The sequence below is a fragment of the Neolamprologus brichardi genome, chromosome 7, assembly GCF_056152115.1.
Source record: "Neolamprologus brichardi isolate AB-2024 chromosome 7, ASM5615211v1, whole genome shotgun sequence".
NCBI lineage: Eukaryota > Metazoa > Chordata > Actinopteri > Cichliformes > Cichlidae > Neolamprologus > Neolamprologus brichardi.
In genome coordinates this window covers 8106501-8230611 of record NC_142110.1, presented here as the reverse complement: position 1 = coordinate 8230611, position 124111 = coordinate 8106501, and the positions used below count along the sequence as shown (strand labels likewise).

General features: G+C 41.5%; 4 protein-coding genes, 1 long non-coding RNA gene and 2 pseudogenes across 7 annotated transcripts; 4 read left to right on the top strand and 3 right to left on the bottom strand.

Annotated features, from left to right (window-relative positions):
- Positions 1-30600: 30600 nt before the first annotated feature.
- LOC148101917 (sperm-associated antigen 4 protein-like) lies at positions 30601-33553 on the top strand. Its single transcript, XM_087844342.1, has 9 exons — positions 30601-30688; positions 31362-31452; positions 31557-31744; positions 31849-31907; positions 32040-32151; positions 32241-32365; positions 32479-32652; positions 32752-32841; positions 33030-33553. The coding sequence occupies exons 1-9, from the start codon at positions 30601-30603 to the stop codon at positions 33138-33140; spliced, it is 1038 nt and encodes a 345-aa protein (XP_087700468.1). The 3' UTR covers positions 33141-33553.
- Positions 33554-49192: 15639 nt separating this feature from the next.
- On the bottom strand, positions 49193-51951 carry LOC148101916 (uncharacterized; annotated as a pseudogene).
- Positions 51952-62514: 10563 nt separating this feature from the next.
- LOC148101915 (uncharacterized) lies at positions 62515-67785 on the top strand (annotated as a pseudogene).
- Positions 67786-67882: 97 nt separating this feature from the next.
- LOC148101914 (uncharacterized) lies at positions 67883-72389 on the top strand. Its single transcript, XM_087842990.1, has 2 exons — positions 67883-68396; positions 68853-72389. The coding sequence occupies exons 1-2, from the start codon at positions 67895-67897 to the stop codon at positions 69365-69367; spliced, it is 1017 nt and encodes a 338-aa protein (XP_087699116.1). The 5' UTR covers positions 67883-67894; the 3' UTR covers positions 69368-72389.
- Positions 72390-74195: 1806 nt separating this feature from the next.
- Positions 74196-101963, bottom strand: LOC148101913 (liprin-beta-1-like). Of its 3 annotated transcripts, XM_087842994.1 has the most exons (12): positions 101885-101956; positions 101406-101506; positions 101046-101137; positions 99550-99727; positions 97880-97961; positions 82668-82873; positions 81780-81869; positions 80745-80858; positions 80336-80467; positions 79479-79571; positions 74395-74456; positions 74196-74280 (listed from the first exon to the last, which is right to left on the bottom strand). In XM_087842994.1, exons 5-11 carry the CDS (start codon positions 97941-97943, stop codon positions 74436-74438), a joined length of 720 nt encoding a protein of 239 aa, XP_087699120.1. In that variant the 5' UTR covers positions 97944-97961; positions 99550-99727; positions 101046-101137; positions 101406-101506; positions 101885-101956; the 3' UTR covers positions 74196-74280; positions 74395-74435. The 3 variants fall into 3 exon arrangements, with proteins under 3 accessions (XP_087699120.1, XP_087699117.1, XP_087699118.1); XM_087842991.1 differs by lacking the exons at positions 74196-74280; positions 74395-74456 and having other exon boundaries at positions 79333-79571; positions 101885-101963; XM_087842992.1 differs by lacking the exons at positions 74196-74280; positions 74395-74456 and having other exon boundaries at positions 79333-79571; positions 101406-101547; positions 101885-101925.
- A 760-nt stretch (positions 101964-102723) lies between these two features.
- LOC148101912 (uncharacterized) lies at positions 102724-104030 on the top strand. The gene is made up of 3 exons (XR_015719223.1): positions 102724-102984; positions 103153-103216; positions 103614-104030. It is a non-coding gene; the product is annotated as an uncharacterized LOC148101912 (long non-coding RNA).
- Positions 104031-116779: 12749 nt separating this feature from the next.
- Positions 116780-118303, bottom strand: LOC148101911 (uncharacterized). The gene is made up of 3 exons (XM_087844593.1): positions 118052-118303; positions 117761-117932; positions 116780-117657 (listed from the first exon to the last, which is right to left on the bottom strand). Exons 1-3 carry the CDS (start codon positions 118301-118303, stop codon positions 116780-116782), a joined length of 1302 nt encoding a protein of 433 aa, XP_087700719.1.
- Positions 118304-124111: the final 5808 nt, after the last annotated feature.

Sequence of the window (124111 nt, the reverse complement as noted above, 5' to 3'; positions counted from 1 at the left end):
AAAGACAAGTATCTTTGACAGTGCATATATAGGTGTATCATATATAAGAGAGAAATGTTGTTCCTTCAGTATGTTGGCATTACTAAATTTGGCTCATTGCTTACATACGCGTGTAAAAAGAAATTATATGAGCTGTGATAACTGTTTCTGATAAAATGAAGAGTAGACTGATATATTGAATATTCCTTTATTGGGTGAGAAAATCAGACCATGTCATAACTGCTTTAAGTCATACAGAATAGATATCAGAGCCTTAAACAGGCTGACTTCTGCTAAATGGGTCAAACTGGGCAGAAAGTATCCAAACACATAACATCATTATAGAATATGATGTAACACTATAGATCAACTTACCTCAGAATATATAAAGCATATAAACAATTACAGCAATATGATGCAACAAACACAGCAGTACTACTAATCCAAAATACTCAAAGCTTCATAGAACTGAAACAAACATTTATTTTTAGGTCCATTCAGCTGCTGATACATACTTTAGGTTTCTGAATATTAAACTTGTTTCTTCCTTTCATAGTGTGTCACTTGAAGGCCCTGAGTACTTTCTCCCACACTGCAAACACTGGAATGATAAAATTATTTGAACATTACCTAATAAGACTGATTCAGGACAGACAATTAGTTATGTTAAACTTTCCTAGCAGTCCTTCACAAACAGGGAACAGTCTGTCTATTCTCTCCATCTGTCAGCTGCTGCTGGCTCTTCCTCCTCCTCTTCCTCACACACTGCTGAGTCCTGGTGGATCATCAGGGGTGCAAAGCCTCACAGATGATGTGCAGCAGTGAGTCCCTCAGTCTGTCCTCACTCTGGACACTTGCAGTTGTCACACATGGAAATCAAATGCGTGATAAGCTGCAGGATTCAAACACAAGTGTAACATAAATACATGTTCATACTTTTATTACACAATCAGAGAGAAAGAAAAAGAGAGAGAGTGCAGGACAGACAGACAGGTGACAGTCTCAGGTGTATACACTGCTACAAAACAGCACAAAAGAAGGAGGACTGTGTTATTACGAAACAAGAAGAGTTCCCAGATGGTACAGTGGACACATGTGTGACTCCTGTGATTAAAGCATCTTTCTTTCAGCTTAACGAGTGAACCGTCAGCTCGTTCAAACACACGTTAAACTCCATTTGGCTCGACACCACCGAACAGAGGCAGCAATATAACATAGCTAACATTAACAGTGCAGTGAATCCTGCTTGATATTCAGGACTGCAAACCGAGCAGCATCACTGACTTTCAGCCTGTTGTGTTTGTGGATATATGACTGACTTTAATTATCCATAAAATCATCACATTCTCTGTAAGATTAAAGTCAAGTATTGAACGGCGTATATTTTGGAGTAAAGGCTTTAAAACCAAGTTAGTACAAACATCGCTAATGTCACATAACTTTCCCGACATGTGGCCAACAGTAATGTTTTAATGTTCTTCATTATAAAAAACATTTGCGCATAAATAAGTGACATAATATTCAGTACTTACTTCTGAAAGTTTACTCTTCGGCGGCTCCGCTTCAGCCGTTTTTTTCGGCAAAATTATCCACACCACAGCCGCGCTATGAAATCTGGGATATGTTGGGCCACGAAGGCTACAGCGACCCATCCTTAAAATTCAGGGAAATTAAGGACGCATTTGAGGGCCGCATTTTGAGCAGCCTTCGAATTGGGCAAGCCTTCGTCATGTCGCTGTGATGTAATCGGCCTTAAAATGTGGCCTTTAAGGCTGCAGACCCCAAATCCGGTCATTGGTACATCCTGGCTTGTGTAGTTACTAGGTAACAAAAGCTCAACACTGCCCCTAGCGTCCTGGAGCACTTCCGTTGTGTTTTGGAATTTGCATGTGCTTTGGGGTTTGCATGTGTTTTGGAGTTTGCATGTGTTTTGGAGTTTGCATGTGTTTTGGAGTTTGCATGTGTTTTGGAGTTTGCATGTGTTTTGGAGTTTGCATGTGTTTTGGAGTTTGCATGTGTTTTGGAGTTTGCAAGTGTTTTGGAGTTTGTATGTGCTTTGTCTCTAGGGGCCACCGTACTTAACAGCCTTTTGGAAATGATTTTCATACTTTCATGTAACAGTAAAAAAGAAATAATCCCCCTTTTGTTGTAGATGCGTAGTATTAGATGGTGGGCTCCTGAAGCCATCAAATTGAAGAGGTGGAGGTGGAAGGACATCTGGTTGATGTACTACAACCCTCCAAGCTGGCTGTGGATGCTGGGAGGAGACAGCACTGTCTTATGAAGCCAAGTCAACCAGTGATACATGCAAACTTGTATCCTGGTGATAATTGGAGAGATGTCTGCCAATAAGTCTTTTGTGCAATATGAGGACATCTGAATAAGCAGCTCCCCCTAAAGCCTCCTGTGAGGTATACACCTTTAAAGAATATACTCTCATATTTCAGAGTTTAAGAACAATTTCAACCAAACAATAATCAAACACATAGAGAGGAAGAAACAGAGAAACACAGGAAACCCTAACCACCATGTTTGGAGGATCAGACTTTTTTGTTTTTGCTTTTTTCTTCAGTAATCAGACATATCATACTGCAATGTGTGCATACATGTACACAGAATAGCTTGAATGAAATGAAACCATAACAGTAGTATTTAACTAAAACTTCTAAAGTACCTTGTATTAAATATAATTGAACCTTTGTTTTTCATGTACTTTAAAATGAAAATAATGTTTAATGTCAGTTTTAGCACACATTCGAACATGAACATGGCCGCTGTCGTCTTCTTCCTCTCTCATTCTCTCTCTGTCTTCTCCCCTGACGATTTCCTCCTCTTTTTCCTTATTTCAGCACCTCCCGACAGTACCACAGTCCCACTCTTGGATGAAACAACAATGAAGTAGAACAAAGGAAGCTTTTATCACAAAAAAGTACATTTGGGATGTGTCCACTAATAAAAGGCACTTTTTTCTTGTTTAAAAACAAAAGTGAGAAATAAACTAATAATGTAGGTAAAACAGAAATATTTCCTGGATTTTTGCTTCTATGGTAGTGAGGTGCAGCAGGGTGTGTACTGATGAGGGCAGCCTGGCTCCTTCATTTAAATTTGGTCAGACTTTGAGGTCATATTGTGAGTTGCTAACCTCTGGATTAGCTCGCATGTCATCATCACACAGAAGATCTCAGAAACTGTAATGTCAATGTCAATGTTTTCATCCTGAATTGATTGAATAAAAATGGCAGTTTTATAAAAGTTACGCCTCCCTATTTTTGCCGTTTCCTGTCTTGGCTGCTTCATTCATGTTGGAAATATCATATCCACCAGCAAGCTGACTCTGAGGGAGACCATCAGCCTCAGCAGTGAAGGGCAGAAAGGTGCACGTGGAATACACATTATGGTATTCTACCAATTATGTAAGTGTTAAGAAAAAAATTATATCTCTATGTTTTGATAATAGTTTTTCAACATCTAATATTTGAGATAATTCTGATCTTTTTGTCATTAATCTCTTGGATGAGCCCCCAACTGTGCATGGCCCCCTGGGCAAGTGTCCAGCATGCCCTTTGGGTGATCCAGCCCAGCCTGGATAGCAAAATGACTCTGGACCGGTGTTGTACCAAAAAGTGATTGTCTGTTCATATTTATTCTACTGTAAATGACTTGTTGGTATAGAATATATGAAACATATGTCAAATGTTTCCTCGTGAATGATATCATCCCTTCTATCCCTTTGAAGACGTGAGGCTCCATAAATGCTAAAGAGGTAAGTGTTATTTCTCAGTTGCAATTAATAGAAAATAAACTGTAGAAAAATAAACAAAAGAAAGAAGAAGAGAAATAACAATTTAACATAAACCCGTGACACACTCCAGGGTAGGGCTGGGCCATATCATACCATTCACGATAATACGGGTGTAATGTTGGGCAATGATAAGAAAATGAAATATCGCAATAGAATATGGGTAAAACGCGCATGCCCAGTGCCTTTGTTTACATACGCACATGGCGGCGACGCAGAATGAGAGGAGCGAAAGTAGATCGTTGAATGAAGAAGAATGAAACGGATGAACCAGAATTGGTTTGTAAAAATGCTGCAACTTCAGTGGTGTGGAACTGGCTTACCTTTCGTCCATCAGATACACAACAAAGCACTATTTTGATAGCGCATGCTAGGGCTGTCGTTATTACCGTGTTTTTTGGAAAATACGGCACACTTAAGATCAATCCTTTGATAATATTTTTTTTAGTCGCATTTGCGACCAAATTGGTCGCACCCTAGAGCCCTGCAAGAGGATAGCAGAAATGGCAACAAATATAACAATAAAGATATTTTAGTTGGCGTAGAAGGACTAATGTGTTTTACCAAAATAAAGAAGAGATTGCAGGCTCTTTAACAGATCCGTGAACGGAGTCCGGATCGGAGTCCACTTGCACAGCGAGTCTGGAACTTGATTTGGATCCGGTCGTTTCCCAGATCATCCGACCCGGATCCGCTGTTGATTATAAGCTAGAATGATGCCCGCTAATGTTTGGCTCGTGTCCTAACGGCTATTACGGCAGCCAAGGAGAGCCCTTAATCTCCTACAAGGAGACTTTACACAGGTTAGTGTTGGTCTACATGTTCTTTGCTGTCATCCACTGACATAGATGCATGTTTTGTAATCATAATCCATTTGTTCTTCCATGTACATTTTTTCTTACATGATTTTGTTTTTTCTGTGCAGAATTTTCAAAAGGCGACGGCCCCGTCCAGTCCCTGACAATAATGACCAAGACACAGTTGAATACAACACTGACGACCGTGACACTGTGGACTACAACACTGATGATTTTGTTGACTACAGTAGTAACAGCAGCAGAGGTCTCTTTAGAGCCATCAAGGCATTGGGACTTTTGGTCCTCCTGCTGGCCTTGTGGTAGTACTACGTGCTTTTCTTCTGGATTAAGCTTCTCTTCTTATTCTCTGTTTCTCTTCATCCACCAGGATTGATTTTCAGTATTGGAGGGCTGAAAATGGACTTTTCCACCCTGTTCATGAGTGAGGTATGAAAATCATATGAAGCTCATAATATATTCCCTGAAAATTACTCAGATAATGCCGGTTTATTATATATTATTATTAAATAGACTTTTCAATCCAGAGTACTTCAAGATTAGCACCCGCTGCTATCTGTATATCCTCCCTCATAGTAATCACAGTATTCCTAAATTTACCATCCTTTCAAGAGTTAAAAAACTTTTGTCCGACTAACCCATCTTGGTTTTTTTTGTGTCTCAGGATCACAAAGTAGATGTCATCCACTCCGTCACACTGCATGTGTTGAACAACTGGGGCAATTATAATCTGTTGTTGTTGTTGTTGTGAAATAACTGAAATAAAAATTTCAATTCAATTCGAATTCAATCACGAGTATTCTTGTCTGTACAGCTTACGAGTTCATTCTTTATGTATAAAAGAAAAGAGAGGAAAAATGTGAAAGTGAATCAGACTCCAAAACATATTTAAATAATTGTATTAGATCCAAAACATCCGGAAGCATAAACACAAATAACCACACACACAGAGACGGGGGAAAGCAGAGAAAACAACAAAACACTACTACACATGGAAAATAAACATATTTATAAGGACCTCCCGAGGAGGACGACCCATGAGGATCGCCAGCCCGAGGTACAAAAAGACATAAGTCCTGGGTCCCCAGATCCAGGCCATGATATAAAGTGGTCAGTGTTACTGTTCTCCCAGGCAGTATTATAAAGGGTAGTATCCAGGCATCCATGAAAAAGAAGATTTATAAGGTTGAGGTGAGTTAGAAGTAAGCTAGCCAGCTGACATGATATATTTTGTACCGGCTAATGTATTTAATAAAACACACATACAACACTGCTAAAACAGTGGAAGTAAACAAAATTGAAAATCTCCATAACAGAGTTTTTTGGAGAGTTAGTTATATTAGCCTAGTTGAGATTATCTATCTGCCGGGTGACTAGCTACAGTGTTGCCAGTACACACAGCAGCACTGCAAGTGTTTGTTAGAATGTTTAGGGTAAGCATTAACTTTCTTTCAATGTACGTGCATGTTGAGGGTCAGTCAGTGAGGTTCAGCTCCTGTGAGTGCCCGATTGGCAAAGATAAGTGCCATCATATGGCTGCATTATTGATTTGGGTGGAGAAGAATGTGTATCGCACTGATGTGGAATGTGTATAGAAGAGCGTGAAATTATCCAAAGCAGAAGAAATTACTGCTTTTCGCTACTCAGGTTAAACAAACCCCAAACCCCAGCAGCAGTCTATTGTATTGAGTGTCCACTAAAATTAAAATAAAAGCGTTCTAACATCTCACTTGCTTGTTTTTATTAAGGCATACATGTACACTATTTTTATTAATAGATATTTCGCTACTGAGGTTAAACATGATATATAAGTCACTTAGATAACTTCTAAATGTTAAGTTTGGTTTATTTCAGTGTTTTATTTGTTCCTGAGTAAATCGGTTTGGCTGTGATTAAAGTTAAGCTTCATAACATATTACTCACAGTTAAATTAAAAGGGGACGGCAGTAAAAACTCCAGACATGTGACATCATCAAGTACGCTGGTGTTCCAATTGTACAAATCGCAAGGCCTTGCTCGGGTTCTCGGCAAGTCCGTACTACCGTGCTTTCTCGGCAAGTCCGGTCTCACCGAGAACGCGAGTATGTACTCGCGTACTTAGAATTGAGAAAGGGCCATGCTGCTAGTGATGGGAGCCGAAAGATCTAAAGAGAGCCGGATCTTTTGGCTCCCAACTAATGATGTGTGGATTGATCCTGAAATATCAATTCCTCCGATACCAATCATTTATGTTCTAGAATCGATTCTCACATTAAAATATCGATATTTTAGTAATTTAGAGTAAATTTGTAGTTTGTGGTGGACCACTGGAGGGCTCCACTCACACCCAGTTCTCAGGAAGTGTTGTTGCTGTGTTTTGGAGGGAAAAGAGTTCAGTTGTGTGGTGATAAGTAATAAACGAGCAGTGTCAATCGAGAGCTCTCGTGTCGTCTGTGTTTACCTCCACATTGGTGACCCCTGACTTGAACATGTTGCAGTCCGATGGTGGCACCGACTCCGCTCTGGATGCATCAGCAGCCGCCAGCCCTCTGCCTCCGGCTGCAGCTACGTTTGCTGTGGCGCTCGAGCTGCCGGACTTTTGGCTTCACGATCCCCCGTCGTGGTTCGTGCACGTGGAGGCTCAGTTCGCCCTTCGTGGCATCTCGGCTTACGACACGAAATATCACCATGTAGTGGCTTCTCTCGACCCGCTAGCCACCCGTCGTGCGTTGACTCTCCTCCTATGCCCTCTCCGACGCAGAGCGAGCCGAGAAGCTCCTCTCCCTCTCAGGCCTGGGTGGCGGTACGGCTCTCGAACTGATGGAGCACATGCTATCCTTTCTCGGACCGGACGACGGGGGATTCCTCTTCGCCCACATATTCCTCCGACAGCTGCCGGCGGCCGTGAGAGCCGGCCTCGCCAACTCTCCGCTTCTGGGCACGAAGGATTATCGCTCCCTGGCTGAGGACGCGGATCGTATTCTCCTGGCTACCCGCACTTTCCACGATCACGACCTAGTTCCAGCTTCGCCGGCGGCGCCTTCCACTTCCCCACTGACCTGCTCCGACGTCTCCGATCCTTCGCTGACGGCAAAGATCGCGGCACAGCGACACCACGGACGGGACCTCTGTTTCTACCATCAGCGTTTTGGCGCCAGAGCGCGCCGCTGCCTGCCGCCTTGTGCTTTTCCGACCCTGGGACGTGTTTACCTCCACAAGTTTATCATTAACAGGAACACAGTGGAAAGAAACTATAACATTCGGATTGTCTACATTCAAAGGAACTACTTCCTCTTCCGCCTTTCATAGTCATGTTCGAAATACGGCTGTATAAATGTCTCGCAGCCCCTTGGCGTGCGCACTAGGGCTGGGTATCTCACTGATTTCTAGAAATTCGATTCACGATTCGATTTAATTCGATTCAATTCGATTCGATTCGAATCTGGGAAATTTTGACAGTCAGAAATATTATAATTCAGATACATTTACATATTTTTGTATCTATAAAAAGGAAGCTGACACATTATCAAAGGTGTAAGCATCACAGCAGATGCCTTTGTGTCAAAGTAGCTGAAGATGAAACACAGAAAAACATGAAGGCGATTTTCCTGGCCTGGGATTTTATAAAAATATTCTGCAGTACATCAAAAACGAAAGAAAACCATTAATCAACACATGAACATTACCTCTGAAGTTACAGCGGTTTTATTAGAGACACGGCTAAGCGTTTTGCATTTTGTATAATTTTAAAAATTTTAAATTTGTTCAGTATTGAACGGCAGAAATTAGGTTTTCTTTTCAGAAGTATATAAAATGAAAAAAAAAAAAAACGTCGGCTGACAGCGCTGTAAACAACGGTAGACTTGTGCGTAACAAGCAAGCGAATAATGCAGAAAACAGTAAGGAGAGAGGGGGGAGAGGGAGAGAGCGAGAGAGAGAGCTGTGCATCGTGGTCGAAGCAAAATAGTAAAAGTAAGAGTGACAAACATCAAACATGACGATGTTTATGTGACGCGTAGTTTGGATCTTCTTTTGCTGCTGGTTCGGTCAATATTGTTTGGAGAGACATCAAACTAAGAGCTTTAGAATCAGCTCATAAAGGGCGTAAACACAAAGCGCGACCCGCCGACAGATCAGAATCAGCAAGCTGTCGGCTTTCAGCCCCGACTGTGAGAAAGGTGACATCTAACTGATTCTGATCTGCGGGTCCGCGCTGTGTGTTTACGTCTTTGTGCAGAATCCGTGTTCCTGCTCTCATTTACTGTCTTAGCTGTTTGGTGGTTGTTGAAATTTTGTGAGATTTCACAAGAGATTCTGGCATTTCGGGCAAAATAAATGTATATTAAAAAATCGATTCAGGATTTTAATGAATCGATTTTACGTTATCCAAGCCAGAATTTTAATCGATAAATTGATTATAAAAACCCACCCCTAGTGCGCACCCACAACAATGGCTGAGTGTAATTGGAGTCATGTGTGGATGTATTTTACCGCCACAAACAGCTGAGACGTGGTTTGCGATATATGTGGCATATATGTATGCTCCAAGAGTGAGGTGTTGTGGCCATACTAGGGAGACATTCAAAAGGGCTGTTGGGGGTGTGTGTGATAAATACATTTTTCAGGGTTTATTTATCGGATAAAATACGTTAAATGTCACCGTTATTATTGGCTGGCCTAGAAACAGCGGGGGTGTCCAAATTCAGAGGCTGCTTCCACCTGAGGACCCGGCCTTCGCGGTCTAAAGAAAGCTGGGTAGTACGTCACGAGCTCCCTCGGTGGAGTGAAACTCTGCCGTCTGCTCCTTGCTATCTAAAATATAACCAGGCACTGACTTAAACTCTCGACAGTCTCACACTTCTGTTTAATCAGTTTTCTGTTTGACGTTTATTCAGCTGTGTGAAAACCCCAGAGGAACCCACCTGAGGGATTAATAAAGTTAAATTCAATTTAATCTAATCTAATAACTTTAATCTCAGCCAAACCGATTTACTCACGAACAAATAAAACACTGAAAAAGCTGAACAATAACATTTTTAAGTTATCAAAGTGACTTATATATCATGTTTAACCCGAGTAGCGAAAGACCGCGGGGTTTGAAAACGATGTGTTGATCGGCTCAGATATTTGAAGTTTACACAGCTACATTCTCACCTGAAAATATGTTAAAAGTTTTTTTGCAACCTAGCAAGAGAAATAAGAGTAATATTAAAACTAAGTAGCTGCAGTAGTAGTAGCCATTGTTGGAAACTGGAATTAGCTGGGCCGCGCTATAAATTCTGCGATATGGTTTTTCAATTTTGTTGTCCGGGTGAAAAATCGGAAAAAATTCGGGAGAATGGTGGCTACCGGGAGATTTTCGGGAGGTGCACTGAAATTCGGTAATCATATCACATAATATGACGAGCATATGTTGAGGCGACCTGAAGAGGAGGACAGGGACAGGTGCTGCTAGAGCGAGACAGACATCTCTCACGGAGTCCTTTAGTGCTGCAGGCAGGCAAGGTGTTAAAATAACGCACCACTTTTTTTTATTTCTATATGATGAACTCTGCATTATTAGAAGCATTTCGTCACTCATTCAAGTGACTTCTTCAGTCTCAGCTGACTGCAGGTTTCCCCAATTTTATAAACAATACATTTGCACAGTGACTGAAACTAGCACCACTGAAGGAACAATGGGCTGGGAGGTCAGTTCCTTGATCAATAATATGCAAATTGTCATGACCATTGATCATCAACCACTGATCAAAGACCACTGAGACCTGCAGTCAGCTGAGACTGAAGAAGTCACTTGGATGAGTGACGAAAGGTTTTTCCCACTGAAAACGCTACGTCCAGATGAACAGAGTCAATCTTTTGGAACACCTATAACTCTAAACATTTTGGTAAATGACATTGCTATTTCATGTTGGTACAAACATATGGCTTCGTCATACCTCAGTCTTTGTATATCAGGTCGTCTGCAGCTGTAGACCATAAGCTGAGCGGTTCAGTTTGACGTGGGAGACCTTTATGTGATCTCCTACATGAAAATCATGAATTGATGCCTCCCTGCACAAGGAGACTGTCATGGTGTCGTGCCCATCCTGATATCACAAACATGACAGAATGAAAGATTTATTCATTAATACAAACAGTCACTAACTACCAAAAGCCTGCAAGCTAATACAATCTGCTCATCTAACACCAATCTCAAATATGCTAAATTTCACCATTTTCAATATTACACTTTAGTTGCACCATTACCTGCTTCAGCTGCAGCTTTCTTATAGGCACTTGTTGTTTGCCTGCAACAACTTTCCTCACTGCTGAACACTGAAAATTCAATTAAAATCTAATGTCAGTTATAGTGATTGCATAAACCTGTGTGTGTAGATCTAGGCGTTTCTTTTTTGACTTACTACATCTATTATTTTATTATTGTTGTTAATGATAAATCTACAACCATTTACAAAATAACAGCGGTTGATCTTGTTCTCACAATTTAGTGTTTGTTTGACAACAACAACAAAAATTATTATTTTTACTTTTAAAGACATAAAAAAGTAATGGTTTCTTTGAAAACCTAAAGAAATATCAATTTTGATGGAACCAAAAATATTTACCTCCACAACCTCCCCTTCCACTGTCATAAGCCCTCCAAACGTTACACTCATTTTCAGTGGTGTTGCAGGGACAGGTGGATGAAGAAGCTCCTCTGCTTTTTTCATGAGGGCCTCTGTTACTGTAAGGGCAGGTGCCTTAAAAAACTGGGTCCTTGCTGTAATATTGGTCAGATAATGGGGAGCTTGGCTCCTCAGCTCATGCCCCCTCATCATGTAAGACATGCCTTCTTTGAAGAATTCTCGTCTAAAGTAAAACAGAGTAATTTTCATCACTGTCTCTCCATCAGTGATGGCTGCCATCTTATTCTTTTGGTTAGCAGTGGTTTAACCACTCCATCTTGGATATCCCAGCTGATCACCCTGAGCTGGTCGCCAAATTTTAACACCCAGATGTGTATGGGTGGGGGCCGGACGTATGGCGTCTCAGGCCGGTTAGTGGTTAACTTCATTAAGGCCATTCTGAAACTGCGTTCTGATATAACGCAATAACACCTGTTGCTTTCATGCTGTTTATGATTTCTGGGTATTTAGATTGAACGGTGGGAACGAGAAGAGGTGGCGTTCATATCAATTGGGTGCTGCGTCCTGCTTCGATTGCCAGAATCCAAAGCCTCGAGAATCTGCTCTGCACATCTGGGCTGTCGGTAAAAACAAAAACAAAGATGTGAACATACACAGAATGCCACACAGCGGAAAACTTACAGTGCACTGCTATCAAAATACATTTTGCACAGTAGCAATCATGATACAAGAATTAAGTGAAACATAGTCTAATACTGCAAGATAATCTGTGATGCATCATATCTGCCCCTGATGAAATAAAACATACACCTAAACATGCTTAAAGCAGGAATTTTAAGCATTTTATTCAGACATTTACATTTCCACACATTTCTGTGCAATATCATTATTTCTCAGTCTTAATAATGAGGCAATTCATTTAATTAGCTTCGTGATTTGCTTTCCCCTGCCTTTATCCCCTGTGAGTTCCTTCTTCTGCAACATAAGTGAGTTAAATTCCTCATTCATTGGATAAGCACTATCATGAAGTAGTGATTCTGGTTAGTCACATTGGTAGAGGAATCTATGTAAAGCACCAGACTGCTCAAATAAACATACAGTTGTGGTCAAAAGTTTACATACACTTGTAAAGAACATAATATCATGGCTCTCTTCAGTGTACAAATGTAAAAACTCCAAAACACGTAAAAACTCAGAAGCACATAAAAACTCCAAAACACGCATTTTTGACACATTGCTGAGCAATGAGAACTGAGAAAATCAGTTCGCGGTCAGTAAGCACAACCACAACTCATACATAAGGCGCACTGTCGATTTTTGAGAAAACAAAAGGATTTTAGTGTAAGGTAAGGTATAGTCCGAAAAATACGGTATATGAGTTTTGTAAGGTAGTTTGTTTCGGGGCAGGAGGCTGGGAGACTTCGCCGTCTGGGATACAGCACAGTTTCACACACTCTTCATTTTGCACTTTATGGCGCTATTGTAAATGGTGAAAATACTAGTAGTGCCAGCTGCACGGCGTCACGGAGGTAACCGCTAACCGCAGCGCTTTGACACCGTGCAGCCCCACGCACGGGCCGATCCGCGGTAATTCGTTAACAGAGATTTTCCGCATTAATACAGTTATGGCGTTAACGTCATTTTAACGAGACTAACGCTGCAGCACTAAAATAGTAATCTCCAAATGTTTTCTACGGTGGCCCTGAGAGGCCAAACGGACTGCAACTTCAGAAAACACTTGCAAAAAGAAAAACACTTGCAAAAAGAAAAATGCTGCAAAAAGAAAAACGCTGCAAAAGCACACAAAGCACAACGGAAATGTTTCTGGGGAGACAATAACCGGACGGACCAGTTACACGAACCAAAACATGCTAACAAGGCCCTTTCTCAATTCTCAAGTATGCGAGCACATACTCGCGTTCTCGGCTAGTACGTACTTGCCGAGAACGCACGGGAGTACGGACTCGCGATTTGTACAATTGGAACACCAGCGTACTTGATGATGTCACAGGTCCGGAGTTTTTACTGCCGTCCCCTCTTAATTTAACTGTGAGTAATATGTTATGAAGCTTAACTTTAATCACAGCCAAACCGGTTTACTCAGGAACAAATAAAACACTGAAATAAACCAAACATTAACATTTAGAAGTGATCTAAGTGACTTATATATCATGTTTAACCTCAGTAGTGAAATCTCTATTAATAAAAATAGTGTACATATACATACATGTACATACATTAATAAAAACAAGCAAGTGAGATGTTAGAACGCTTTTATTTTTATTTTAGTGGACACTCAATACAATAGACAGCTACTGGGGTTTGGGGTTTGTTTAACCTGAGTAGCGAAAAGACCGCGGGGGGGTTGAAAACGATGTGCCGGGAGTCCGCTGTTCTCGCCGCCTGTAATAATCCTCGACCTCGCTGTCTGCTATGGAGCTGGCGGGTCACAGACGTCTCCGAAAACGTCGGAGCGTGTTTGGAAATATATGATATCTTGATAAATCGAGCAGATATTTGAAGTTTACACAGTTACATTCTCGCTTGAAAAGAACTTAAAAGTTTATTTTGTGACCCATGAAAGAGTAATATTTAAAAGTTTTTAGCCCCGCTCGTCCACCATTGCCGCGTTTGAGTTTTGGACGAAATGCATTCTGGGATATTTAGCTGTACCAAGTCCACACAAGTCACCACCGATGCATGCTCGATAAAATGGGCGGAGCGAGAACACATCCTGGACTTTTTCGCGTTCTCGGCTTGATGCGTACTTCAAATTGGAACAGTACTTGGTTTCCGACTGATGACGTATCACGAGTACACGAGAACGCAAGTACGCACAAGTATGCATATTGAGAAAGGCCCCAAGTGTGTCACTACCCGATCCGTACCGAAAACCCGATCGGTACCCCGCATGCGCGAAAGGTGTCTACTTCCGGTCGAAGCGTTTTACGATAGTTACAGGTCAGAGCATCTGTTAAGATGTTAAGAATAATAAGTATCTCTTAAAATGTTTCCGATAATGAAACCTTTAATATAATGTAGACAAAAACAAAAAAAATGAGAAGATAATGACAGATCGGAACTCCCGATTCTTACTGCGCATGTGCAAAGTCGGACCGTACAAATCGGGTCTACCCGATCCGTACCGCGCATGTGCAGGGGTTTTCTTCTTCTTCTATTCGTTTAATGGCAGTGTACTCCCCAGTGTACGAGGATACCGCCACCTGCTGACTGAGCGAATGAACCCTATTGTAAACTGAATTAGCATCATTACAAACTTGTGTTAAATTTGATTTAGTGATAATCGAGTGTGTTTAAGCTTGTCTGTGTGGAGAGGATTGTTGGAATAGTGATGATGATGTCCGCTATCACTGTCAGTTGCCAGTAAACACTTCATCTGGCTGCTGAATCTTCATGTGACATATTATAAAGTCTGTATTATTAACTCTGTCATTAGGCACCATTCTTCTTATTTTACGGCGCTGTTGTTCAATCGGGGAACGCTCTCTGTTGAGGAGAAAAGAAAAAAATGTTTAAATGTCCCGGTAGTCGAAAAGGAGGCAGAGCTGTTGAGAAATGCTAGGAGCTAACTGGGCGCTAACTGTGTCATTCAAATATATTGAATGTCGCAATGCTGGCAAAGAGAGGAAGTGACGTAAGATTTGCGCATGCGGGGTACCGATCGGGTTTACGGTACGGATCGGGTAGTGACAAAGAGCACTGGGACTGGGAGACACTTCAAAGAAGTGGAAGCGGAGCGGCCAAAGAGTAAACTTTCAGAAGTAAGTTCTGAATATGATGTCACTTATTTATGTGCAAATGTTTAATAATGAAGAACATTAAAACATTACTGTTGGCCACATGCCGGCAAAGTTATGTGACATTAGCGATGTTTGTACTTTCAGGGTTTACTTTGTTTTAAAGCCTTTACTTTATACGCCGTTAGATAGTCGACCTTAATCTTACAGAGAATCTGATGATTTTGTGGATAATTAAAGTCAGTCATATATCCACAAACACAACAGGCTGGAAGTCAGTGATGCTGCTCGGTTTGCAGTCCTGAATATCACGGCACAAGCAGGATTCACTACACTGTTAATGTTAGCTATGTTATATTGCTGCCTCTGTTCGGTGGTGTCGAGCCAAACGGACCATAACGTGTGTTTGAACGAGCTGACGGTTCACTCGTTAAGCTGAAAGAAAGATGCTTTAATCACAGGAGTCACACACGTGTCCACTGTACCATCTGGGAACTCTTCTTGTTTAGCACTCGTAATAACACAAACACTAAATCCTCCTTCTCTTGTGCTGTTTTGTAGCAGTGTATACACCTGAGACTGTCACCTGTCTGTCTGTCCTGCACTCTCTCTCTCTGTTTCTTTCTCTCTGATTGTGGAATAAAAGTATGAACATGTATTTATAAGTTACACTTGTGTTTGAATCCTGCAGCTTATCACACATTTGATTTCCATGTGTGACAACTGCAAGTGTCCAGAGTGAGGACAGACTGAGGGACCCACTGCTGCACATCATCTGTGAGGCTTTGCACCCCTGATGATCCACCAGGACAAACTCAGCAGTGTGTGAGGAAGAGGAGGAGGAAGAGCCAGCAGCAGCTGACAGATGTAGAGAATAGACAGACTGTTCCCTGTTTGTGAAGGACTGCTAGGAAAGTTTAGAATAACTAATTGTCTGTCCTGAATCAGTCTTATTAGGTAATGTTCAAATAATTTTATCATTCCAGTGTTTGCAGTGTGGGAGAAAGTACTCAGGGCCTTCAAGTTACACACTATGAAAGGCAGCAACAAGTTTAATATTCAGAAACCTAAAGTATGTATCAGCAGCTGAATGGACCTAAAAATAATTGTTTGTTTCAGTTCTATGAAGCTTTGAGTATTTTGGATCAGTAGCACTGCTGTGTTTGTTGCATCATATTGCTGTAATTGTTTATATGCTTTATATATTCTGAGGTAAGTTGATCTATAGTGTTACATTATATTCTATAATGATGCTATGTGTTTGTATACTTTCTGCCCAGTTTGACCCATTTAACAGAAGTCAGCCTGTTTAAGGCTCTGATATCTATTCTGTTATGACTTAAAGCAGTTATGACATGGTCTGATTTTCTCACCCAATAAAGGAATATTTAATATATCAGTCTACTCTTCATTCTATCAGAAACAGTTATCACAGCTCGTACATTTGCTTCTTCCACACATATATAAGCATTGAGCCAAATTTAGTAATGCCAACATATTAAAAGAACAATATTTGTCTCTTATATATAATACATCTATATATACACTGTCACAGATACTTGTCTTTAAGTGAAGATTTAAGGTGATAGGAAATATAAATAAATGCAACTTGAATCTTTACTGAAGCTCAGTGTTTGGCACAGAGTTCATGTTCACTGCTGTAATAACTAATAATGATTAATATAATATTGACCATATTATATTTACATTACCAAAGTGAGATGACTTTAGTCTCATGAACAACATTAGCTAATTGTTATTTACTAGCTAATCTTAAATGACTGTTCAGTACAGAAATGAAGCCCAACAATCATGTTTTACAGTCCTGTGGTCTCAGCCTCAGATACTTATCAAATCACACAAAGCTCATGTAGAAACAAATGTGCAAAATATGTTCTTCATTTCTGTCAAACAAAGCTGTATGAAACGTTTCCAGCTGTTAGTATCATGGTTGCTAGGCAACCTGGGCAGCGCGACGGAGGCTAGACCGTCCCATTTCACAAGCCTACAAGCCTCACACTTCCAGCCTCAGCGGTCTTTGAGTACGCGGCCCTTGAGGACTGTTAAGGCTGCGTACTTTAAGGCTGCTTCCCCTCTAACTAATCACTGTTTGATTTCCTTACTCATCTCATTAACCAAGGTGAAACATCAATCCCTTATTTGGAAATTTAACAACAACCTTCTGCATAATGACAACTTCTGCCTTGAAGTGAGAAATTTAATTGTGGAAATTGACAAATTAGATATGTCACATGTGAGCAAATGGGAATGGTTTAAATTCGAAGTTAAACAGATAGCAATTCAAATGAGCAAATCCATTGCTAAACAGAAAAGACAGGAGCAACAAAGCATTATTGAGAGAATTAACAGGCTATGCTGCAAACAGGATTTATCTCTGGACGAACAAATACAACTAAACACTTTTCAATCTCAACTAGACAAACTGTTCTTAGAGAAAGCCAATGGTGCCTATGTTCGTTCAAGAGCCCGATGGATTGAGGAGGGCGAGAAAAACTCTTCCTATTTTTTTAATTTAGAGAAACACAGACAAGCAAATAAGAGGATTCAATCACTGAATATCAAGGGGGTTTTGACTGAGGACCATGACAAAATAAACGTGGAAATACTTCATTTTTACAGTAACCTTTACAAGTCAAGGTAAAGGTGGAGAATGGCACTGTGTTTCTGGAAAGTCTTAGAGGCCTTAATGGGACATTGGATGTGGATGTAAAGGTTCGTATGGAGAGTAAACTTGCAATTGAAGAGCTGGAGAAGGCAATCGAACAAATGCCCAGGGGCAAATCACCAGGAATTGATGGGCTAACAGTGAAATTTTACTCCTTTTTCTGGCATGACATTAGATTAATGCTTTACAGTGCATACTTAGAATGTATTTCATCAACTAATCTTTCACCTACAATGAAACAAGGTCTAATCACTTTAATTCCAAAACCCAACAAAGACAAACTACTTCTGGATAATTGGAGACCCATAATCCTTCTGTGTAATGATTATAAATTACTGGCTCATGTCTATGCGAACTGCTTAAATGATTGTTTAACACATTTAGTGGATGAATGTCAGTTGGCGTTTATAAAAGGAAGACATATACACAATCACATTAGATTGATTTTTGATATGCTTGATTATCGCCAGTATATAAAGACAGAAAGCTTAGTGTTGTTTTTGGACTTTTATAAGGCTTAAGACACGGTTGAACATCCCTTCCTGCTTAAAGCCTTGCATTTCCTGAGTTTTGGGGTAACCTTTTGTAATGTGATCAAAATGTTTTACAGTAACATTTTTAGCTCTGTTTCGCTTAACACTGGAATGACACCTAGGTTTGAAGTGCAGCGAGGTATCCGTCAGGGATGCCCTATTTCCCCCAAATTGTTCATATTAACCACTCAACTGCTGGCACTTATCATCCAAAAAGACCCTGATTTACATGGTATTAACATTTTTGACAAGGAATTCAAAATAAGCCAATTTGCTGACGATACTGCACTGTTTTTAAGAGATAAATCCATGGTAGCTAAAGCGCTTAACACTATCTCATTATTCTCCCAGGCATCAGGACTGTGTCTGAATATTAACAAATGTGAATTGTTACCTATTCACACGTGTTCTGATTCTAATATAGCTTCTATAAGAGTTGAATTGGAAGTTAAATATTTAGGTATAGTGATTTCTAAAAATATGTCCCGAAGAGAAGACAACAACATCTGCAATCGTATCGTCGACATGAAGAAATCCCTTAGTCGTTGGTTGACCAGGGATATCACTATATTTGGCAGAGTCATCCTTTCCAAAGCTGAAGGTATTTCTAAATTAATTTACCCATGTCATTCTCTTTATATTTCTCCCCAAAATATTAGGAAAGCCAACTCAATTATTTTTCAATTCCTGTGGAAAAACAAAACCCACTATATTAAGAGATCACAGTTGGTTAAAGACTATGAGAAGGGTGGTGTCAGAGCCTTAGACTTTGAATCAATGATCGGAACTTTTAAAATCAACTGGCTCAGAGCTTGTTTATCTCAGTCTGATTCCATGTGGTTTCATATACCCAGATCTTTATTTAAGGAACTAGGAGGAATTTATTTTCTATTAAGATGTGACTTTGAAACTAGTAAAATACCGGTTACACTCTCTAATTTTCACAAACAGATTCTTCATTTTTGGAAAATGATGTTTACACACAACTTTTCTCCTCACATGTCGACCTTATGGAACAATAGAGTGATAACTGCTAACAAAAAGACATTATTTATCAGGAACTGGTTTGAGAGTGGTATCTTGTTTGTAACTGACTTGCTGGATTCGAGTGGTGCTTTATTGGATTATGTGTCTTTCTCGAAGAGACACGACTTTAATTGTCCATTAAAAGAATACAGAAAAGTTTGCTGTGCTATCCCTTTGGCCCTAAGGCAGCTGATACGCAACACAATGCTACATTCTGAGGTCAATCCAGCGCTGCCAAACTTAAAAATTGGTAACTGCAACCTAAATGATAGTAAATGTAACAATAAATTTATCAGTGTGAATTTCAAATCTATTCTTTTACAGGGGTTTAACTCAGGTAGATATTTGCAGGTCACTCATGGAAAAGGCATTCTCAAAATTCATCAAGTGGCCTGTCTCCCCAAAAGTAAAAGAAACTCATTTTAAGATAATTAATAATATATATCTTGTGTCTGAATTTCTAAAGAGGAGGTTTAAATTTGAGGTTAATCAGTGTGCATTTTGTGATTCAGCCTGTGAAACATTACACCATTTGTTTTTCTCATGTCCTGCATCAGCTGCCTTTTGGTTAGAACTAGACAGCTGGTTATCCCTCAAGATCAACGATATCCCCCAGTTTAATATTTCTGATATTATTTTCTATATGGCTAAACAACATCCATCTGTCTCTACTGTGATTAACATTGACATCCTGTTAAGTAAATACCATATACATTGTTGTAAATGGAGGAATAGAAAACCATCCTTTACATGGTTCATCAATGACTTCAAACATTATTTCATGTCACTTAAAAAACTGAAGTCAAGCAGATTTGCCACAATCTATGATGACATTTCCCATTTGCTTCTGTTTTGATCATTACCTCTATTGTGTGTCAACCTGTGCTCTCTTTTTTAATTCTTCCCCGTTAATACTGTGAATTTTTGTCTAGCCCCCTCCCCCCATATCCTTGCTGTTAGTTTTGTTGTATTGACTGTTCTTTTTTATTTATCCTCCACGAGAGTTCATTTGCACTATATTGTGTTATGTTGTTTGTGACTGTATTGTTCGATTGGTTAATTAAAAAAAAAAAAAAAAGTACTTTAAGGCTGCAGACCCTGAATTGGGAAACAGTCCCTGAATTGGGATACAGCCATACATACATGTTTTGGTGCGTGCAACTGGTCCATCCGGTTATTGTCTCCCCAGAAACATTTCCGTTGTCTCTTTTCCTATTTCCATTGTGCTTTGTGTGCTTTTGCAGCGTTTTTCTTTTTGCAGCATTTTTCTTTTTGCAAGTGTTTTCTGAAGTTGCAGTCCGTTTGGCCTCTTTTTACCGACCTCCTCTTTGATAGCTGCCGTGTCCATCTTGTCGTTCCCTGCAGGTGAAGCGATGGGGGAGGGGGAGCTGAGTTCAGTGAAAGAGAGGCGAGGCAGAGTAACGCAGTGTAGAGACGAAAGTGGACGAAAGAGCACCAAGAGCATCTGGCTGCAGCCACTGGGGAGCGCTATATGGCGACCTCCACACTAACCGGAAACACAACTTCAGTTAAATCGACTTTGACCCAAGAGCATCTGGCTGCAGCCACTGGGGAGCGCCATATTGCGGCCTCCACATTTACCGGAAACACGTGACCTCCACAGTAACCGGAAACACGTGACCTCCACACTAACCGGAAACACGTGACCTCCACAGTAGGCGGAAATACGTTCCTGCATGGATCTTTTTCTTTTTTTTTTTGTCTTGTTCCTGCGTGGATCATTAACCTTGCAAATCGATCGTAAAGGTTGGTACAGAGTCTTCCATGTATAAATTTGCCGTTAATAATTATATAATTCTAGGAATCATCTACTTTGCTTACACTGATTACGTTGGCACTTTGTTAGCGTTACAACAACAGTCAGACCCCCGAGGTATCTAAACTTTAGTAAGGAATGTGTGTACTTTTGACACCTCTGGTTAGCATTTAATGGTCAGTTTCAGACGTATTTGATTTTTGCTTGTTATTGAACAAATTCACTTCACTGCTTTTCACTATCTGACATCAATGCACATTGTTCCATTTACTGCATATTGCGCTTTATTCATGTCTCTCATTCCACCTGCATCAACATTGTAAAGTTTGTCACAAAGAGATTTATACATTTATAAATACTAATATTCTCTATTCCATTCTGTTCTGCTTTTTTATTGCCCAGATTTTAGTTAGCCTTTGTTAAATTGTCTTTTATATGTCAATATATACGTATGTCACAAATAAAAGTGTCTTGTAAATTATGTTTTTGTAAAGAATTTTCTCCCCAAATCTCTTACATGCTAACTGTAACGTGTTATTTCTGCTAAAACCTGAACTTAAATGTGTATGTGGTCTTTATCTGTTTTGCTCTCTGTTTTAGATGCACATATCACATTTGAATTCTGCCACCAAGCCAGAATTGCAGGAATCCCCAGTGGCTGCAGCCAGACCCTTCTCACTTTGACAGCGAAAACGAAATTGTATTTTTGTTACTATTGATGCTGCTGATAAATAAATTTGATTCTAATTGGGGTTTTTTAAACAATCTGGGTTTATTAAAAAAAAAAAATCACCATCCCTCCAGCTTTTTCGTGGCCAAAAGTGTCCGTGTGTTATGTTTTTGTTTCTTTGCTACTTTTTCTGCATAAAGTTTTTTCGCAAATATAAAATTGTCATTATTAACTCACCATTTCATATATCAGCAAATTTAAACAGCAAATTGTTTTGTGCGTTCTGATTGCTGTAGACCATTGTCAATCAACCTAGTGGCGTACGGCTAGATTGGAGCGGTCCGCAACACCCGGACCCGTTTGAGGCTCGGGTGTGAAGTGTATGGTTTTCAGGGTTTTTAATCGTGAAGTCGGGTTCCCTGGGTCTTTTCCGGTGTCGTAGCCGTGTGTCTTATTTTGAAAGAACTATTTACGCGTTACCATAGCGACCGGAGAGCATCAAGAAGCAGAGAGGAGGATGTTACTCTCAATGTTGTTGGTGCATTTCAGGAGGACCCTGCTAATAAAGTTACACAATCACACAGTGAATTCGCGTTTATGGTTATATTTACAAAATACCAGTTAACAGTTGGTTTAAATAATAATAATGGATTGCATTTATATAGCGCTATTCAAGACCCTCAAAGCACTTTACAATTCCACTATTCATTCACTCTCACATTCACACACTGCACCATCGGCCCCTCTGGCCATCACCAGTACGTGGTAGGTGGGATGTCTTGCCCAAAGACACAACGACCGAGACTGTCGGAGCCGGGGCTCGAACCGGCAACCTTTGGATCGATTTGGATCGGTCGCTTCCCAGGTCATCCGACCCGGATCCGCATTGGATCCGCTGTTGATTATAAGCTAGAATGATGCCCGCTAATGTTTGGCTCGAGTGTCCTAAAATCACACTTTCCCTCTGAGAAACAGTTTCATTACACTTTAATACCGTATTTAAATGACCGTGGTCTTCCCCCATTCTCATATACGTCACAATTTTCTCACAGCAAAATCAAACAAATTAGTGACAGTGAACATGGAAAAGTTTTCTTCATTCACTGCAACACACCTGTTGCGACTTTCATCCGTAAATAAAGCCGCGGCCGGCTGAGTTGGTTGTGTCCCTGTGACGCGCCTCCAATAATCCATAATGAGTCGTACTTGTACTTTGCGCATTTATTTTAAGAACGAAACATAAACAAATGTTTGCGCTTTCAATCAATTAACAAATAGCGCATGGATTAACTGGTGTGCCAAAAGATGACGGTCAACAGAAAAGTTTGCCCACAAACCACTCACCCAACAACCCCTGCTGTGAACACCGAGATCAGGTAAATAGACTGTGACCACACCCACATGCCATCACCGGAGACACAGGTAAGGCTATACACCTGTGCCACCATAACAAAAAGGCAAAACATAAACATGACTTTGGCTCTTACAATACCGGCCCCTAATTATTATCTTTTAAATAATAATTACATAACAATCAAGTCTTACATCATTTGCTTGTTCATAAAACATTTCAATCGCCCTTTAGTGCAACATGCATCAGTACTACTGCTTGTGGTTCACCATTTGTGAAGTTAATAACCCATAAATAAAAGGAGTAGGTCACTTAAAGATTATCCAGTCAGTCCAATATGTTAAATATTCTCTGTTTCCTGCAAAAGACAGACTTTATTTATAGGTCTGTTTAGGAATCCAGTCTTTGTCTTGATCCGAAGATGACGAACAAATCCCCTTTTGTCCTGGATTGTCTCTTCTATTTTTCCAGTTATCCAGGAATTCCGTGGTGCGGAATCATCAACAATGATCACAATGTCCCCTGGCATGAAGTTTCGTTTTGGGTTGCACCATTTCTGTCTTTGTTGCAGTTGTGGAAGATATTCTTTAATCCACCTTTTCCAGAATAAATCTGACATATATTGGACTTGTTTCCATCTGCGACGAGCATATATGTCATCTTTTTGAAAACATCCTGGTGGTAATGATGGTGCAGTCTTAAGAAGCAGCAGGTGGTTTGGAGTAAGTGCTTCAAGGTCGTTTGGATCTGTAGAAGCCTTTGTAATAGGACGACCATTCAAAATAGCTTCAGCTTCACATAAAACAGTCCTGAGGCTCTCTTCATCAAGACTTTGTACATTTAAGGTGGAATTAAGAATTTTTCTCACAGATCTTATAAGTCTTTCCCATACACCTCCATGATGTGAGCCAGCTGGGGGATGGAAAGTCCATTTAATGCCATTTTGAAGAAGGGTATTGTGTAGACGATGTTGATTCCAATCTGCTATCATTTCCTTCAGCTCACGATGGGCTCCCACAAAGTTGGTGCCGTTGTCAGATCGCAGTTCTTTTACTTGACCACGTCTGGCAATAAAGCGACGAAGGGCATTGATAAAAGAGTCTGTGTCCAGTGATGATGCCATTTCAATATGAATAGCTCTTGACGCTAAACATGTGAATATCACACCATAGCATTTTACAGTAGTCCTTAAACGTTTCACTAGAAATGGTCCGAAATAGTCCACTCCAACGTACGTGAATGGTGGTTCATCAGGAGTTACTCTGTGCAGGGGCAGGTCTGCCATTTGCTGTTGTCCTGGTGGGGCATTTACGCGCCGACACACAACGCATTTAGCCACAATTTTTCTTATAGGTACCGTGACACCTGGAATCCAGTATTTTTGACGCAGTTTGGATAACATGTGGTTACGGCCTCCATGACCCACCGCTTCATGGACATGTTGAAGGATTAGGTTAGAAATGTGGAAGTCTTTGGCCAGAATAACAGGATGTTTTCTCTCTTCTGGCATTGCAGTTCTACTGAGTCGTCCACCAACTCTCAACACACCTTCTTCCAGGATGGGAGTAAGTTTATAAATGTGACTGGTTCTCTTAACATTCGATCCTTTTGTTAAACAGGAGATTTCATCAGCAAACCGCTTCCTTTGACAAAAGGAGATTAAAGCCATTTCAGCACTAATCAGCTCCTCAACTTTGAGACTGCTGGTGTCCAGACAGTGTTTCTTCATTTGAAGTTCAAGGTTTTGTCCAGGATCATGTTTAATCTGTAGTTTTCTTCTACTGTAATGCAGAAGCAGTTTTTTAACTCTCAGAATCCATGCTACTGCACGCTTCAGCCGAGTCCAGGATGAAAAATACTGAATGAAGTGAGAAACCGGATCTATTTCTTGTGATGTCTGAACAGCGTTCACTGTTGTTTTAATTTCTGCATCGTTTGATGAGATTTGTTTCACTTCATCAGGATTCTGAGGCCACTCCTCTTGTGGTAGTAGAAGAAATGGAGGTCCAGAAAGCCAAGTTTGTTTATTTTTCAAAAAGGATTGTACCGTTAAACCTCGAGAAGCCAAATCTGCTGGATTGTTATCCGTGTCCACATATCTCCATTGTTGAGCATTTGAAACTTTGACAATCTCAGAAACTCTGTTGGCGACGAAAGTGCGGAACCTTGTTGTTTTATTGTTGATATATTTTAGTACAGAGGTGCTATCAGTCCAAAATACTGAGTCCTTCAGTTCCATCTGCAGCTCTTTCTTCCACATTACATCCATTCTGCTTGCTAAGGTGGCAGCAGTTAACTCCATTCGAGGGATTGTAACTGGTTTTAAAGGAGCAACACGTGCCTTTCCCATAATGAATGTACAGTGTGCCTGGTCTCGTTCATTCTTTAGTAACAAATAAGTCACTGTTCCATAGCTGTCCTCAGATGCATCTGCGAAATGATGTAACTGAGCAATTTTTACAGTTCCAAAACTGTTGGTTTTAAAACAACGATCAACCTTGAACTCCTCCAGCTTGTAGAGCTCTTGCATCCAAATAGTCCATTCCTGTATAACTGCATCAGGTAATGCATCATCCCATCCAATCTTTTTTCGACACAGATTTTGCAGAATCTTTTTAGCAGTTAAGATTACTGGTGCCAACATTCCTAAGGGGTCATAAACAGAGCTGACTACAGAAAGGATGCCACGTTTTGTCAAAGGTCGATCTCTTAGAGTGATTCTGAACTTGAAAACGTCAGATTCAACACACCATTGAACGCCCAAAACTCTTTCCACTGGAAGCTCATCACTGATCAAGTCTAGATCCTTTATTTTGTTTGCTCTGTTACTTTCAGGTATTACAGCCAACACATTACGACTGTTACTTATCCATTTGTTCAGTGGAAAGCCTCCTTTCAAGCATATGGCACAGAGTTCATGATAGAGATCTATCGCATCCTCTTCTGTGGCTGCTGAGACAAGACAGTCGTCGACGTAAAAGTTATTCAACATTGTATCCACGGCTTGAAGGCTAAACTGTTGTTTATGATCTTCAGCACATTTCCTTAGTGCAAAGTTTGCACAACTGGGAGATGATGTTGCTCCAAACACATGTACTGTCATCCTGTATTCAACCATGGCTTGAGTGTAATCTCCGTTGGGCCACCAAAGGAATCTCAACATATCTCGATCCTCCTCTGGTATTTTAACCTGATGAAACATGGCTTTAATGTCTGCTGCAATGACAACAGGTTCTTTACGAAATCTTGTCAGAACTCCAAGTAACGTGCTGGTCAAGTCTGGACCTTGTAAGAGCTTGCTATTTAGCGACACTCCATGATACTTGGCTCCACAGTCAAACACCACTCTAAGGGTTTTCTTTTGCGGATGCAGAACACCATGGTGCGGCAAATACCATTTCCTGCCATCCGTCCGTTCTAAGTTGTCTTCTGGTACCTTTTCTGCATAACCTTCAGAGATCATATCTGCCATAAAACTGCTATAGTCCTGCAGAAAAGAAGAGTTCTTCATAAGTCTTTTCTTCAGATTCTGAAGGCGTTGTTCAGCAACACTTTTATTATCTGGCATGCAGACCTTTAAGTCTTTCAATGGGAGTCCAATATAATAATGACCATTATGTAGGTTAGCAGTATTGGAAACTTTATCCAAAAACTGTTGGTCTTCCTTAGAAGGTTCTTTCTCATCTCTGGCACACTCTGGAAAATCAGTTTTAAACTGCTGATTCCACAGCTCATCAAGTTTCACTACTGAAACTCTATTGACACTTATCTGTGGCTGATTGTGAGCTTCAGTTTGAGTCTCACCCAAAGGACCGTTTACTATCCAGCCAAGGACAGTTTTAACAGCATACGGTCCATCTCCAACACTTCTAATGACATCCAGTGGTTCCAGAGCCTTTGGCACATTCGAGCCAATTAGCAAATCAATTTCAGAGTCAATTTCTGGCAGATGTACAGACTTCAAATATGGCCACTGGATTATATCGTTCTGGTGAGGAATGTTTCCTTTATGGGCAGGCATAGTGAACTGAGTATAAAGAATGGGAAGATCACAAAACTCATTTCCGTCTAGTCCAGCGACTTCTAAATCTGCAACAATATCCGTTTCAACAACTTTATTTTGTCCCATAGTTCTCAGCAGAATGTTGGATCTTCTTCCATGAATTTTCAGCTTATTCATTAGCTTTACTGTACAAAATGATGCAGTGCTGCCTGGGTCAAGAAATGCATAGGTGTACAATGTTACATTTCCTTTCTTGGCCTTAACTTTCACAGGCACGATTGAAAGTTTGAATTCATCTTTACCGGCCCCAGTAAGAGCACTGGTCTGAATAGAGACTATGGCACAATCCTGAGTTTGTTCCTTTGATTCTTGTTCTTTACTCATTGTCTTTTGATAGATGTGTAACATTTGAGGATGCTTTAAACCACACGTCTTGCACCTGAGGCGCTTTTTGCAGTCTCTACTAATGTGTCCTTTACAAAGACATCCGAAACAGACTCCATTCTCTTTTAGAAAAGTGATTTTGTCTTTTTGCGTTTTTCTTTCCAGCTCTTGACAGTTTTCTAAGGTATGTTCACCTTTGCAAAACAAGCAACTCCTCATTTGTGTGGCTCTTTCTTTTTCCTTAACTTTGTCATTTTCTTTATCAGATGCCATCACAGAGGTAGCAAAAGAACTTTCTTTGAATCTTGTGTGAGTTTGAGACTTAAGTTTTCTTGTGTCTCTGTTTGTCATGCAGATATCCTTGATGTCCCCAAACACTGGGTCAGATGCAATCTTCACTTGTTTCTCTAAAAAATCCACAAGATCCTTAAATGTAGCTTGTCGATTACACTTCTCATGGAAATCACAGACTGCAGTTCTCCACTTATCTCTCTGCCTGTAGGGAAGTTTCTTTGTTATAGTTAACATGTTGGCAGGCATGTCAAGCTCCTGCATATAACTGAGATCTTCCATAGCATTGCAACAGCCTCTTAGGAATATTGTGTAAGCTTGAAGAGCTTTCGTGTCCTCTGCTTTTATTGAAGACCAAGCAAGTGCTTTGCTCATGTAAGCCGTGGCAAGTTTATGTTCATTACCAAAATGCTGCCGTAATAAAGACTTTGCCTTTCTGAATCCTGCTTCTGAAGTCATGTGTAGACAACTCCTTACAAGTTCTCTTGGTTGACCCTTTGTGTGTTGTTCCAAATAATAAAGACAATCTCCAGGGTTTTTATTTCTGCTTTCAATGTTGTGTTCAAATGATTTAACAAAAGTCTGGTACTGAAGTGGATCTCCATCAAAAACTGGGATCTCCTTTTTAGGTAATGAAGAAAGACTATGTTGTTGTATTAATAAAGCAGTGAGTTCGTTTTGCTTACTCATGACAGATAAGATGTTACAGTCTTCTTCATGACTAGAGATTTGAGAAGGTACATGTTTATTTTCACGTGAATTTCTAATGTTTGACTGATATGTCAATGAATCTTCAGAAAGAGTCTGAGGTTGTATTGGAACTCTGCCTGTGGTTAAGCGAGATTGTGAGTCTGCAACATTATGCTCCCTAAAGATATGCACATGTTGCCTTTCATGTACAGGATTATCAGGACGAGTATTCAACACTTGAGTTACCTTTTGTCCCTTTTCAAAATATGACTCCATACCATCTGATATTTTTGATAGTTTACTTTTAATACTGGAACCTTTTGAGCCTCCCAGTACTTTCATTTTTGCAACCGTGGCAGCTATATTTGTTTCCAGCTCCAGTTGCTCGCGCTGTCTCTTTAACTGTGCTTCATGTTCCTCCAAGGCATGTTTATCCTTAAGCAGTTTTTGCCTTACCATCAGCGCAGCTGCTTCAGCTTCAGCCATTATTCGTGCTGATGTTGTACTTGAGGCTCTGGAGTTTGAGCTTGAAGAACTGATTTTACTCTTTTTGCTTCCTACGTTTGAAACACTGTCACCTGGCTGTATTTCATCTTGTATGTCAGAATTGGTTTTAACCTGCTTTGGAGATGTTAAGATGTTATGTTTATCATTTGTGGAAGAAACCGTCTCCTTTGATAACACAGTCTCAGCAGAAACGGGCACATCCAAAGTAACAGCAGTAGGCACTTTCTCAGCTTCCTTGTCTTTTTCCATAAAAGGTCTTCCAGCTTCAAGAAGCCATCGTTTCACATCTTCAACAAAATCATCATTACATTTTGTTATGCGTCCAAACCAGTCAATATGAGCGTCTTGTTCATCTTTAGGAATCAATAAAATGAATGCATCATGAGCTACTTTGGCATTTTTATACAAATCATTCAGTTTTTCCAAGTTAAGCTGCACAGCTTTTGCATTGTCATCATGTTTCATCAATTCTTTAATATCACGAGTTAACCCTTTAATCTTGTTAACATGAGCTTTTCGCTCTTTCTGCAAAGTTTCCATTTTAAAAGCAAGTGCTTTAGCCGTCAGTTTTGCAGATCTTTTTTCTTCCAGTTCATGTTCGGCTTCTTTTATTTCACTCATCGTCACTTATTCACATGCATCAAAACAACATTATATCCACAGCTTCAAAGATAGATCACAGCCAATACTTTTCGTCTGTGTAAATTATTGCGCAGCAGCGTCACAGGCTGTCAAAACCAGAGCAGCGTCCTCCAGCTTGCCAAATCAAGCACACGCACGCACACAACGCAGATCAAACCAATGTCCCCAATGGACAAGCGGTGACACTTACAAACTGTGTTCAAAACATCCAATAATACACAGAGTGAATCCGCGTGTCCTACCGCTTCTGAAGTGTCTTTTGTGCTGCGTTCCACCATGCCAGTGTGAAGGTGCCGTTTCCAATTACTCCTTTGAGAACTGCGTCCACTCATCTAAAGGCTCCGTGACTCCAAAACGTATATCCAAAAATCCTCTTCATTGTTCTGATGCGTGCGATAAAAGACAATTTTCTGTTGACTAAATGTTGCGACTTTCATCCGTAAATAAAGCCGCGGCCGGCTGAGTTGGTTGTGTCCCTGTGACGCGCCTCCAATAATCCATAATGAGTCGTACTTGTACTTTGCGCATTTATTTTAAGAACGAAACATAAACAAATGTTTGCGCTTTCAATCAATTAACAAATAGCGCATGGATTAACTGGTGTGCCAAAAGATGACGGTCAACAGAAAAGTTTGCCCACAAACCACTCACCCAACAACCCCTGCTGTGAACACCGAGATCAGGTAAATAGACTGTGACCACACCCACATGCCATCACCGGAGACACAGGTAAGGCTATACACCTGTGCCACCATAACAAAAAGGCAAAACATAAACATGACTTTGGCTCTTACAACACCTTTGCACATGTGCTCGTGAGCGCATGTGTTGTGCTTTATGAATTTGGACAATATGATGCGGTGCTTATAAAGGGACTGAGAAGGAAAAGTTATTTAATTGAGAGCAAATTTCATTAAAAAAAACCCCAGAACTACTCACACCTTTGCGCGTGCGCACACGAAGTGCTGCTCTTATGGAACGCGCGTGCGTCATATTCGATTTGTGCATGTATCTGTTTGTAACGTAACTGAAAAAGCTGCGGTTTGAAATTTTTCTTCTGCACCTAAATTTTCTGGTTCAGATGAGTTCAGTGAGAAGCGCTAAACGTCCATATTTACGGAAAAGCACATTTAGTGATTCAGTTTCTTCAACTTTCGTTTTAAGTGAAGGTAAGTGCAATCTTTAGACTAAAAATCGACATGTTTTATCTTCACATCTTACATTTAATATATGTGTTTCAAATCTGAACATTTTAAAAATGGTATCCAGTTGATTATGTCAGAAAAACACTTTTTAGTGCATTCTACTGTAAAGGTGATTTTACTGCTTACCTGTTAGACGCAGCTTGTCTGATAAATATTAATTTCCTTTTGTATATTAACTATACAAACAAAGAGTTTTTAATTCTTAAAGACCTTTTGACAGGATTTTGGGCCAAATTCATTTATTTGCTTTGAGTCTTTACCGCTGTGGTGATTTCCTCTTTTTCTGAATTGTAAAAACTACATTGTGAACAAAAAAACTGACATTTGAAAGAGATTTTTTGCAAGAAAAGCAAGAAAATGTTGTGATCTGTTGCTATGATATAAATCATAACAATATGATGCTATGTTTTTGAAGACACTGGGAAAATAAAGTTCTTTATTAAGAGCGGATTTCATAAATGAGTGTGATTCAAATATTATTCTGTTCATTAAAAACAAAACAAGCTGGCACCGTGAAGTTTATATATAAGAGAACAGAGTTGCTTCTGATGGAAACATGCTCAAATCATAGTTATGAAGTCTGATAAGCTTTGTGTTAGAGACTCACTTAACCCCATGTTTCCCTTTCATTTTACAGCAATGTTGAGAAGAAGCCAAAGACTTCAGTCTAACGGCTATTACGGCAGCCAAGGAGAGCCGTTAATCTCCTACAAGGAGACTTTATACAGGTTAGTATTGGTCTACATGTTCTTTGTTGTCATCCACTGACATAGATGCATGTTTTGTAATCATAATCCATTTGTTCTTACATGATTTTGTTTTTTCTGTGCAGAATTTTCAAAAGGCGACGGCCCCGTCCCCGTCCAGTCCCTGACAATATTGACAGAGACACAGTGGACTGTGACACTGTGGACTACAATAACAATGATTTTGTTGACTACAGCAGTGGCAGCAGCAGAGGTCATTTTAGAGCCATCAAGGCATTGGGACTTTTGGTCCTCATGCTGGCCTTGTGTTTTGGTAAATGATCTCCTTCCACAAACAATTACAGTCTTTCTAGTACTATGTGCTTTTCTTCTGGATTAAGCTTCTCGTCTTATTCTGTGTTTCTCTTCATCCACCAGGATTGATTTTCAGTATTGGAGGGCAGAAAATGGACTTTTCCACCCCGTTCATGAGTGAGGTATGAAAAACATATGAGGCTCATAATATATTCCCTGAAGATTAATCAGATAATAACAGTTTATTATTATATATATATTATAACATGAATGGTTCTTCTCAATTGCAGTACTTAATGAATGGACATAAACAGGTGGAAAGGAAGGTACAAGAGCTGCAAAGGGAGTTAATGGACTTAGGAAAAAGAATTGACTTCCTTCTTCCAGTTGGGGACAGGATGCCCAACTTTGCTCTGGAGGAACTGGGTAAGACATGAAATCGGATCAGAATTCACGTAAGAATTTCTTTGTTGTTGTTTTGCGATTCCTTTCTCACTCTGTGTTTTTGTCTACAGGAGCAACGATTGTTAAAGAACAGTCTTCAGCATCCTACCTTACAGAACAGACTGGATTGAAGCTGTGGGGGCTTACATTGATACCCGCAAAACAACCCTGTGTAAGCCCAAGAGTCGTTATTCAGGTATAATCTACTTTCACAAAAAAACAAGATACTATCTCACACATCTGCATGATTTAATAGTCAAACACTAGTGGTCCAAACTGAACTCTGTTTTTGTTTCTTTTTCTCTGTAGGGTCGAGCACCCATGGTCCCAGGAGTGTGTTGGAGTTTTGCGGGCTCCCAGGGACATTTAACAATTAAGCTGCCACACAGCATCGCCATCAGTCATGTGACACTGGGTCACATTTCTAAGATGGTGTCACCATCTGGAAAGGTCTCCAGTGCTCCCAGGATGTTTTCAGTGTTTGTAAGTCACAGATTTCCACTGCACCACTGTTTAACTGTTGCATTTTACATATGTGTATATAGAGAACAACTTTATCTGTATTTATTTCTGTCTTTTCAGGGAAAGAGAGCATTAGACGACAGTGGTGTCCACCTGGGAACATTCGTCTATGATCAAAATGGAGATCCACTCCAAACATTCAGGATTCCTGTGAGTACACTGTGCCATTAGACACATGCACATAGACTTTTCTATCCAGAGTATTTAGAGGTTAGCTCCCCTTGCTATCTGTATATCCACCCTCATAATAATCACAGTATTCCTAAATTTACCATCCTTTCAAGAGTCAAGAAAACTATTATGCAACTAACCCATCTTGTTTTTGTTTTGTCTCTCAGGACGACAAAGTAGACGTCATCCGCTCCATTACGCTGCAGGTGTTGAACAACTGGGGCAATCGTGAGTATTCTTGTTTGTACAAGTTCCGAGTTCATGGAAAGCTGGCATAACTAGCTTCCCATGAACTCCATCTATAAAAGAAAAGAGAGGAAAAATGTGAAAGTGAATCAGACTGCAACACATATTTAAATAATTGTATTTGAAAAAAATTGTCAATTTAACCCATGTTTTTTTCTCCAGCGAACGTCCATCCCACCAGGTAAGACATGTCTGATTAAGATGTTTGCAGTCTGATTCACCTCACCCCCAACCAGCCGTGGCAGAGGGCTTGCCCCTCCCTGAGCCTGGCTCTGCCAGAGGTTTCTTCCTGTTAAAAGGGAGTTTTTCCTCTCCACTGTTGCCAAGTGCTTGCTCAAAGGGGATCATCTGATTGTTGGGGTTTTTCTTCTCTTATATTGTAGGGTTTTTACTCTACATATACAGTGCTTAACAAATTTATTACATCACCTGTCATAGATATAAGAACACCCCAAATTTCTTAAACCTGTAATTCTTACATTAGGTGATGTTCGACTAACTTTGTTAAGCACTGTGTTATTGTGAATTGGCCCTCAATTGGAACTCATTTGGACTGAATTAAATTTCTTGTAAAACATAAAAATTCTCTAAATTGTCTCCACTGGAAATTTAGAGATATTTTTTAAAACAACAAGAATAAAATTTTAAGAAAATATTTTTCATGTCTTTTGGTATTCTTAATTGTCAGAGTATATTAAACAAGCGTGATAACACTATGGCCAGAGGATTTACATTTTGAAAATGAACATTTAAACTCCCAAAAGTAAAGAAAGTAAAGTCCATGTTGCATGTGCTGTGATATGAGAAGCCTTCACTGTGATGCAGGCTTTGAGGTTTAGTGAGGTAACTTCAGGTTTAACCATGTGTTTGTAGTTGGGACACCAGATAGACCAGGGGTCGGCAACCTGCGGCTCTTTAGTCCTTTTAGTGCGGCTCCGTGTGGCTTGGGAAAATAATTTTTTTTTAAGTAATTAGCTGAAGTGTATTTTATTTATGTTAGTTCTTTTTTAACTTGTAGTTCTAAATTGGAAGATTATTGTGATATTGAAATACAAACATAAAATTATATTCTATTATTTTTTGATCGCTCAAAATAAGCGTCACACTCGCACAAGCCGGTGTACCCGCCGAAACGCCGTGCATTTATCGAGACTTTCGACCCCAGGTAGGCCAATTATGGATCTTCGGATCCACATTATGTCAGCAGCTGTTCTCCACCGTGAACTATGTTAAAAACAAACACCGCTCGCGCCTCACAGATGACAGCTTACAGTCCTGTGTAAAGATGAAAGGGACTTCGTACAGCCCCGAGTTGCAGACGCTGTGCGCAGAGGTTGAGGAGCAGAAGTCCCATTGTAAACATACCACGGCAGACTCGACGATGTTTCCATGAAAATGCTTTTCAGCATCTCTTTATTGACTACTTTTCACACAAAGTTGCTGTACAGCCGGCTGTAGCTTTTCAGCTCACAGCCCGACATACACCAACAACAACACAACAGCACAGATAGCACAGACGTTAAGGCGGTGAGGCGTGATTGCGGGTGCCGCTCAGGTGCGTCCGCCTCCCCTGCAGCGGCGCTGCAGACCATGCCCCACCACACACATTAACCAGGTAAAATACATATTTAGGTACAATTTTACAAATATCTGTTTTTCAATTTTTAGCAGCATAGTGCTGTTTTTCCAATTATTTTTTTAAAAGTCAGGTCAAGGCTCCAAAAGCCCAAAGGCGATATAAGGGTGGCGACTCACAACAGTTTTTGTTTGCTACATGGATCATTTTAGTTCAGCTGGGTGTCTTTCCTTTTGTTATATTTCTTTAAGAGTTCAAAATGTGTTAATTACATAAATAAAATAAAAAAATTATTTAAATAAAATTTTTATTTTATTTAAATAAAATTACAATTTTAATTATGTCATGATAGAGAAATATAGAGAAAATGTAATTTTCTCTATAGCAGTTCATGGATTTCATAAGCAACACACCTTAGTTGTTCACACAAAGCATAAAGGTAAAAAAACAATATATAGACTGTTATCTTCATTTTAGATGTCAAAAAGTATTTGTGGCTCCCAGTGTTTTCTTTTGCGTGGAAATCGCATCCAAAGGGCTCTTTGGGTGTTAAAGCTTGCTGACCCCTGAGATAGACCATTAAGCATATTGCATCTTGTTTTTTAACTTCATCAATTAGCAGATTTTACTGGAAATTTTTATTTAATAACCCCAAATTTGGACTTATTGATAACAGAAACAAGCTTCTACACTCATTTTATTTAGTTCTGTTAATTTCAAAACAAAGCTTCTTTTCCTTTTTCTTCACTAATGGTGTCACCTCCTGTAAGTTGTCATGACTTTTGAGTCATGATATGTATAAATTCTAAATGAGTGAAAGTCAGGGACTGGGCCAGATCGGACGGTCTGAGGCAGCTTTGTTCTGGTCTCCACCTCTGTGTGGAGTTGCTTCCTTGAGCTCATCCACTCACATCTGCAGGTAGTGTGAAATCAAGAGGCTGTGCATTTAGGAGCTGTGGTGCTAGATCTCCACCAGTTTGTATTTCTGCCATGGTAGTAAATGGGCTCTGTCTCTTGTCCTCGTTTCTCTGCGTTTACTCTTTAGTAACTTTTGTATATCATCTTCTCTGTAGAACTCAGTGATTCCTGAGATTAGGGACAAAACAGGTTTTAATTTTCTAAAATATATTTTTTGATTTTTCAAAAACATATTTACATATAATTGTAACACAAAGTTTTGGCTGTCTCACCATGGTTTGGTACAATCTCCCAGGTGTAACATTTTTTAATAATTTATGTTTTTGCTGGAGAAGTGCAAGGTTTTTGTCAACACCGTCAGACACAAAGAAATGCAAAAATATATATTTTAAATTAAGTTGTTTCAGCTATTTTGAATACTAGCAGCTTCTCTATTTTATTGTTTATGCACATATGTTTTCAAAGTAATTATACCACATTTAAAAGTAAGATTGTTTTGGCTTTTTATTATTAGAGTTACAGTCATACATATTTTCAGAAGCTTGTATTTAATCTGTATAAGAAACAGTCATATTAAGCAGCATGCAAATTACACATTTATTGAGAAAATTACATATTTTTATTGGAAGATCATGAGGGAGAAACTATATGGTTCTCCAAAAGAGAAAAATAAACAAAAACTCCATATTATGGAGTTGACAAGGTGCTGACGGTGGTGACACAAATCTGACAGTGGTGACACACTAGTAGAAAACAAGATATTATTTCTTTCAAAATGACCATTAAACATTAGCAACCTTTGTAATATCACAAGACACATCATAACAATTCTGTTTTTGCACATGTCAAGTTCTACATCTACACAGCAAGTAGCTGCCTACTACTCCTTGATTCCTAAAGTTCTCTGTGGTTGTGTGTTTAGACCCTGCTGGACTTTCTCTCCTTTTGACTCTCTGTGCTTGTTTCCAAAACCTTCCCTTCTGACTTTTTTCTCTTCCTTTCAGATCACTGGTGTTCTTTATTTTTCCCTCTTTCACTCTATTTCTCCATCTTTCGCTTTCCTTTATGAGAAACTCTTTCTTCAACTCAGGCTGGCTGTTAATTTTTTCTCTCTTTCTTTTTTGATCATCCCTGTTCCTTCTCTTTTGTTCCTCTACTGACAGGTTCCCCTTTGCTATTCTAGTCTGAAATGTACCATTTTGTAATTACAATAATTTTTCTGAACCTTGTGCTTTTTCACAGATTAAGGGTGAATATTCACAACACAATTATGCATTAAGCAATAGAAATGCTATCCAGCCATTAAGTTTGATGTTATTAGCCATTTCCAGGTCCAAACCCCGCTGCAGATCCCAAAGTCAAAGGAACTCTGCGGTATCACTGAGAGTTACAAATTGTCTAAATTCTTTCATCTTTAATAAAATGATCAGTGTGTGGCTCCACCAGGTGTAACATCCAGGCATCCATGAAAACAGAATATATGAAATTTAACAGAGTTAGAAGTTAGATTGCTTGTTTCCACCTGAACATGATATACCAGCTTTGCTACCACTTCCAACATAAATGGAGACAAAACTAAACAGCAGTGACTATTGTCAGGTTACTGAAGTTGGGCTAGCTGGTATATAGTGATGTGCTACGTGATTGCTAGCGACACAGCTGTGTTAGCATAATATAAACACAGTGAAGCTGGAGGATGAATGCTAACCTTTTTCCACTTGATAAAAGTTAACGTGAGGGTTCCTGATGGTTAGGCTGACAGTGATCACTAGCTGCTTTTAGGGGCTTGTTCAGATGTAATAGAACAAGATAAAAAGCATTAAAACATTTTAACAGCACAACAGGCTTAATAAACACAGAGTAGTTTGGGCCTGGAAGCGGGATTCATACATCATCACTTAAAGAACAGCTCTCGGGGCACAGCTAGCTCAGTAGATGCCACATGATCGAAAGGTTGGGCGTTCAGATCCAACGAACAGAGGCTATCCTGGATTGGTAGCTGCCCACTGCATCACTGAGTGAATGGGTTAAATGCAGAGGACTAATCATTTTCCTACAGGATTAATAATGTATACATAAACAATGAGATTCAAGATAAGGCAAATTTGATAATATTTGACACATCTGTGAAGCAGAAATATCAGTAAAATACACAAGAGGTAATATGACTGAAATATTAGTAAAAAATAACTTAATATAAATGGTGAATAGAACACTTTTGTGACATTTGTCAACACTATTAGAAAAAGGGTCAACACCGTCAGACAAAAATCCTGATGGTGTTGACAAAATACCCTACTTTCTCTCATAACACATGTTTTTCTGATAGAAGCCATCTTGTTTTTCATCATTTGCTTATGGCCTCTACAATCTACCTAAATGAGGCTGTTTTTACAAAAAAAAATAAAAAAATTAAATCTTGGATTACATCGACTTTGGTGTTGACGCACTATGGTTGTGACACAGAGTTTTATCAGAAAGGTGTGCAATAAATGAAATAAAAACAAACAAATAATCACAGCAGTGACCTCATGGCATGTGTATCAAACAGGAAGTGGTAAAGGGGTCCTCAGAGTGTAAGCTACCCACAATAATTCCTGATTTTTTTGTACTTTTGAAAAAATCTGACGGTGTTGACAAAAACTCTGGACACGATTTTAATCACTTAAAAATATTTAAAAATAAATTTTCAATTGCATATTTTGATATTATATAAGGTATTGACTTAAATACTTAGTGACGAGAGCCATGATGTTTAATTTTACATTACTTTTAATTTTTTTTTCTGTATTTTGATATTATCACACCTGCTTCTAGACAATGGATTTTTAAGGTACTGGTAATGTATTGTACCATTTAAAATAAATATATATTTATAAAAAAGGCAAAATCATAGTTTTGTTGTATAAACATTGCCTTGGTTTGTCTTTTAGGCAGTTGGGGTAACACTTGTATGCATATTTTTAACCACAAAATTGGGTTTTATCTGCCGGACATGTTTTGTCCCTTATCTCAAGAATCACTGGAACTACACATCTGCTACTATATAACTCATCTGGAAATCTTACCTCTCCCGTCTCGAGGAATTTCCAGTTATCAGCAGGTTTTTGCCATTCTGCTTGCAGCTACGCCAGGGGTGTCCAACTCCAGGCCTCGAGGGCCGGTGTACTGCAGGTTTTAGATCTCAACCTGGGTCAAGACACCTGAACGAAATGATTAGTTCATTACCAGGCCTCTGGAGAACTTCAAGACATGTTGAGGAGGTCATTTAGCCATTTAAATCAGCTGTGCTGGATCAGGGACACATCTCAAACCTGCAGGACACCGGCCCTCAAGGCCTGGAGTTGGACACTCATGAGCTACGCCATGCCTCTCCAAAAAGCCCCCAAATCACTGAAGACTCAGCTCCTCCCCCTCTACGACCCTGCCACACGCTTGGTTTGAAACCTGGCCAGCCCACTGATAACCACCCTCGCCATCATCACCCAGTGCATGCCAAGTAAGGCAAAGCAGAACAGTTATCCAAGCAGCCATTCTCCATCTTCTCACCTACGAGTACTATCTTATATGATACCTGATATAGCTCATAGTTTCTGCCCACCCAGCTCCCCCTCTTCCCAGCAGCACTTTGAAAACAAATACTGAAAACACGAATCCCACCATCTGGCTCCGTTTTTGGGGCTCAGTAACAGTCGAATCATGGCACTGAAAATTCTTTTTTAATGGTATCCGTCATGTTCTCTAGGAAGTGGTTGGAGAGCTCAACCTCACAGCTGTGTAAACTTTCATGTGCTCTTCTACTAAAAACACTTAAAGTGCTTTACACAACTTGCCTCATTCACCCAGAAGATCCATTAGAGCTGATTGAGGAGCATCAGGGTGCAGAAGTAAGCTTGAGAGAAGGTGAGAAGGAGAAAAAACACAACCAACATGAGCACAAGGACAAACTAGGGTCACACACAACTTTATACAAGTAAAGACACACATACATGTACATGCAAAGAATATTATGTAAAGCCGCTCGACAATAGTGGAAAGAATACCAATAAAGTGTATCAATATGAGTCAAAGTATGCGTCTGCAGTTCAGCATCAACAAATGAAGTTAACAGGAGTTTATGTGACTAGTTCACATGACATAGAAATCAGCTTTTAAACAGAGTGCAGTTATGGGTTTCTTCAAATATTAACTAGGTGACAATAAATGTCACCCACAGATCCACCAATTAAACTGTAAACAAGACATGATCGGTGTTAATTGTTCTCTGTTTCAAAAGAAAATAAAGTCCTTGTTATAACATGTCAGTGACACAGATGTTTTTGAAGCTGTTGTTAAAGTTGTTTACACCAACGTTTAAATCTAATACAACAGGAAGGAAGAACAAAAATGGTCACAACTATTACTAACAGTGTGACTCACAGTAGTAATTGCTTCATTCAATCTGCCACATCAGAGCACTCTACCTGAAAAAAGGACAGCAGGTGTGTTTTTGTAACTTTTTTTTAAAGAAAAAAACTTAAATGAAATTAAACATGAATTGTTTTTGAAGTTTTCAAAAAAAAAAAAATCCATGTTATGCAAAAACATGCAGGCAGAAAATGCATTACTTCAAAAATCAATGAGGAGAGAAACAGAGGCCCAGACTTCTGAATCAAAACAACAACACATGCAGATGTTTGACATCAACGCCAACTACAGAAGTGACTTAACAGCAGTGAATCTTTGCACTCTGATGTAGTAAATAACCGGATGCTTGGATGTGATCACTAATCTTACCACACATTTACAGATGATTAAATACACAACTTCCTAACCACAGAAATCTGTGTGAGGTGGCATACATGAGATAGTGGCTTCAGTCTTTCCTACTTGCTGTTTTTGTTACAGTAAAGCAGACACAGGGATGATGCCTATGTTGTTTTGTCATAGATGATGTGAAGGTAATCATTTTCATCAAGGCCTCATTCTTAGAACAGATTACAAATGGTAAAGATGAATTACACTGGACTCACTGTTTCTTATACAAAGTAATTTTGGTTATTAATTACATTATTGATTAACAACTGACTGAAAATCAGTATCAGATAATTAAAGGTATTTACAGGTTTATCTGACTTTTATACATCACAACACAGCTTCAGCCAAAGTGCCCACTAGAGGGCACACTTGTTCAAAAGTTTACAAATATTCTAAATCACAAAACGAATGAGTCATAATTCTGGTTTGTTTTTGTCAGATGTCAAACAAATCCAGATGCAGCCTGAGAAGGGAACATGAAAGAGCCTGTGCATCAATCATCCAGGGATGAGGGAAATCTCAGATGGTTGATTCTGTTCATCGTTACATTTATCACTGAGGCATAACTTTCAGCATACTGGTTACTTAACAGCCTTTTGGAAATGATTTTCATACTTTCATGTAACAGTAAAAAAGAAATAATCCCCCTTTTGTTGTAGATGCGTAGTATTAGATGGTGGGCTCCTGAAGCCATCAAATTGCAGAGGTGGAGGTGGAAGGACGTCTGGTTGATGTACTACAACCCTCCAAGCTGGCTGTGGATGCTGGGAGGAGACAGCACTGTCTTATGAAGCCAAGTCAACCAGTGATACATGCAAACTTGTATCCTGGTGATAATTGGAGAGATGTCTGCCAATAAGTCTTTTGTGCAATATGAGGACATCTGAATAAGCAGCTCCCCCTACAGCCTCCTGTGAGGTATACACCTTTAAAGAATATACTCTCATATTTCAGAGTTTAAGAACAATTTCAACCAAACAATAATCAAACACATAGAGAGGAAGAAACAGAGAAACACAGGAAACCCTAACCACCATGTTTGGAGGATCAGACTTTTTTGTTTTTGCTTTTTTCTTCAGTAATCAGACATATCATACTGCAATGTGTGCATACATGTACACAGAATAGCTTGAATGAAATGAAACCATAACAGTAGTATTTAACTAAAACTTCTAAAGTACCTTGTATTAAATATAATTGAACCTTTGTTTTTCATGTACTTTAAAATGAAAATAATGTTTAATGTCAGTTTTAGCACACATTCGAACATGAACATGGCCGCTGTCGTCTTCTTCCTCTCTCATTCTCTCTCTGTCTTCTCCCCTGACGATTTCCTCCTCTTTTTCCTTATTTCAGCACCTCCCGACAGTACCACAGTCCCACTCTTGGATGAAACAACAATGAAGTAGAACAAAGGAAGCTTTTATCACAAAAAAGTACATTTGGGATGTGTCCACTAATAAAAGGCACTTTTTTCTTGTTTAAAAACAAAAGTGAGAAATAAACTAATAATGTAGGTAAAACAGAAATATTTCCTGGATTTTTGCTTCTATGGTAGTGAGGTGCAGCAGGGTGTGTACTGATGAGGGCAGCCTGGCTCCTTCATTGAAATTTGGTCAGACTTTGAGGTCATATTGTGAGTTGCTAACCTCTGGATTAGCTCGCATGTCATCATCACACAGAAGATCTCAGAAACTGTATGTCAATGTCAATGTTTTCATCCTGAATTGATTGAATAAAAATGGCAGTTTTATAAAAGTTACGCCTCCCTATTTTTGCCGTTTCCTGTCTTGCCTGCTTCATTCATGTTGGAAATATCATATCCACCAGCAAGCTGACTCTGAGGGAGACCATCAGCCTCAGCAGTGAAGGGCAGAAAGGTGCACGTGGAATACACATTATGGTATTCTACCAATTATGTAAGTGTTAAGAAAAAAATTATATCTCTATGTTTTGATAATAGTTTTTCAACATCTAATATTTGAGATAATTCTGATCTTTTTGTCATTAATCTCTTGGATGAGCCCCCAACTGTGCATGGCCCCCTGGGCAAGTGTCCAGCATGCCCTTTGGGTGATCCAGCCCAGCCTGGATAGCAAAATGACTCTGGACCGGTGTTGTACCAAAAAGTGATTGTCTGTTCATATTTATTCTACTGTAAATGACTTGTTGGTATAGAATATATGAAACATATGTCAAATGTTTCCTCGTGAATGATATCATCCCTTCTATCCCTTTGAAGACGTGAGGCTCCATAAATGCTAAAGAGGTAAGTGTTATTTCTCAGTTGCAATTAATAGAAAATAAACTGTAGAAAAATAAACAAAAGAAAGAAGAAGAGAAATAACAATTTAACATAAACCCGTGACACACTCCAGGGTAGGGCTGGGCCATATCATACCATTCACGATAATACAGGTGTAATGTTGGGCAATGATAAGAAAATGAAATATCGCGATAGAATGTGGGTAAAACGCGCATGCCCAGTGCCTTTGTTTACATACGCACATGGCGGCGACGCAGAATGAGAGGAGCGAAAGTAGATCGTTGAATGAAGAAGAATGTACGGTGGCCCCTAGAGACAAAGCACGTACAAACTCCAAAACACTTGCAAACTCCAAAACACATGCAAACTCCAAAACACATGCAAACTCCAAAACACTTGCAAACTCCAAAGCACATGCAAATTCCAAAACACAACGGAAGTGCTCCAGGACACTAGGGGCAGTGTTGAGCTCGATTTGCAAAATAAACGGCAAGTTTGTCTGTATGGGACGGTCTAGTCTCTGTCGTGCTTCCCAGGTTGCCTAGCAACCATGATACTAACCGCTGGAAACGTGTCATACAACTTTGTTTGACAGAAATGAAGGAAAACATATTTTGTTCATTTGTTTGTTTGTTTCTACAAGAGCTTTGTGTGATTCGATAAGTATCTGAGGTTGAGACCACAGGACAGTAAAACATGATTTTTGGGCTTAATTTCTGTACTGAACAGTCATTTAAGATTAGTTAGTAAATAACAATTAGCTAATGTTGTTCATGAGACTAAAGTCATATCACTTTGGTAATGTAAATATAATATGGCCAATATTATAGTTATTATATTAATCATTATTAGCTATTACAGCAGTGAACATGAACTCTGTGTCAAAGAGAGAAATGTTGTTCCTTCAGTATGTTGGCATTACTAAATTTGGCTCATTGCTTACATACGCGTGTAAAAAGAAATTATATGAGCTGTGATAACTGTTTCTGATAAAATGAAGAGTAGACTGATATATTGAATATTCCTTTATTGGGTGAGAAAATCAGACCATGTCATAACTGCTTTAAGTCATACAGAATAGATATCAGAGCCTTAAACAGGCTGACTTCTGCTAAATGGGTCAAACTGGGCAGAAAGTATACAAACACATAACATCATTATAGAATATGATGTAACACTATAGATCAACTTACCTCAGAATATATAAAGCATATAAACAATTACAGCAATATGATGCAACAAACACAGCAGTACTACTAATCCAAAATACTCAAAGCTTCATAGAACTGAAACAAACATTTATTTTTAGGTCCATTCAGCTGCTGATACATACTTTAGGTTTCTGAATATTAAACTTGTTTCTTCCTTTCATAGTGTGTCACTTGAAGGCCCTGAGTACTTTCTCCCACACTGCAAACACTGGAATGATAAAATTATTTGAACATTACCTAATAAGACTGATTCAGGACAGACAATTAGTTATGTTAAACTTTCCTAGCAGTCCTTCACAAACAGGGAACAGTCTGTCTATTCTCTCCATCTGTCAGCTGCTGCTGGCTCTTCCTCCTCCTCTTCCTCACACACTGCTGAGTCCTGGTGGATCATCAGGGGTGCAAAGCCTCACAGATGATGTGCAGCAGTGAGTCCCTCAGTCTGTCCTCACTCTGGACACTTGCAGTTGTCACACATGGAAATCAAATGCGTGATAAGCTGCAGGATTCAAACACAAGTGTAACATAAATACATGTTCATACTTTTATTACACAATCAGAGAGAAAGAAAAAGAGAGAGAGTGCAGGACAGACAGACAGGTGACAGTCTCAGGTGTATACACTGCTACAAAACAGCACAAAAGAAGGAGGACTGTGTTATTACGAAACAAGAAGAGTTCCCAGATGGTACAGTGGACACATGTGTGACTCCTGTGATTAAAGCATCTTTCTTTCAGCTTAACGAGTGAACCGTCAGCTCGTTCAAACACACGTTAAACTCCATTTGGCTTGACACCACCGAACAGAGGCAGCAATATAACATAGCTAACATTAACAGTGCAGTGAATCCTGCTTGTGCTGTGATATTCAGTACTGCAAACGGAGCAGCATCACTGACTTTCAGCCTGTTGTGTTTGTGGATATATGACTGACTTTAATTATCCATAAAATCATCACATTCTCTGTAAGATTAAAGTCAAGTATTGAACGGCGTATATTTTGGAGTAAAGGCTTTAAAACCAAGTTAGTACAAACATCGCTAATGTCACATAACTTTCCCGACATGTGGCCAACAGTAATGTTTTAATGTTCTTCATTATAAAAAACATTTGCGCATAAATAAGTGACATAATATTCAGTACTTACTTCTGAAAGTTTACTCTTCAGCGGCTCCGCTTCAGCCGTTTTTTTCGGCAAAATTATCCACACCACAGCCGCGCTATGAAATCTGGGATATGTTGGGCCATGAAGGCTACAGCGACCCATCCTTAAAATTCAGGGAAATTAAGGACGCATTTGAGGGCCGCATTTCGAGCAGCCTTCGAATTGGGACAGCCTTCGTCGTGTCGCTGTGACGTAATCGGCCTTAAAATGCGGCCTTTAAGGCTGCAGACCCCAAATCCGGTCATTGGTACATCCTGGCTTGTGTAGTTACTAGGTAACAAAAGCTCAACACTGCCCCTAGCGTCCTGGAGCACTTCCGTTGTGTTTTGGAATTTGCATGTGCTTTGGGGTTTGCATGTGTTTTGGAGTTTGCAAGTGTTTTGGAGTTTGCAAGTGTTTTGGAGTTTGCATGTGTTTTGGAGTTTGCAAGTGTTTTGGAGTTTGTATGTGCTTTGTCTCTAGGGGCCACCGTATTTTAGTGAGCAGGACACACACACACACACACACACACACACACACACACACACACACACACACATTCTTGCACATGCATACAGGTGCTTACACATGCACACACATAGTGCCTGATCTTTTAGAGCTATAGTGGGGTTTTACAATGGGAGGGGCTTGTGTGTACTGTAAACTGTGTTATGGAAATAAAAGGCTGCTTATTGAAGAAGTTGGGTTGGAGAGAGGTGAGGAGCGTTGAGCTCCAAGAGCCTGGTTCCGACCAGCCTTCCCTTGCAAGCAAGTAAAACCCGGTTCCGTTTTGTTTCCTTGCTTTCGTGAAAGAGAATAAGTTTCTAAATTAGCGGGGCCTGTGGAAGCGCAGACCTAACAGAGTGTGCCATGTGTTGTGCTGTGTGTCATGTCACATGTGTATTCATACCTCCAGTGTAAGTTGAACCTCAGTATTTGTCCAGCTCCTCCATATTTCTGATGACTAAACACTTTGGCTTGTTCTGGTGTTCCATTGAGTTTAATGAATACTTCAGTTGGTGGTCCATGTCATTTGAATTTTTCCCTGTTTCATCAACTAAATGAATTACTGTTGAACATCATGTTTGATCACAGTGAATATAAACCGCTAAGCCCACCAGCTAAATCCTGCAACCACACAGACCATACTGATGGATTACCACAGATTAAAAATGGCTTGAGCAAGAAAGATCAGAACTCAGCCTGAACCTCTTGTGAATGAGACAAACTGTATTTGACCTCCAGTGGGACAGATCACCTTAGAATTGTAGACATATTCTTGCTATATGACAGATTCCCCGACTCATCTTCAGCCTGTTTCCAGCATTTCCTTTGTCCTTTTCTGCTAGCTGCTACTTTTGTGTGTGTTTCAGTTCTGTGTCTTGTGTACTGTTTGTTCGTATGTGTCTTTCTTGCTATTGTTACATCCAAATTTCCCCTTGTGGGACAATTCAAGGATTATTCTATTCTATGTCATTTGTTCTCAGCCTCTCCCAGTCAGAGCTTTTCTCCATGCCTGTCTTACTGCACATGATGTTATTAGCACAACCACTTTAAAGGTGATAATTTAGGACTTCATCAATAATACAGACAGCAATGTAGTTAAACATCTTACACTTCATTTTATTGGGAATGAACTTAACCTACATACACATTGTATTTATCACTGCTACTCATTACAATATTCATTTGTTAATATAAATAATTAAGTTTGCTCAAATGTAATTAATACTTTCATTTTTCTAAAAATACCTCAAAACACAATTGTATGGAAGTAATAAAACGCAAACAAATCAGTAAAATATGTATTTTACAAAATTGTGCTAGATAACATTCTGCAGTATTGCACAAACTCTTTCCAATGTCAAGTAAAATAAACTATTTTGACCACTTTTTTCCATTTGACTGCATAAAAATGAACATTTACAACACATCTGCTATATCCTGAACATTTAACACATCTACACAGGCATTTGAAGAAGGAGCTTGAACTGTCACATGAACTGTTAATTTAGACTTCATCATTATGCAATGCATACCCTGCTGCATCTAAGCCCAAACCAGTAACCAGGCAGAAGTACAGAACAGTATCCCTGGTAAATGAAGAGGAATCAAATGGGGCTTGTGTTTGTGTGTATTTGTGTTTTAATACATGTTTGTTAAGCATCATTTTTAAGACCCAAAGGGTTACTTTGGATATTTAGAAGTCCGCTTTACCTCCAAATGATCAAAATTTAGATATCTATACATTTCCAAGAGATCATAGTCATGTTTCCATAGTCAAGCGACTAGTCTAAATTATGCGTGATGACACTGCACTATTTCACAGAACCAGACTTCTAAAGGTCCAAACTAATCCTTTAACATTATATAGAAACATATATGCACATTTACAAAAAACAACAAAAAGGAAAACAAAACAAATCAAGAACTCCAAGGATGTCATCTGACTTCCTGAGGAAGGCCAGTGGGCCGGAAAAAAAACAAACCCTGTTTTAAAAAAATAAATAAAAATGTATCCCATCCAAAGAGCACCTCTGAGCAGAAGTAGTGAATCCAACAAGCGCTCCTTTACAAACCCTTTTTTCCAAGTTACACATACAGAACATTCTGTTCTTACATCCCGTCATTGTAAGCATGAGTTCAATTTAAGGGCAATATCCCATATCCCCAAAATAAACTAAAAACACACAATCCTTTTGCACATTTTAGATAACATGGAAGGCAAACTCATGTTGTAAATATTATTTTATTGGGTGAGGAAATTGTGCAATATAATTTACTTAAGCTGGTAAAAAGATTGAGCATTAACCCTTTAAGACCTACCATAGAACCAAGTCCGCCAGAGCTTGTATTATATTTTTACATGCTGTAGTGCCATTTTTGGGAGCATTTCAAGTTGCTATACATCAATACAACCATTATAGCCCAGATTTTAATAATATGTCTGCATTAAGTGCATAGTAATTACATAAATTGCAAAAAAGTGCAATAAACTACAAAAAAAATTGAAAATCATTTGTTTTTTTAACATATATTTCTAGTTAGAGAAATTTAAGAGGCTTATCCCTCAAAACTGTAAATACAAAAAAGTTGCACAAAATAGTTTCCCACCACAGGAAATTTATTTTGAGTGTCTTCATAGTTTTATTTTTGAAATACACCAATTTTATATACTGCAGGAAAAACAAAAATAAATCTTATAATGCAAATTTGCAAAAAAGCAGCATATGCATCAAAATAAACTATTTCCAGCAGAGCAATATGAGTCCTAAGCATCCCAGAAAGTCATAAAGTCAAACATAACTTTTAAAAACACAGTATAGGCTCATGAGGCCCTGATGGTAAAAAACTACATTTCCACGAAAATGACATCACTTCCGGTTTCGGGCAGGTCATGGCGGACTTCACGCTGACGTCTATTCTTACTAGGAAGTGTTACGAACAGCTGATCGGATCGGCAAAGCGTGTTTCTGGAATATTATGTTTTTGTTGCTGCAAGCGCTTTTTATGCAGTTTTTGCAAAGCTATATGTGGAAGGAAATGTTGACTGAGGACAAGCTGATGGCATAAGATGTAAGTACAACTCCTCTGGTTTCATATGAAAAAGATTTTTTTGCGCTAGCTCATGTGGTTGCAGTTCTACAGGGATTTAAAAATAGTTGCGCAAAGCAGAGCAAAAGGGTTAAACTGGCTGGTGTCTTTTGGGTAAGAGGGTCTAAGAGGGGAGAGATGATATAGAAACATGACGTCGTTGGCCTCTTTAATAAGGAACTGACCTGCCTAATGTAGAACAAAACACATGTAGATTTTAAGGATCACTGTAACTTCAATGGCTTCAAATAAACCTTTGTTTTACAGATTAATTTATGTCATGTCACATTTTTTCATACTGCTTAACTTAGTACAAGTTAAGCTTTGGGGTTGTGGAAGATATCCTTCACAAAACTAAAGTGTAAAATATATCAACACACACACACACACACACTGAGGGGGAGAGGGAGTCACCTTTATCAGTCAGCAAGTCTGGTGAACCATGTGAAGGAAAAGCTGGAATGCCTTTAAGGACTAAAAAGCACTGACATTACAGCCTCTGACAGAGAAATTCATAAATAAAACATCCTCACCTTCGTAAACACAGTTTCACAGCGAGCTGCTTTTGCAAACCTGGAACCTTTGAGAAAGGGAATACTTTTTCTTTCAACACTGCATCAAGCTTTTAAACAAATGTCCCAGGAAACATGAATTAATTCATGTTTCCTGGGACATGAATTAATCAAGATTTTCTAAACATTTCCTGAGATTTGGTTTCTCTTGGTTATGAACAATTTTGAAATTCTGCTTTTTGACTTTTTCTTCCACCCTAAATATCTGTTGTGTTAGACTTTCTGCCGTCTTTGCTTGATAGTCAAGATTTTGTAAACATTTTTTGAGATTTGTGTTCTCTGTCTTTAACTTGTTTCTCTCAGGAAACATGAATTAATTCATGTTTCCTGGGAATTAATTCAGACATGAATTCATTCACTGTCTGACAGAGAGATTTGAGAGGAATCACTGAGATTGTATGAGTCGGTGGCGAGAGAAATATCTGAGCCTATGGAACTTCAAGAGAAAATTTAAGATTTCCAGCTGGAGTTGAGCACCGTTAACCTCAAGAAGAATTATTATAAAAATAATTTCCATCGCTCAAGAGATGAGCTTAAACAGATCCATTCAGTTTGTCATGAGAACAATTTAAACATTAAGGAAAGCGCTTAAAAGGGAGACAGTTTAGGACAGTGGTTCTTAACCTGGGTTCGATCGAACCCTAGGCGTTCGGTGAGTCGGTCTCAGGGGTTCGGCAGAGCCTCCACCGTGACATGCACGGCTCATTTTGTGCACCAATATCCCATATCTATGTCTTGAATTTGAAAAAAATCATATTTTATTTTTCACTAAAGAGGGGTTCAATGCGCATATGAAACTGGTGGGGTTCGGTACCTCCAACAAGGTTAAGAACCACTGGTTTAGGATGAAAGCTGGCTTGTAGATGGTGTCAAAAGCTCTTTCCAATGAGTTTGGCTGTATTGTCGATCTAAGATGAGTCGCGCCCCTGAGCATCATCATAACCAATCACTAATCAGATGTTGAGTTGACGCTTTCAAGCTTTGAGTGCATTTGTTAAAAATATGCTCCTCATTATTACCTGTCAGGCTTCGCTAGTAGATGTGCATGAGAAGATGGATGAGAAAATTTGACGAAAAGATGGAAGAGTTTAAAAGAATGACTCAAAAGTCAGATGACATCAAAGATCTGATTGTGGCAGAGAACGAGAATTTGCGCGCAGAGGTTAAAACCATTCAGAGGATGCACCGTGACTTTCAGGAAAAGGCAGGATCTCTCCTTGAGCAGAACAGCAGCATTGCTGCTCAGTTGTCTAGGAATAATGGAATAGGACTCCGGTTCCATTTTGTGGGTTTTCTCTCTGAACTGGGGCCATGATTAAGTAGGCGTTTGACACCATGACGCCATAAACCACTAGTCGGAACCCCTTCAGGAGGCTGTTCTGAGACAGGAGAATCAAGCTCCTCAGGTTCAGGAGCAAGATTCTCCTGTGTCGGGACCACATCAGGAGATGGTTCTGAAATAGGAGAAACAAGCTCCTCAGGTTCAGGAGCAAGATTCTCCTGTGTGGGGACCACATCAGGAGATGGTTCTGAAATAGGAGAAACAAGCTCCTCAGGTTCAGGAGCAAGATTCTCCAGCTGCAGAGGTTCACCAGTGATCTTGTGAACAGCAGCTAATACTTATTCTTCCTCCTCCCTTCTCAGCTCATCCTTAAGATTTTCAGTGATCTCTCTTTTCATTTTTAGATGTTCATAAAGTTCATCTATGAGATCTTGTTTATGAACAATTTTGAAATTCTGCTTTTTGACTTTTTCTTCCAGCCAAAATATTTGTAGTGTCAGACTTCCTGTCGTCTTTGCTTGATACTCAAGATTTTGTAAACGTTTCTTGAGATTTGTGTTCTCTGTTTTCTTAATTTGTTTATCTCAACAGCAATGCTGCTGTTCTCTTTAAGGAGATATTCTTCTTTTTCTTGAAAGTCATGGTGCATCCTCTGAATTGTGCTTACCTGCTCCTGCATTTTAGCCTCCAGAGATTCCACCTGTGACTGATTTTTATCCAGTGCATGTCTCACCTGACGCTGAAGAGTACAAATTTTTCTTTTCAGCTCAACTGTGAGTTCTGTCTTGCGAACAATTTCCCTATATTGTTTTTCTATAATCTCTTCTTTTTTAAATTCTTTTATGGTGAGCTTCTCCCACTTGGTGCTCAAGTCTCTGTTCAACAGTCTCTAAAGTTTTCTCGAGTTTTGCATTCTCTTTCTTTTTTTCGTTTCTCTCACTTTCAATCTGAGACAACTCAGCAGCAATGCTGCTGTTACGCTCGAGGAGATATTCTTCTTTTTCCAGAAAGTCATAGTGCATCGTCTGAATGGTGTTAACCTGTTCCTGCATTTTAGCCTCCAGAGATTCCACCTGTGACTGTTTTTCATCCAGTGCCTGTCTCACCCTACACTGAAGAATACATATTTCTTTTTTCAGCTCAACTATCTGTTCTGTCTTGTGATCTATTTCTCTGTTCTGTTTTTCTATTATCTCTTCTTTTTTTGTTATTTTATGGTGAGCTTCTCCCACTTGGTGCTCAAGTCTCTCTCTCTCTTCCTTGAGATCTGCGTTCTCTTTCTTTTGTTCATTTCGCTCACTTTCAATTTGAGACAACTCAGCAGCAATGCTGCTGTTCTGCTCAAGCAGAGATGCTTCCTTTTCCTGAAATTCATGGCGCATCATCCGAAAGGTTCTAAGCTCTGCTTGCAAATTTTTATTCTCTGCAACAATTAGAGCTTCGATGTCATCTGACTGTTGAGTCACTTTTTCAAGCTCAACCATGCTTTCCCTAAAATGGAAATTCCTTTCATGCGCATCTGTACTATTCTGTTCACGCTCATTTTTAAAGCGATAGTAATTTTTTTTGTAATAATTCTTTTTGCGCTTTAGGGTGCTTAACTCCAACTGGAGTTCTTGTATTTTCATTTGAAGCTCCCTAGGCGCCGATATTTCTCTCTCCATCATCCCATACAGTCTTTGTGATTCCTCTCGAATCTCTCTGTCAGACTGTCAATTATTAAATGTTTCGTGTGACATATTTCTTTAAACGTTTAATGCAAAGTGTCGAGAAGAAAAAATGTTTGCTTAATTGTTTAAGTTTAAAAATAGTCCCTTTCTGAAAGGTTTCTGGTTTGCAAAACACAACTCGCTGTTTCTGAAAATGTTCCAAGTAAAACTGTGTTTGCGAAGGTGAAGAGGGGGTATTTAAGGACAAAGGACTTGGCAAATGCTTTCGCTTTCATCCGTCTTGCGCCGGTCCAAGAATTTCACCTCTAGCGGCACAATACGAATGCCCACGGCCGTCCCTCTTAAAATAGGTTTAGGTGTTGCCGCAGTAGGCCTTAAAATACCTGCAGCTTACTGGGGCTTTTCAAAGCTTAACAGGGACTTCACAGGTGGAATCTGCTGTGATAAACAAGTTAAAAACAGAGAACACAAATCTCAAGAATTGTTTACAAAATCTTGAGTATCAAGCAAAGACAACAGGAAGTCTGACACTACAAATATTTTGGCTGGAAGAAGAAGTCAAAAAGCAGAATTTCAAACTTGTTCATAAACAAGATCTCATAGATGAACTTTATGAACATCTAAAAATGAAAAGAGAGATCACTGAAAATCTTAAGGATGAGCTGAGAAGGGAGGAGGAAGAAAAAGTATTAGCTGCTGTTCACAAGATCACTGGTGAACCTCTGCAGCTGGAGAATCTTGCTCCTGAACCTGAGGAGCTCGTTTCTCCTGTTTCAGAACCATCTCCTGATGTGGTTCTGACTAGTGGTTAAAAGCCACATGGTGCAAAACGCCTACTTAATATATGTTTAGGTCTTGCCACACCAGGCCTTGTTATTTCTGCAGCTTAATGGGCCTTCTCAATGATTTTCAACTGAAGTGAATTTCCCAGTTGTTTTCTGTGGAACTGAGCTTATGATCTACTTGAGGCCTACTAAAATTTTGGACTTGAACCAGTTATCCTTTACAAAACAGTAATATTGTTTTCCAACCATGGCTCACCAACCATACCAGTTTGTGATAACTATACTGTGATCTCCTTTATGTTAAATTATGCCCCCCCCCCGGACTGAGTGTATCTCGTTTAGTTTCTGTTCTTTGATTTAGTAGTATTTTTTGTTCTGTTTCTTGCCTCCCATGTGTCAATGTTGTTTGCGTAGTCTGTCGTGTCTCTCATGCCGGTGCAGCATCAGGGAGTACGTCCACGTCGCTCCAGAGGCAGTCAAGCATGTCCATGTTGTCCATGTCACCACCACCACTGCCCACATCATCCACGTCGTCCACATCTCTGTCAGGGCGGGCAAGTGAGCACCTCCACATCGCCTCGACCTAACCACTCTTTGACTGCCTCCTGCCTAGCTGGATTATGGTCAGAGAATGACGAGGCCACCGCTTCATGATTTCAGCCTCATATGAACAATTTGGCCATGATGATGTAAATAATGTGTCTCCTGAAGGTTTTCATAGTTCTGTTTTCAGTCTAGAGAAAAGTCTAAATAAGTCTGGGGTGGCTGAGACAGCCAGCCCAGTTTGTTTTCTGCCGTTTCTGTTCTTGTGGAGTTCACTGCGTGCTCTAGGGACAACAAAAACAAGAGAACATTTTGAATTTACTTCATTAAACAGTGGTTGCACACAGACGTTTTTATTTGGCAGCAAATTAAACTTATGTTAAATTAACACAAGGTATTCATATTAAAGTAAACGGCTGTGAAATTGGACGGTCTAGCCTTCAGATTTGCGTCACCACTGTCTGCTCCTTGCTATCTAAAATATAGTAGGACACTGGTGTAAATTCTCGACCATGCCACACTTCTGTTTAATCAGTTTTCTGTTTGACGTTTATTCAGCTGTGTGAAAGCCGAGGAGGAACCCACCCGAGGGATTAATAAAGTTTTATTTATTTATTTATTTAATCTAATCTAATAAATAATAATACATAATTATTATTTTATTAAATTAATTTATTATTTATTAAATTATTAAAATAAATAATCTCAGCCAAACCGATTTACTCCGGAACAAATAAAACACTGGAAAAAAAACTTTTTTTCAGATGATCTAAGTGACGTATATATTACGTTTAACCAGTGTTGGTAAGTTACTTTAAATGAGTAACTTAGTTTTATTACTTCTATCAAAAGTAACTCTTCAAGTTACTCGTTACTTTCAACGTAACTAGTTACTAGGGAAAGTAACTTTGGTTGTACTCAGAATTCTCTTGTTAATGTGTTGCTTCCGTAACTGGATACCCAGCAAGATTGTCAGTCTTCTAGCGTTCTTACTTGCCACAAGTGCACTGTGCCACCTACAAATAAAAAGGAAAAAATAATGTGCATATTTCTACAAGAGAAATCCCACAACTGGACCACAGTCGACTGCTGCCGTGATTCTAGCCTACGTCACAACGTCATAGGGCTGGGCGATATATCGAGTTTTTTAAAAATATCGATATATTTTTATACGAGATATAAGATGTGACAATATCTTTTATATCGATATAGTCTATGTTACGTTATAATTATAGTTGTGGAGCCACAAGTTTGCCTGTCTTTGGTCCGCTTTTGTCTTTACGCAACGTTACTCGGCTTCGCCTCTCCTTCACTGAACACAACTCCCCTCCTTCCCCATCGCTGGTGAAGCGATGGGGGAGCAGCGACAAGATGGACACGGCAAATCAACGTTAACGAGTTACTGCGCATCGCCCCGTGTGTGGGGGTGGACGGCGTCAACGTGTTAACGAGCTAACCACGCTAACGAGCTAACCACGCAAACGAGCTAACCACGCTAACGCCATGCACGGCCTGAAATCCTTTAATTTTCTCAAAAATCGACAGTGCGCCTTATGTATGAATTCTGGTTGTGCTTGATGACCGCGAACCGATTTTATGTGGTACACGGCGCTCAGCAATCTGCCAAAAAATGTTTTAGTTCGACTTTGATAAGCTACGGAGCTGCACCGGCTTGATGGATTATCGGAGCATTACGGCTACCGAGGAGCCTAGCGGAGTGATACGTACTGTGCTTCAACGTAATATTACCGTACTGTGTGTGTATAAGGACCATAAATGGCACCTGTTAAGAGACACGGTTATGAAGAGGATTTCAAACTCCAGGCTGTCAGTCATGAACTTGGAAAGAGAGCAGCTGTGAAATCTGTCTTTGTTATTATGCTCAGTGTCTCTTAGTTTACATTTTGACTGCACAATTGTGAGCTCTTTGTTATGCACAAAAACAACATAGTTTTCTTTTATTTATGGAGCATTATTATTTAATAAATGCTCATCATTTATTTTTGAGTAGTTTTTTTCATGTACATCTATGCTGTATGTTAATGTGCCTGTGTGACATCTGGGACACAGCTTTGACTAAGAACTCTCTTTTTGTTCTTACCTTATGGCTTTAAAAAAAAAAAATCGAGATATATCGTATATCGCCATCCAGCTAAAAAATATCAAGATATGCATTTTGGGTCATATCGCCCAGCCCTACAACGTCATGTGCGCTTTTTACATTTTAAATGAGAATAAGAAAGAAAAGTATTTCTTTGTGCCCCCCTCTTCCTGTTAATGCCCTACCTGGCCCCCTGGCAAAACTTTGCTAGACCTGCCCCTGCACAGTTACCAGCTGTCAGCTACGTAAAAAAAGGATCCTGGTGTTATTTGTCTCTCAGAAACAGTTCATAACTTTCCTTCAACTCATTCATGTCACCTAAAAGGTAAACCTGTTTCTCCATCACCTGTTCAGCTCTGATGATTTAGTAAGGACGTCTCCTGGCTTCATCTTCATGTTTCCCTCTCACCACATATCCAAACCGATATAGTGACCAGCAGCTTTTACAGCTGTGGCTCCAGCAAACATCAGCTGATACTAGAAAGTAATATTAAATAAATTCTAACAACAGCTGATCAAGCTTAAACGTGCTGCTTTTGTTTAACGCGACCTCCGCTGCTTTCTTCTTTCTGGCGCAAAGTGGCCGATACACAAACAAGAGAGACGGCACTTGGACAAGCCGATCAGCTGATCATTGATCAGTTTCATGAGTGAAGTAGAAACAGAAGAGACGATTCCGTTTTTTAGGGGACGGTTGGCAACTCTAATAATTAACCTTATACATCATAGCACCCACCCAGCTGTACAGAAACTCCATCATGCTAGCTAGTACCCAGTACGAAAAAGTCAGCATAACGAAAAATAACATCCAACTAAACTTGGTTTATATCTGACCCAGATAGACTGCAGGTCATAACTTCTTACCTGAAGTTCAGTTCACCTGACACTCGGACAGGTGGCCGCCTGCTTCTCCTGCCTCCCCTTTCCCTCATCCACCTCCTCGCCTCCACCACTTGCTAATGTTACTGAATCTGTGGAAGCTCCGCGATAGCCACCGCAAGAAGTAACAAATAACAACCCTATTTAAATCCCAGTAACGATTAACGTGTTCCTGATTTTGGCATAATAACGTAGTTACAGTAACGCATTACTTAATAACGCGTTAGTCCCAACATTGCGTTTAACCTGAATAGCGAAAGACCGTTCTCGGCGGCTCTAGTGACCCTCGAGCACCCGGCTAGCTATCGAGCTGGTGGGTAACAGACGTCTTTGAAAACGTCGGATCACTTTTGCAAATACAGTGGCTTGCAAAAGTATTCGGCCCCCTTGAACTTTTCCACATTTTGTCACATTAAAGCCACAAACATGAATCAATTTTATTGGAATTCCACTTGAAAGACCAATACAAAGTGGTGCACACGTGAGAAGTGGAACAAAAATCATACATGATTCCAAACATTTTTTTTACAAATAAATAACTGCAAAGTGGGGTGTGCGTAATTATTCAGCCCCCTGAGTTAATACTTTGTAGAACCACCTTTTGCTGCAATTACAGCTGCCAGTCTTTTAGGGTATGTCTCTACCAGCTTTGCACATCTAGAGACTGAAATCTTTGCCCATTCTTCTGTGCAAAACAGCTCCAGCTCAGTCAGATCAGCTGGACAGCGTTTGTGAACAGCAGTTTTCAGATCTTGCCACAGATTCTTGATTGGATTTAGATCTGGACTTTGACTGGGCCATTCTAACACATGGATATGTTTTGTTTTAAACCATTACATTGTTGCACTGGCTTTATGTTTAGGGTCATTGTCCTGCTGGAAGGTGAACCTCTACCCCAGTCTCAAGTCTTTTGCAGACTCCAAGAGGTTTTCTTCCAAGATTGCCCTGTATTTGGCTCCATCCATCTTCCCATCAGCTCTGACCAGCTTCCCTGTCCCTTATGAAAGAAGCACCCCCAGAGCATGATGCTGCCACCACCATATTTGACAGTGGGGATGGTGTGTTCAGAGTGATGTATGAAAATTGTAGTTTTCCATGTTTTTGTTTTGTAAAACCAAATTACATTATTTACCAATTTTTTTTGCCAAACAAGCAATTCCATGTAATATTCTTAGTTTCCAATAGGGGCCTATGACGGCTTACCGCACTCCAATGGGCCAAAAGAATGACACAATTTTGATATAGGCTTGATCTTAAGGAAGTAATATTTTGCGTTTGTGAATGACATTGCCGCAAAAATATGTATTTGCGAAATAGCCTGAAATAAATTACGACGCATCAAATATCACAATGGCTGCAGTGAATTTCTGTTGATGCTGAGCCAAGACAGAAATGGACTGTTACCTCAGTGAGGAGATCGTAGATGCAGAAGAAGATCCACTGGCTTGGTGGAAAATGAATGAAGAACATTTCCCGTTAATGTCCCACATGGCACGGAAATATCTGTGTATTCCAGCCACAAGCACACCACCAGAATGGATCTTCACCACCGATGGTAATATTGTTAATCACCTGAGCACGCAGATGAAACCTGACAAGGTATACAATACATAGGAATATAGGATTAAACAAGTTAGGGCTGTGCGATATGACCAAAATCTCATATCCTGATATAAGACATCTATCGTCCCAATAACGATATAAATCACAAAAACTTTACATTTTCTGTGAATCTGTTTTGAAGTGTTACCAGCTGGGCGTCGTGTACCTGGAGTCTAATGTTTTAACCGATGCATGAAACTATACATTATTAGACATAAGTTGTAACAGCCGCCGTTTTCTATGTGCTGCGGGGAAAAGCCTGTTCTAACATTTGAGTCTAAGGTTTACTTTTTAGCACCTGACGACTCTTTTTTGCTTCTCATCCACAAACACTCTGCATACTCTTTCATCTGATTCAGTTTATTTTGAAAAGTCTCAACAGGATCTTGGGCTTTATTCTGAAAGGTTTATGTGGAAAAAAAAAACCAAGCGGTCACGCAAGGGTTTTACCGTTGTTGTTGCTAACAAAAACGCATAAAAACAACGCATAAAAACGGGCTCTTGTCCGTCCATAGTGTGGTTATATTAAATATTAGAGAAAGAGAGAACTTTAAGAAATTAATATAGCCACTACAGTGACCATCAAAACGGTGAAAAAAAAATATTGGCACAAACTGTTTATTTTATGATACCATAAAACAAACAATAGCGTATAATGAAATGATAGATGTCTTTATATTGTCATCTGATATATACGTTATATCGAACAGCCCTAAAACAAGTGTTACAAGATAATAATAAAATGCAAAGATTAGTGACAACGCTTGGAACCATAAGGCAACAGATTTAAAAAACTGTGGGAAATAAACCAAGCTCTGCCTGTGACTCACTCACTTTGCTTCTCTTCCTCCTTCCATCGCTTCGTCTCATCTATCACTCTCCACTTCCTGTTGATCTGAGAAAAAGGCACAATTTACTATTACATTAACCTATTATTTAATTATCCACACTTAACAACTCTTGCACCTAATCCATGAAAAAGTAATGATAAAAAATGTTACAGAACCAAAACATTGCAAATGTGTTTGCTATTATTATTTTTACACTTGAATACCTCTGCAGTTTGTCGGGTGAAAAGGGGTGTTTTATTTCATTTTTAGCAGAATCATCATCATTATATCAGAATCATTTAATAAGCATTGCATTAAACATTGATTGAAGCTATTGACATTACATTTAACCTTTGAATTACAGTGATTGTTATAACCTGGTGTTAATCTTTTATTTACAGGTGTCAGAATAATTATATGATCTCTCTTTGCAGGTGTAAACATGATCACCTTACACATATGGCAGTTTGTTGCTTATTATAGAGTTGTGCCCGAGTTAATAAAGGTCAAAAACTTCAGTCAGCGCTATGACTGGCTGATCCATGGTGTGAGATGACTTTGGGCCCAGGAGGTTGCACGCGCTTACATAACACTGATATTATGTGATTCTTTGTGATTTTTTATTCAGTTATATCTTTTTATTAAGTTTTTAAGTAATGGTAGTTCATTAAACCAACATGCATTTAATATTGTATCCCTGACTCAGCGAATTATATACACGTCAACTTGATAATTTGGAAAACCTTGCAGCTGTAATGTTGTGTCTCCGTAGGGGACAGTCCGCTCCAAGGAGAGGCACTGGAGCCAGTGTCTGTCCTCGAGACGAAGAGAATGTTTTTCTTGATGTGTCTAAAGTTGTCAATATTGACTGTATTGTACTATCTGTACGCATGAGGGGGCGTTCTAATACCCTGATTTTCATAAAACAATGAGTGTGTGGAGTTTGTATTGAGATCTGATGCTGTCTGATGTATGGTGTCCATCTCCCACGCGTGTGTTCATTAAATCATCGTTTGACTTGACCCGGCCGGACCAGTGTGGTTATTTTGGGTTTTCCTCCTGTATCCCTCCTCAATATTTGAATCCGTAACAGTTTTGGGGGCTCGTCCTGTGGTATTGAGGAGGAAGGTTTGGAGGTTTGGACGGTCCGAGGTGGTCGAACGGGCAGGCACGAGCCAGTGGTCTGACGTGAGTGGGCAGGCCAGCACATCTAAAGGTAAGGCACAACCTGTTGAATGTAAATCCGAACTGTGCCAAATTGGATTGTATAAATTAAAAGTCTACTCACTGAAATTACTGGTGAAGGCCTGTTTTGATTTTGATGAAAAAATCTCATGAGTGTTGAAACTTGATATAAGCTTAAAAGTAATAATACTGGGTTAGAGGCCCGAGGTAAAGGAAAATAATACTGAGTTAGAGGCTCAGGTAGTTTGATAGGGAATTGGTCATTTTGTGAGTTAGAGGCTCCATTGGTTTAAAGGATTGCATCTGTGTTGGCCATGTTGAGAGTTAGAGGCTCCATTGTCCATAACGTTGCATCTGCGTCAGTCATACTCTTGTTTTAGAGGGTTGACGGCGGTTTAAAAGTATTATAAATTTTGTTAGAACGGTGGTTAGAGTCCACTAAGAGGCGCATAGCCCGGAGGTTACGCTCCCTCCTGGCCGCGGACGCGCGACCTTGACCTGTCGGCGAACAGGGTTAGTTCAGTTGGCTTGACTGTGGGGTACAGGGCATCCTGGAACAAGCTAGGAGTTAGAGTCTCCTTATCTGCGCTTTTTTGGGCACTGTAAATTGACTTAGGGACTTTAGAGATGAGGCCAGATACAGTTAGAGGCTGATACTGGTTAATTGATTACAAAAAAGTTGGACTTTCTTCGGTTGGACCCGTTATCTTAAATTTGTCAAAATTGTGTAGGCGCTAAAACTTTCAGGCCTGAGAGTGAGTGTAAATATAAGACGTCTGTGTAAAATAAGATAGAGAGTTGAGTGTGAAACGAGGCTGTGTGTGACGATAGCGTGCTGCAGCGCTGCGTGCCTGATTGGATTGTGTGTGTGAACATGCAAATGACGTGGCTGCTGTGAGGTACACAGAGGACGTTCATTTTTGTTTAGAGTGTGATTGACTGTTATAATTATGCTTTGCAAGTATTGTTAAAGCCCTGTAAATAACATGCTGGTTTTGTGTATTATGATAATATAAATGAGTTTTGAATATTGCTGTGAATATATGATTAATGACTGTGGTTGGCATATTTCTCTTGTGTTGCATGGCTGAAAAGTGGAAAGTTTAAAATGCTTTTGATTCAAGCAAGATATATATGAAGTTATAAGACTGTGAGCGTCTTTTTCTTTCAGTGTGAGACTATAGACAAGTATGCTTGATTAACCCAGTTGCTTTCTTGTGATAATATAAGATATAATACATATAACTCTGAGTTATTGTGGTGTATGGGGAGGTGAGTGTTTACAATTTGGATCAAATTGTAGTGAACTAATCTGAGACAAAATTTAAGTGTACTTAGAAAACCACACATTTATTCTCCTAGAAGAATCTTAATCAATAATACATTAGATAAAATTGTTGAAAGGTTATGAGCTGTCTTGATACAGAGAAAGTGGAGTTTGTCACCCTAAAAAGGATGGAATGATGCTCTACCTCTGTGTTCAAGTCTAGACATAAGTTTAAGTATATATGAGCCACTAATAAGCGTGACATAATCCATAAGGAATAAATAAAGAAAAATATATTTGTTGAATAACTTTAACAGAAGTGAATCTATGAGCACGCAATAAAGTGGACTTGTGAAAAGTAAGAAATTCATTTACATTCACACACATATTTGAAAGAAGAAAAAAAACCCCACTCAATATTGATAAATTCCTGTTCATATAAAGTTATAAAAACCCTAATAATGTTGCGATCAGCGTCCTGTCACATTGAAGTTACAGGGGTAGAGGGGCTTCTGGAGGTGAATTGTAACTGTTCTGCACAGACAGAAGAGGGAGATGCCCCTTATGAGGTGTCAGTAAGTTCAGAAATAGATCTGGACGACTTAGATCTATATATTAGTCGGTGTTTACTTTTATTTAAAGGGGTGATTGAACTAGCCATACAGGCGGATGACCCCGAGTATGAAGTCACAGAGGCGGCTATGTTTGTTTTCTCCATGGTACAAGCGGTAATAACCGGTACTGAATTTGATATGCTTTCTTAAAATTTGTAGAGTTAGTGGTGGAGAAGTCCCGAAGTGAGAAATTATTTAAAAGGAGATAATTGGCTTTTTGAAATTGTGTGGCTGACATGAATTGTTTGTGACTGTGTGTTTGAAATGGTTAATGGTGTCTGGAGTAAATGAGACTAAGTGGAGTTTGATTGTTTAGTGTTGAAGTAAAATGGCGAACTATTGAGGAGTTTGGGTTTGACTGGTTCATCACTCTCCCACCGGTTAAAATAGAATGGTGTCTATTTATTATTATGTGATACGAGAGCGCCTTGACGCAGGTTTTGTGACGACTTGGTGTGGTGAGAAGGTGTTAAACTGTGTGGCTGTAGCGTGCATAAAGTACAGCACACAATGTATTTGGGTTTATTAAATTAAATGGGAGAGTGAAATATTGTGATTAAGTGTGAACATTAATAAAACCACGGTCAACTCTCTGACGCACTGGGTTAATTGTGTGTCACCGAGCAGGTCTGGAGGAGACTGTGACCGTTGGAGTGGTGAGATTAATTCTGAGAACTCTCAAGGAGACGTAGTGGGGTGACCCAGGAGGAGGAGTCGAGTAACGTCATTGAGAGGGAGGTAAGCCTGTGTTTCAGGAAAATGGCAAACAGCTCCAGCGCGACATCTAGTGGGTCTAGGGCATTTAGGCCTATGGAGGAACAACTGCAACAGCTAAAAAAGCCATTCGCTTGGCTTTCCCTGGATCATTAAAAACAGCGGAGAAAGAATGCAAAATGATGGATGTGGAGGTAAGAAAAATTATTGCCTCCCAACAGAGAGGGCTGGAGGAGAAGATAGCCCTAAACATTGTGTTTAAAACGGAAGGAGAGAGATGCGAGCAGAAACTGGAACAACTGGAAAAGGAAACAGAGGGACGTTCAGTTAACCGGAAAGCCAAAAAAGAAATCAAGAATTTAAAGGAGACCCATGCAAAGTGCTGTAAATGGCTGTTCCTGTGGAATGGAGCATCATCTTGGATGATGGAGGATGTCATGGAGGAAACAGGAGACATGGAAAATGTCATGGAGTCATTGAAACAGCTGAAGGAGGAAAATAAGAAGATAAAGAGCCAAATGAAGGATTTAATGTCAAACCCAGAAGATGCTAACAAACCTGACACACCAAAATTATATACTTGGGCCGCAGTATCACCTAGTGCCCCACCACAATCATACATCATGCCTGTGATGACTCTTGGTGGGGGACAAGTTCATGGTCCAGATGGACAAACTGGAGTGGTTGTTGGAGGAATAGCGGACGTTGAATATACCAGCCCACTTATAGTTCGTCCCAAAGAAAGGTCAGTGACAGTTAAATGTCAGCCCCAAAGTGGGGGAGGGAGAAAGGTAGCCTCAGCTGCAGATGAAGGCTTAACCTCGCCTCCCCGCCCACTAAGTAAAGAAAAAATGTCAGACTCAGAGGTAATAATGGAGGAACAGCCAAGTTACAGTGGACAGACTGAACAGACCCTTAAAATGGAGGATACAATGTCAACGGAGGATGGAAGTGAACGGTCAACCTTTCAGGAGTTGCCAACACCAGTACGAGAAGGGCAGACCCAAACCAGTAGGTCGGAGAAACCTGACACAACGGCTAAGGACAAAAATTGGAGAGGAGAAGTCTATGGCCGGATGCATGAACATCCAAATGCATTAAGGGAAGTAATAAAAACGCTAAAAGACGTCAAGAAAAAACTGACTGAAGCTAAGCCAGAGAAGGAGAGTGAAGATGGTGCGACTTCATCAGAAGAGGAGAGTGATGAGGAAAAAGACAGAGTAGTTGAGTCAGACTCAAACGTAGGCAGAAATTTGAGATCGGGACGTGGAGGAATAGGAGTAAGAAGGCCCATGTTTCAAAGTTCAAGTGGAAAACAACACGCGGTTCGCTATAAAAAAGTGTCCTTAGAGCCAGGAGCTGCTGCCCCTGGTTATAATCTCCCTTTAATAGCAGGTTCAAAAAATGAACCACTGTACCGCCCATATAAAATAAGAGATTTGGAAGCATTGGTTAAACAACTTCCACCTATAACTGAGGGAGGAGCGAGTTGGTTAAGAACATTGAGTAGATTGACCGAAGGCCAGGAACTTGCCATTGGCGATTTCCGTGCTATTGCTGGCCACTGTATGCTCGGTGGTGGGCTAGCTGATGTAGAGGCTATAGCCCATACAACTCGGTATGCAAATGATCTGCCATACCATGAAGTGCAATGTGCCTTATCTGACGCAGTCCGTGAGAAGTACCCAACCCCTAATACTGGAGCTATACCTAAAATAAATTGGGACCCCCAACATACACCTAGGGAGTTTTTAGCAAAAGCCAAAGAGCAGTGGTTGTCAGAAACAGGTATCCATCCAGGTAATGAAGGTGAGCATCGTGCGTGGTTCCGTTCTGCGGTGCTGGCAGGGCTGCCCAATCAAGTAAAAGCTGACTTAGAGAAAAATCCAGATTTTGCTGTAGCGGACTCTGTGCAGTGGGAAAGACATGTAACACACCGGTTGCAGGAGGAACAGGATACCGCGAACAGACAAAAAAAAGAGTTGGAGGAGGCACAGGCGTCCTTGGTTAAGTTACAGCTGACAGAGGCGAGAAATAAAGTTGGAGAGAAAAAGAAGGAGGAAAAGGAGAACGCAAAGAAAATAATGATAGCTGGGCCCCGGCCTGGTCCCGCGCCTGAATGGCCAGAGGGAGACCCGGGTCTGTGCTCTGATGACAGGTGGCCCGTCAATGCACCAAGGCAGCGTCAACCCATAGGGAATTGGGGAACCGGTGGTCCGCAAAGAGGGCGTGGTGGATCAGTGAGGGGAGTGCAAAGAGCTCGTGAAACAGGGAATCCCACTAACATGCCTTGGAATGCCTGTTGGAAATGTGGAGCAGAGGGACACTGGAGTAGAGATTGTCCAGAATCTTTTCAAAGCAATCCAAGGAGAGGCTATCGACCCCAGGCACGTGGAACACAAAGAGGGAGAAATGGGTACAGGGGAGCATATCAAGCCCCGAACCCAAGTGCAGCGCCAGTCGCTCAGTACCCAGTGGCTGACTGGGGCTGGGAACAGCAGCAGTACTGAAGGAGCCCGGAGAGACCAAACAGCATGGGGATGGCAGACCCTATGCTGTCAATGACCGTGGAAGGGACAGAATTGCCCTTTCTAGTGGACACTGGAGCAACATATTCCACATTGAGAGCAACACCAGACTGTGCCACACTTTCCTATCACACAGTTAATGTGGTGGGTTTTTCCGGGGTTCCAATGACTCTGCCGTTGACCGATCCAGCCGTGACAAAGCTGGGAAAGCAGACTGTGAAACATCAATATGTGGTGTCACCTCAAGTGCCAGTGAATCTCATGGGCAGGGACCTGCTCGTGAAGCTGGGAGCTACTATCATGTGCTCTGCAGATGGACTGTCTGTTACTCTGCCAGGAGGACAGCATTTCCCGTGCCTGGGAACAAACTCAAAGACTCAATATCTGCTTCAGAACTGTGAACAACCCAAAGCCGACATTTACTGGGGAAGGCTGCTGGAGGAAGGCATTCTAAGTCAATTCCAACTGTGGAGACCCTGGATAATGAGCTTGGCAGTTTACTCCCCACCACGAGATCCATACCACGTCACTCTTTTTTATGACAGGGAAAATGATGACACCTATCGTGAACTATTCCAGTCTGATCTTGAGGGTCAGAGCTGGAATGTGCAAACAAATAACATTTACATTGGGCCAGAAGGTGTAGCCGCGGCTGTAAAATTAACTGATGAACAACTGCCTTGGTATAATGTGGGAGAAAATTCGGCCCCTCACATTACATTGGCGGTCCACGAAGGTCATGGAGCATGTGATCTGGGACCAATGGTCAGGCGGGCGCTGGACGACGCAGGGTGGCAAAGCACCCAAATTCCAAATTTATGTTATGCACCAAATTCTAAAATCTATCGTATAACTTGCATGTCTAATGATGTAGTGACCCTTGAACATCAAGAAATTTCAGAAACATATGGAAGAGAGAGAGCAGATCATCCTGATGCAGTTGCTGAACTGTCAAAACTGCCTGACAGTTTGTGGTCCAAAGGGCCCACAGATGTTGGCCTGGCCACCTGTTCGCCTATCCTGTTCCACCTGAAATCAAACACACCAATCAACAGACCGCAGTATAAACATAAACCTGAAGCAGAAGAAGGAATTGCAGAAACAATTGAAGGGCTGTTAAATGCCGGAGTGTTAGAGCCATCTTACTCACATTGGAACACACCAATTCTACCGGTGGAGAAATCTGGAACAGGAAAGTATCGTATGGCACATGATTTGCGTGCCATTAATGCCATATTGCACACTAACACTGTACCTGTTCCAAACCCTTACACTGCACTATCAGATATTAAGTGTGACCAAAAGTGGTTCACTTGTATTGACCTAGCAAATGCATTCTTTTGTCTTCCACTGCATGAGTCACTCAGAGACATTTTCTCATTCACATACAGAGGCAAAAAATTCAGATACACACGTCTACCACAAGGTTTTGCACTTTCTCCTGGCATTTTCAATCAGGTGCTCAAAGAGGCCCTGTCAACATGTAATTTGCCAGATGGATGTACATTGATTCAATATGTCGATGATCTTCTCATTGCAGCCCCGTCAGCAGCGGATTGTGCGGCAGCCTCGCTCGTCGTGTTGAATAGATTGGTGGAGTGTGGCTTCAAAGTGAGTAAAGAAAAGTTGCAATTGGTTCGACCTGAGGTAACATTTTTGGGTCGGGTAATCGCACACAAATCAGTGGGTTTAATGAACACACACAGAGACCAAATTCTGACACACCCAAAACCGCGAACAGTGAGAGAAATGCTTTCTTTCCTTGGGTTGACAGGTTACAGCAGAAAGTTCATTCCTGACTATGTAGGTAAAACTGCCCCTTTAAGGGGCCTACTGAAGCAAGTTGGCGTTCGAAATCTTAAGGCTGAATTGCCTTGGACGCCTGACACTGAAATCGCGTTTATTGCATTAAAACAGGATCTGTCAAGAGCATCTGATTTGGTTACACCTAATTATGATGAGCCATTCTATTTGGATATTTCCGAAACAAACTCCGTCGTAAACGGGGTGTTGTTTCAGAAAAAAGGGGGGAGTAGGGATGTTCTCATGTATGTTAGTATAAAACTGCATCCAACAGAAGCAAGACATCCCACATGCACACAACATGCAGCAGGGGTTGCCAAAGTCATTCAGAAAACAGCACATGTAGTGAGAGGACATCCACTAAAAATACTCACTACACATAGTATAGTGGCGTACGTGAACTCACAAGCATTTAGTATGACGCCACGGGCACAACAGAAGTTGAGTAAAGTTTTGGAGGCTCCAAATTTGACATTCACACATGAAGGAATTAACATGGCAGATTTAATGGGAGCAGGGGAACCACATGACTGCGTCAAAAGAGCACAGGTTGAAGAAAAAATTAGAGAGGACCTGAAGGCGGAACCTATACCTGGAGCTGAGGATTGGTTCACAGATGGATGTTGCCACAGAGATGAAGAAGGACTAAAAACCGGCTATGCGGTGGTCTGTAGAGTAGGAAATGAGTATCAGGTCAAAGAAGCAGGAAGGATTGAGGGACAGCAGTCGGCTCAGAGAGCTGAAGTGATAGCCCTAGCTCGAGCTTTGAGGTTAGCTAAGGATATGAGAGTGAACATCTACACAGACTCAGCGTATGCATTCGGAGCAGCGCACGTGGAGCTGCCTCAATGGAAAAGAGCAGGATTCAGAACAGCAACCAACGCACCTATTTGCCACAAGAAGGAAATGGAGGAATTGGAGGAGGCCTTGGCCGATCCAAGAGAAGTGAGTATCATAAAATGCAAAGGACACTCACAAGGAACCAGCATGGTGGCAAAAGGAAACCAGAAAGCGGACGAAGCCGCAAAGGAGGCAGCAGGTTACAAAGGACGGAGACAAATGATACAGGTAATTGCAGAAGAGGAAGGGCCAATTAACCAAATGGAGGAGGTCAAACAGGCCCAGGAGGAGGCATCCCCAGAGGAAAAGGGGGTGTGGAAAAATAAGGGAGCCTGGCAGGATGGAGGCTTGTGGAGGGGGCCAGACGGGCGTCCCGTGCTAACAGACGAAATGGCGAAACAGAAGGTGAGCGAGGCCCACGGGCTTGGACACGTCGGAATAGCACAGATGGAGAGAAATCTGTGTCACTGGTGGCACCCTAACCTCAGAGAAATGATAAGGGAGAAGGCCAAAAGGTGTCTAATCTGTGGAGCACACAATCCCAAGCCAGTGATCAAACCAGAATTGGGTAAGTTCCGGATGCCTGAGAGGCCGGGAGAGGAGATTGTCATTGATTTCACTGATATGATTGATTCAGGCCCTGGTGGTCTTCGTTATTTGTTGGTGTGTGTAGATGTACTGACCGGCTGGCCAGAGGCATGGGCGACTAAAAAGGAAGATGCGAGGACCGTGATCAAATGTTTAATCAATCATTATATTCCTCGACATGGGTTCCCTAAAAAAATTCGATCAGATAATGGAACCCACTTTAAAAATCAAGATTTGGCAAAGGTGGAAAAAATGTTGGGAGTTCAGCACAAATTTGGAACAGTGTATCATCCTCAATCCCAAGGGAAAGTAGAAAGGATGAATTTAAATTTGAAAAATAAATTAGCTAAAATCTGCGCGCAAACAGGGCTCAATTGGGTCGCGGCCCTGCCGATTGCGTTGATGACCATAAGATGTTCTGTTAATCAGTCCACAGGTTTCACGCCATACGAGCTGCTGACTGGGAGACAGTTTCCGGCACCTTGGACGGTGGGCCCGGTCGAACAGGGCACGAGAGGGAACAGGTCTCACGCAGACTATTGGAACGAGTTAAAGGCGCTTGTGTCCAGCTTCACAAAGCAGGTGGCTTGTGAAAAACCCCCAGGAGAAGGAGAGGTCCCAGACGCGAGAGTAGTGTGGCTGAAGGTCATCAAACGCAAGTGGAAGGAACCTCGTTGGACTGGTCCATACGAGGTGTTGGCCCGGACGGCGAAAGCAGTTCAACTGAAAGGGAAAGGCGACAACTGGTACCATTGGTCGCAGTGTGCACCGGCACACGACAGCTGGGTGGAAAAAATTGCAACTCCACCCAACACAGGTGAAAAACAGAGGCAGAATAAACCCTCACACCTGTGCAACGGGCCGACCGGTAGTCTACCTGGGAGGCCGAAGAACGAAGACCAGCTTAGGAGGAAGTCACCGCGACAGCAAAAAGGAGCAGTATCAAATTGAAGATTTCACATAAAGGCTTTGATAAGAAGAGTTTTGAACTTGTATGTAAAAAAAAAAAAAAAAAAGACAAAAATAACAAAAAACAAGTCATACATGATACAATGCCATTACAACAATCAGAAACCTGTGATGAGAGAGAAGTTACAAAAATTAACAAAATGTTACTTCGTCTGATGTTAACTATGTTATTAATCACCGCTATATGTTTTTTGGTTTATTTGTTGCAGACCGGCCCACGCAGACTGTCTGAGCACGGAGGTCATTCCAGCCCAGCGCCACTCGATATACCACTGAGTGAACTCAAGTCGCGGGCGAGAATGAAGCGCGAAATCTCTGGTAAAACGGATGAGTGTCTCAGCACTTATGGTGGTTTAGAATTAGATTATGTTAATGGCTCCACAACCTCTTTTACATTTGATTTGTGTGATGTTTTTAACTGTAAGGGCGCGAGCGGCAATTGGAGAGGATACAATGTGTGGATCTGCTGGGATTACTCAGTGAGTACACACTGCGAAAGGGGAAATCGGCCTTATGACGGGTGGTGTAGGAATTGGAATCAGGTAAAGGGTTATACTGGGGAAAATTGGGAACCGTCAGAATTAGGACCAGGAAATGAGCTTAAACTTCAAAGGGATTACAGTCCATCTAAAAATCTGTTGACTTTGGCAGCGGGAAAAACCTGTATATTTAGTTGTGGGCGTGGAAACTGTAGGAGTTGATCCAAAAAGGTTAATTAAAGTTAATTTCTTAGGAAAACATAACATAGTACAGTCAGTTAGAAAAGAAACAGCAACACACGTGACTTTCAATTCAATCAACTCTGTTACTTCTTTTACAGGCCAAAAAGGAAGCGGGTCGTCGGAGGCGGTACCAGAGGAGCAGGAACCAAACGGTAGACGGGTCCTGTCAGTGGACTACAGCACATTAAAACCTCGAGATTTGATTGAACGCGCCACCGGGTTCAGTGACAGTAACATCTGGCTGGACTGGATGGCTCAAAATGCGAGAGAACAAAAATTGTCTAATTGTGTAGCTTGTGCTTCCGCTAGACCGCGTTTGTTCACAGAGCCGGCGCCACTGCATCCAGAGGATCAGTGGGGCTATAATTGCATGTTGCGAATGACGAGAGAAGTAGTGAATAGTGGGAATTGCACTGTTTTGTCCAGTTTATTTCCCCCTATCCACAAATACACCCAAGTAGGACCGTTTATGCCTAGAAAGGATAATTATACGTGTTTTAAGTTCTCCACCGATAAAGTAAAGTATAATTTGGGAGAAATTGATCCCAGTTGGTGTTCTGTTACACACATGGGGAGGACCACAAATAATGTAAGTGATGCGACCACACTGATTGGAACCTGGGCCAGGAGCGGGCTTATTGCGGCCACAAGACTCTTTTGGTTCGTGTTCCTCTGGGAAGCGTGGGGACGTGCGCGATGGTGAGACTAGGAGCGCCACTTATGCTAATTGGACATCAGGTAAAAGCGACCCCACAGCGCAACACACGCACATTGGCAGCCAGACGCAAGAGACACATTTCGCTAAAAAGACAAATTGATGGAACACATGTTTATGACCCTAGAATGAATTCACCAACCTGGATCGACTCCATTGGAGTGCCCAGGGGGGTTCCAAGTGAATATAAACTTGCTGACCAAATAGCAGCCGGTTTTGAAAATCTTCCAATAATCTCTGCTTTCTTTCCAGTGACCCCAAACAAGAACGTAGATAGGATTAATTATGTTCATTATAATGTGCTGAGACTCTCTAACCTGACCAGAGACGGGATGGAGGGGTTAGCGGAGCAGGTGGGTCCCACCTCATTAATGGGTGTGCAAAATAGGATGGCCCTTGATATGCTATTAGCAGAAAAAGGGGGCGTTTGTGCCATGTTTGGAGATCAGTGCTGCACCTTCATTCCAAACAACACCGCTCCGGACGGCTCAGTGACTCGGGCTCTTGAGGGCTTAAAGAGCCTGTCTGAAACGATGCATGATCACTCAGGAGTTGACAATCCGCTGGAGGGCTGGATGGACTCTGTGTTCGGACGGTGGAAAGGGCTTGTGCTTTCGGTCATGCTTACTTTGTCTATTTTGGTGGGTATTTTTGTTATTTGTGGGTGTTGTTTCATTCCTTGTGCCAGAGCATTGTTAGAGAAAGTAATCACAAGGGCAGTGGACCCTAGAGTTGTGACTCCGATGTCCATGATGCCATTGATGCACGTAGAACAGGCTGTGTAGATCAAGAATTGATATAACATTTGGTGTTGTGACCTCTGGATTCTCCTAGAGGTCAACAGAGGGAATTGTCGGGTGAAAAGGGGTGTTTTATTTCATTTTTAGCAGAATCATCATCATTATATCAGAATCATTTAATAAGCATTGCATTAAACATTGATTGAAGCTATTGACATTACATTTAACCTTTGAATTACAGTGATTGTTATAACCTGGTGTTAATCTTTTATTTACAGGTGTCAGAATAATTATATGAGCTCTCTTTGCAGGTGTAAACATGATCACCTTACACATATGGCAGTTTGTTGCTTATTATAGAGTTGTGCCCGAGTTAATAAAGGTCAAAAACTTCAGTCAGCGCTATGACTGGCTGATCCATGGTGTGAGATGACTTTGGGCCCAGGAGGTTGCACGCGCTTACATAACACTGATATTATGTGATTCTTTGTGATTTTTTATTCAGTTATATCTTTTTATTAAGTTTTTAAGTAATGGTAGTTCATTAAACCAACATGCATTTAATATTGTATCCCTGACTCAGCGAATTATATACACGTCAACTTGATAATTTGGAAAACCTTGCAGCTGTAATGTTGTGTCTCCGTAGGGGACAGTCCGCTCCAAGGAGAGGCACTGGAGCCAGTGTCTGTCCTCGAGACGAAGAGAATGTTTTTCTTGATGTGTCTAAAGTTGTCAATATTGACTGTATTGTACTATCTGTACGCATGAGGGGGCGTTCTAATACCCTGATTTTCATAAAACAATGAGTGTGTGGAGTTTGTATTGAGATCTAATGCTGTCTGATGTATGGTGTCCATCTCCCACGCGTGTGTTCATTAAATCATCGTTTGACTTGACCCGGCCGGACCAGTGTGGTTATTTTGGGTTTTCCTCCTGTATCCCTCCTCAATATTTGAATCCGTAACAAGTTCAACAACTGGTACATGTGTTATTGTTGCCTGTGGTCTGGTGATGGATCCACTGCCTTTAGCAGCCTCACATAGCTCCTTTTGCCACCGTTTCCTCCTCATGTCCCTACAGGACATGTCTGGACATTGTGATATCATGAGTAATAATTTTAAAACATCTATACACATCAAATATGCACACACTGTGCAGAGTACTATACATACTATTGCCACAAGTGTTCATCATGGTGGTGATACATAATACTTCCCTCATTATTTAGTCATAGTGCTATAATAATATATAACATATATAACAAGCACTCAGTGACACGTCAAACACGTGGTGCAACGCCACATGGACTGCCCCGGATAATTTAAACATATACGTGCATTAAACAGCATGCTTCACCGCTCTTACCACAATTTAGTGTAAATTTACACTTTATTTATAGCGTAAATTGCAGTGAGAGCTTCCAATACTCAGATTTTAATGTGAATTTATGTAATTCCTGGCAAGTTACAGCATTTTAATATAAATACAAGACACATGCAGGCAGAATGAGCACCATTTCACTGTGTTCGTCAGTGAAGAATATGAAAGAGATTCCACTAGGATTGGTGGTTTGCCATGTTTGGATTTGCTGTTTGTTTGGTTCTTTGGCGTCTAGTGTTCTCCGGTTATTTGTTTTTTTAATTTGTAAATTAAAAATATTGTTAAAAGAAAAACAGTCATGTATAACACATAAAATCTTTACCTTTCTGCATCTGCCGGTTCAGATTCTGACATTTTCTCTGGATCAGACGGGCTGGGTGAAGGCGAGGGCTCTTCACTTAGTCCACTGGGGCTTTCCATCTGAGTCAGAAAGACAAAAGAAGATTTAAATGCATTAAAACTGTGACTTAAAAACTCTACAGAGTCCCTGAGAACAGTCTAAATCTGCATACAGAGATCTGACAAAAGATGTTATTCAACTAATTGGTTGTCCAGCTCTTCAACACTCATTTCCAAAGGAGTGAAATTAATGTGAAGTTTTTGTGAGAGTGTTTTACTGAGCACTTTAGAGTTTAATGATATGTGAAGTCGCTCCAGGGGAGGAAAAAGAGTAAAAGCAAAATTAAAAATATCTCATGTTCTCTGCCATTTAAATAGTGATACCATGGGTGCCAGTTTAGCTTAGTGGGTGAACAGGCAACCGCATGCCACATGACTGAGACGCACCGACCAAGTTTGAGACCGACCCGTGGCCCTTTGCTGCATCTCCTCTCCCTCTCCACAAACCTCATCTGGGCTTTTCCCTCTCAGTTGTTCAGCATCCGTGCCTTCTTGTTTTTCGGACTCCACAGACGGAGGGCTAGCTCGGACTGTGGCCCATCCATCACCAGAACTCTCAACGTGCTCATTATCATTTGTCTTTGTTTCTGTAATGGACCAAAATATAAAATCAAATTATTTAACACATGATCCTGTTCACAAGATGTAGGAAGTAGCTCAAAAGTTTTCGCACACAAAACTATACAAACAACAAGGGGAAAAGGCAAGCAACCCAGGGATAGCTGAAGGGCCTGTGTGGCAGCTAAAGCTTAAAATGCATTATTTTAGCACATCATTAATGTCAGTTTTTAAATGCTGTGAATCAAATTTTATGTAAATTTGTCAAAATACTTAAATTTTTAGATTGTAACCTTTCTTTCCCTGCACGGACATCACCATGTCTTGTACTTTCTTGTACCGCAGCAGTGACTGTTTCAGTTCTTCAATTTTACGATCCTGCAAAGGAAAAGGTAATGAAAAAGAAAAATGAGGTCAGTTTATCCCCCCCCCCGGAGCAGCTTTGGGTAGCTGGGATGTGATACACGGTGAATCCTAGTTGGTCACATGTACCTTTTCTTCATTTGCTGCCATCAAAGACTCCACTGCCTTCTTCATCCTCTGGACTTCCACATCTAGAGAGGAGAGAAAAAGATTACTGAAAGAGTTCCTGGTGTGAAGTTTGAGGGTGTTAAAATGTGAGGATATGTAAAATTTAAACATACAGGATGCAACATTACAGGCTGTCAGTCCAGCAACATCACGGCCACACTGCTTTTTAGAAACCAAACGTACACACAGTGTTGGTGTGAGCGGGTGTTTTACATGTTAACCTTTGCTCAAACATTTCCACTTTTCAACACACTGACACACACTCTGATAGCGGTCCCTTTCAGTACTTGTGTATTTTGGCATACCTCAGCCTTTTCTACCAGTTTCCCTTCTTTCTTCACAGCCACCCTTTCACTGAGAACATTTCTGATACTTTAGAAAACAGATGGATGAACAGAACTTTTTTTGTCCTCCACTTGTTCAGTTTCCTAATTTTTTTACACTGCAAATTATGCTTATATCTCTCAAACTGTTATTGTTGGCAGTAGGGATGCACCGATACCGATACTGGTATCGGGTATCAGGGGCCGATACTGTAAAATGTGTGTGTACTCATACTCGTAAAAGTTAACCGATACCATGAACCGATACCAACTTATTTCATTAATCAGAGGGAGGCTTGTCATTTCTGTTGTAGTTTTTTAGATTGGCCACTAGGGGGCCAATTATTATTTTATTTATTATTTATTTTATAATTTTTTATATTTTATTATTTATTTAATAAGAATTATTTTGTTTGTTTGTTTACAATATGGACACTCTGCAATAATTTAAAAGTTTATTTTATTCGAAACCTAATTTGTATTTATTTTATTCCAAACAGAAGTGTTTATTTATTATTCTGAAAGCTCGAGACAGTGCCAATAGTTCAGTGATATTTTGTAAAATTACAAAGTGGAGACTCTGCAATAATTTAACAGAAGTGCTTATTTTTCACTTGAAATTTTTTTGTGGTCATTTTTATTAAGATTTTATTTTTTATCGGCAGGGAATATAATAAAACCTGTCTTCCAATTAATTGTATTTGTGTGTGTGTGTGTGTGGTAGAAGTATCGTTTTTTTGTACTCTGTATCGGCAAGTACTCAGATCCAAGTATCGGTTTGAAAAAATTGGTATCGTTGCATCCCTAGTTGGCAGTGAAACAAAAGGCCAAAACTTTGAGATAAATCTACTCAAGGATGACTACAAACAAAGAAAATCCTTCTTCTGGAGTGAACCTGATAGAAAAGCTGCAGAATGACCTCAAGAAACTCATTTATACTGAAACATTTTGAGAATCTGGCTGAGCAGAAGCAGTCCTAAGGATAAACTGTCTGTTAAACATTAAACTGGTCTGGTCTACAGCTACAAATGTTTATTCAAGGTTACTTCTACCCAAGAAAAGTTTGACTAGTTATTAAACTCGGGGGCCTCGCTTATTTTTCCTCACCTGCACTGTAAATGTTTAAAAGGTATGCTCAAGACATGAAGGTAGCTTGTGTTTTTGCTTTAGTCAATAGGATTCTTAAAATGGACACTTGTAATTTGTACTTCAATATAGAGAATCATGGAGAGTGCGTGTGCTGTGCATGAAAAATGAAACTGTTCTATACAGATGAATGTAGAGTATAGTATATATAACTGATGGGAAAGTGGACATTTATTAAGACAGCTGTACATGAAAGAAACTGAAAAGCACAACAGCAGGACAGGTTAGCAGGGTGCGCACACACGCACACACAGGTTGCTGGTGAAGAGAGGTAGGTGATTAACGTTGGAAGACATGAGTCAGAAGGTGGAGTAAGCAGTCTGAAGGGTCACAACAAACAGTTCATTCTTCATTCCTGCTAACAACACAAGGCAAACTGTTCTTGTTGCTGTTGTAGCCGGGCATTAAAAACTCAGTGACAAGATTCGTGCCATTAAAAAAAAAAAGTTGAGATGTGGCGCGCTGTGGTCGGGTACTAGCACTGCAACTGGTTATAATGGACAAGCAGAGTTCAGATGGCTCATGCTCGTTCATGCAAATACGGGTGGAGGTGAGTGCAATAATAAAATCACGGACATAAAACCCCCCCTTACGTTTTTCTTTCAGCCTCTTTCTAAGAGTTTCATCTGGATCAGAGACTAAACAGGACAAGAAATTATAAAGTTGGTGCCTAGTAAATGCAGACTTAAGGAAGTGGTGTTTCTGATTGCACTTGACTTAACCATGCATTATAGCAAAATGCAGTAATGCGTGGTCAAGTAAATTATTTGCAAAAATACATACATTTTTGAGCGTGAAAACAGAATCTAACCAGATTTAATCATTTTATGCCTCAAAAATTAAAAAGAAGAAGAAGAAGAAGAGGTGCCAAAGGGAGAGGTCAAAAAACCATAATCATACAGCAAGCACAACAGTCATCCTGGGAAAAGCCGACCTTCATCGCCTGGAGTTTGTGCTCTTTCCTCTGTTTCTCATACTGCATCTGGCCCATTTTGATTTTCAGGCTAGAAAGTTTGGCCATTAGTGACTAGCAGTAAAGAGACAAGCCACGGAAAGAAGAAGAAAACAGAAATGGGAAGGAGAGAAGATAAAAAGAGATCAAGAAATGTTGAATATCTAAATTTCCAGGAAAATGACCACTAAAGCAGATTAAAAGTAGGCACCGCAACAAACAACAAAACCCCCAAAGCTACACGCAGTTACTACATGCAGTTCAAGAAGCATACGATAGAAAACATCCAAAGCAATCATCTGGAAAATTCTAGTAAGCAGAGTCCCTCCTTCACCTTTTCTAACGTCAGCATATAAAAGGGTGGTGGCAGTCTGATAGTCAGCTGGCCTTCACCTAGTTTAGTTTAGCTTTTTGTGTTCTTGGTTAACTTCTCTTTTCAAACTGTAAAACAAACAATTTTCTTGTCTGTGTTGTAACAATTAAGGGTCCATTTGATATTTGAACTCGTTTCCTTTTGCAACCAAAACCTAAATTCACAGCATTCAAACAGCCATGAGAATCTCTGAATGAGAAGGAAAAAAAATCCTAAATAACACGAAAAAATCTTAGATGTTGTTAATGGGATTGGATTAAGAGGCAAAAGGGTGACAAACTCTTTGTGACCAGGAGAGAGGAAAAAAAACATGGTGGTTAGTAATCCCCCAGCCTCTGACTGACCACCTTCAAAGCAATTGCATCAGTTACCTGGCAGAAGGCAATTTGACTCAAAATAACTGAACTCCTTCTCAGACAATTTGGTAAAGGTTTGTCAATATGTCATCTAATTCATAACACCCCATTACACTGCAATCAATCAGAGTCACTGTTCCAGTGAGTGCAAATCATCTATGATGAGCCTTTTTGCAATAGAGGACTCAAGTCAGTGGCTGCATTGTGGTTATATCCCACATAAAAAGGAAGGCTGCTGAGCACCAGTGTCATTTTGAAGAAGTTGAATCACCATCCTGCAGCAGTGTGGCACCATTTGTGGAGGAACTTTGAAATTTCTGTTTCAAATTTATGATGTTCTGGCTGGACCCTGAATATAAATACATTTTTGATGCAAAATTCTGTGTACGTAGACAGCAACAGATTGGCCACATATGTCAACAGATTTGCAACTTTTGCAGATTAATCACAAACACATTGCAAGTACAAAAAAATTCCAAAAAGTTAGAACTCCTATGGACAGAAAGTCCATAGGAGGTGTAGAAGTGGCAGAAGCTTTTCGTTTCAGTGGTCTCAGAATCTCCTCTCTGCTTTTCAAAGATGATGTGATTAAGCTGGCTTTATCAGATGATGGCCTCCAGCTCACACTAGAGCAGTTTGGAGCAGAGTGTGAAGCAGTGGGAATGAGAATCAGCACTTCCAAATCTGAGGCCATTGTTCTCAGGCGGAAAAGGGTGGAATGCCCACTCTGGGTCAGGGATGAATTCCTGCCCCAAGTTGAGGAGTTTAAGTATCTCGGGGTCTTGTTCATGAGGGAGGAGAGAATTGAGTGGGAGATCGAAAGATAGATTGGTGCTCTGGGTGCAGTGACGCGGATGCTGTGCGGGTCCATTGTAGTGAAGAGAGAGCTGAGCGTGAATGTAAAGCTCTCAATTTACCGGTCGGTGTACGTCCCATCTATGGTCACGAACTTTGGGTAGTGACTGAAAGAACGAGATTGCAGATACAAGGGGCAGAAAAATTAGCTTTTACTGAGTGGCTGGCCTCTTCTTAGAGATAAGGTGAGGAGTTCAGCCATCCGGGAGACACTTAGATTAGAGCCGCTGCTCCTCCATGTTGAAAGGAGCCAGTTGAGGTGGCTTGGGCATCTGACTAGGATCTCTCCTGGGCGCCTCCTGGGTGAGACATCCGCCACCTTGAGGAGGTCCCAGGGCAGATGCAGGACATGCTGGAGACATATCTCTCAGCTGGCCTGGGAACACCTTGGTATTTCCCTGAAAAAGCTGGAGGAGTTAGCCAGGGAGAGGGAGGTCTGGGCTTCTCTGCTTAGGCTGCTGCTCCAATAGTGTAACAGAGCCCCGGATAAACGAAAGAAAACATAGATGGATGGATGAATAGATTGCATTCAGTTTCCCCCCTCCCCTTCAGATTTTACACAGCATCTGAACTTTTTAGGAATTAGGGTTGTAAATGCCAACTCAACCCCATTTCAATTTAAAACCGACACTGTATTATCACCATTTTGATCCATCAAAGCCGCTCTGCAAATACCAGCTGACTGAGTGATCACAGTCCTCGTCCACATCTGCAAAGGAACCATTTCCAAGGCAACAAGATCCAAATGCTCATTGCATAGTTGCAAAAATTCTGGCTGTGCTGTGGTCTCAAACCACTGTTTTCCCTACTGTGACTACAGCATAATACTATACAAATAGCAGCTGAAATGGTTGCATGAATAACTTTATCCAGGTAACAAGAGATGTACAGATATTATATTTTTTTAAAGGGCATAAAAGAACATTTCAGCTGTTAAGTATTGACTTTAAACAGAATGGTGGATTTTGGCTGTTTAAAAAAGGGTAAAACTAGTCCTTAAGATACATACACAGCCAGTAAAGTGCTCTGGGATGACTCACCTTAGTGGATTTAAGTTTCTTTTCATACTGTAGTTTTTCAGTCTCCAGTTCAGTCAGTCTGTACCGCAGCTCATTAATTTCAAGAATCAAATCCTGACAAAAGAAACAAAGAACAGGTCACACCTTAAATACTGAAGGATAATTCCCCCCCCCCCCCCCCCCCCACACACACACACACACACACATTTTTTTGTCCTCTAGATAAAAATTTAACTCTAAGATTCCAAAATGAAATTTAAGTGAATCATTTTAACATCTCATTAACTGCTTCCATCTTGCAAATGTGACTTGTATCAGCAAAAAGTTCTATAAAGTGACTACAAATGCATTTGAAAGCAGCAAATCAGTGCTTCCAAGCAGCAGCAGTGACAAAATGAGGGGAAGCTGCTTGTAGAAAAGAAGTGATTTATGTGCTGTGAGGCGGAACACGGACAGCAGCTTTTTGTTCCAGCGGGGTGGAAAAGATGGCCGCGCTGCTACAACAAGACCATGACATGTTTGAAAGCTTTCCAGACATTCTGCTCGGTCTATCTGGGAAGCAGAGAGCTTCCCATCTCTAGTAAACAAATGACTGACAACATCTTTATAAAAATCTTGTCTAATAAAGTAACAAAAAAAAATCCAATTAATATTACAATAATGTGGGTATACCGTCAATGGCTAGTTTAGCAAATACTAACAAGGAATAAAAATGACTTTGAGACTGATAATAAGACGGGATCCTCTCTCCCCGAGATTTAGGACAAAATAAATGAGTGTTTCATTATTGTTGAGCCTGTGTGTGTCTGTGTGTGTGTGTCTGTGTGCGTTAAGTGAGATAGAAAAGAAACATTCAGAAACAAAGAGGATTAGTTCACCTCGCTGTCCCTAAATCCGTCATCAAAGTCAAGCCTCTCTTTTTTCATACTGTTGAGTTTCAGCTTAAGGTTGGACACTTCAGACATAAGCTCAAGCTTCTGAGTCTCCAGAGTAGTTCTACACAGAAGCTCCTGTAATAACAAACAAATAATCTGTGTAAACAACACTGGTAGTACAGGAATTATTGTGTAAAGGTGGAGACACAAAAAGTCATTTGCAAAGCCTCAATGAGTAACAGTTTTAACAAGACGCCCCTGTTACATCCACTTATAAACTTAGCACAGCAGTGCACACAGTAGATGTTTACTTGACAGGAGGGTGTGAACTCAGCTCTTCCAGTTGAGAGTCAGCACCACCCAAACTTTCCCATCCTCAGAGTGTAAGACAAACACACAAACACACACAGACCTGTTGCAGCATCTCCTCTGTGGCGTTGAGCTTCTCCCTGTGCTCATCCAAACACAAGTCCAGATCCCGAATCTTCTCCCCCTGAGCCTCAACCTGGTCTGTCAGTACACTCACCTGCATGAGCACAAGGTAACACATTTTTAGAAAGGACAGCAAAGCCTGATATTAAACAAACCAAGGGCCAAGTTATTAAAGAACATGATGAGCCAAAGTTATCAGTTCCACTCTTTGTACTATTATAGATTTTTAAGAGTTTCAAGTCAGAAGAGAAATCTCTCTTAGTACATCAGGGGTGGCGGCAGCTTTAGAATCATGCAATCAACATATACAGATACCCTGCTCCTAAAAACAGTGAGGGAGAGAACTAAACAAATCTGATCACAGTTCAAGTGCAATAAATCTTTTGCATGTGGGGCAGAAACACGAGCAAGCTTTGAAACCTCCAGTTAGGTTTTACAATGTTTCAGTTCCTTTCCAGATCCTGGAGAGTCCACCTGTAGCTACCCATAAATTATACAAACACTGGCTAATAATTACATTAGTAACCATTTGCCACCCCAGGGAAATTCATTAAAAATCAACAAACAAAAATGAATTCAATAATAAAGCATTATGTGAACTATTATTCAGAAATTTGCGGTTTCTTGACGTTTTCAGAGCAGCAGCAGATTTATTGAGTTTATTAAGGACGTCAGGCTGTGCTCCATTTTCACCTTTTAACTCTGCGTTGGTTTAAGTACTAGGAGTATTTTCTTAAGTAAAACAATATTTATCAGTAAGTGTTTTTTGTGTGTCAAACCCCTGACTTAATTTTTAGAGCTTCAAGCATTCTTTCAATGCTTGATGTTGCTAGGTTACAAAAATGGTTTTCTCGCCCGCCATTGTTTACAGTGTTGATAACGCAAGTCCTGCCCCTTCTTGTTTTTGACTGGTCGATGAGAGGGAGAAGTAACATCGATGAGCTTCACAGGACTTTTACAGAAAATAGACGGTGGAGGAGATGGTAAAATTATGGAATTACTGCTAGACAGGTACCTGAAGCACAAGAGACTCCTTATCACTCTCTAGTCGTGAAAGCCTCTCCTGGTAGTGGTCACCTCCACCCAATGAAATGTGTCCGTTAGACTGGGGAGAGAAAAATAAATTATTAGAAGAACTCTTTAATGTCTACTAATGTTCTCAGCTGAAATTCTTCACATCAAAGTGCCTGAGCAGCTACACCACTTCACCCTGCACAAATAAAACCTTACATGGTTGAAATGGAGAGCTCACATTCAGACTGCTGTACACAGAGTGGGTTACAGTATTACACAAAAACTCTCACTGGCCTGCAGCCAGTCACTGCTCTGATTCACAAGAAGTCTGTGCGTTTCTTGCTGCACATCAACTGTGACACCAATACAGCTAATGCATCTTGGATTCCATGGGAACCCAGCAGTACAGGACAATTGTTCTGCGTTTTCGCTTAGCAAACAAGCCATTTGTGGACTTGGATACAAGACTGTTTGCCCACACTGTTCTGTATTAATACAGCTTTAATTTGGCACACGCAACAATCAGAATCAAACCAGCTGTGCTACAGTTTGTTTGAAGGGCGTCATGCCCAGCCATCACAGGAGAAACTCCTTCCATGATTTTTTGATTTATTATTAGTCCTTTATTTATCCAGGTAAAAAAATCTCATTGAGATTAAAAATCTAATTTCCAAGAGAGATCTGGCAAGATTACACAACTTGCACCGATTTCAAAAACAGAAAATGCAACACGAGCGCTACAACGGTTTACCCTGAGGCTACACTTTTCTGGATGGCAGAAGAGCAAAAAGTGGTCTGTTTGCTTTAATTTCTAAAGACCTGCTAATAAACTTTATCTCTTTCCATGAATCCAACTGATATTTCTAACATCCACAAGTAAGGGTCTTACCATGTGACCGTGGAGCCACTCAACAAAGCTGTCAGCTGTGGAGTCGGGGATCTGGCATCGTAGACTCTCCCTTTCCTCCGAGTCCATCAACTCTAGGACACTTCTTAGGTCTTCCAAAAGGTGAAGCGCTCGCAAACTACCCATAAAAGGTGACGTAGGCGACTGGCAGTCAAACAAACCATTGGAGTAGTCTATAGCTTTGGAACCTGAGACAAAAGAATCACAACAGGAATAAATATGAGGATAAAATTAGTCCAGAGACAGACTGCAGTGTCATCTTATGCTGCATGTGATGTTTGTTGACAAGCTTTAGTGAGTAAAAGTTCTCATCTGCTAGATTACAGAGGACATCAATCATTTTGTGGCTCAGGCACTAACAGTAATTGAAGAACACAATATAATTTTCCAAAATGTTGGGATGCTGTGTAAAATGTAATCACATTATTTAAAGCCAACACTGAATACACAATTTATAAAAATGTTGAAACTGAATAACTGTCATTAAAAGAAAAAGCGTATGTTAAAAAAAAAAAAGTGTATTTCATAAAGGTTGGAACATGTTTACCACTGTGTTGCATCACCTCCTTTTTTAAGCAACATTTTAAGCCTTCTGATGAGGACACAAAAGGCTGGCAAAGTCACAAATGTTCCATCCTTACAACAGGTTTGCCTCTCCTTTCTGGACCCTTCTTATAGACCTTTGCTACTTTAATTAAAGTAGAATCTGGTTTGGCATAATCTTGCTAACATAATCAAAGATCTTAAAGACATTGTCTGGATGGCAGAACACATTACAATTATGCTGCAGCATCGATAGCACCTTTACAGATTTGCATGTTACCCATGTCACAAGCACTAATACACCTCGTCACATCAATACTGATTGATCAGACTAAAGAACTTTTTTTTCTCTCGACTTTTCACCAGTTCATGTCAAATGATGTCATGCCAAGTCATTTGTGTTATATATATGTAAGGCAGTGACTGGAATAGGTCACAAGGTGTCGCTGTTGAGCTGCATATACATTGTAAATTTTAGCAATTTTGACCATTTGTCCTCTGCAGGACACCGTAGTTCAGATTTCTTGTTCGCGCGGGCGCCATCTTTGTTCAGTGTTTACTGTGATTTGCAAAGGTAAGCACTGTCAGAGGTGTACTGCATTGGTTTTTTGTTTAAAAATAAGTGTTCCACTGTGTAAAATGGCGGTTTGCTAAGCATATATTGTGTTTGTTGGGAGGTTCATGTATTGTCTGATGAGAGTATGAGCAGTTTGTGTGCATGTTTCATTTGGTAATATCTGCCGCGATTTCGGGCTACATTCCCGCTAGTTAGCAGAGCACTCATTCGGGAAAAGTAATGCAAGATGAAGCATTAGCTTTCCAGCTACAGTTTGCTGGTAGTCCAGCTATGTTAGTTTTGTCTCATACACATTCCTGAGACCGAGGAATTTTGTAAAGACATGATTATTTTTGCTTAATGTGTTTTTTATATATTTGTTGTTGTCTTTTACTATGTCGATAATCACGCAGTGTTTACTGTGATTTGCAAAGGGCCAGCAGCAGAGTTGGAGTGGTGCTTGCCCCAGCATCTGAATAAACGGCGCGGTCCGAGCCACAAATTGAACGCCTGTGTCCGACTGGTCTCTCTACTGTGCACCCCAATCCAACACAAACTTACACAACGCAGAGTCCGGGGTGTAGGGAGGCCCCTGCACTGGTTGGGTTACATCTTTGGTGCCGTGACCCGGATTTGTGGCACTTCGAGACCGGAGAGAAAGCAATGCCGACACCCCCAGCTACGCTGCTGCAGTAAGAGGTGTTGCCGTCTGACGGGGTACTGAACTAAGTATATAACTGCCTGTGCAGCTGTATTACTGGGACTTTCACCTCCCCAGGCATATCCTTTGAAAGTGAAATCTTGGGGTGGTTTCATTTGAGGGTTTTCTGTCATTGAAAAAAAAAAAAAAAAAGACTCAGAGACTTGAATTGTAGTGAGAATGTTAACTGATGTTCCCTGTCTATAATGATAATCATCAAATGCGGTTAAGAAATTGCTTCTGATTTGTGTCATTCACAACCTCTGTGTTGAAGATAGTTGTTTAACTGCACTCTGAGTTTAATGCTGTTTTTTTTGTGAATTCTTTTTTGCGTTATGAGATGATAGTTGTCATACATCTGTGTTGTGTTCTATTTTACTAGAAATAGATTGTACTTACTCACACTGAAAAGCATACAACCCACATACATTTTTTGGTGCAGCTAAATTGGAAATACAGGACAGTGAAAATGATGAGAGACTATGCAGACACTCCGAAGAGGGCACAGCCTCACCTTTTGAATGAAGGGGCAACAGCTAGCGTCCGTACAGTGGACCAACAGTCATCAGTGAAGTCGAAGCTGGTCACCCAGTTCCCCAGCTTCACTGGCCAGCGGCTACAGTATCACACCCCAATCAGGGACCTCACCGACTCTGGGCTGGGCACACAACAGACCCCACCACCAACCATGCTTTCACCCCAGACTGATCTTGGCGTGGCTCCAGCTCATGCCCCACCACTGCCAGCCTATGGAGGCCAAATGCAGGTGCCCTCACACCTATCTGAAATTCGCCCAAGTTCAGTGCCAGCCAATCAGACAAGCCAGTCCAACCACAGCCCTCTAACTACAGCCCCTCCAGTGTTTCAGCCAGATGTACAGATAACTATGCCCCCTGCTTTTTCTCCTCAGGCCAGTGTCCATGCTACACCGGCACCCCATGTTGCCTCATATCCCAACTACCCAGCGGTGCAAAGTACTCAGCAGCCCACCCTGAACCAATCATTTAACACTCCTTACCCAACGATGACCGTTCCATTCAGCTCCCAAGCATACACCAGCCATCTGTATTCCACACCTGCCCCCCAAGCCACCATGCCAAGCCCCCTAACAGTGCAGGGAGTGGGCATAATGAATAATCGTTCTGCAGCCGAGCAGACCCTTGAAAGTTCAAAGCATGGGCTGACCCCCCGTTTGCCCCGCATGCCACTAGCTGCTGTCCATGACTCTCGAGCTCCCCTCCACTCATCTGCTATAAGCTCCAACACTGTCATGCCCCCTATTGTGAATATGACCCATGGAGGTTTTATAGCCCCACCCGGCACCCATGCCTCAATGCACGTACCAACCTCTGCTTTAGACCCCCAAGTTAGTGGACACCCTGGTATACCCCCCCAGCAGGTGCATACCTCTTTAAGTGCTCCTGGCGGGGCTGCAGCCAACGCTAACCCCCCACTAGCTGCCTACGGTGGTTTTATACAGACTCACCAAGTGAAAAATGTCCAAGCCTTCACTGGCAGTGCTGACAGCAAGGTCCTTGTAGAGGACTGGATTCGTGACATGCAGTATCTTCTTGAGGCAATAGAGCTCCCGATTCACCTACGCTTTTCCACGGTGGTGCGTCACCTAACTGGTGAAGCCCGAAAGCTGGTCCTGAATCTACCTCTCCATGTCCAAACACCTGAAAGGGCATTCGAAGAACTGAGAGCAGAGTACGGCGACACACAGAGCTCCTCAGATCTACTAGCGGACTTCTATGAGCGTGTTCAGAGGTCTGGGGAGTCTGCCTGTTCATATGCTATAGCACTGGAGGCAACACTGCGAGCTGTGGAAGAAAACCAAAGAGGAGGCAAGCCTTTCCCTGACCGTGACAGTAAACTCACCCGGCAGTTCATACGGGGGATTAATGATGAAGATGTGTATGCGAGGATCTCGCCAATGAAGCCCCGGCTTTTGAGTTTCCGTGAGCTGCAGGCTGAGCTCCGAAATTTAGCAACAGAAACAAAGAGATTCCAGCCTCAAAACAAGTCAAAGAAAACTTATGCCCAGGTACAAGTGGCATCAGAGTGTAGTGTGAATGTGAAGGCAGAAAAGGCTAAACATTCCTCAGAGTGGTCAGAGCTAGCAGAGATGGTCAAGAAATTAGCATTGAGCCAGGAGGAGCAGATGGCCAAGTTGACCCACCTTGAATCGAGAATTGATGCTCCATCCTCTGCCACTCCACTGAGAGTCCGACCACCTCCTGGGGCTGCAACCCCAATGTCAGTGGTCACATGCTACCGGTGTGGGAAGCAAGGACATATAGCCCGGGTTTGCAGAGCAGTGCTCCCAGGGCCTGATCAGACATGGGCACGCGATCCTCAGCCTGTGACCCCCATGGAGGGAAACACTTACTCAGCTCAGCCTTTAAACTGATAAAGCCCATGGTCGCCGGGGCAACCATGGGTGAGCAGCAAGTCCCCACAGTGCAGGTGAACAAAGGTGACGGAGGAGAGAGCACTCCCCTAGTTGGTCCCAGGAATGAGGGAGAGGTGGAAGTCAACGGAATGAAGTGCAGGGCACTCATCGACTCTGGCTCCCAGATAACCAGTATTACGCATCAGTACTGGCGCAGCCACCCCACCCTCCATAAACAAAAGCTACAACCTTCTAAGATACCTATAGAAGGTGCAGGGGGCCAGAGTGTCACCTACCATGGTGTGCTACGCATCGACCTGAAATTGTTGGGGAGAGAGTTTAAGGGTGTGCCCGCTTTTGTTGTCACTAACACAGAGTACCGCTCCTCTGTTCCTCTGCTTGTAGGAACTAATGTCCTCCGTGCCTCCAGAAGCCACCTCCAGGCAACCTACGGCTTGCAGTTCCTTCTCCAGGTCAAGGAGACTCATCCGGAGTGGTACACCTCCCTGCTGGAGATTGAGAGCACTGAACAGTGTGATGTGGATGACACAGTGGGCCCTGTTGTTTACACTGGTCGTAAGGTACACATTCAAGCTGGGAAAGAGATGGATTTAATGTGCAAAATAAAAGCTGGACCACAAAGAAAGACTTATACAGTCTTAATTGAAGGCCATCCCTCCCTGCAGCTCAGCCAAGACATCCTGGTCGCCAGAGTTCTTGCTGATGTAAAGAAAGGATGTGCCCCGGTAAGAGTGATGAACCTCTCCCAGCATGCTATCACTATCAAGCCTCACACGCATCTGGCCAAGGCATCTCTGGTGGAAAGTATTGTGGACTTTTCAGACAGGATGCAGGGCAGTCATCACATTCGCGGAGGCAGAGAAGCATGCCTGGGTATGGACCACGTTGTGGCAAGCCAGGAAGTGGATTTAAGTGGCGCAGACGTCGAAAACGAGCACCAGCGTTCCCTTCTTAAAGAGCTGGTGGAAAGGAACGTAGGTGTGTTCTCACAGCACCCCCTGGATTATGGCCATACAAAGACTGTGCAGCATGAAATCCCTCTGGTCGACTCTAAGCCATTTCGACTGCCTTACCGTAAGATCCCCCCATCACAGTGGCAGGATGTGAGAAGGTTGCTGACAGAAATGGAGGCAGCAGGCGTTATCAGGCCCAGCAAAAGTCCATATGCTTCACCTGTCGTGATCGTAACCAAGAAAGATGGATCACTAAGGCTGTGTATTGACTATAGGAAACTGAACTCCTGCAGCACGAGAGATGCTTTTCCTCTCCCCAGAATAGAGGAAGCTCTGGAGGCTCTAGGGCAGGCAAGATACTTCTCCACCCTTGACCTCACTTCTGGTTATTGGCAGGTAGAGGTGGCGGAGCATGACAAACACAAGACGGCATTCAGCACCCCTATGGGGCTGTTTGAAGCAAATCGGATGCCCTTTGGACTCCAGAATGCTCCCTCCACCTTTCAGAGACTCATGACCTGCTGCTTTGGCGACCTGAACTTCACCCACCTCCTAATCTATCTTGATGATCTCATTATATTCTCCAAAACCTTTGATGACCATCTGGAAAGACTGCAGCTGGTGTTCGATCGGCTTCGGGAGCATGGCTTGAAGTTAAAGCCTTCTAAATGCCAGCTAGTGAGAAAGGAGGTTCAGTATTTGGGTCACTTAGTGTCTGCTGAGGGGATCCGGACAGACCCAGAAAAGATCAGCAGGGTGAAAAACTGGGTGAGGCCCACAAACCGCAAAGAAGTGTTGCAATTCCTGGGATTTGCTGGATACTGCAGGCGGTATGTAAGTGGGTACTCTACCCTAGCTGCTCCCCTGTACCGCCTAACTGCTGGTGACCCCAGGAAGAAAAAGAGAGGGGGAAAGAAAAGTCTGGCCACCGATCCACCCTTTATGTGGACAGATGAATGCGAGAAGGCATTTAAGACCCTAAAAGAAAGGCTGACAAGCGCTCCAGTGCTGGGATATCCTGACTATAGCTTGCCTTTCGTTCTGCAGACGGACGCCTCAGGGGAGGGTCTGGGCGCCGTTCTAGCTCAGGTCCAAGGGGGAGCTGAGAGGGTCATAGCCTTCGCCAGCAGAGGTTTGAGCCCAGCAGAGACAAGGTATCCTGCACACAAACTTGAGTTCCTTGCTCTCAAATGGGCGGTCACAGACAAATTCTACGACCACCTCTATGGGCGTAGGTTCTCTGTCCAGACAGACAATAACCCTCTCAAGTATGTTATGTCCTCAGCAAAGCTGGATGCCACAGGCCAGCGGTGGGTGTCTAGGCTGGCTGCTTTCGATTTCGATGTCCAGTATCGGAGGGGACAGAGCAACACAAACGCTGACGCCCTCTCTCGCATGCCTAACCAGGAGGTCATGCACATCCTACAGACATGCCCTCAGTGGGTGGGTGTCGATGAACAGGGGCATGGTGTGACACAGGCTACCCAGGATATTCAAAGCCTCACTGGCCATGGCACGCCTGCAGGGGAGGAACTGGAACTCGGGCCCCCTACATCCACTGAGCCTTACAGGGATGTGGGGATGGAATCCCTGCCCACCATGACCAAACAGGAGATCTGTGCAGGGCAGAAAAAAGACCTTGTTATTGGCCCTGTCTTGCACTATAAGAGTATGAACCAGAAGCCAAGCCGCAGTGAGCGAATGAGTGCTGAAGGGCACGTGCGCCTTCTCTTAAAGGAGTGGAGAAGGTTAGTGGTAAGGGATGGCATCCTGTACCGCTGCGTCCAAGACAGCCAAAGGGGAGTAGTTGAGCAATTGGTGCTACCAGAGGATTTGCGTATATCAGTCAAGACTGCTCTCCACGATGACTCAGGCCACCTTGGTTTTGAGAGGACATTGCACATGATAAGGGAGAGATTTTATTGGCCACGGATGTTTCAGGAAATCAAGGCTTGGTGCGAGCAATGTGAGAGGTGCTGCCTTAGGAAAACTCCAACCGCAGGGGTCAGGGCCCCCCTGGTCAGTATCCACAGCAGTGCCCCCTTGGAGCTAGTTTGTGTGGATTTCTTGACTCTTGAGAAATCAAAAGGTGGTATCGAAAATGTCCTTGTTGTCACTGACCATTTCTCACGCTATGCACAGTGGCTAAGGTGCTGTATAGAAACTTTTTCTGTCGGTTTGGCTTCCCAGCAAAATTGCATGCAGACCAAGGGCGTAATTTTGAAAGTGCTGTGGTGAAGGAGCTTTGTAAATGCACCGGCATCACTAAGACCCACACCACGCCCTATCACCCACAGGGCAACGGGACAACTGAACGGTTTAACCGCACCCTCATGAACATGCTGGGGACGCTAGAACCTCACCTGAAGCCCCGGTGGCACGAATATGTGGATGCAATGACACACGCCTACAACTGCACCCGCCATGATTCAACAGGGTACACACCATACTACTTGATGTTTGGCAGGCATCCACGGCTCCCTGTCGACTTGGTTTTTGGGCTGTCAACCACTAATGGGTCGGGGGGATATAGCGAGTATGTCCAGACCCTGCATGACTGCTTGTCACAGGCTTATGCACAGGCTAATCAGGCCTCTCGCCAGGCTAAGGGTCACCAGAAAAGATACTATGACCGACAAGCAAAGAGTCAAAGCTTCAGCCCGGGTGACAGAGTCCTTGTTAAAGTGTGTCATGTGGAGGGGCGAAGCAAACTCGGAGACAAGTGGGAGTCATGTCCATACATTGTGGTGAAGAAACAGCCAGACATGCCGGTGTATGTGGTGCGATCGGAAAATGGTGATACAGAGAGAGTGGTCCACCGCAACCTACTCACACAGTGTATGTTTCTTCCAGTGGAGCAGGTGGGAGAGGAGGCAAGGGAGGAAATGGAGCTCGATGTGGAGGAGGTGCATAGAGGAGAGATTGAGGATGTAGAGGACAGTGGAGAGCAGGCTGGTGAAGTAATCAGACACGAGGAAGAGTCGGACACGATCGAGGACTGGGAGGCTGATAGCCTGGAAGGAGGTGGGGAGGGAGTTTCAGCTGAAGCAGCAAATGGATCACTTGCCCCCACAGGACCAGGGGAAAAGGACACAGGGGCAGGACAAGAGAGTGAAGATTGGAGGGGGAATGAAACTGCCAGGGTCACCCACTCACCTCCCAGACCAAGTGAACCAAGGAGGAACTTGCCGAGGAGTCGGCATCCCCCAAAGAGACTGACTTATGGGTCGAGAGTTAACGAACCAGAGGCAGATCAAAAGAAGATAGAAAGGGGATGGAAGCTGTGGCAGAGGGCCAAAGCAAGGAGGGCTGCAGGAAACACGTAGGATGACACAGCCAGTGTACCCATACTAATAGGATACACACATAGACATTTTCGCATTACACTGCACATCTTCCCACACCGTTATTCTTTTATACATAGTGAGACTGTTTTGTTTTGTTTTGTTTGATGACTGGGACGCCATCACTTAAAGGAGAGGCGGATGTAAGGCAGTGACTGGAATAGGTCACAAGGTGTCGCTGTTGAGCTGCATATACATTGTAAATTTTAGCAATTTTGACCATTTGTCCTCTGCAGGACACCGTAGTTCAGATTTCTTGTTCGCGCGGGCGCCATCTTTGTTCAGTGTTTACTGTGATTTGCAAAGGTAAGCACTGTCAGAGGTGTACTGCATTGGTTTTTTGTTTAAAAATAAGTGTTCCACTGTGTAAAATGGCGGTTTGCTAAGCATATATTGTGTTTGTTGGGAGGTTCATGTATTGTCTGATGAGAGTATGAGCAGTTTGTGTGCATGTTTCATTTGGTAATATCTGCCGCGATTTCGGGCTACATTCCCGCTAGTTAGCAGAGCACTCATTCGGGAAAAGTAATGCAAGATGAAGCATTAGCTTTCCAGCTACAGTTTGCTGGTAGTCCAGCTATGTTAGTTTTGTCTCATACACATTCCTGAGACCGAGGAATTTTGTAAAGACATGATTATTTTTGCTTAATGTGTTTTTTATATATTTGTTGTTGTCTTTTACTATGTCGATAATCACGCAGTGTTTACTGTGATTTGCAAAGGGCCAGCAGCAGAGTTGGAGTGGTGCTTGCCCCAGCATCTGAATAAACGGCGCGGTCCGAGCCACAAATTGAACGCCTGTGTCCGACTGGTCTCTCTACTGTGCACCCCAATCCAACACAAACTTACACAACGCAGAGTCCGGGGTGTAGGGAGGCCCCTGCACTGGTTGGGTTACATATATATACATACACACACAAATACCAGCATTGTAACATTACTCTGAACAGGTGAACAGACATCTGGGCATAGACCCACTGAGGGGGGAAGGGATATGGAGAGAAATGTAATGCATATAGGTGACTGAATGAGATTTACATAGGTAAAAAAAAGAAAAAAAGAAGGGACGACCCCCCCCCCCCCAAAAAAAAAAATGATGCTATGAGATTGACCTTCACTTGGATTCTTTTATTGGTAAAGACTGACAAATACATGGGGTGGGGCATTAACTTTTCCCAGCTTTTAAAAGGGGTAGAAAAAGTTTAAGAACCACTGGTTTAGAGTTACACAGACTCAAAGTGCAAAGAATAAAGGCTAGATGGAGCACAAGATATCACATGACAGCTTGAATGTCAGCTGTGCAACAAGCCATAACAAGACACCTGTCATGGTCCCTGTGCCTCCCCGGCCAGCCCAGTGTGGCCACAAGTGTTGTTGCTCTCTCTCTCTCTCCTACCTGTCTGCCTGGGCGGAGCTCTGACTGGGCTCCTGCCCTTGGCCACGCACCTGCTGCTGATCAAGCGATTGCAGTTCTCTGGCTCTTAAGGCTGGGGCTCTGAGCTATTCGTCGCTGGAATATTGAGTAACTCACGTTACCTGGATCAGCCCTTCTGTGACCCCTGGACCCCGTGAGTGAGAGTGAGCTGCTTGTGTGGAGACTGCCTGGACGAGGAGCAGAGCGAGTGTGAAGAAGTGTGTCCCCAGCCTGTTGATCCCCGGGACCCTGGTGTTTTCCCCCACCCCTTCACGTGTATATAGCGCACCGTGTGATTAAATAAGTGTCTTGAACAGTGCTACCTCTGTCTGCGCCTGAGTCCGTTCCACTCCCGTGACAGAATATTCCAGCCACCATGGACTCAGCAGATTCAGCTTCCTCCCCGTCTCCCTCCGCCCCGGTCACACTGGAAGCGATCTTACAACGCCACGAGCAAATGCTTGTTCGCCTCAGCGAGAACGTCGCTGCCTTAACACTAGCAGCTGCTCAGCGCACTCCATTGCCGGGACCCTCGCCTACCAGTGAACCCGCCCAGGCATCATCAAGCCCCGCAGTAAGTGCTGCCTCACCGGTTCTAGTCCCGGCTGTGTGTGAGTCCCATCTCCCCACACCTGAGCTGTTTTCAGGGGATGTAGGGAAGTGTGCGGGTTTTCTTATGCAGTGTTCACTCCAGTTTCGCCAGCGACCTCATGCCTTCTCTAATGACGGGAGTAAGATCTCATATTTTGTTCAGTTACTACGAGATCGTGCGCTGACCTGGGCACAAGCTGTGCTGAGCGCTAGTCCCGAAATTACTTATGATGATTTTTTGTCTCTGTTTCGGAGTGTTTTTGATAAGGGCTCCACTGCTGAGGCGGCTGGGCTCCGCCTCATGAATCTGAAGCAAGGTAAGCGGAGCATGGCAGATTTTTCAGTTGACTTTTGGACACTAGCGACGCAAGCGGGGTGGGGGCAGGAAGCATTAAGGACGGCACTGTTAAATAATGTGAGTGAGGAGATTAAAGACGAACTGATGGTGCGTGAGTTACCCTCCTCTTTAGGTGCGATCATGTCCCTATGCATCAGAATAGACGATCGCCTGCGTGCACGGCGAAGCACGCAACGTCGCTTCGCTCAGCCTCAGCCACCGAGGGACGCCTCACCGGGGCCCGGAGCGGCACGCGAGCATGGCGAGGTTGAGGGGGAGGAGCAGCCCATGCAACTTGGACGTTCGCAGCTCTCGCCCGCAGAACGTCAACGGCGTATGGCCGCCGGTGAGTGTTTATATTGCGGCCGTAAGGGCCATTTTGCCTCTGCATGCCGGGCGCGGGCAAAAGGGCGCGCTCGCCAGTAGTTGAGAGAATACTGGTGGGCGATATAACGACTAGGTGTTCTCTCCCCCGGCTTATGTTACCTGCAAGACTCACCATTAAGAACGTTACCCACTCTCTTCAAGCTCTAGTGGATTCAGGTGCTGAGCAGAGTTTCATTGACGCAGCTCTGGCGAAAAAGCTAAGCATCACACTACACGCCCTACCCGATCCACTGGCTGTCACAGCCCTATCTGGGCAGCGCTTGTCGGACATAACCCACATCACAGAACCCCTGTCTCTTACTCTCTCGGGTAACCACTCAGAGCGCATCGAGCTTTTCGTGTTTCAAGCACCGCGCACCCCCCTTGTATTGGGTTATCCATGGCTGCTCCAACACAATCCACACATCGATTGGAAGAAAGAGAGAGTAACCGGGTGGAGCATTGACTGCTACATGAACTGTCTCCGAGCTGCACCTGCTCCAACCACATCTCAAGGGCCTGACCAGCCGGTCGAGCCTCCGGATTTGACCTCGGTCCCACGTGTTTATCATGATTTGGCTGAAGTGTTTAGTAAAGACTGGGCACGTTCACTTCCCCCTCATAGACCGTATGACTGCGCGATTGATCTCCTGCCTGGGGCTCCGCTTCCATCTGGTCGTTTGTATAGCATTTCTCAGCCAGAGAGGGAGTCTATGAGGAAATACATTGCAGACTCTCTCGCTGCGGGCATCATTCGGCCGTCGTCCTCCCCAGTGGGAGCGGGGTTCTTCTTTGTTGCTAAGAAGGACAAGACCCTTCGCCCCTGTATCGACTATCGCGGGCTTAACAAAATCACAGTTCGTAACAAGTATCCCCTGCCCCTTCTTTCTTCTGCTTTTGAGTTACTTCAGGGTGCCACGATCTTCAGTAAGTTGGACTTGCGCAACGCCTACCATCTGGTGAGAATCCGTGAAGGGGATGAGTGGAAAACGGCCTTCAATACTCACCTGGGCCATTTCGAGTACCTTGTGATGCCGTTCGGCCTGACCAACGCCCCAGCTGTGTTCCAGGCTCTTGTTAATGATGTTCTCAGAGACTTTATTAACCGATGTGCTTTTGTCTACTTAGATGACATTCTCATCTTCTCCAAATCTAAAGCGGAACATGAGGTCCATGTAAGGCAGATCCTGCAGCGCCTGCTGGAGAACAGGCTCTTTGTTAAAGGGGAGAAGTGTGACTTCCATATGGATTCAGTGGCATTTCTGGGCTACATCATCACCAGAGGGGATTTGAAACCTGACCCGGCAAAAGTCCAGGCAGTGTTGGACTGGCCCAAACCACCCGATCGCCGGCAGCTTCAGCGCTTTCTGGGGTTTGCTAACTTCTACAGATGTTTCATCAGGGATTTTAGTAAAGTCGCTCTGCCCCTCTCTAGGTTAACATCACCCAAGGTGCCATTCCAATGGGACCGGCTGGCTCAGGAGGCCTTCTCCCGCCTCAAGGAACTATTCGCCACCGCCCCGATCCTTCGCCAGCCAGACCTCTCCCTGCAGTTCGTTGTGGAGGTGGATGCATCGGAGTCTGGAGTAGGGGCCGTGCTCTCCCAACGGTTCGAGGGTAAGCTCCACCCCTGTGCCTTTTTCTCTCGTCGTCTTTCCCCAGCCGAGAGGAATTATGACATCGGAGACCGCGAACTTCTGGCCGTAAAACTGGCTCTGGAGCAGTGGAGACACTGGCTGGAGGGGGCCGCACAGCCGTTCATTGTATGGACTGATCATAAAAACCTCGAGTACATCCGCTCGGCGAAACGGCTCAACTCACGGCAGGCCAGGTGGGCTTTGTTTTTCACCCGGTTTAATTTCACCATCACTTACAGGCCAGGCTCCCGTAACGTTAAACCGGACGCTCTTTCCCGGCAATTTGCCCCAGTCGGAGAGGAGACCGACCCTGGATCTGTTCTGCCTACTTCGTGTATTATTGGAGCCGTTACGTGGGAGATCGAAGAGCTCGTCCGGGAGGCACAAGAAACCGACCCTGATCCTGGCACGGGCCCCCCTGATCGACTCTTTGTTCCGGCGGCTGTCCGGTCCCGAGTGCTCCAGTGGGCTCACACGGCCCGTTTTTCCTGCCATCCAGGATTTAACCGCACCACTGCATTCCTGCGCAGGTATTTCTGGTGGCCCGCCCTCGTTAAAGACTCACGGGAGTACGTAACCGCCTGCACCACTTGTGCTCAAAATAAGCACTCCAATCAACACCCGTCTGGACGTCTGCAGCCGCTCTCCACGCCCAGCCGACCCTGGTCCCACATTTCTCTGGATTTCATCACCGGTCTGCCACCGTCTGCAGGTAACACTACAATATTGACCATCGTTGACCGTTTCTCCAAAGCTGCCCATTTCATTGCGCTTCCTAAGCTCCCTACAGCCTTGGAGACTGCCCGACTCCTCACCACACATGTTTTCCGGCTCCATGGCATCCCTGAGGACGTTGTCTCGGACCGGGGCCCTCAGTTCACGTCGCGGGTGTGGAGGGAGTTCTGCTCCGCCATAGGAGCCAAGGTGAGCCTCTCCTCTGGCTTCCACCCGCAAAGCAATGGCCAAACGGAGCGCATAAACCAAGAGTTGGAGGCCGCCCTCCGCTGTGTCGCCTCGCATAACCAGGCCATCTGGAGCGAACACCTGTCATGGATAGAGTATGCTCACAACAGTCACACATCCTCTGCTACCGGCGTGTCACCCTTTGAGGCATCTCTGGGATACCAGCCACCTCTGTTTCCCTTGGTTGAAGGTGAGCACACTGTTCCGTCTGTCCAACATCACCTCCGCAGGTGTCGCAGGGCCTGGCGGGCCACTCGGGCGGCTTTACTCCGGACGAAGGAACGGAATAAGGCTCTTGCGGATCGCCACCGGACGGCCGCCCCTGGGTATGTGGTGGGGCAGAAGGTGTGGCTCTCCACTCGATTCGTGCCCTTACGTGCCGAATCTAAGAAACTCACCCCCAACTTCATCGGCCCATTTGAAATCAGTGCTGTGATCAACCCTGCATCCGTCCGCTTGGCGCTGCCACGCAATATGCGTATTCATGATGTATTCCATGTCTCTCAGGTCAAACCAGTGGTCTCCAGCCCGTTGTGCCCTCCTTCCAGGCCCCCGCCGCCCCCCCGGCTCGTGGGTGGCCAGCTGGTTTACGCGGTCTCGCGCATCTTGGACTCCCGTCGCCGGGGTCGGGGGTTTCAGTACCTGGTTGACTGGGAGGGCTATGGGCTCGAGGAACGTTCCTGGGTGCCCCGGTCGGCTATCGTTGGTGGGGGTCTGGTCCGGGACTTCCACCGCCTGCACCCGGGTAAGCCTGGTGGGTCGCCGGGAGGCTCCCGTTGAGGGGGGGGTACTGTCATGGTCCCTGTGCCTCCCCGGCCAGCCCAGTGTGGCCACAAGTGTTGTTGCTCTCTCTCTCTCTCCTACCTGTCTGCCTGGGCGGAGCTCTGACTGGGCTCCTGCCCTTGGCCACGCACCTGCTGCTGATCAAGCGATTGCAGTTCTCTGGCTCTTAAGGCTGGGGCTCTGAGCTATTCGTCGCTGGAATATTGAGTAACTCACGTTACCTGGATCAGCCCTTCTGTGACCCCTGGACCCCGTGAGTGAGAGTGAGCTGCTTGTGTGGAGACTGCCTGGACGAGGAGCAGAGCGAGTGTGAAGAAGTGTGTCCCCAGCCTGTTGATCCCCGGGACCCTGGTGTTTTCCCCCACCCCTTCACGTGTATATAGCACACCGTGTGATTAAATAAGTGTCTTGAACAGTGCTACCTCTGTCTGCGCCTGAGTCCGTTCCACTCCCGTGACAACACCAGATAAGGGCTTATCAATGTTGACTCAACCTGGAAGACCTGCAGAGACTTTGTTGCTTTAGGCTTTCACAAGTACTAAAAGTCATGGTAAAATATTGCGCTGATACTTTTTAACGGGAGAGGTTTACCTGCTATAATTCCATCCATCTGCTCAAGAGCAGCAGCCAACATGTCGCTGGCATCAGACATCATCTTCAGTCACTGACAAACCTATAAAGACCAATAAAACCAGTTTAAAGGGTTAGCCCCGAAACACAGTAAATGTTTTAAAACTATTTTTTAAACTACAGTTCAGTTCACATTTCAACTTACAGGTTACAGATTTTTTTTTTTTTTTTCCCAAACATGTCTGCTCATTTGCTCATGCACATAAAATAAACTTTTATTGTTATGTATTTCCAGTTCACTCTTGAGCAGGATGATCTTTGAATGTTACAGCTTTAACCAGACATACATTTTTAAAAACTTGTTTAAGCCACAAAAAACAAAACGAAACAAAATAAAATTTCCTGATTAGCAGAGGCAAATCAAAATTGTGAGATACCCAGTTGGGATAATGATTACAAATTTTGACTTATGGATGGCAGCAAAGTGGCAGAAACCTAGCGCACCGTAGTGCTGGAAGATAAAAATTGTGTTTTGCTAAGAATTTTGATTTCGATCTGATGTTATGCATATTTTGATATGCCAGTTGTTTAATATTAAATTAAACCAATATCTAAAACACTGGTGTTCTGAATGTCCTATCAACAGGACAGTGGGAACTTTGTTTGGATTGAAATAAAGATGCATTTCCGTGTCCCAGTCTTTACATTTGCCCAAACAACACAGCAGTCCCTTTCTCTTCTGATGTTCGAAAGACCCTGCTGTATATTTGTACATGTTTAAGCATGCAAATAGAGATGTTCATGTGCACACAAACATCCACTGACACCTCTTCTTTATTCAGCTACCTTCAATCCTGGGAGTGCCCAGCACTGGGACGTTCCACCAGTTTCAGACTTTATGGAAACCACCCACAGACTGAGCACTGTTATTTAAGCATTTCTGTAGTCACAGTTTCCATTATGTGTAAAAGAAGCACGTACTAAAACACAAGACTCGACACAACACACAGCAGACTGAGAGGAGATGAGCACCCAGCATGCCACTGGTCCACAGTAAAGTGCTGGGTGGTTTCCAACAGTAAAATCCTGAATGTGTGTAAAGATGCTTCTCTCAGTAACAACAGTAGCTGCTTACTACACATTTTGCAAAAGACCTGACATTTAGAAATGGCAGGGCAGAATTCGAGCATTTTACAATGTTTCCATGGAAGGACGAGGGCTGGTATACAAATATTTCTGCACATATATCCATAAATATTTCATGCCTGTGTGTGTAGACACCCCGAAAAAACAATTGCAACCCATTAGAAACCCTGCAAGGGATGACCTTTGAATGGTTGTCAGCTAAAATCTAAACTAAACTGACTAATTGATTAATTATACAAATCATACTAGTTTATATAAGAATTTGGTTTGCTAATAAGCAGCACGAATTCAAAAGTCAATATAATTTAGAAGCTAGAACTAAGAAATAGTTGACATAATATCAGCTACAGTAATGTGCAGGGGTACTAATGTACATTTTTTATTTAATTACACTCTCTTGTTAACACAATTATAACATCAGAGCCATCTTTGGATCCTTGGTTAACATCCTTGCAAGCTTTGATTCGGCTGCTGTTCACAGTATACTGCTCAGTGCATGGTTAAGCTGCTCAATTAACACTTTGACAAAGTTGGATTTCACTCACTTTGCTTTTGCAGGCAGAAAAGCAGTTTAGAAATTAGTAAATTAGAACAGCTTTTGCACGCTGGCCGAAGGATCAGGTGTGCGACTGGCTGCAGGAGCAGGGTCTTGGTCTTTATGTAAACATGGCTCGCGTGTGGATCTCCTCTGGACAGACGCTGCTACAGGCCTCGCAGCTGGACCTGGAGAGGGTGCGATGAAGCAGAAGAATTTAATAAATTTACCAACACTGGAAGAAAAGCATTCCTGCCCTGAACTTCCTGTGCAGTAACTGGGGAATGTTGTGTGTTTAATCCAAACTTGTGGATGTTTAGGAGCTGGGCATCAAACAGCCACTGCACAGAAAGAAGCTCCAGCTGGCTCTTCAGGCCCTCGGCTCAGAAGAGGACAATAAAGGAAAGCTGGACTACAACTGGGTGACAAGTAAGTACCAGCTGCTAGTCGAAGATATGAGTCTGCTGGTCTGTTTTTTATGTTTGTGATGTTTTCATCAGAATTGTGAACATCACAGCAGATGCCTTTGTGTGAAAGTAACTGAGAATAAAACAAAAAAACATGAAGGAGATTTTTCTGCCTGGATTTTTATAGCAGACAACCTTAAAAAGATTCTGCAATTTTGCATAATTTTAAAAAGTTTTAGTTTCTTCAGTATTGAACAGCAGAAATTAGGCTTTCTTGTCCGAGGTCATTTAAGTAAAAAAAAGAAAAAAAAAAGACAGCGGCCGACAGCGCTGTAAAAAATGGTAGACTTGTGGGTAATAAGCAAATGAATAATGCAGAAAACAGAGATTTGAGATGGGTGTTTGAAGTAGAGAGAGAGAGAGAGAGAGAGAGACGTAAACACAGAGCGGACCCGACGCATCAGAATCGGTGAGCTCCGACAGCGTGTCCGTGTACAGGCCATCAGGTGAGAAAGCCGAGAAAGAGAAAGCTGATTCTGATGCATCGAGTCCGCTCTGTGTTTACGTCTTTGTGTGGAATCCGTGTACCTGCTCTCATTTGCTGTTTGGTGGTTGTTGAATTAGTTTTGTGAGCTTTAATCTGAGAATCTGGCGTTTCTGGCAAAACACAGTTCTATTTAAAAGTCGTTTCAGGATTTAATGAATCGATATCGCTTTATTCAAGCTACTCACCTCTCTCTATCCACCTGCACTTTCAACTGGACCACGGCCAATCAGAGAGGTCCCGCCCCTGACTATCTCTGAATGGTTTAGTCCACGATAGGGGCATACTGTGTGTCTGTTGTTGACCACAGAGAGTTGCAGAGATTTTTTTTTGTTACCCGAAGAGTTGGTCACACTGGTGTGACCAAATATTTTTTTTAGTTGCACCACTGAAAAATTTGGTCGTATTTGCGACCAAATTAGTCGCACTCTAGAGCCCTGAATGGTCATCAAACATTTTACTGATATATACTGAGATGCCAAAACTCATCATTAAGGGTCCAGGTGAGGCCCTTCAGGGGGAAAAAGTTAAAATGAGAGTGCTATGGTTACGTGCCTGGATCCAGGGGACATTCGTTGAGTTTTGAAAACTCCATGGGCGTCTTTCCCGTGAGAACGCAATTCGAGCTTCGCAGCATGATGGGCATCCTGAGAAAAGCAGAGTTATCTTCATTAATAAAATATGAATATTGCTTCAGTGTTGTTATAAAGCAGAATACGTCAGCACAAATGAGTGAAGAAGGTCAGTTTATCAGCAAACAAAGCTTAAAAATCACAAAAGCTAACTCTTTTTTTAGCACTTGTTGGCTTACTGAGCTTTGCTGGAGAGGTTTTAAATTTGTAGATTTGATATAAATGTAACATAAATATGTCTGCATCACAGAAAAGAAGCAGGGGAGGGGGAAAAAAAAGATACCTTCCAATGGGCAGCGCATTGCGAATTATCCTCTGACTGCCACGGGTGTACTCTATATCCACTGTGATGGGCGCAGAGTAGGTCATATCTCTGAGACGACACTTTGGGATGAAACGGATGACTCTCAGCTATATCTCATCATCTTTAAAGGAAAGTATTGGAGGTGTAGGCACTCAAATATAAGTAACAAAAATAATTAATTAAGAAATACCTCTGAGGGCTACAACTAAATGCCAGCTGAGTCTAGAGATGCCTGAGTGAGACATGTTCCCTCTGTATTTAATGTGTGATTATCTGTCCAAAGTGTAGAGAATTAATGTGCAATGATATATATAAATATATATATATATATATATATATATTTTTTTTTAACTCATTTAAAGCTGTGTTTTTGATTACTCAAAGGCTTTATTCAACTTTAATTAAACCACAGTAAACAATGGTTCATATTTAACAGCAGAAACACATGCTACTCTCACCTCGTGGGGAGAGACTGGTCTGGTTACATTGAAGCTTTCTTCCACATCCGGCATGCCAACATAGATATTGAGGTATCTGCAAATATTTAAAAATCCATTATTTCCTCTTTTAATAAAAAACAAAACAAAAAAACAACTTGTTGTGCATGTCTGCAGTGTTAAAGTCAGTGATGGTGGATGCACACAGTGACTTACTTGAGGTACCACATTGGATCAGCATTAAAAATTAACACCACAGCCTTAAAAACCTTACATAAAACTATGTCTGTGAAATTTTCTGTTGATTGTTTGAAATAAAAAAGTGAAATAAAAGCCCAGACAAAATTCTTCGAGGTGCAGCCATTAGGGGTGGGGTGTGGGGGGTATTTTCAATCCATAGCCATAACTAACTAACTAACTATATATATATATATCATGTTTAACCTGAGTAGCAAAAGAGTGCAGGGGGATTGAAAAGAATAAGCCATGAGTTAGCTGTGCTCGCGGACTCTATGAGCCTTGACCTCCTGGTCAGCTATCCCACTGGTGGATAACAGAGCTCTCCGAAAACGTGGAAGCACTTTTGCAAATATGTGATATTTTGATAAATTAAGTAGATATTTGAGCATTACACAGCTACATTCTTGCCTGAAAATATCTTAAAAGGTTATTTTGTGACCCAGAAAGGGTAGTCTGGAGAAAAGGCGGATCCATTTGTAGGCAATGGCGGAGGAGCACGGCTAAAAAACTTATTACTTTTTCTGGGTCACAAAATAAACTTTTAAGATATTTTCAGGCGACAATGTAGATGTGTAAAGTTCAAATATATGCTCAATTTATCAAGACATCACATATTTGTAAAAATGCTCCAACGTTTTCAGAGATGTCCATTTTTTCATGCTTTGTGGCAGCTTTTGAACATCTGTGGCATCTATTAATGTCAAATCTAGCCTTTATTTAACAACATAAGCAAACTCTATGTTACAATAATTGCACAGCCATTAAGGATCAAATCAGTTTCTGAAAAATGTTCTGCTTTTTCTCCCTCTGCTTGCTTCTTACTGTCTTTGAGGCTCGGGACCAGCACTCCTGCTGTTGGACAGAAAGACATCAACTCAGTGGTAAGTATTTTGGTTTTCCAATATATTAGCAACTGTCAGTGACATTTATATTAATCAGGCTGAACTTTAATCATACTTTAGATCAGCCTGTTTTACTTATTGTTTTATTTGTGCTTTGGTTTGGGGAAGTTGTTTCTTTACTGATCTTTTCCTGTCTTCTGTTATTAGACTTGAGATATGACCGCACTATGCTGTTGCTGTTGACTCCAGTTAATTCTACAAGACATGCTGTGTAAGTAAACAAACAACAACAGTTTGGTCTGCATTTCTTGAAAGATCACATCCCCCAAACTTAGTTTAGAGGGTCTACACTGTATATAGTGACGTCTGCAAGTTTTCTAACAGCAAAATTTGTTTTGTGCCCAAATCATTTTGCACATCATTAGAATGAAAGTTATTGGCCATGTTTGCATAGCCCTTTTTAAAATGATGCTTTCATGACATTATTGTGTGTTGGGTGGTGGTCACAGCTATCCAGACTGACAGTGGGACATTGAATGTCACCTCTCTGGTGGGGAGGGTGCCTGAGATTGTGTAAATTGGAGTCTGTTTTATACCAAATGCAGAAAAAAATGTTTTAAGAAAGCAATTCAGTTCATGTTCCAAAAAATATGATTGTTTGCTTGCAGGACAACAGGAGAGATGAGTCCTCCGTCACAGATGGTGTGGTCAGTGAAGATGGTCGCCTGCAGGTTCAAGCTCATTGCATCTCCAACCCACATCCACTGCCACTGTACTTAAGGGAAGTTAAAGACTTTCTTCTGCACCTACATTTGGATCACCTCGATCCATGATAGTCATTTAGGCAGTAATGCCTGGACTGGAAACAAGCCATCCTTAAAATAATACAACATTCCAGCTCATGTGTTGGAATGCAAAACAAATGTGTTGTTTAAATTAGAGACTGCACTTGTGACAGAAAAACAAATATTTTATTTTGATTATATAAGTAATGTAAGTACAAAACAAACTTGAGGTAGGCCTAAACTTATTTTCAGAATAATTACATCTGAGACTTTGTTTCATTGTGAGATTATAACCATGATGGCAATATAATTGTTTGTTGTTCAGCAGAACAGTGTCCAGTATGTTGGCTGTTATACTTTGTTGTGTTTGAAAATAAAAGTTGGGCTGATTTTAACATCATTACAAAAAGTGTTGTTAATTATTTTTAATCACATTCAGGTTACCACAAATTGTTTTTTCATTTAGTTGAACTTGAAATGTTTGTCAGTAAGTAAACAATTAGTATTGTACAGTCAGAAATATCAAGTTATTCTTAATACTGCAGACTTGCAATGATGGCTGTTGTCCTAACAGTCATCTTAAGTAAGCTTTACTTAGTTTTTTTGAGGCAACGAGTTTCCTTAATTTTTTGAGTTCTGGGAACTAACAAGGCCGTACAGTGTACTCAAAATGAGTAAGTTGCCCTAACTTGGTCATCTTACATAAACTTGATCCAATTTTCTTGAGTTCTGGGAACAAATGAACTTGTACAGAGTACTCAAAATAAATAAGTTATCCTAATTTAGTCATTTTTAGCTAAGCTTTACTCAATTTTTTTGAGGCAACGAGTTTCCTCAATTTTTTTGAGTTCTGGGAACTAATTCGATTTTACAGTGTAGCGACAAATCTGGCGATTTTTTCTGGTGTTATTGGAGGCTTATTTATGACAACTTTTGACGTGAAAGCGCTTGTTGCTCTTACTCTCAACAAGCAGCAGGTGCTGCCATGGGCACCTCGCTCGTGCCAAAGCGCTCACAGGCGGAGGATAGTCCTCCTCCAGCCGCTATCAGGGCAGGAGATGTTCACGTGCGCCCAAACTGCAAATGAATCGCGCACGAGCAAAGCCGCCGTTCCCGCACTGACTGTAACGCAGTCAATTCTTCTTTTACTGTTATGCTGTTTTGTGGATCACAAGGTTTAAAACTACTTGTAAACACGCACACACACACACACACACACACACACACACACACATACACACACACACACACACACACACACACAGTAACTCCACCCTAACCTGCAGCTGCAGCGCAAATAACAACGAAAATTGTTTGTAAACGTGTCCTGGAGTTTACAGGTATAGACAGTGCAACAGCTTCCAGGTCATTTATTCTGCCAATATGGCAAGAAGGTCATAACTGCTTCAAGCACTGTCTATATCAGGGGTAGGCAACGCCAGGCCTCGAGGGCCGGTGTCCTGCAGGTTTTAGATCTCACCCTGGGTCAACACACCTGAATCAATTGATTAGTTCATTACCAGCCCCCTGGAGAACTTCAAGACATGTTGAGGAGGTAATTTAGCCATTTGAATCAGCTGTGTTGGATCAAGGACACATCTAAAACCTGCAGGACAGTATCGGCACAGTATTGGCACTTGAGGCCTGGAGTTGCCTACCCCTGGTCTATATGATCTGGTCAGAGAGGCTGACTGCATCACCGCTGATGATGAGTACTAGCGGTTCTGAGACAGGAGAATCAAGCTCTTCAGGTTGAGGACCAAGAGTCTCCTGTGTCAGGACCACATCAGTAGATGGTTCTGAGACTGGAGAAACAAGCTCGTCGGGTTCAGGAGCACTACTATGGCAATTTCCCACATGTGAATTTTTGAATTTTGGATTTTAAGAATAGTGAATTTGTATGATCTCTGTAACCAGATTTATGGATTATCCTTATGGTCCTTTTTTGTAATATAAAGATTGATGATAGTGAACATTTGTAATATATATATATATATATATATATATATATATATATATATATTTGTAATATGAGACTTCCAGTTTAATTTATCATCTATAATCACACAAACTTATGTTCAAGTACTTTTTCAATTTCCACACCATCTATATGAATCTGCACTTGTGCATTTCTAAGGAAATTCCCAAATAAGATTAATTTAGTTTTACTTAGATTTAGGGATAGTTTGTGTCATTATTGTCATAATGGGGAATAAAATGTGTAAGTCTGCCTTAGAAGGGGATGTAAAATTTATGGAGAATTTTTACCGGGCAGCACGCAGTATGTAGGTTGTTGACGTGAAAAATATGGATTTGAATGGACATTAGTGGAAGTTAAGAGTAAAGTGTTTGTAGAAAGAATAGTAAAACAGGGAAAGTGAAGCAGAGGAAGGAATTGCAGTTAGCAGTTACTAAGTTGTGGCTGGAGCAGGTTCAAAAGAGAAGAGAAGCAAGAATGTTAGCAGAAAGAAAAGTCAGAGAAGAGTGTGAGAGAGCAGAGACAGAGGAGGAGAAATTAAAGGCTGAGTATGGAGAGGCATTAGGAGCAGCATCGAGTCTAAGACAGACTAGGCAGGGCAGGAAACAGAAAGTAAAGTTAGTGAACACAAACGTTACAACCACATATCCATCCCTGACACAATACACAGGTAAAGGGCCAGGTGATAACACCCTGCCCTATGGAGATGCAGATCTCGTTGTCGAAATTAATGAAGTATAATTGTGATCTAAGCAGAAGTGAGTGTTTGACGTCATGGTGTGTGTGAAAAAGTATCCAGCTGGGGCAGACATGATACTGCAGATCACCTGCCCAGTGGACAAAAAGAAATAAAATAGTTGTGTGGATGAATGACAACATGAAGAGTGTTTGGTGTTTCTCAGTCTGAAACAGCTGTAATGCTATTTTCTGTTCGGAGAAAAGTACAGTTTAAAAAAAATAAAATAAAAAAAACAGAGAGTGATTTGTGATGTTTTAAGCAGTGATGAGATAATGAAAGTGTGATGAGAGAGGAACACGAAAACATACAGAAAATGCATTAACTATACTAACCCTACATATATATACACATAAATGATACTCATGAAGACCAGACAGCACCTTAAGCATGAGATTCTGTTTGTCATTTTGTCCAAGTCACTAATAAGATGAAAGTGATACATAGACTAGTGGACTGAATATTATAGGAGGACAGATGGTTACATCATAGAGGAGAAAAACAGAATGCTGATGAGAGGTTTTAGATGAGTGAGCTGATTGTGAGTTTCTGGTGTGTGAAGAAGTTTTAACATGGCACACATTTAGTTACATGAGAAGAAACCTATGTGCTAAGACAACAGGGTTATGCTGTATGTTGTGTGTATGGCTGATTGGATGAATGTTTGAGATTAAACTGGCTGTTGATTTGTCTTTTGTTACTAAGCTGAGCCTGCCAATTGGGTTGTTACGATTTATCCCCCTGGCATGAAGAACACGTGTCATGACTTAAACAAGGCCTTTCTTTCCTTTCCTTTCCTTTATTTTCTTTATTTCCTTTTATTTTGTTACTTTCATGGTGCACTGAAGTTTTGTTTGATGATCTCTGTTTGAGTAGATCTGCACGATTAGAACCGAAGCGTCGTCGAGAAAACTGTTGCAAAGTGAGCTTCTCCAGAATTAAAATGGGCTCAGGAGAAAGCCACTTATTTGGGACAATTAGGAAACAAGTTCCTGTCCAAAAGGATTCAACGAGGAAATCCAGTCTAAATTATTTTTCTTTTTGAAATGACGTCAATTTGCTGAGCGTGGAAACGAATGCGACGATAATTTCCACAATCTGCAAAGAATCACTGAGTGAGAATTTTAAAATAAATGGGGAAGCTGACAAGACTGACTGACCTAACACCATTGTGTGAAGTTAACCCCCACCTGACAAAGGTGTGGATGTATCTCTGTGTGTGTCTCTGTTGCAGGAACAGAAGGAGACCACAGGAGGAAACTTGGGTCACATGACTATGTGAACTCTGCAAATTTAACCTTTTTTAGTTTAAAATTTTTTTTGTGTCTGTGAATTTACCATGGGAGTGTTATTCACTACCTTATGTTGCTCACAGAGATTACTGTGAGAAAGAGTGTATACACCTGCGCAGCGCTAACATTTACATTTCTTTTTACAGCAGATGGTTAATCATGTGATTTGATCATGTGATTTATAGCAGGACACAACTTAATGATGTTTTTCTACCACAGGATTACTGAGATTTTGTGTGAAGGAAACTGGCTATATGTTGATGATGGAATTACACTGTGTTGTTGAGAGAATGTTGGAGAAAATGTGAAAATTACAGGGGAGAAATTAATACAGTTTGAGACATACTGTGATGAGACCATTGTTACTTCTCCACAGTGAGTGTTAACTTTATGACTTTTCACAGCTCCTCTGGAATCTGGATGGCCGACACCTGACCAGGATGAACCGTGTGTTTGGCTAATGTTTGTTTTTCCTTAAGAGTGCTAAAGGATTCAGCAGACAGACAAGTGACAATTGAACAGATGTGCAGTGGTTACAGAATAGTTACATGAGGCTCGTTATCTGACCACTATTTGGGCTCATGGTGAGTGACAAACTTAAGGGAAGTCACTGATTACAATGTGGAATGACATTGAGATGTTCAATGATTTGGAACAAATTATGGGAAAAAGTAGGAGTTTAATGAGTTCAGAATAAACCTGCAATGATACTTGTCTCTGTGATGCTGAATACTTTATTACACTTACGAGTTGACACATGGCAAAAGCCGTGTGGCGAGAGGAGTGTCATTTTTTAATTTGTAGATGTCGTGAGGTGCCATAACGAGAAGGAGTGACTGAGAGGATCGCCCACAAAATGGAAGCTGAGGCCTGGAGAGAGTCTTCAGGAGGATCAGAGATCACCTCCAGCACAGCAGCATCGCGCAGAGAGCTGTGCTACTGGGCTTCCAGGAGCGTTGGAACATGAGAACTTGAGGGAGCGTGCCAAGCTCCAAAGAGTGACAGCGCAGAGGAGGTCCAGCGATGGACTTGTGGTTCTGTGAACAGCACAAATGCCAGGTGACTGTAAAATAACTAACAGCACTTGTTCCACAAGTGAAGCCAGTAACTTACTATCCTAAAAGATTAGTTCTAGTTGCTTGTGCTTTACCTCCATGCGTGAGATCAGTATGTGCAGCAGCTTAAGCTGTACAATGTTTCAGGAAATAGGTTATTCCACCTTTTGACATTGTTAGTTCCACATGAGGTAGATGTCTATTACTGCAGACTAAACTTACATTTCTGTCACCTACAAGACACTTGTCTTTAATGTTACTATTACTCTCACAACCACACATAACCATAAAGTGGTGCACAATTCTGAATTTGTCAAACCCTTTTTGCTAACGAAAGAAGAGGGCACTTCTCATGAGTGTAGAGAGCACGTGGAGAAGAAGTGTAAGTCGAGGGATGACTTAATAGCTGTGCCACTCGTTGAGGGAAAGAGCAGGAAAGCAGTTGTGGCTTACAGAAGGAGCGAGTTTGTAGGTTGGTGTTTATCATTTGTGTGATAAACCAATACTGCCTAATAATTTGTACAAGACTGCTGCTATTTTGAGCCATGGGCTTTGCAATGTCTCCACAGGGGGGATAATGGCAGCAGTAGTTTATACTCACTCTAGGATTATTAAATACTTAAAAAAATATATATATATATTGCATTTGCAGGCAGAGAGAACTAATAGAACAGTAAAGTAAAGACTTGGGAAGACAGGCAGGACATGGTTAGACTGTATAGAATTAGTTAAGGTATACATGAGGATTCCTCCAACAGAGAATGGTCTGACTCTTTGAGATTATATATGTTAGAGCATTTAGAGTTCTAGTCTTCTGTAGTGATGATAGAAAAACAGAAGAGAGAGCATATTAGCAGATTAGATGCTTGAAATGTTTAAAAGTAAAGTAGTCATGAGAACAAATGATCTGCCAGATGATTCTGTTTCTCCGCAGGAGCAGAGTCTGAAGTCTGGAGATTGGATGTTGATAAGGCCATGGAGAGGAAGTGCTGGTCCAGTCCACGGTGGAAGGTTCCTATCGGGTGCTGCTGACAACGACCACAGCAGTGAAGATTGCCGGAAGGAATACATGGATACATCAAGCGCACTGCAAGAAGGTGACACACATCCAGGCCAGCTCGGAGTAAGTGGCAGGAAGACCGGGTACAAAGGGGGGGGAAAGCCTCCAGGGCCCCTCGTCTCAATCCGGTGAAGAAACCAACTGAGCCACAGGTACTCAACAGAATGGCTGGGAATGTGCTGTGCATCTTCTTGAGCCTGTGGACCCAGAGTGGGATGACAGGGAGCGCACTGGCACAGAACAAACCACACCCAATACCCACATGGGTTTTCAACAACTACTGGTGGCAGTTTAAGAACACAACCGCTCACCTAAAGAACGAGACCAATGGTTATGCTTGTGATGCCATTGGCTACACACTCTTCTGGACTGTGGCCATATAGCATCACTGAGAGCGAGACAGTTTGTTTGGTTGCCTTAGCAACACATCCAGGAGTAAACGTACTTGGAACACTGTCAACTTTTCAACTGCTCTGAACCTGAATGGACAGTTGATTCACCAGTAGCCGGGAAGGTGAACTGCTCTGGTACGACAGGCCTGCTAGTCTGACTCAAAGAATATGACTCGCTGCAGGACATTGAACAGCTAAACGAACTGGAAACAGGCCGATTGCCTATGTGCATAAAGGACAATGGATTTAGTCCAAGTTGAAGATTTACCATGGAATTTGTGCAACATCACCTATTCTTTTGTCTTCTGCAAGACGGATGTAAACAGAGAAGCCTTTTGTCTACATCTACATCATGAACACTTGAGGTTTTGAGCCAAGAAGATCAAAACAGCTTGATCCAATTTCCTTTACAAAGCTTTTTCTGTGGTGACAACAGGACAGGAGAAGAGTTGCAAATGCAGACAACTCACCAGTTGACTCTAACCCCCACAGGAAGCCTACAGTGAGATTTGGGGGGTTGATAGGAGTCATAAAAAGGAGTGTTGACCAGGCTACAGCTTTGAAGTTAGCTGAGAGCCACATGGACAAACAATGAAGTCAACTGATGTGTTTGAATGCATATGTCTGTATACAGTTGGATTGTAGTGACATATGATTTTTGAGAATGATGATTCTTCTTGTTTGACTTTTGATATTCAGTTGTTTACTTGCAGAAGTACATAATGAATTACATGACAGGAATAGGTGCACCATAAGGCTGGATAGGTTGGTTAATGTCTGGTCCTTGGTGGCATCCTCTTTTGAAAAAATTAATTCCTGTTTATGTATTGTTGATGCATTTTACCTTGTATAAGATCAATGTTGACTAAGATGATTTCCAATACATTTGTTAATTATGTACTTTTGCAACAATATGACATGACTGAAATTACTGACATGACAGAAGCCTGTGTGTAAATGACGCCTGCGCTGAAAATGTTAAGCAAGAGGTGCATGGCTGAGAATATATTACATAGGAATAATTTGGAGCATAAAATGACAAACAGGAGGAAAATGTCAGGGTGAATTATTAAATATTGTCATTTTTATAGTTGCCATTTGTTTATAGGTTTAAAGAATCCTTTCTGTCCTCCCCTCCCCAGATCCTTAAGATTCTGGGAGGGGGGCAGTAGTGTTTCTGACCACAGGAACACCCTCTGTGAAGGTCTGTTTGATGTGGTAAACTTCCTCCCCTTTGGATGGCTTCATTGTGTTATCTAGGGTGAGGGGAGATTGCCCTCTTCATGACCAAGGATGTTCCTGTGCTTTTATGTTATATGACCCTTTGATCAGCAGCGTGCCACACACACACACACACACACACACATTCTCACATAACACACACACAGTGCCTTGTCTTTTGTAACCAAGAGGCGTTACGTGGGGAAGGTACGTGTTGTAAACTATTGTTTATTGTGTGAACGTTGTCAATAAAAGGGAGCAAGAGGGGCCAGTCGGAGAGGTCATTTTGTGATGTACTGAGGTACGGACAAGGGCTCCCTTGCAAGTAAAAAGATCGATCGCTGTTGCCTTGTCTTTCTTTCATGGGAATAAGTTCTGGGATCAGCGGGGTCTGACTTTAGACCCAACAGTTTGTTCCTGTTAAACCATTTTTTAATTTTGCACATTTCTGAAGTAATTGTATCCAGCAGCTCCTTTAGATAGACACAGCTACTCCCCCTCCACTTTTGTTCCTTCTATTTACAAAATTCACATCATATCCCTCAGTCCAAAGTCCAGTCCTTTCTCAGCATTGATCCATGTTTCAGAAATTTCAATAATTCCAAATGGATTTGTCAACTCATTTAGATATTCCTTTATATTGTTGAAGTTGGCATACAGACTGCTGCTGTTAAAATGGATTATTGATCATTTGTTTTTCGTGTTGATGGTGTGTTTAAACTGTTCATCGGTGAAGTAGCAGCAGTTATTGCTGATGTTGTAGAAGAAATTATTTTCTGGGTCTATATCCTTTTCTAAGTCTAGAACATTATGGTCTGTGTATCGAAATGTTCTCAGTTCCAGATGATCATAAACAGAATTCCAAAGAGTTATATTGATATTGTTGTCAGATGCAGATGAAGTTCTTTTAGACTGTGTTGGAGTCAAATTGTTAAATGCTGTCATTGTGCTACTTAAATTTGTAAGTCTTAGTTCAAACTATAGGATCAAAGACATTCCTTTGTCTCTGACCACCTCTCCAGCCAATTTGTTGGTGGGGGAGGCTGACGTTTTTTTTATTATAGGCATTTATATATGTTTCTTGTGTGGTAAGCTTCCTGCTTTTATGATCCTTTCAATATTCTACCACGGTCCAAATTCTTCAGTCTATCCAACTCTTAAATCTTAATGTTGATTCAGATTCACACTACAACCTGGGTTTGCATCTTATCTGTATTTAATTTAATAACAGTACAGTACTTTGTTTTTAGTAAGCATTGTTCTTAATGTAAATATGTAAAAATTGTGTGTGTTTCAGTTCTGTGTCTTGTGTACTGTTTGTTCGTATGTGTCTTTCTTGCTATTGTTGCATCCAAATTTCCCCTTGTGGGACAATTCAAGGATTATTCTATTCTATGTCATTTGTTCTCAGCCTCTCCCAGTCAGAGCTTTTCTCCATGCCTGTCTTACTGCACATGATGTTATTAGCACAACCACTTTAAAGGTGATAATTTAGGACTTCATCAATAATACAGACAGCAATGTAGTTAAACATCTTACACTTCATTTTATTGGGAATGAACTTAACCTACATACACATTGTATTTATCACTGCTACTCATTACAATATTCATTTGTTAATATAAATAATTAAGTTTGCTCAAATGTAATTAATACTTTCATTTTTCTAAAAATACCTCAAAACACAATTGTATGGAAGTAATAAAACGCAAACAAATCAGTAAAATATGTATTTTACAAAATTGTGCTAGATAACATTCTGCAGTATTGCACAAACTCTTTCCAATGACAAGTAAAATAAACTATTTTGACCACTTTTTTCCATTTGACTGCATAAAAATGAACATTTACAACACATCTGCTATATCCTGAACATTTAACACATCTACACAGGCATTTGAAGAAGGAGCTTGAACTGTCACATGAACTGTTAATTTAGACTTCATCATTATGCAATGCATACCCTGCTGCATCTAAGCCCAAACCAGTAACCAGGCAGAAGTACAGAACAGTATCCCTGGTAAATGAAGAGGAATCAAATGGGGCTTGTGTTTGTGTGTATTTGTGTTTTAATACATGTTTGTTAAGCATCATTTTTAAGACCCAAAGGGTTACTTTGGATATTTAGAAGTCCGCTTTACCTCCAAATGATCAAAATTTAGATATCTATACATTTCCAAGAGATCATAGTCATGTTTCCATAGTCAAGCGACTAGTCTAAATTATGCGTGATGACACTGCACTATTTCACAGAACCAGACTTCTAAAGGTCCAAACTAATCCTTTAACATTATATAGAAACATATATGCACATTTACAAAAAACAACAAAAAGGAAAACAAAACAAATCAAGAACTCCAAGGATGTCATCTGACTTCCTGAGGAAGGCCAGTGGGCCGGAAAAAAAACAAACCCTGTTTTAAAAAAATAAATAAAAATGTATCCCATCCAAAGAGCACCTCTGAGCAGAAGTAGTGAATCCAACAAGCGCTCCTTTACAAACCCTTTTTTCCAAGTTACACATACAGAACATTCTGTTCTTACATCCCGTCATTGTAAGCATGAGTTCAATTTAAGGGCAATATCCCATATCCCCAAAATAAACTAAAAACACACAATCCTTTTGCACATTTTAGATAACATGGAAGGCAAACTCATGTTGTAAATATTATTTTATTGGGTGAGGAAATTGTGCAATATAATTTACTTAAGCTGGTAAAAAGATTGAGCATTAACCCTTTAAGACCTACCATAGAACCAAGTCCGCCAGAGCTTGTATTATATTTTTACATGCTGTAGTGCCATTTTTGGGAGCATTTCAAGTTGCTATACATCAATACAACCATTATAGCCCAGATTTTAATAATATGTCTGCATTAAGTGCATAGTAATTACATAAATTGCAAAAAAGTGCAATAAACTACAAAAAAAATTGAAAATCATTTGTTTTTTTAACATATATTTCTAGTTAGAGAAATTTAAGAGGCTTATCCCTCAAAACTGTAAATACAAAAAAGTTGCACAAAATAGTTTCCCACCACAGGAAATTTATTTTGAGTGTCTTCATAGTTTTATTTTTGAAATACACCAATTTTATATACTGCAGGAAAAACAAAAATAAATCTTATAATGCAAATTTGCAAAAAAGCAGCATATGCATCAAAATAAACTATTTCCAGCAGAGCAATATGAGTCCTAAGCATCCCAGAAACGACACAGAAAGTCATAAAGTCAAACATAACTTTTAAAAACACAGTATAGGCTCATGAGGCCCTGATGGTAAAAAACTACATTTCCACGAAAATGACATCACTTCCGGTTTCGGGCAGGTCATGGCGGACTTCACGCTGACGTCTATTCTTACTAGGAAGTGTTACGAACAGCTGATCGGATCGGCAAAGCGTGTTTCTGGAATATTATGTTTTTGTTGCTGCAAGCGCTTTTTATGCAGTTTTTGCAAAGCTATATGTGGAAGGAAATGTTGACTGAGGACAAGCTGATGGCATAAGATGTAAGTACAACTCCTCTGGTTTCATATGAAAAAATTTTCTTTGCGCTAGCTCACGTGGTTGCAGTTCTACAGGGATTTAAAAATAGTTGCGCAAAGCAGAGCAAAAGGGTTAAACTGGCTGGTGTCTTTTGGGTAAGAGGGTCTAAGAGGGGAGAGATGATATAGAAACATGACGTCGTTGGCCTCTTTAATAAGGAACTGACCTGCCTAATGTAGAACAAAACACATGTAGATTTTAAGGATTACTGTAACTTCAATGGCTTCAAATAAACCTTTGTTTTACAGATTCATTTATGTCATGTCACATTTTTTCATACTGCTTAACTTAGTACAAGTTAAGCTTTGGGGTTGTGGAAGATATCCTTCACAAAACTAAAGTGTAAAATATATCAACACACACACACACACTGAGGGGGAGAGGGAGTCACCTTTATCAGTCAGCAAGTCTGGTGAACCATGTGAAGGAAAAGCTGGAATGCCTTTAAGGACTAAAAAGCACTGACATTACAGCCTCTGACAGAGAAATTCATAAATAAAACATCCTCACCTTCGTAAACACAGTTTCACAGCGAGCTGCTTTTGCAAACCTGGAACCTTTGAGAAAGGGAATACTTTTTCTTTCAACACTGCATCAAGCTTTTAAACAAATGTCCCAGGAAACATGAATTAATTCATGTTTCCTGGGACATGAATTAATCAAGATTTTCTAAACATTTCCTGAGATTTGGTTTCCCTCGGTTATGAACAATTTTGAAATTCTGCTTTTTGACTTTTTCTTCCACCCTAAATATCTGTTGTGTTAGACTTTCTGCCGTCTTTGCTTGATAGTCAAGATTTTGTAAACATTTTTTGAGATTTGTGTTCTCTGTCTTTAACTTGTTTCTCTCTCCTGGGAATTAATTCAGACATGAATTCATTCACTGTCTGACAGAGAGATTTGAGAGGAATCACTGAGATTGTATGAGTCGGTGGCGAGAGAAATATCTGAGCCTATGGAACTTCAAGAGAAAATTTAAGATTTCCAGCTGGAGTTGAGCACCGTTAACCTCAAGAAGAATTATTATAAAAATAATTTCCATCGCTCAAGAGATGAGCTTAAACAGATCCATTCAGTTTGTCATGAGAACAATTTAAACATTAAGGAAAGCGCTTAAAAGGGAGACAGTTTAGGACAGTGGTTCTTAACCTGGGTTCGATCGAACCCTAGGCGTTCGGTGAGTCGGTCTCAGGGGTTCGGCAGAGCCTCCACCGTGACATGCACGGCTCATTTTGTGCACCAATATCCCATATCTATGTCTTGAATTTGAAAAAAATCATATTTTATTTTTCACTAAAGAGGGGTTCAATGCGCATATGAAACTGGTGGGGTTCGGTACCTCCAACAAGGTTAAGAACCACTGGTTTAGGATGAAAGCTGGCTTGTAGATGGTGTCGAAAGCTCTTTCCAATGAGTTTGACTGTATTGTCGATCTAAGATGAGTCGCGCCCCTGAGCATCATCATAACCAATCACTAATCAGATGTTGAGTTGAAGCTTTCAAGCTTTGAGTGCATTTGTTAAAAATATGCTCCTCATTATTACCTGTCAGGCTTCGCTAGTAGATGTGCATGAGAAGATGGATGAGAAAATTTGACGAAAAGATGGAAGAGTTTAAAAGAATGACTCAAAAGTCAGATGACATCAAAGATCTGATTGTGGCAGAGAACGAGAATTTGCGCGCAGAGGTTAAAACCATTCAGAGGATGCACCGTGACTTTCAGGAAAAGGCAGGATCTCTCCTTGAGCAGAACAGCAGCATTGCTGCTCAGTTGTCTAGGAATAATGGAATAGGACTCCGGTTCCATTTTGTGGGTTTTCTCTCTGAACTGGGGCCATGATTAAGTAGGCGTTTGACACCATGACGCCATGAACCACTAGTCGGAACCCCTTCAGGAGGCTGTTCTGAGACAGGAGAATCAAGCTCTTCAGGTTCAAGACCAAGATTGTCCTGTGTGGGGACCACATCAGGAGATGGTTCTGAAATAGGAGAAACAAGCTCCTCAGGTTCAGGAGCAAGATTCTCCTGTGTCGGGACCACATCAGGAGATGGTTCTGAAATAGGAGAAACAAGCTCCTCAAGTTCATGAGCAAGATTCTCCTGCTGCAGAGGTTCACCAGTGATGTTGTGAACAGCAACTAATATTTCTTCTTTCTCCTCCCTTCTCAGCTCATCCTTAAGATTATTAATTATTTCTCTTTTCATTTTAAGATGTTCATAAAGTTCATCTATGAGATCTTCGTTATGAACAATCTTGACACTTTGCTTTTTGACTTTTTCTTCCAGCAGAAATATTTGTAGTGTCAGACTTTCTGTTGTCTTTTCTTGATACTCAAGATTTTCTAAATGTTTCTTGAGATTTGTGTTCTCTGTTTTTAATTTTTTTTTTATCTCAGCAGCAATGCTGCTGTTCTCCTTAAGGAGATATTCTTCTTTCTCTTGAAAGTCATGGTGCATCCTCTGAATTGTGCTTACCTGCTCCTGCATTTTAGCCTCCAGAGATTCCACCTGTGACTGATTTTCATCCAGTGCCTGTCTCACCTGACGCTGAAGAGTACAAATTTTTCTTTTCAGCTCAACTGTGAGTTCTGTCTTGCGAACTATTTCCCTATATTGTTTTTCTATAATCTCTTCTTTTTTTAATTCTTTTATGGTGAGCTTCTCCCACTTGGTGCTCAAGTCTCTGTTCAAGAGTCTCTAAAGTTTTCTCGAGTTTTGCATTCTCTTTCTTTTTTTCGTTTCTCTCACTTTCAATCTGAGACAACTCAGCAGCAATGCTGCTGTTACGCTCGAGGAGATATTCTTCTTTTTCCAGAAAGTCATGGTGCATCGTCTGAATGGTGTTAACCTGTTCCTGCATTTTAGCCTCCAGAGATTCCACCTGTGACTGTTTTTCGTCCTGAGCCTGTCTCACCCGATGCTGAAGAGTACATATTTCTTTTTTCAGCTCAACTATCTGTTCTGTCTTGTGATCTATTTCTCTATTCTGTTTTCTATTATCTCTTCTTTTTTTGTTATTTTATGGTGAGCTTCTCCCACTTGGTGCTCAAGTCTCTCTCTCTCTTCCTTGAGATCTGCGTTCTCTTTCTTTTGTTCATTTCGCTCACTTTCAATTTGAGACAACTCAGCAGCAATGCTGCTGTTCTGCTCAAGCAGAGATGCTTCCTTTTCCTGAAATTCATGGTGCATCATCCGAAAGGTTCTAAGCTCTGCTTGCAAATTTTTATTCTCTGCAACAATTAGAGCTTTGATGTCATCTGACTGTTGAGTCACTTTTTCAAGCTCAACCATGCTTTCCCTAAAATGGAAATTCCTTTCATGCGCATCTGTACTATTCTGTTCACGCTCATTTTTAAAGCGATAGTAATTTTTTTTGTAATAATTCTTTTTGCGCTTTAGGGTGCTTAACTCCAACTGGAGTTCTTGTATTTTCATTTGAAGCTCCCTAGGCTCCGATATTTCTCTCTCCATCATCCCATACAGTCTTTGTGATTCCTCTCGAATCTCTCTGTCAGACTGTCAATTATTAAATGTTTTGTGTGACATATTTCTTTAAAGGTTTAATGCAAAGTGTCGACAAGAAAAAATGTTTGCTTAATTGTTTAAGTTTAAAAATAGTCCCTTTCTGAAAGGTTTCTGGTTTGCAAAACACAACTCGCTGTTTCTGAAAATGTTCCAAGTAAAACTGTGTTTGCGAAGGTGAAGAGGGGGTATTTAAGGACAAAGGACTTGGCAAATGCTTTCGCTTTCATCCGTCTTGCGCCGGTCCAAGAATTTTACCTCTAGCGGCACAATACGAATGCCCACGGCCGTCCCTCTTAAAATAGGTTTAGGTGTTGCCGCAGTAGGCCTTAAAATACCTGCAGCTTACTGGGGCTTTTCAAAGCTTAACAGGGACTGCACAGGTGGAATCTGCTGTGATAAACAAGTTAAAAACAGAGAACACAAATCTCAAGAAACGTTTACAAAATCTTGAGTATCAAGCAAAGACAACAGGAAGTCTGACACTACAAATATTTTGGCTGGAAGAAGAAGTCAAAAAGCAGAATTTCAAACTTGTTCATAAACAAGATCTCATAGATGAACTTTATGAACATCTAAAAATGAAAAGAGAGATCACTGAAAATCTTAAGGATGAGCTGAGAAGGGAGGAGGAAGAAAAAGTATTAGCTGATGTTCACAAGATCACTGGTGAACCTCTGCAGCTGGAGAATCTTGCTCCTGAACCTGAGGAGCTCGTTTCTCCTGTTTCAGAACCATCTCCTGATGTGGTTCTGACTAGTGGTTAAAAGCCACATGGTGCAAAACGCCTACTTAATATATGTTTAGGTCTTGCCACAGCGGGCCTTGTTATTTCTGCAGCTTAATGGGCCTTCTCAATGATTTTCAACTGAAGTGAATTTCCCAGTTGTTTTCTGTGGAACTGAGCTTATGATCTACTTGAGGCCTACTAAAATTTTGGACTTGAACCAGTTATCCTTTACAAAACGGTAATATTGTTTTCCAACCATGGCCCACCAACCATACCAGTTTGTGATAACTATACTGTGATCTCCTTTACGTTAAATTATGCCCCCCCCCCCCCCCAGACTGAGTGTATCTCGTTTAGTTTCTGTTCTTTGATTTAGTAGTATTTTTTGTTCTGTTTCTTGCCTCCCATGTGTCAATGTTGTTTGCGTAGTCTGTCGTGTCTCTCATGCCGGTGCAGCATCAGGGAGTACGTCCACGTCGCTCCAGAGGCAGTCAAGCATGTCCATGTTGTCCACGTCACCACCACCACTGCCCACATCATCCACGACGTCCACATCTCTGTCAGGGCGGGCAAGTGAGCACCTCCACATCGCCTCGACCTAACCACTCTTTGACTGCCTCCTGCCTAGCTGGATTATGGTCAGAGAATGACGAGGCCACTGCTTCATGATTTCAGCCTCATATGAACAATTTGGCCATGATGATGTAAATAATGTGTCTCCTGAAGGTTTTCATAGTTCTGTTTTCAGTCTAGAGAAAAGTCTAAATAAGTCTGGGGTGGCTGAGACAGCCAGCCCAGTTTGTTTTCTGCCGTTTCTGTTCTTGTGGAGTTCACTGCGTGCTCTAGGGACAACAAAAACAAGAGAACATTTTGAATTTACTTCATTAAACAGTGGTTGCACACAGACGTTTTTATTTGGCAGCAAATTAAACTTATGTTAAATTAACACAAGGTATTCATATTAAAGTAAACGGCTGTGAAATTGGACGGTCTAGCCTTCAGATTTGCGTCACCACTGTCTGCTCCTTGCTATCTAAAATATAGTAGGACACTGGTGTAAATTCTCGACCATGCCACACTTCTGTTTAATCAGTTTTCTGTTTGACGTTTATTCAGCTGTGTGAAAGCCGAGGAGGAACCCACCCGAGGGATTAATAAAGTTTTATTTATTTATTTATTTAATCTAATCTAATAAATAATAATACATAATTATTATTTTATTAAATTAATTTATTATTTATTAAATTATTAAAATAAATAATCTCAGCCAAACCGATTTACTCCGGAACAAATAAAACACTGGAAAAAAAACTTTTTTTCAGATGATCTAAGTGACGTATATATTACGTTTAACCAGTGTTGGTAAGTTACTTTAAATGAGTAACTTAGTTTTATTACTTCTATCAAAAGTAACTCAGTTACTTCAAGTTACTCGTTACTTTCAACGTAACTAGTTACTAGGGAAAGTAACTTTGGTTGTACTCAGAATTCTCTTGTTAATGTGTTGCTTCCGTAACTGGATACCCAGCAAGATTGTCAGTCTTCTAGCGTTCTTACTTGCCACAAGTGCACTGTGCCACCTACAAATAAAAAGGAAAAAATAATGTGCATATTTCTACAAGAGAAATCCCACAACTGGACCACAGTCGACTGCTGCCGTGATTCTAGCCTACGTCACAACGTCATAGGGCTGGGCGATATATCGAGTTTTTTAAAAATATCGATATATTTTTATACGAGATATAAGATGTGACAATATCTTTTATATCGATATAGTCTATGTTACGTTATAATTATAGTTGTGGAGCCACAAGTTTGCCTGTCTTTGGTCCGCTTTTGTCTTTACGCAACGTTACTCGGCTTCGCCTCTCCTTCACTGAACACAACTCCCCTCCTTCCCCATCGCTGGTGAAGCGATGGGGGAGCAGCGACAAGATGGACACGGCAAATCAACGTTAACGAGTTACTGCGCATCGCCCCGTGTGTGGGGGTGGACGGCGTCAACGTGTTAACGAGCTAACCACGCTAACGAGCTAACCACGCAAACGAGCTAACCACGCAAACGCCATGCACGGCCTGAAATCCTTTAATTTTCTCAAAAATCGACAGTGCGCCTTATGTATGAATTCTGGTTGTGCTTGATGACCGCGAACCGATTTTATGTGGTACACGGCGCTCAGCAATCTGCCAAAAAATGTTTTAGTTCGACTTTGATAAGCTACGGAGCTGCACCGGCTTGATGGATTATCGGAGCATTACGGCTACCGAGGAGCCTAGCGGAGTGATACGTACTGTGCTTCAACGTAATATTACCGTACTGTGTGTGTATAAGGACCATAAATGGCACCTGTTAAGAGACACGGTTATGAAGAGGATTTCAAACTCCAGGCTGTCAGTCATGAACTTGGAAAGAGAGCAGCTGTGAAATCTGTCTTTGTTATTATGCTCAGTGTCTCTTAGTTTACATTTTGACTGCACAATTGTGAGCTCTTTGTTATGCACAAAAACAACATAGTTTTCTTTTATTTATGGAGCATTATTATTTAATAAATGCTCATCATTTATTTTTGAGTAGTTTTTTTCATGTACATCTATGCTGTATGTTAATGTGCCTGTGTGACATCTGGGACACAGCTTTGACTAAGAACTCTCTTTTTGTTCTTACCTTATGGCTTTAAAAAAAAAAAATCGAGATATATCGTATATCGCCATCCAGCTAAAAAATATCGAGATATGCATTTTGGGTCATATCGCCCAGCCCTACAACGTCATGTGCACTTTTTACATTTTAAATGAGAATAAGAAAGAAAAGTATTTCTTTGTGCCCCCCTCTTCCTGTTAATGCCCTACCTGGCCCCCTGGCAAAACTTTGCTAGACCTGCCCCTGCACAGTTACCAGCTGTCAGCTACGTAAAAAAAGGATCCTGGTGTTATTTGTCTCTCAGAAACAGTTCATAACTTTCCTTCAACTCATTCATGTCACCTAAAAGGTAAACCTGTTTCTCCATCACCTGTTCAGCTCTGATGATTTAGTAAGGACGTCTCCTGGCTTCATCTTCATGTTTCCCTCTCACCACATATCCAAACCGATATAGTGACCAGCAGCTTTTACAGCTGTGGCTCCAGCAAACATCAGCTGATACTAGAAAGTAATATTAAATAAATTCTAACAACAGCTGATCAAGCTTAAACGTGCTGCTTTTGTTTAACGCGACCTCCGCTGCTTTCTTCTTTCTGGCGCAAAGTGGCCGATACACAAACAAGAGAGACGGCACTTGGACAAGCCGATCAGCTGATCATTGATCAGTTTCATGAGTGAAGTAGAAACAGAAGAGACGATTCCGTTTTTTAGGGGACGGTTGGCAACTCTAATAATTAACCTTATACATCATAGCACCCACCCAGCTGTACAGAAACTCCATCATGCTAGCTAGTACCCAGTACGAAAAAGTCAGCATAACGAAAAATAACATCCAACTAAACTTGGTTTATATCTGACCCAGATAGACTGCAGGTCATAACTTCTTACCTGAAGTTCAGTTCACCTGACACTCGGACAGGTGGCCGCCTGCTTCTCCTGCCTCCCCTTTCCCTCATCCACCTCCTCGTCTCCACCACTTGCTAATGTTACTGAATCTGTGGAAGCTCCGCGATAGCCACCGCAAGAAGTAACAAATAACAACCCTATTTAAATCCCAGTAACGATTAACGCGTTCCTGATTTTGGCATAATAACGTAGTTACAGTAACGCATTACTTAATAACGCGTTAGTCCCAACATTGCGTTTAACCTGAATAGCGAAAGACCGTTCTCGGCGGCTCTAGTGACCCTCGAGCACCCGGCTAGCTATCGAGCTGGTGGGTAACAGACGTCTTTGAAAACGTCGGATCACTTTTGCAAATACAGTGGCTTGCAAAAGTATTCGGCCCCCTTGAACTTTTCCACATTTTGTCACATTAAAGCCACAAACATGAATCAATTTTATTGGAATTCCACTTGAAAGACCAATACAAAGTGGTGCACACGTGAGAAGTGGAACAAAAATCATACATGATTCCAAACATTTTTTTTACAAATAAATAACTGCAAAGTGGGGTGTGCGTAATTATTCAGCCCCCTGAGTCAATACTTTGTAGAACCACCTTTTGCTGCAATTACAGCTGCCAGTCTTTTAGGGTATGTCTCTACCAGCTTTGCACATCTAGAGACTGAAATCTTTGCCCATTCTTCTGTGCAAAACAGCTCCAGCTCAGTCAGATCAGCTGGACAGCGTTTGTGAACAGCAGTTTTCAGATCTTGCCACAGATTCTTGATTGGATTTAGATCTGGACTTTGACTGGGCCATTCTAACACATGGATATGTTTTGTTTTAAACCATTACATTGTTGCACTGGCTTTATGTTTAGGGTCATTGTCCTGCTGGAAGGTGAACCTCTACCCCAGTCTCAAGTCTTTTGCAGACTCCAAGAGGTTTTCTTCCAAGATTGCCCTGTATTTGGCTCCATCCATCTTCCCATCAGCTCTGACCAGCTTCCCTGTCCCTTATGAAAGAAGCACCCCCAGAGCATGATGCTGCCACCACCATATTTGACAGTGGGGATGGTGTGTTCAGAGTGATGTATGAAAATTGTAGTTTTCCATGTTTTTGTTTTGTAAAACCAAATTACATTATTTACCAATTTTTTTTGCCAAACAAGCAATTCCATGTAATATTCTTAGTTTCCAATAGGGGCCTATGACGGCTTACCGCACTCCAATGGGCCAAAAGAATGACACAATTTTGATATAGGCTTGATCTTAAGGAAGTAATATTTTGCGTTTGTGAATGACATTGCCGCAAAAATATG

Bases quoted from the DNA above. Each gene is read 5' to 3' on its own strand.
- LOC148101913 (XM_087842991.1), bottom strand. From the start codon at position 97,943: ATGATGTCTGATGCCAGCGACATGTTGGCTGCTGCTCTTGAGCAGATG. The intron at 80,859-81,779 runs GTACCTGTCTAG...GTGCTCATGCAG, and splicing joins AGGAGTCTCTTGTGCTTCAG to GTGAGTGTACTGACAGACCA. The intron at 80,468-80,744 runs GTCTGTGTGTGT...TTGTTATTACAG, and splicing joins CAGAGGAGATGCTGCAACAG to GAGCTTCTGTGTAGAACTAC.
- LOC148101914 (XM_087842990.1), top strand. From the start codon at position 67,895: ATGGAGGAATTGGAGGAGGCCTTGGCCGATCCAAGAGAAGTGAGTATC. The intron at 68,397-68,852 runs GTAAGTTCCGGA...ATCAGTCCACAG, and splicing joins AGTGATCAAACCAGAATTGG to GTTTCACGCCATACGAGCTG.
- LOC148101917 (XM_087844342.1), top strand. From the start codon at position 30,601: ATGAGTTCAGTGAGAAGCGCTAAACGTCCATATTTACGGAAAAGCACA. The intron at 32,366-32,478 runs GTATAATCTACT...TTTTCTCTGTAG, and splicing joins GCCCAAGAGTCGTTATTCAG to GGTCGAGCACCCATGGTCCC. The intron at 32,842-33,029 runs GTGAGTACACTG...TTTGTCTCTCAG, and splicing joins TCCAAACATTCAGGATTCCT to GACGACAAAGTAGACGTCAT.
- LOC148101911 (XM_087844593.1), bottom strand. From the start codon at position 118,303: ATGGTTGAGCTTGAAAAAGTGACTCAACAGTCAGATGACATCAAAGCT. The intron at 117,933-118,051 runs GTGGGAGAAGCT...TGTACTCTTCAG, and splicing joins GAGAGAGACTTGAGCACCAA to CATCGGGTGAGACAGGCTCA. The intron at 117,658-117,760 runs GTGAGAGAAACG...TCACCATAAAAG, and splicing joins TGAGTTGTCTCAGATTGAAA to AATTAAAAAAAGAAGAGATT.